We start from the raw sequence: 142,979 nt of genomic DNA on the forward strand, positions 1-142,979 counted from the left end.
TTGATCATGGTGGATAAGCTTTTTGATGTGCTGCTGGATTCGATTGGCCAATATTTTATTGAGGACTTTTGCTTTGATGTTTCTCAAGGATATTGGCCTGAAATTTTCTTTTCTTGCTGTGTCTCTTCCAGGTTTTGGTATCAGAATGATGCTGGCCTCATAAAATGAGTTAGGAAGGAGTCCCTCTTTTTCTACTGTTTGGACTAGTTTCAGAAGGAATGGTAGCAGCTCCTATTTGTACCTCTGGTAGAATTTGGCTGTGAATCTGTCTGGTCTTGGGCTTTTTTTGGTTCGTAGGCTATTAATTACTGCCTCAATTTCAGAACTTCAGTATTTGCCAAGCAAATGGAAAGCAAATTCAGTATTTGCCAAGCAAATGGAAAGCAAAAAAAAAAAAAAAAAAAAAAAAAAGCAGGAGTTACAATCCTAGTCTCTGATAAAACAGACTTTAAACCAATAAAGATAAAAAAAGACAAAGAAGGTCATCACATAATGGTAAAGGGATCAATTCAACAGGAAGAGTTAACTATCCCAAATATATATGCACCCAATACAGAAGCACCCAGATTCATAAGACAACTTAGAGACCTACAAAGAGACTTAGACTCCCACACAATAATAGTGTGAGACTTTAACACCCTACTGTCAATATTAGACAGATCAACATGACAGAAAATTAACAAGGATATTCAGGACTTGAACTCAGCTCTGGACCACGTGGACCTAACAGACATCTACAGAACTCTCCACCCCAAATCAACAGAATATGCATTCTTCTCAGTGCCACATAGAACATATTCTAAAATCGACCACATAATTGGAAGTAAAGCACTCCTTAGCAAATACAAAAGAATGGAAATCATAACTAACAGTCTCTCAGACCACAGTGCAATCAAATTAGAACTCAGGATTAAGAAACTCACTCGAAACTGCACAACTACAAGGAACTTAAACAACTTGCTCCTGAATGACTACTGGGTAGATAACAAAATTAAGGCAAAAATAAAGAAGTTATTTGAAACTAATAAGAACAAAGAGACAATGTACCAGAATATCTGGGACATGGTTAAAGGAGTTTTAAGAGGGAAATTTATAGCACTAAATGCCCACAACAGAAAGCTGGAAAGATATAAAATTGACACCCTAAAATCACAGTTAAAAGAACTAGAGAAGCAAGTGCAAACAAATTCAAAAGGTAGCAGAAGACAAGAAATAACTAAGATCAGAGCACGACTGAAGGAGATAGAGACACGAAAAATCCTTTAAAAAAAATCCAGGAGCTTGTTTTCTGAAAAGATTAAAAGAAGGACCACTAGCTAGACTAACAAAGTTCTACAGTTTTTTTTAAATTCATTTTTTTCTGAGACTTCGGGCTGAAGAGGCTTTGGAGAGAATGCAAAAATTAAAATGTAGTAGGTTATTTCCCTTTTTGATGAGTGTTCATCTGAGTCATTTGTGTATCCATACAGCATTGTAAAAAGAATCTTAGATTACAGATAAAAATATGGGGTCCCACTGCAACAGATAGTTGCCCAGTAATACAAGCACCAACTGATGCAGAGAGACCTGGATTTCTGGTGGCACCTACTAGCTGTGTGACCCTGGGCATTTTTGAGTTATACCGTGAGAAGTTCACTAGGTTTCATTGCTATTATTGAGAAAACATAATGTTACTTAGCAGAGTGCCTAGACATAAGAGATGACCAATGTTAATAAGCATTATTATAATTATTTAGCAAGATTAGTGCCTTTGAGAAGAGGGAAGATGACAGCATAAAGGGAGATATGGAGAGAAGCCAGGCCTAGAGGTAGATCATAGTTGAGGGATCTCATACAACTGCCAGAGAAGGCCCCACAAGAGGTAGGCTGGGTGCTGAGGAGGAGAAGCCCTCGCTGTCTCAGGAGTGCACTGGTCAAAGCCAATCAGGATCCAGTCCTGCAGCAACAAGGCAGGTTATCCAGTGAGACTTGAGCAGATTTCAGGATCTGCTCATTGGAGACTGTAAGACTGTTGGAATGGACTCTGTGGCAATAAGATGTCAAATTATGAACAGGACCTAAGGCCATACCATACAAGGGTTGAATACCATACCCTAAGCTATGTTCTAACTGCCACTAGGTTTTTATTTTTCTCTAGCAGCTAAACAAGCACTGACCTTGAGGTACGCAATATGAAAACAATTACAACTCATCCAGCCTGCAGGCACTGACTGACACCCCATTCTACCAGCCAGAGCTACAGCTTTGATTGGACGAGAGACTGATTTCAGTAACTTTCTCCTGATTGGAGACCACTGGCCACGGACTGGTTCTAGCCAGTTTCAGAAGCTACACACTGAATGCCTTTGTGTCTCTGCTTCACCTTTTGAAATATAGGACCTAATTGTAATACACTTAAATGTTAAGTCTCCACCTCAAGGTGAACATGAGTTGTGTGTTACATGCATGTTCAATATACATGCATCAGGATGATCTTTAACGAATATTCATAGGACCTCCTATAACCTGTTGAATATGTATGCTTTGCTAACCTGTTCAGCATAAAGCTCTTGCCCCAATGCCTCCTCCTTTGAAGTGCCTGCAAATAGTGGATCGCCAACGCTTTGATTCCCAGCCTATCAGAATGGCCACCTTGAAGGCTGTAACCCATTTGTAAGAAATAAAGTCTCTTTTCTAAATTTGTGTGACTTTTTTTCAACTTAACATAGGTGATAGTAGGGCCAGAGAACTTGCTGAATAGGGATTGGACTATTTTTCCTTAGTGATCTCATCACTAAGTCTTAGAGACTGGGACATGGCTAATAAATGATGCTCAATTGAGACCAGCCTGGCTAACATGGAGAAACCTGGTCTCTACTAAAAATACAAAAAAATTGCTGGGCGTGGTGGCACACACCTGTAATCCCAGATACTCCAGAGGCTGAGGCAGGAGAATTGCTTGAACTTGGGAAGTGGAGGTTGTGATGAGCCAAGATTGCACCATTGCACTCCAGCCTGGGCAACAAGAGCAAAACTCTATCTCAAAAAAAAAAAAAAAAAAATGATGCTCAGGTGGTCCCCACCATGGGGATGAGAGCTGGCACTGAGAGGAGCTGGCAGGGAGCAGTGGTCGGGCACCATTCTGGTCCTGAGCCTGCTCCCTCCTCACTTCTGTGCCTCAACTAGACTCTCGGCTTAAAGGGCGTGACTTTCAGTCCCAACTCCCCGCTCCTCTCTTTGACTGCTGATTCCAGACTCTAACTTCAGTTAATCTCAGCACAGAGCTCACAAGGCACAAGCCAAGTTGCTTTCCTTGACAGTTTAGTTGAGTCCAACTGTTCCCTGAGGGCTTATCACAGAGGAGCCCTGGCTGGGCATGGTGGCTTATGCCTGGAATCCCAGCACTTTGAGGGGGCCTAGGTGGGCAGATCACCTGAGGTCAGGAGTTTGAGACCACTCTGTCCACCATTAAATGACGCAACCCCGTCTCTACTAAAAATACAAAAAAATTAGCCAGGCATAGTGGCGCACACCTGTAATCCCAGCTATTCAGCTATTCGGGATGCTGAGGCAGGAGAATCACTTGAATCCAGGAGGCGGAAGTTGCAGTGAGCTGAGATAGCACCACTGCACTCATGCCTGGGCAACAAAGAAAGATTCCATCTCAAAAAAAAAAAAAAAAGCCTGGAATTTTCTAGGAATAGTTGCCTTTGTATTTCCATCAGTGTACCAGCATTCTCTCAGGAACATCCTACCCCATGGCCCCCAGATTTCATACCCAATTAGTGATGAGGCTATTTATCCTGATCTTGAATTTCCTCTACCTGCCCACCAGCTGACTTAAACCCCTATACTGTGGGCATGCACTCTTCCCGCTCTGAAATCTTAGGATTTAACTTCTCTTGCATCCTAGAAAATGAACCACTTTGTTCATTCAGTTATTTACTCACTAATAATTTATTGAGAGGCTTTGTTTTGTGGAGCATGAAGGATCTGACGTAATAACTCCTACCACTGATGCTTGTGATCACAATATGTGCAGCTGATTAAAGTTTCTCATTTATACTACCTACTTCCCTGCTAAGAATTTCATTCCTTCAACTAATACTTTTCATTTGAAAACATCTCATTACAAAAGCCTTCAATCTTTTAGGCTTCTGCATCTTGCAAAACAAAAAGGGTTCCAAAGAGCCTATCTTTTCAACAAATCCTTGGTTTGAGCCTGGATGAAACAGTTATTACAGAATCAACCGGAGAGAAAAAAGATCTTCATCTAACACTAAAGTCTTTCTATTCTGCGAGGTGAAATCCTTTGACCTAGATTCTGTCCCTTGAAAGGTGAGTGACAGTAGGCGAGCCTAAGAAAATTGGTTAAATCTTGATCTAAAAAGTTAAATTCATGAACCACCCTGATTTGATTACCATGAAAATCTACCAGACAGAAAGTTCTCCTTTTTATCCACCTTCATTGTTACCTTCAGAGCAGCTCTCTCCATAGCAACTGAAAACTTTTCTGGCCTCAAATAATCCTCTCTAGCTCCCAGCGCACAGTCAAAGAATTTTAAAAACAGGGAACTCTGTGACTGTGAAATACTCTCCAGGATTTAAAAGGTTGTGGAGCTCCAGATAAAGAATCGTTTATCTTTCTTCTGAAGGTAAGCACTGGGGTTAGAAATGGTTGCATCATCCTCTGTCACTTTTAAATTGCTAACATAACAACCTGAAAGTGTTGTTGTTTTTTTTAACTCATAAAAGTAATCCCAGTACCTTCGTTACTAGCCCACAGTCATTTACCAGCTCATCTCTGGGCCAGGATCCCACATGAGATGCTGTTAACATTTTAGATGCCTCAAGCCATCAACAGAAAGATAAATTTTTTTTTCCAGGAAGTTGATTGGCTCTAAAGTCGTCCCCCACTCCTTTAGTCACCACTGAGTGAGTGCATGTGTCATGTTCTTGAGGTCTTGAAATTCTATTTTTCTAAGATGCTTCCTACTCTAGAATCTCGACTCTTAATAAACTGAAAAAACAGACCTGCGTTTTCTGAACATTACTATTTTCTTCTAGTACTTTTCCTTGTCTAACCCCCCCCGCCCCCGCTTTTTTTTTTTTTTTTTTTTGAAATGGACTCTTGCTCTGTCGCCCAGGCTGGAGTGCAGTGGCACGATCTTGGCTCACTGCAACCCCCACCTCCCAGGTTCAAGTGATTCTTCTGCCTCAGCCTCCTGAGTAGCTGGGACTACAGGCACGCGCCACCACACCTGGCTGACTTTTGTATTTTTAGTAGAGACAGGGTGTCACCATATTGGCCAGGTTGCTCTCGAACTCCTAACCTTGTGATCCGCCCGCCTCAGCCTCCCAAAGTGCTGGGATTACAGGTGTGAGCCACTGCACCTGGCCTAAAACTTTTAAACTCAACATGATGTTGGTCATTTAGTAGAATTTATTGTCTCTTTTTATTTAGGGGCGAGGACCACGAATCACTTGGAGTTCTTTATAATGGGAAAAACATGAAGTGTTTCCCAGCCTGGGTCCTATAACTTGTACCACCTGTTGGAAAATGGAGAAACTTATTCTTCCTAATATGTGACGCTATGTGTAGTTTAGGGAGAGGCAATCTAATAAGCTTTTTGGCTGCCTGTACAGTTTGAAAGTCTACAGCCATGGGACTTTCCTGCCATTTGGGGTTAGAAATTACCTACAGACCCCCTGTTGTGTAGAAACAGCTTGTCATTGCAAATCAGCTTAGCCAATTAATGAATCCTTTCAAACATGTTGCAGGCACAATAATTGAAGGCTTTATTTTTCCCCTTTACCACAGAAATTCCTTTGGTTACAAGTTTACCCCGTAAACGGCAACACACTTATCTCCATCCAAGACAGACTCAAGGTGGAGGAAGCGTGGAAATGTGCTTCCAGACAAAGCTTTCAGTATCCTGGGTGCCATTGTTTCTTCTCCTCAGCCGTGCTTTTTCTACTGAGACAGACAAACCCTCAGCCCAGGACAGCAGAGGCCGTGGGAGTTCAGGCCAACTGGCAGACCTGCTACAGGTTCTCTCTGCTGGTGACCACCCACCCCACAACCACTCAAGAAGCCTCATCAAAACATTGTTGGAGAAAACTGGGTGCCCACGGAGGAGAAACGGAATGCAAGGAGATTGCCATCTGGTTAGTGAAATAGAATGGGGTCAGGTATCAGGGCATGTCCAAAAGAAAGCAATGGATTCTATAGGGATTGATTTCAGTAACGCGAAATCACAGGCTAATCTTCCGATATGCAATTGGGCAATGCATTCTGGCAAAATAATTTCCATATTTGGGATACAGCAAATCATTCAGCATTCTATGTATAGCACCTAGGGACATTTTTGTTGTTGAAAGGATGATGTTTATGTAAGGCTTTCTAGAATCCTTCTGCATATATAGAGGTATTTATTTGTGAGCGCGAACTTTTAGTCCTCTTTTCTTTTTTGATTGACTAATCTTTTTTTAAAGCCTTCAGTGCACTTGCACGTGACTAGTTTTAGATGCTATTTGTTTGCTGGAGCATAATGTGATCTGATATTGGTCCAAAATTGGATTTTTGAGTACTTTTTCCTGGCATGGTATTTTCTAATATTATGCATGGCGGGTAGTTAATGATTGGATAATCATCTTAACGATGAGGAATCTGAGCTGGGGAGACAGATGCTGCAGGTGGAGCTGAAGTTGTACCCATGGCTCCTGAGGCCTGAATCACAGCCTGATCTTAGCCTACAAAGTGAATCTCAACCCTGACTGGAATCAGCTGTGTAGGTTTCCCAGTATACCCATGTTTGGGCTTCAACCTCTGGAGACTGAGATTTTACTTGTCTAGGATAGAACTTTTTGAAGTCTCTCCAGGTCACTATTTTATTTTATTTTATTTATTTTATTTTATTTTATTATTTGATTTGAGACAGAGTCTCGCCCTGTTGTCTAGGTTGGAGTACAATGGCATGATCTTGGCTTACTGCAACCTCCGCCTCCCGGGTTCAAGTGATTCTCCTGCCTCAGCCTCCCAAGTAGCTAGGATTACAGGCATCCACCGCCATACCCGGCTAATTTTTTGCATCTTTTGTAGAGATGGGGTTTCACTATGTTGGCCAGGCTGGTCTCAAACTCCTGACCTCTTGATCTGCCCGCCTTCCCCTCCCAAAGTGCTGGGATTACAGGTGTGAGCCGCGGTACCCAGACTCCAGGTCACTTTAATATGACGTCAGCGGTGGCTGAGACTCTCTTCATTAGGGAGGGTTGGGTAGGATGGAAGGAGGTGAGAACTCATGTGTTTAAATGACTACAAAAGAAAAAATGAAACCTGCTCCATACCATTCCTGACCCATGAGATTTTTTAGGATGAACCCATAAATGCATAAATGAAAGCATACATAAATAAGTAAAACAAAAGCTAACTGTCTCCAAAATACATTTTGGTAGACTTTCTCAATCATGCACAGCTCTGAGGTGAGGGAGGGAGGGGAGGGGAACATTTTCTGACCAAGTGTTTTGTTTTTTTGTAACAGAAGAGGTCTTGCTCATAGAGAATTTTTCTCTGCTTTGTGTGAGCAATAAATAATTCAATAATTATTAAAATACTCAATGGTTCCCAGAGGAAATGTGTTATAATAGGCAACTCATCTGTGATGACATTAATATATATAGATAGCAACACAAGACGTCCCACTGGAAATAACCAGAAGTCATGTCTTACTCATGTCCTCTGAGGATTCGCTTCAGGGGAATGTTCTCCTTTAATGACGTGAAGTGCCTTATTAAGGCTGCTTGAATAGTAGTTTTGCTGGGAGGAAGGTAAATACGCAAAATTGTTCTCCATTTTCAGGGCTGGGGGAAGGATTGTTGACACTTACTGTTTTCTGTGACAGTATCAGGACTTTAGCTAATTTGGTCTCCATTTGAACCAGTTCCATTCCTAGGACTTGAAACACCATCTTTAATAGCTTCACCCTCCTTCTCTGTGAAAGAAACGCAGGTGAAGCAGAAGTGAGTCTCAGCTTTACCTGCTCAGAAGCCTTCAGTTCACCCCAATCACCCATCAGGAAGGAACTTAGGAAATGTCTCCCATCATTCATGAAAAGAGAGAGGAAACAGAGTCCTCTGGATTTCAAAACACCCCGGTTCAGGTGTAAACTACAGGGCTTCAGCTTGTGGCCATATCTGTTCTGTCACTTGAGGACTTAGTCTGCTGACAGGAAGGGTTCATGATACAAATTCTGTGGTAAAAGAGAGGTTAAGGGGGTTTGTTCATATCTCTAAATGTCTGAAAAAAGAGGGAAGTAGGTATCTTGGATTTGTTGGGAGGAAAAATGCTTCCAATTTTAGGTCTGTATAAGAAGTGAAATTTGAAAAAAGTCAATCTGAAGTATCTGAGAGCACTGCACATTTAAAATAAATTCAGTCAAGCTGCAGTCTTTGGAAATGAATAGTTCTGGGCTGATCTTGGCTTTTTCTTTCTTTAATGAGAATGGTTAGAATATAGTTTTAATGAACTTCATGAGGGATTAAATAACTCCAAAACAATACATTCCACTTCAATAATTATGAGAACCATAACCCTACACAGGTTTCTGAGAGGAAAAGAGCCCTTTTCTGGCACCTTCTAGTATTGAGACATGTGGAGCCTCAGCTCCCTCACCCGGAAGGCTGGGATAATGAGCCCCTCCTCACAGAGGTCTGTGAGGACCACATGGACAAACCCATGTTCCTCAGGGGTCAGATGTCTGTGAGGGTCACATGGATGTGCATATGTCCCTGAGGGAGATACCTGTGAAAATCACATGGACATATGTGTGCTCCCCAGGGAGATCTCTGCAAGGATCACATGGACACATATGTTCTCAGGGAACAAATCTCTGAGCCACGTGGACATACATGTATTACATCCCAGGAAGATCTCTGTTGGTCTCATTGACACGTGCTCCTCAGGGAGGTCTCTGTGGGGATCTCGTGGACATATGTGTTCTCCTTAGGAATCAGATTTCTGTGAGGATCTCATGGACATACTTGTTCTTCATATGAATCAGATCTCTGAGGATCTCATGGACATATATGTTCCACTTAGGAATCAGATCTCTGAGGATCTCATGGATATACATGTTCTCCTTAGGAATCAGATCTCTATGAGAATCTCATGGATACATATACAGAAAGTCAGATATAGGAGCTCAAGTTCCTTCTGTTCCCTGTATCTCATGGCAATGTCTGATTTCTCCTTTTCCAGAGACACTAGAGCAGTGCCATTCCTCAGAATCTCCCACCCGCCTGTGCCCTAGGCCTACCTCCACTGTCCTACATTCTGAGGATTTTAAACCAAGTTCTCCAGGCGATTCTTAGACACATTCAAAGCAGAGAACCACTGCTTTAAGGGTCTCCATTTAATTCACACCTGGCCCTAGCCCCTGACTCTCTTGTCATAACTGTCATGGAATAAAGTGTGGAAAACATCCAGCTTTGTCTTATTATCTAACAATTTTATCTTAACTCTTCTCAGTTAAAAACTTTTTGTTAGTCAGAAGACCCACTAAATCTAGTACAGACCCTAAAGAGCCAGTACCTGCCATCAGCAACATCCTTCTAGCTCTTTGTCAGGAAAAAAAGAAATACACTTTCTCTCTTATATTTACAGCCAATTGTTAGCCACTGCCCCACCCACCATCCCCCTGCAAAAAAAAAAAGACCTTATAGAACTAAGAACTTAAAAGAAGACAGTCTCTTTTAAGTTCTTAGATTGATTTACCCATTACTCAAAATCAAATGTTAAATACCTTTCAGTCTAAAACCCTAGAGTTTATCCTGGAGGCCTGACAGCTGTCTTATTGATGTAGAAGAAGATAGCTACCATATTGCTTTTTGTCCACTGAGTCCCTCACCTGGCGAAGATCATAAGCAAAGTTGAATTTCAAGGTTGGGGAAGGCTATGTGATGTGGCTACAGGGTGTGGTGGACCATTACTACCAAGTATCCTAGAAGCCTGTTTAGCTTGTAAGGGGAGCCTCTCCTTGCATTTTAATCAGTCTTTTCCCAAAGTTTCCTTATAAAGTCATTAAAACTAATTCCCAGAATCTCTGAGGTTTTTTTCCCCTCCTTAAACCTTATTCCCCCACCTGACAAGATTAAAAGGAAAATCAATGGATTATTCCTGAATGACTCCATTCTTCTTAAACAAAGAATTGCTTCACCAGAGAAGGCAGCCTTGGACAGATATTGATGCCTGTGGGGTGGCAGTATTTGCAACATTTTGCTAAACATCCTCTCCCAAACACAACCTAGCCAACTTCTAAAAACATTAACAATAAAACAAATCTAGTGGTGATGAACTGAAAATTCCAGCTCTGTCCTCATCCAACAGCCCCAGTAGTGTGCTTTTCATCATATCTGTGTCCAGGGGAGGAATTCTTATTTTATGTTAGCTTTTCTGAGGCTTCCACCTGTATTCTTTCCTCAAGCCACCGCCTTCTGTATTAAAATACATTCTTTAAGATTCAAATATTATAAATGGGAGAAAGGTTTCCAGCCCATGGTCATTTGATTCACAATTAAGCTTTAGTTTAGCAGGCCTCAAAAAATCAAAGCAAATGTGACACAACACCTGTTCCTTCAAGGTTACCAAAATCTCTGTTCAGACAAAAGATGCTTCTACAACTGTTTCAAGCTTCCCAAAGCTAGAAACCAATTGTGCCTTCCGTATTGTATACCTTTTATACACAGTTCTAGAATGCCTACCCACACGATTACAGTGCGGACCCTGCTCTCTGCTGTTCCGTGCCATGGATTCCAATTCCAACCCTGGAAAGGTACATGGCAAAGACATTGAGGAAGAATGATGCATGGACAGGAGTCTCCGCATCTCAGATGGGTTGAAATGTGGCCACATGTTCTGTCATGTGCTCATACACCAAGCCTTGCCACATGGTTGTGGTCTCATGGCCTCATGAGCGTCCTACTCCTTGCATCATAGACACCCTTCTTCCTACCTACCCAGCCCCATCAAACAACCTGAGCAGCACTTGAAAGTATAACATAAACTCATTCCATGCTCTGGTTGTACCATATCCTTGTTCTGATTGATGTTAGACTTGGACCAATCTCTTAGCCACCTAACTGACCTCTGCTCCCATCAAATAGGAGGGAGAGAAAATTACTGGTTGAAGGGGTTGCCCATCAAGTACGTCAATGGGTCCACAGCCTGTGTTCTCCATGGCACAAAAGGAAGGAATAAAAGAATGTGTCCTGTTCTTGGAAGAGCAGGAATTGTGACTAACAATGCTCTCCACCATTAGCTGTGTAGCTTTGGGCAAGTTTCTTACCACTTTAGTCTTGGTTTTCACATATTCTATGAGTAAACTTTTCTCATGAAGAAAGATGTAACTCATATATTCTTTTCAGTATCCTTGCATACTGTACACAAATGTATCCATTAATTCATTGTGCATTAAATAATTGAGTAATTGGTCTTCTAGTTGCTTTATATTATAAAAATCAAATATTTAGAAATATTTGGTGGCTTATTACATAGGCTGGAGACATTTTGTTTCTCACACTTGATATCATAAAATAGGTTTCTTATGACTAAAAAATTCATTACTTTGTGCATTTTTCAGAACCAATTAGATTATACAGCAAGGAATAACTGAATGCAAAAGGTACTCTGCACATTGCTGGGCACATGGTTACCAGCAAATTGTAGTTAATGGTACCAATAGTTTAGTTTCAGGAGGTTATTTGGTACAGAGAATAGCTTTATTACACTTTTATTTCAATGGATTCTCCTTTTGGGTCTTGGTGTCAGCCTTGCCATCAGCTACCAAGGTGTGGACTTTTCTTCTGGGTTACTTAGGGAACAGAAAACGGATGCCGAGGTTTTAGAAGTGGAGCCTAATATCCACATTGAGAGTTGGTCTTAGTGGAACCCCTGGGTCCCCTCTGTTTGAGTACTTGACCCCCTGCAGTTGGGTTCAGGAGGGATTAAAGTCTGTGTGGTTTTATGAAGAATGTCATTATGCTTTGATTTGGAGATGGATGACATTTGTTTCTTCCTGACTCAGATGATTACATAGCAGATGCTACACAGTGGGTTGTAGAGCAGACCTGAAATTAGAACCCCAAAACTTCCACTTCAAAGAAGACTAGATTAAAATACATTGTAGTACAGTATCCCCACCATGGCACAAATCTGTCTGGGAGTCAGGACAGGCATTTCTCAATGCTTTCACTCTGTGGCTGTGTCCTGGGGCTGCTTCTCAGATCCTGTGAGAATTCTCAGGAGTTCCCCAACTGTCTCTGAAGAAAGGCAGCTTCCCTCTTGCTGAGAAAACTTCTGGTCCATGATTCCTATGTCTTTTTCTCACTGTCCCACAACATTTATCCAAATCCCTTATGCCACATAAACTTCTCAGATTGCAGGAGCTGGGCATGTGCTTGTGGTTTGTGAAACCAATAAGGCAGCACATTGTAGGGGAGGAAAGACTTTTCCTTTAACGTCTTAAATTCTGTAGCTGGGGCTTGTGAACTAAATGGACAAAAGATGGATTAGCAGGAGAAAAAGCATACACATTTTATTTGATGTTAATATTTTTATGTGGAATAGGGGCATCATAAAGAAAGTGAAAACTCCAAAGAAGTGGTTAGACCCAGGGGTTTATAAACCATTTTAACAAAGAGTAATAAACTGTGGGGATCTGACAAGAGTAAGAAAAAAAGTGAATTTGGACTAGAGATGGTAAATTGTGGGAAAGTGACTAGGAAATATGTATGTGAAACCAAAATTTTTTTTTAAGAATTATACCAATGGAGGATTATGTTAGTAAGGTTCGTTTGTATAGGTTCATCTCAACATTAAGTCCCCATCTCCAGTGACAAGAATGTTCTCCTCTTCCTGATACAACAAGGATACCTTTCTCATGGGAAACTTATGCCCCGCTTTTAGATAGTAAGGGGCAGGGCAGAGAATTCTTCCTGTGTCTGCTGTTTCTCAGTTGCCTTCAGCTCAAAATAATCAATATGCTACGGTAGCATATTTTGGGGCAGTATGTTCTGATTCCCTTCAACAAAATCATTTTTGGCAATTTCCCTAAATAGGCTAGAAGAGGGGCAGATGGAAGTCATTTGTAAAATTTTTACACCTCGTAAGTGCCAGGTACTGTGCTATATACTGAGGATAGAACTATGCAAAAAGCAGACAAAATCTACTCTTTATGGACCACTGGTTCTCATAGAGAAGAGAGAGAATAAACAAGTAAACAAAGCAATTTTACAATACGAGTGCTATGAAGAAAAATTTTTAAATGATGTGTTCCAGAATTGTGCTGTACAGCACAGTAACCACTAGCCTCCATGTAACTGTTGGGCGCTTGATTTGTGGCTCATCCAAACTGAGATGTGCTGGTAAGCATAAAATGCACACCAGTTTTCAAAGACTTTGTTCAAGAAGAAAAATATAAAATATCTTAATTTTTAAAAATTTAGATTACACGGTGAAATAATTTAATCTTGGATACATAAGGTTAAAATATTACAAAAGTTACTTTTAGCTGTTTCTTTTTACTTTTTAAAATCTTGCTGCTAAAGAACTTCAAATGACATATGTGACTCATATTTGCAGTGTGACTTGTATTTCTATCAGATAGTTCTGTACTAGGGAACGCAGGTTGGGAATCTTTAGGAAGGTGTTCTGAGAAGGTGACATTTTAACCTGAAACCTGAAAAATGAGGGGAACAAGGAGACCTAGAAGATTGTGGGAAAGAACTTGGTGAAGCTAACATAAAATCACAGGGGTAGAAGTTGAGTGAGATGCTGGACCAAGGCTAAGAGAAGGAAGGAGGGTAGAGTAGACAGAAGCCAAACCAAAAAGAAGATTGCCAGGAGTTTGGATTTTATTCTAAATGCAAATGGGCATCACTTTAAAAGCCAAAGAATAATGTGTTTTACACAGGCAACAGATCAACAACTTGCGGCCACCCTAGTTGGAGTCAGGAATTACTCTTAGTGGAAAAAAAGGGTTCCCTGAAAGGGCATCATTGTTATATGTGAGTCCAACTCTTTGAATCTGGCTATTGGTCCTGCCTGCTTTTCCTTTCTATTTATAAAATGATAAGTAACGAAGACCCTGGTGGTCATTAGTGTTCTGGAACTATTTGCTAAGCTTTGTTTCTTTTGTTGTTGTTATTGTTTTCTTCCACAGTGCTTTGAACCAGATGCACTATTACTAATAGCTGGAGGAAATTTTGAAGATCAGCTTAGAGAAGAAGTGGTCCAGAGAGTTTCTCTTCTCCTTCTCTATTACATTATTCATCAGGAAGAGATCTGTTCTTCAAAGCTCAACATGAGTAATAAAGAGTATAAATTTTACCTACACAGCCTACTGAGCCTCAGGCAGGATGAAGACTCCTCTTTCCTTTCACAGAATGAGACAGAAGATATCTTGGCTTTCACCAGGCAGTACTTTGACACTTCTCAAAGCCAGGTAAGAAGGCAAAATGGCTAACTGGTTCTGCTACTGAGATACAGTCCTAGACCTTTATTGTTTGTTCCTTATTTATTTCTAAGACATTCAAGAACTTCTTTTTTTTTTTTTTTTTGAGACGGAGTCTTGCTCTGTTGCCCAGGCTGGAGTGCAGTGGCCGGATCTCAGCTCACTGCAAGCTCCGCCTCCCGGGTTCACGCCATTCTCCTGCCTCAGCCTCCCGAGCAGCTGGGACTACAGGCGCCCGCCACCTCGCCTGGCTAGTTTTTTGTATTTTTTAGTGGAGACGGAGTTTCACCGTGTTAGCCAGGATGGTCTCGATCTCCTGACCTCGTGATCCGCCCGTCTCGGCCTCCCAAAGTGCTGGGATTACAGGCTTGAGCCACCGCGCCCGGCCACATTCAAGAACTTCTAAGGGACATAAGTATTTGTGGGTTTTGGTTATGAGATGTTAAATGACATAATTTAAAATTCCAGGTCCAAAAAAGGAAATGTAATGACTAATTGGAAGAGGAGTTTTTGCCAGAAGTTGGGTGGGTGGACAGGCACTCCAGGTGAAAGGGCAGCTTTCTTCTCCTGGGTCCCTCTGAGTACTCAAATCAGTGTGACTCCAAGGCATTTTGACCAGTTTCCAAGGACTGAGCTGTAGTGGTGGAGAGCAATGTTTCTTTTTGCCTTGCCTTCTGGCTGGGAAAGGAGAAGGCAGAGACATTTTGAAAGAGATAAATTATCATTAGTTACTTAACTGAAGAAGCAGCTTGCAAAAAACATTACTCACGGTTGCCAGCCCTAGATGCTATCCCCTCTTTGTAGCTTTTGACTTGTACTGCCCATGTAGAGGGTCTATTCAAATACCTCTCCTCTCTCCCAGCTCCCACCTGGTCTCTGTTGCCTTCATTACTATTCTAGTAAAACCGGCCTTTCAGTTAGGTTTTTGCTTTCTGGTTTGCAGTGAGAAATCTCAGCAGATAAAGTTCTCTGAACATAAGGTTTATTTAAGCCACTTTTTTTTTTTTAAAGAATTAATTAAGAAGCCATTACTACATTTTGAAGAGTATGGGGAAATCATTTTTTTCTTGAATTATTCATAAACATGTATAGACAAATTTAGTTCTTGCTCTCAAATCTGGCATTCTGCAGCTTAACAACCAGCAAGCATATCCTCCAATTTTCTGTAAATATGTTTAATTTCTTTTATTGGCAGAGCAAATGGAGAAGCTGTTTGCTAAGGACTTTGTGAATATCAAATCCGTAGCTCTAATCCTGTTAATTTCAAAATTTGACCATATTTTTATTCCTATTTTCATTTTAGGAAAAGGGATTCCTAGGTCCAGTGCAGTGGTTCATACCTGTAATCCCAACACTTTGGGAGGCCGAGGCAAGAGGATCACTTGAGGCCAGGAGTCTGAGATCAGCCTAGGCAACATAGCAAGACCTTGTCTCTGCAAAAATAGAATTTAAAAAATTAGCTGGATGTGGTGGCATGAGCTGGTAGTCCAGCTACTCAGGAGGCTAAGGTGGGAGGATAGCTTGTGCCTAGGAGTTTAAGGTTATAATGAGCTATGACTGTGTCACTATACTCTACCCTGGGCAGCAGAATGGGACCCTATCTCTAAAAGGAAAAAAAAAAAAAAAAGGAAGGAAAAAGAAAAGAAAAGAAAAAGGGGTTCTTTTATAGAACTGTTTTCTACTTAAACCAGGAGGCATGCCTACATATAATTTCTTCAGTGCAACATCTATATAATCCAAGTTTGATTCAAATTCACTGCTAAGATTTTAATCCTACCTGTTAATGCCTTTTGATGGAGATGAAATGGAAACAGCACTTAAAAGGTGGTGTGGTGTGTATTTCCAGGTTTCTGGTTATCCTACACATACTGCAAATACCCAGGCTTCTGAGTATTTCTGAGATCAAACAGCCCCAGAACAGAATAAATCAGTCGTATATCTAGAACTCCTTTTTCCAGCTAGTTTCAGTCATTAAGGGTTGAACACCCTTTGTCATTAAGAGTTGAACACCTGCTGAGTCATAACCCTTTGCTAGGCCTCAGACCAGTGAACACCTGGATGACGTCACTGTCTCTAGTTCCTGGGAAGGGTCCGTGAGCTCATTCAACTGGGCTAGGATTCTCTAGGAAGTCAATCAGTCCAAACTTTGCAGGAGGCTTTTGGCACTTCACCACATCAGCTGTTCTTTCTGACTAGATGGCATGAGGTCAGATGAGGTTCTGGCTCACCAGGCCCATCATTACTTGAATCTCCAGGTCTTGGTCTACATGGTACCCAGTTTCCACAGATCAAGTCACTAACGGCTGCTCCAAGTGGGCCTCAGCCACATCCCCAAGAGAATCAACTTTATACGCTAATCCAGGCAAGCTCCCCAATGGCTCAGAAAGCAACATCTCTCCATTCCTTCAATCACTTTTGTCCAAACCTCTCTGTGTTTTATCTTCCTGACTCAATCTCTCAATGTTCCGACCTCTTGAATTCTCTCCACTGTTGGCTGATTCCATGGTAAATGAACAGGGATCTCTCCCTAGTGCTCCCGTAGCCCTGCCTACTGCATGGAGGCCGGGTGTTCACGCAAAGGACTTCAGGGATGGGAACAATGGTTGGAATTCTCCTTTATCTTCAATGGTGTTTTGAGACCATTATTCTTTCACAACCTGCATGAAACACTCATGCTTCTTTGAGGTTCAAACTCTGTTATTTCAACTTGTTCTTTTCACCCATGGAACTTCTGGCTACGTCTCCAAATTTATCAAAATTTTGGTAACTGACTCTTAGCCTTCCACTCTGCTCTGGACCATGGTTATAAATATGCTCCTGCCAAGCTCTTCAATTACAGACTTTAAAAAAAATAAGTTCAGTGGGCACTTTTTCTCCTTGTCCTAAGTCATTAGAATGCAACTTTGACATGACAACCTTCCCTTGATCTCCCTTTTGATGAATTTATTTTCTCTTTCACTTCGTATGAAATGGGTTTAGTACAGTGCCTGGTACATTGTAGGCACTCAAATGTCTAAATGGGAATATGAATGGGATATAAAGCAAAATTAGAGCTTCTAAGATGCTTATAATTTAATTGAGGAAAATTGATATACACATTTAAAAAGGTCCGATGTCCTCTGGGAGTTCAAAGAACATGGACAGTGTGCTAGGTCTGATATGCAATGAGCACACATTGACCTTGGGACCAGAGGCAGATGAGAAGTAGAGGGGCCCTGTGATGACACAAGGCAGCAGAGCCTGTGTGAAGTCAGGGTAGGGAATGTCAGCTGGAAAATCATTCTCCTGCAGGTTGCACTGAAAGCGGGGAGAGCAACAACCCACCAGTTTTAAGGATGTTAAACAATAAGAGCAGGAGATCCCCTTGGAGAAAACACATCTTTAAGAGGATAGTGGCCGGGCGCGGTGGCTCAAGCCTGTAATCCCAGCACTTTGGGAGGCCGAGATGGGCAGATCACGAGGTCAGGAGATCGAGACCATCCTGGCTAACACGGTGAAACCCCGTCTCTACTAAAAATACAAAAACTAGCCAGGTGAGGTGGCGGGCGCCTGTAGTCCCAGCTACTCGGGAGGCTGAGGCAGGAGAATGGCGTAAACCCAGGAGGCGGAGCTTGCAGTGAGCTGAGATCTGGCCACTGCACTCCAGTCCGGCGACAGAGCGAGACTCCGCCTCAAAAAAAAAAAAAAAAAAAAAGAGGATAGTGAGGCTGGATGTGGTGACTCAAGCACTTGACACTTTGGGAGGCCAAGGCAGGTGGATCACCTGAGGTCAGGAGTTTGAGATCAGCCTGGCCAACATGGTGAAACCGTATCTCTGCTAAAAATATAAAAACTAGCCAGACGTGGTGGCAGGCACCACCTGTAATCCCAGCTACTTGGAAGACTGAGGCAGCAGAATTGCTTGAACCTGGGAGGTGGAGGTTGCAGTGAGCCAAGATTGTGCCACCGTACTCTATCCTGGGCAACAAGAGCTAAACTCAGTCTCAAAAAAAAAAAAGAAAAGAAAAGAAAAGAAAGAAAGAAAAAGAAAAAATGAAAAAGAGGATAGTGAGAAAGGCTGCATAAATAAGGACCAGTGGGATGAGAGTTAGAAAATTCAGTGCCATAATAGATAAACACGTAATTTCCAAATAGAGTTGTATCTGAGACAGGAGAAAGATGAGAGCCATATTCCTCCAAATGATTCAATTTTCTTTTAGACAAACTATTCCTTATCTTTTTGGGGGGGAAATTTCAGAGATGTTCGAATCAAAATAACTTCAGAAGTTACAGTTTTCTCTTTATTTTGTATCTGATTTCAGTGTATGGAAACCAAAACACTGCAGAAAAAATCTGGAATAGTGAGCAGTGAAGGTGCTAATGAAAATACACTTCCTCAGTTGGCAGCCACGATCATTACTTTGTCCCTTCAGGGTGTTTGTCTGGGACAAGGAAACTTGCCTTCCCCAGACTACTTTACAGAATATATTTTCAGTTCCTTGAATCGTACGAATACCCTTCGCCTATCAGGTAAGGATATTTTCACGAATTTAACTTCCGAGTCACATCTGCTAAGTAAACTATGCCAAAAACAAAGGCCGAAGCTCTTGATGACTGAATTCGTTCAGGTATGTTTAAATACGATTTTTATTGAGTCATAAAGTCAGACAGCTTAGGCGGCCTTTCAAGGCAAGTGTGCTATGAAAGGTATGTGGTGATGAGGCAAAAGAATGGAGTTGGCCTATTTCTAAGTGATCAGAATTGTGGATGTAGAGGGAAGAGGAGATTTTATGATCTGCCATAAATACTGACTGAATAGTTTCTTATTTGGGATGTAATGCTGGGCCAGGCCTAACAAACTGTCATGTAGAATGAAAGAATAGTATCCCAAGTTGTGCAAGACATTTGGCAGCAGTTTCCTTGCAATCAGGAAAGTCATTTAATTTCAGATAGAAGTAATGTGGCCGGGCGCGGTGGCTCACGCCTGTAATCCCAGCACTTTGGGAGGCTGAGGCGGGTGGATCACAAGGTCAGGAGATCGAGATCATCCTGGCTAACACGGTGAAACCCTGACTCTACTAAAAATAGAAAAATTAGCCGGGGCGTGGTGGCGGGCGCCGTGGCGGGCGCCTGTAGTCCCAGCTACTCGGGAGGCTGAGTCAGGAGAATGGCGTCAACCCGGGAGGTGGAGCTTGCAGTGAGCCGAGATCCTGCCACTGCACTCCAGCCTGGGCCACAGAACCAGACTCTGTCTCCAAAAAAAAAAAAAAAAAAAAAAAAAGGAAGTAATGTGAAATAGCCATTCTTGCTGCATTCGTGACTACCTGGTTTTGGGGGCTCCAGGACGAAATGGGATGTCAGAACTGGAATTAGAATGTTTGTTTTGCACATTTCTTTGTACTTGACAAGGCAGTAAAAATGAAATGGCTAATTCTCAAAATATACATCAAAACGCCCTTGAGATGGATTTTTGTTGTTGTTGTTGTTTTTAGAGACAGGGTCTCATTCTGTTGCCCAGGCTCAAGTGCAATGGTGGGACCATAGTTCACTGTAACCTCCCACTCCTGAGCAAGCCTCCCACTTTAGCCTCCTGAGTAGCTGAAACTACAGGTGTGTGTCACCATGCCCAGCTAGTTTTCTTATTTTTTGTAGAGACAGGGGTCTCACTATGTTGCCCAGGCTGGTCTCTGATTCCTGGCCTCAAGTGATCTGCCTGCCTTGGCTTCCTAAAGTGCTGGGACTACAGGAGTGTGCTACTGTGACCAGTTGGATTTTTTTTTAAGCACCTCATTATCACGAGTAAAAAATTGATAACGATTCCTTAATATCATAAAAAATTCAGGCTGGGTGCAGTGGCTCACGCCTGTAATCCTAGCACTTTGGAGGCTGAGGCGGGTGGATCACTTGAGGTCAGGAGTTCGAGACCAGCCTGGCCAACATGATGAAGCCTCCATCTCTACTAAAAACACACACACACAATTAGCCAGGTGTGGTAGTACGTGCCTGTAGTTCCAGTTACTCCAGAGGCAGAGGCTGGAGAGTTGCTTGAACCCAGGAGGCAGAGGTTGCACTGAGTCGAGATTGCACCACTGCACTCCAGCCTGCAAGACAGACTGAGACTCCATCTCAAAAAAAAAAAATCAGTCAGTGTTCATGTTTTCATAATTTTTAAAAAATTATTTTTATTGAATTATGATCAAAATAAAGTCCATAAAATGCAAATTGTTGGTATGTCCCTTAATTTTCTTTTATGCATGTCACACTTCTTCCATCTTTTCTATTTTGTTGCGAGTTTTTTTGGTTGAAAAACAAAGGGGGTTGATTTCCATCTGGAGTTTGCTGATTGCAGTCCTAGTCATCTATCATGCATTTCTATTCACTGTGTTTCTTGTGTAGGGGCTGTTATATGTAGAGACTTGATAAGGTTGCTTAGCTGTTTTATGTTAGTACCTTCCATTAGAAAGCATGTAGCATCTGGTCATCTCTTTTTCAGAAGTTATAAGCTATTGATGATAGTTGCCTAGACTGATTAATTATTTAGGGCCTATAAAATGGTGATCTTCTAATTCTCATTTCTTCCTTTCTAGTGTAATAATCTTATAATAGAAAAACTTCCTCTCCTCACTGCTTCATCTTATTGAGGTTCTTAAGGGTAGTTAAAAATAAATTCTTGACACTTTAATTTGGCCATGCATTCTTCAAAAGAGAACAATTTGCTTTTAAAAATATTTATTTCCCTCACATAGATTGTGGGCATGTGTTGTTATGTTTATACCTATGCCTTTAACGTTCTTTTTTGCTCTCTTAAATGCAGTCCTCTTTCATCTATCTTCTAGTTGATCTTTGTTTGTGTGTGCGTATATATACATATATATATATGTTTCTAATTTTTATAGGTTAATTTTATAACCTGATTCATGATTATTTTTGTATTGATTTTTAGGGATTTCAGATATTTAATACTATCTCTAAATACATATAGATTTGCCTATTTTTATTTCCAATTCTCATGCTTTTATTTACTTTCTCATCTAATTGCATTGGTTAATAACCTCAATATAATGTTAAATAGTAGTGGGGATGATCTGCATCCTTATTACGTTTCTGACTTTGAAAGAGAAGCCTGTCGTATTTTCTCATTAAGTTTAGAGAACAAATGAGAAAAATATATTTATAGAGTCTTTCATATTAACCCACATTTTTACATCTCCAGTGCTGGTCATTTCTTTCAGTGGACTTAATCAAAATGGGAACTTTACCCAAGTGGTAAATTTGGGTCATTTCTTTTCAGCCTAAAGAACTTCATTTTGTATTTCTTACAAGGCAAGTCTGCTAGCAATAAATTCTCTCATTCATTGTATATCTGAGAATGGCTTTTTTTTTTTAACCTTCAATTTGAAGGATTATTTTGCTAGACATAAAATTCTTAATCTTTTTTTCTTTTTCTTTTTTCAAATTTTTGTGGGTACACAGTAGGTGTGTATCTTTATGGGGTACATGAAATGTTTTGCTACAGGCATGCAATGTGTAATAATGACATCATAGAGAATGGCATATCCATCCCTTCAAGCATTTATTGTTTGTGTTACCAACAGTCCAATTATATTCTTAGTTATTTTAATATTAATATTTACAGTCAACTTAGTATTGACTATAGTTACCATGTTGTGCTATCAAATAATAGGTCTTTTTCTTCTAATTAATTTTGTTATACCCATTAACTGGCCCTCTCCCCCCAGTACATGTCCCAACCTCTGGAAACCATCTTTCTATTCTCTATGTCCATGAGTTTAATTGTTTTGATTTTTAGATCCCACAAGTAAGTGAGAACATGCAATGTTTGTCTTTCTGTGCTTGGCTTAACATAGTGGTCTCCAGTTTCATACATGTTGTTGCAAATGACTTGATCCCATTCTTTTTTATGGTTGAATGGTATTCCATTGTGTGTATGTGTTTGTTTTGCACATTTCTTTGTACTTGACAAGGCAGTAAAAATGAAATGGCTAATTCTCAAAATAAACATCAAAATGCCCCTGAGATGAATTTTTGTTGTTGTTGTTTTTAGAGACAGGGTCTCATTCTGTTGCCCAGGCTCAAGTGCAGTGGTGGGACCATAGTTCACTGTAACCTCCCACTCCTGAGCAAGCCTCCACTTCACCCTCCTGAGTAGCTGAAACTGCAGGTGTGTGTCACCATGCCCAGCTGGTTTTCTTAATTTTTGTAGAGACAGGGGTCTCACTATGTTGCCCAGGCTGATCTTTGATTCCTGGCCTCAAGTGATCTGCCTGCCTTGGCCTCTTAAAGTGCTGGGACTACAGGAGTGTGCTACTGTGCCCAGTTGGATTTTCTTTATCCATTCATCTGTTGATGGACACTTAAGTTGCTTCCAGATCTTAGGTATCATGAATAGTGCAGCAACAAACATGGGAGTGAAGATATCTCTTCAACATACTGAATTCTTTCTTTTGGGTATATACCCAGCAGTGGGATTCTTGGTCATATGGTCATCATGGTCATTCAGTATGATACTAGCTGTGGGTCTAATGTATATAGTTTTTATTATGTTGAGATATGTTCCTTTTATACCCCATTTTTTACAGTTTTTATCATGAAAGGATGTTGAATTTCATCAAATGTTTTTTCAGTATCAATTGAAATGATCATATGATTTTTGTTCTTTATTTTGTTGATGTGATGTATTACGTTGACTGATTTGTATATGTTGAACCAACCTTGCACCCTAGCTAGGGGATAAATCCCACATAGTCATTATGAATGATCTTTTTAATGGATTGTTGAATTCAATTTGCTAGTATTTTGTTGAGGATTTTTGCATCAATATTCATCAGAGATATTGGCCTGCCCCTCCCCTCTCCTCTCCTTCCCTTCCCTTCCTGATGTGTCTTTGTCTGGTTTAGGTATTAGGGCAATATTGGCCTCATGGAATGAGTTCGGAAGTACTCCCTCTTCCTCTATTTTTTGGAATAGTTTGAATAGAATTGGTATTAGTTCTTCTTAAATGTTTGGTAGAATTCAGCAGTGAAGCTACTGTGTCCTGGGCTTTCCTTTAAAGGGAGACTTTTTATTATGGCTTTAATCTCATCACTTGTTATTGGACTGTTCAGGTTTTGGATTTCTTTCTGGTTTAATCATGGTAGGTTGTATGTGTCTAGGAATTTGTCCATTTCTTCTAGATTTTTCTAATTTATTGGCACGTGGTTACTCATAGTAGCCATTAATGGTCTTTTGAATTTCTGCAGTATCAGTTGTAATGTCTCTTTTTTCATCTCTGATTTTATTTATTTGGATCTTCTCTCTTTTTTCTTAGTCTGCCTAAAGGCTTGTCAATGTTCTTTAACTTTGCCCGAAACCAACTTTTTGCTTCATTGATCTTTTGTATTGTTTTATTCATTTCAAATTCATTTACTTCTGCTCTGATCTTTTTTATTTCTTTGCTTCTACTAATTTTAGGTTTGGCTTGCTCTTGCTGCTCTAGTTCTTCAAGATGCATTGTTAGATTGTTAATTTGAAATCTTTCCTCTTTTTCAATGTAGGCACTTATAGCTATAAACTTTCTTCTTAATAACACTTTTGTTGTATCTCATAGGTTTTGGTATGTTGTGTTTCCATTATCATTTGTTTCAAAAATTTTTCTATTTCTTTGTTAATTTATTCATTGACCCATTGGTCATTCAGGAGCATATTGCTTTATTTGCATAGTTTTCAAAAATTCCTCTTGTTTTTGATTTTTATTTTATTCCATTGTGGTCAGAGAAGATATTTGATATTATTTCAATTTTTAAAAAATACTTTGAGACTTGTTTTGTGACCTAACATATGGTCTGTCCTTGAGAATGACCCATGTGCTGAAGAGAAGAATGTGTATTCTGCAGCCGTTGGATGAAATGTTCTGTAAATATATATTAGATCCATTTGGTCGTATAGTGCAGATTAAGTTTAATGTTACTTTGTTGATTTTCTGTCTGGAAGATCTGTCTAATGCTGAGAGTGGGGTGTTGAAGTCTCCAGCTGTTATTGTACTGTGGCCTATGTCTCTCTGTAGCTCTAATAATATTTGCTTTTTATATCTGGGTGCCCCAGTGTTGGGTGCATATATATTTAAAATAATTAAGTCCTCTTGCTGGATCGATACTTTTATCATTATATAGTGACTTTTCTCCCTTCTTACAGTCTTTGTCTTGAAATCTATTTTGTCTGGTGTAAGGATAGTGACTCCTTCTTTTTTTTTTTTTTGGTTTCCATTGGCATGGAATATCTTTCTCCATCCCTTTATTTTTAGTCTATATGTGTATTTATAGGTGAAGTGTGTTTCTTATAGGCAATAGATCAATAGGTCTTATTTTTTTAATCCATTCTGCCAGTCTATGTCTTTTGATTGGAGAGTTTAGTTGATTTACATTCAGTGTTATTATTGGTAAGTGAGGACTCACTCCTGCCATTTTGTTATTTGTTTTCTGGTCATTTTCTTTCCTTTCTTTCTTCCTTTAGTGAAGGTGATTTTCCCTGGTTATATGATTTAGTTTCTTGCTTTTATGTTTTGTGTAACCATTGTATGTTTTCTGTTTGAGGTTACCATGAGATTTGCAAATACTATCTTATAATGCATTATTTTAAATTTACAGAAACTTAGCACTGTTGGTATAAACAAAAACCAAGAAAAAAGAAAATTAATAAAAACTCTACACCTTAATTTTGTCCCCCAACTTTTAAACTTTTTGTTGTTTATATCACATTGTGCTGTCTATGTCTTGAAGAGTTGTTATAGTTACTGTATTTCATTGGTTTATCATTTAGTCTTTCTACTTAGGATAGGAGTAGTTTACACAACAGTTACAGTGTTATAGTATTCTGGGTTTTTCTGTGTACTTACTAGTGAGTTTTGTACCTTCAGGTGATTATTATTATTCATTAACATCCATTTCTTTCTGATTGAAATAGTCCCTTTAGCATTTCTTATAGGACTGGTCTAGAATTAATAAAATCCCCCAGCTTTTGCTTGTCTAGGAAAATCTTTATTTCTCCTTCATGTTTAAGAATATTTTCACAGGATATACTATTCTAGGGTAACAGTTTTCTTCCTTCAGCACTTTAAATATGTTATGCCACTCTCTCCTGGCCTGTAAGACTTCCACTGAAAAGTCTGCTGTCAGATATATTGGAGTTCCGTTGTACATTTGTTCCTTTTCTCCTGCTATTTTTAGGATCCTTTCTTTATCTTTGATCTTTGGTAGTTTGCTTATTAAATGCCTTGAGGTAGTCGTCTTTGGGTCAGATCTGCTTGCTGTTCTATAACCTTCGTGTACTTGGATGTTGATGTCTTTCTTTAGGGTTGGAAAGTTCTCTGCTATTATCCCTTTGAATAAACTTTCTAACCCTATCTCTCTCCTTATCTTTGAGGTCAATAACTCAGATATTCCCCCTCTGAGGCTGTTTCCTAGATTCAGTAGTTGTGCTTTTTTTTTTTTTTATTCTTCTGTCTCTTCTGACTGTGTATTTTCAAGTAGCCTGTCTGCAAGCTTACTATTTTTTTCTTCCACTTGATCAGTTCTGCTATTAAGACTCTGATGAATTCTTCGGTATGCCAATTGCACTTTTTAGCTCCAGAATTTTTAAAATTATTTTTTAATTATTTAATATTTTAAAATATTTTATTTTAAATTATTGGATCCTTTTAAATTATTTCAATCTTTGTTAAATTTATCTGAATTCTGAGTTCCTTCTCTGTGTTACCTTAAATTTCATTGAGTTTCCTCAAAACAGCCATTTTGAATTCTCTACCTGAAAAGTCACATATCTCCATTTCTCCAGAATTGTTCCCTGGTGCCTTATTTAATTCATTTGGTGAAGTCATTTTTTCCTGGAATATCTTGATACTTGTAGATATTTGTTTGTGTCTGGCCACTGAAGAGTTAGGTGTTTATTGTAGTCATCACTGTCTGGGTTTGTTTGTATCCTCTGTTCTTGGGAAGGCTTTCCAGATAGTCCAAAGGACTTAGATGTATGATCTATGCTATATCTGCTTTAGGATACAGATGTGCTGTATCTGTACCCCAAACCCTGTAACACTGTAGTTCTTGCAGACTCATACAGGTATCACCCTGACGGTCCTGGACAAGATCCTGGAGAATTCTTTGGATTACCGGGCAGAGACTCTTGTTCTCTTCCCTTTCTCCTAAGCAAATGGAGTCTCTCACTCTCTGTTCTGAGCCAGCTGAAACTGAGAGTGGACTGACACAAGCACCACTGTGCCCACCACCACTTGACCACATTGGGTCAGCACAGCACTGAGTCTCACCCGAGGCCCACTGTAACCACTCCCTGGCTATGTTTGCTGAAGGCCTTGGGACTCTACAATCAGCAGGTGGTGAAGCCAGCCAGACTTGTGTTCTACTCTTCAGAGTGACAAGTTACCCCAGTCCCCAGGCAGGTCCAGAGGTGCCATACAGGAGCCAGGATCTAGAGTCAAAAACCTTAGAAGTCTACCTGGTATTCTACTGTATTGAGGCTGAACTGGCACTCAAATCACAAGACGTAGTCCTTCTTACTTTTCCCTCCCCTTTACAAAGGCAAAGGAGCCTTACCCTGTGGCCAACACCACCACAGGTCCATGGGGAGGGCTGCCAGACTACTGCCAATGTTCCCTTAAGGCCCAAGGGCTCTTGAATCAACTTCTGGTGAATGCTGCCTGGCCTAGGACTTATGCTTCAAGTCAGTGGGCTCCCCTAGGCCCAGGACAGGTCCAGAAATCCCATCCAAGAGCCAAGTCCTAGAATCTGGGACCACCCCCCTGGCTCTAAGAGTCTGTTTGGTGCTCTAACACACTGTGGCTCAGCTGATACCTGAAGACAGCAAATCTCAGAGCCTCACCCAAGGCCCCTGACATAGTATTTGAGTATCATTGCTGGTTGTTTAAGGTCCAAGAGCTCTTCAGTTCGCAAGTGACAAATCCTGCCAGGACTGGGTCCTTCCCTTCAAGGAAACAGGTTCCTTTGTGGCCCAGGGAATGTCTAGAAATGTTGTCTGAGAGCTAGGACCTGAAAACAGGACCTTGCAACTCTAGCAACTCTAACCACAGCCCCATCCTGCTACTGTGGCTGAGCTGGTATCCAAGATGCATTACAGAGTCCTCCCCACTCTTTCCTCTCCTTTCCTTATGTGGGAGTAAGAAGTCTCTTTTGGGATGATGAGCTGTGCAGCGTGGGGTTAGGAAAGGGATAACGCCAGCATTGTCCTGGCTGGTGTCTCTGTAGGTCATGTGCCGCGCTCCCCAAGTCCAGTATCCCTGGGTCCAGTACAGAACTAGGACTCGTGTAAAAGTTGCCGTCCTTGTGGCCTAGACTGCCTTTCAAGTTTATTAGCACCCCAGAGCACTTTAGCCTGAGGTGGCAAGGCTTGTGGAGGAAGTCAGGTTCTAACTGCTAAGATCAGGGGTTCCCCTCTGGCTACGGCTGGTTTAAATGCTTCCTCCATAGGCGGATGTCAGCTGAGTTTGGTCCTGTTTTCCTTTCTGCTATAACAGGACAGCATTGAGTTCAATGCCTCACAATTGGTGTGCCCTCCCACTGTCAGTGCTCAGAGATGCTCTCTGCACCACACTGCTGCTGCCAGAGACGCAAGACTGTTTTTTCTACCTCTTCAGTGCCTGTTTCAGTAATATGAAGTTAAACCCAGACACTATGAGGGCTCGCCTGAATTTTAGTTTTTATGAAGGTGCTTTTCTTGTGTAAATGTTTGTTAAGTTGGTGTCCTTGTGGGGAGATGATTGGTGGAGCCTTCTATTCTGCCATCTTGCTCTGTCTCCTCCAGTTTTTTTCTTCAGCTCTTTGAATATATCATTTCACTACCTTCTGGTCCCCATTATTTAGATGGGAAGTCAGCCATTAATTGTAGTGATGTTCCCATGTAGGTGATGAGTCATTTTCTTTTGCTGCTTTCAAGATTTTATCTTCTGTTGTAGCTGTTGTTTTTTGTTTTTGTTTTTGTTTTTGTTTTGAGACAGATTCTCACTCTGTTGCCCAGGTTAGAAGTACAGTGGTGCCATCTCAGCTCACTGCAACCTCCACCCACTGGGTTCAAGTGATTCTCTTGCCTCAGCTTCCTGAGTAGCTTGGATTGCAGGTACCTGCCACCAAGCTTGGCTAATTTTTTTTTTTTTTTCTGTAGAGAGGGAGTTTCACCATGTTGGCGTGGCTGGTCTTGAACTCCTAATCTCAGGTGATCCACCTGCCTCAGCCTCCCAAAGTGCTGGGATCACAGGCATGAGCCACCAAGCCAGGACTCAAGATTTTGTCTTTGACTTTCAGCAGTTTGGCTGTAATGTATCTAGGTGTGAATCTTTTTGTATTTATCTTACTTGGTGTTTGATATGCTTCTTGAGCATGTATGTTCAGGCTTTTACATCAGATTTTGAAAGTTTTGTCCATTATTTCCTCCAATATTTTTTCTAATCCTTTCTCTTTCTCCTTTCTCTGACTGCCAATATGTATACATTGGCATACTCGCTCTTGTTACAGGTCTCCGACACTTGTTCTTTTTCTTTTTTCTTTCTGTTCTTTAGAATAAATTATTTCTGTTAATCTATACTTGTATTCAGTGATTTTTTTCTTCTGCCCTCTCAAATATGCTGTTGAGTTTCTCTAGTAAACTTTTTGTTTCACTTATTGTCTCAATATTCTTCAACTCCAGAATTTTCATTTGGACATTTATATAACTTAGATTTCCTTATTAAAAATTTCTATTAATTGATTTATTATTGTCAAACTTTCCTTTAATTCTTTAAATATAATTTCCTTTAGTTCCTTAAACATAATAGCTCCTTCAAAGTCTATATTTGCTGGGTCCAACATCTGGAAATACTGAGATGTATTTATTGACTGCTTTTTATTTCTACCACTGTTGATAACATTTAGGAAAATTCCATTTTAATCAGAAGTAAGAAGATGTATAAATCCATATAAATTTACTATTATATTTATTTCTTCTTTGTACAAATTATTTTTTAAAAGCCTAGAGCTATACTGAGGGAAACTAATCTGCAATCTTTAAACTGACTGCCATACCATAGTTGCATCAGAAAACAAGATCTAGTTTGTTTCTAGAATCTTTTCTCCCTTTCACAGCTTTTCTCTCTTTTGCATATACACTTAAAAGGAAAACAATTTGATTGACTTAACTAAAGTAATAATTAATCTACGATGGATGTATAATGCCTCCAGGGAATAATTTCCTAAGGATTAGGCCAGTTCCATCTTTAATTTACATTTTTATAGAAAAAGAAAATACTTGACTCAATGGAAGGCATTTTCATTGGTGGAAATGTCCATTCCATCATCTCTAGGGCTTAAAAATGATAAGAATTCTTTGTAAGGGAATATCTATGCTGTAGCTATGTGACACTGTAACTATTCTGAACTTACCTATTCTATGTGACACCAAATTTTATATGACATTTCTAGAACTAGACCAACTCCTCAACACTCTCCGGACCAGACGTACTTGTATCAAAAAGGATAAAATCCATCAACTTCAAAGGAAACAAAACAGCATAATAACCCCTGATCAGGACTATTCTAATTTCTCTTCATCCGTGGACAAAGAGTCTGAGGATGGCCCAATTTCCTGGGATCAGGTATTGCCATTGTTTCTCTTATGCAAGTATTTGCTACTGTCAAAGGAAGCCCAGCTGTGAAAGTTTTACTAGAGTTGTAGAAAACTTAAAGAATATTGTGTATTATCGTGAAAAGTAAAAATATTCTAGTTCCACACGCAGTTACGGTTTTCTTTTTCTAAAACTGTATCTCTGTAGACATAAAAACAAAGCCAAAGTATATAGGGGAATGAAATATATTGCTTTTTCCTCCCTTGAGTTCAGATCGAATGAATTAATAATTAATTCAGAAAACATATTGAGCATTTTATGCACACCACTAATCATCCTGGGCACGAGAGATACAATGTTGAACAAAAATAGGCACATATTTTTGCTATTATGTATCTTAAAAGTTAATTTCTGTTACTTCTGCCATGTATACAAGGCATCTGTTGAAGCTGACTCTTTCAAACTCATGTTTACTGTATTCAACTGCAGGTGACAAGAGTTGATTTCCGTATTAATTCATATTTTTGAAGTTTCCTTAATTAGGGCCAACTCTCAGGAAGAGAGCAAATAGGGTCTCTTCGTGGAGACCTTATTTGAATAAAGAATAAAGGTTATTTCTTAAAATTTTGGGATTACTTAAGGTATGCATCTTCTAAGAATGCTAATAATCATTTTCTGTGCAAAACAAACACAATCTCTTCTCCAATAATTCTTCTCTATTCCAACACGTGTCTTTCTTTGTGATTCTTGATGGGATTCTAACGTGGGACACCAGATTTGAGGACTCTGCCTATATTATTAGGTCGATGGTTTTCCAAGGGTTGTGCCTAGGCCAGTAGCAGCAGCATCACCTGGGAACTTGTTGGAAATGTACATCCTCAGGCCCCAACCCAGAATCTACTGAATCATAAACTCCAAGAGTAGAGTCCAGAACTCTGTCTTTTAACAAGCCCTGCATGGAATTCTCAAAACTAAAGATTAGAAACCACTGCTTTTGAATATGTTTGTAAAGCTTCCATAGAAATCTGATAACATCAACACAAGTACAGACATATTTCAAAGTTACACAGGAAGGAATAAAGATATTTTAAAGATTATTGCCTGCATAATCTAAATATTCATTTTCTTTTTAAAAAATAGGTCATGTTCAAAATTTTATAGAATATAATGAGTCCCCAGTAAGGACATTTATATTAGTGATTTCAGAAGAAACTTACTTGATGACCTAAATGGCACAAGAGCAGCAAGCAAAGATTAAGGGCACAGAAGTTTGTGATAGAATAAACTTACTCTGTGAGAAGGTATTCTAAAACTAGAAACTATTCAATTTCTTGACAACAAACTGCAGGAAGGTGCATGGTATTCTCTTCTTGTTTCTTTCTCCATTCTTTTATTCACCAGTCAGGCATTTTCTGATAGGAATTGTATTACGAAACTATCATCAAACTTTTGTTGCCACTGTCCTTTTATTTTTGTCAATATTACTGATGATGAAATAATTAAATTCTGTCAATAACAAGTGGTGCAAAAGAGAATCTTGTCTTTGGCGTACATTATTTTGATAAAGGAAAAAAACCCACAAGTTTAGCTTTCTGTGGATGCTTTTTGTAGCAGAAACTTTCTGGAGTTCTTGCCCAATCCCTTACTGAGAAATGCCTTCCTCACCCACAGGAGTGAGGTGGGCACCCATGTTTGAACATCTTTATTCCCTCTCCTACTACTTGGGCAAAACTGATTGAACTAAATGGACTCCTGACCCGAGAGATACCATCTGTGGCTTTGCTGAATCATCAGATCTCTCTCAGGACTTAGAGATGCAGCATTCTTGGGCTCTTGGAGTAAAAAGTCACTTTAGAGTTGGGGCTTATATGGCCGTGAGTTTACGAGAGAGGGCCAAACTGTGAAAGGAAATAAATCTATGGAGAGGGAAACAGGACAAAGAAAATACTTGGCTCAGGGAGAGAGTGGAGGGCGGGGGTGGGAAGAAGGTTGTGGGCAGAGATCAAGCATCTTGGATTTCCCAGCTTCAACTTGTCATTCCTTATGAAGTGTGGGCGTTTTTTCAATCCCTGGGTTCTCTGAGACCATCTGTGGCTTTCTAATACAATCTCCTCTTGATTTTCTGATTTCAGTGGGTTCTGTTCCATGCACCCAAACATTTCCTGATCAAGATAAACTTTTTATCCATGAAATCATCTCTAAAGATTTTTATGTGGGGGAAAAAGACAAACAGCAATGGTGTCATCATTATTTACGGATTAGCAAAGTGCCTTTATTAAAACATCTCTAAATTATACGGCATGGCACACCAACCCAGCTTTGCAAACCACTGATTTTTAAAACAATACCTTACTGATCGCAACTAAAGATCACAAAGACACTGCATCAGGGTCTTATTTCAATAGAAAACATCCATTTGTGAGAGCGAAACTACATACCACTCTCATGAAAACTTTTACATTGTAATTTTTGACGTACACAATGTCAACCTTTATTCTGAGATGGACAAATGTCTTGTGGCCATTTTTAGAGACTGTGGCATTTGTTCTTTACTTATTATTCTCTCTCATAAATATGCCTATACAGTATGAAAACAAATTGTACAGATTTAGGTAAAAATTAGTAAAGTCAGTAAGAAATAATGATGTTTTCAACTGTGTGTGTGTGTGTGTGTGTGTGTGTGTGTGTGTGTGTGTGAAGAAGGGATGCCAATCGAGAGAGGTAGCTATATCATTTGGTATTTACAGAGCAACTGGTTGACATAGCTTTACTTTCAGAAATTTTACCTTTCCTTTTAGGACTTCTGAAAGTACAGGTTTCCTACACAGGCTGACTAAATCAAACAGTGTTAAAGAGAGTGACTTCATTACCATAGGACTTCTGTTTATTGTATGAAGTCTTTGTTAACACAAATCTATCCTCATTGAAAAAGAACAAAAACATCAAAGTATCCTAAGGCTGTGGGTTAGAACACTACTCAAGACATTGTAAAACACAATGTGTCTTTCTAGGAAAGAAAAAGTGTGCAAAACTCATACGAAATCATGCTCAGAATGAAAATGAGATATTGCAGACTTTGGTCAGAGATTTAAAATATCCTTAGGAATCACGTGTAGCTGAAAGTTTGCAGGGAAACACGTGTCATACTGGCTTCATGTGTATATTCTAGCCATTCCATCTAGAGTTCACTCCTCAAGAATGACAACTGGTGGAGAATCTAGTTTAAATATGCTGAGATTAGTAACAATGTTATGTTTTCCTTACACAGACTTGCTTCTCTGCTAGGCAGCTGGTGGAGATATTTCTACAGAAGAGCCTCTCACCCATTTCTAAGGAGGACTTTAAGCAAATGAGTCCAGGGATCATCCAGCAACTCCTCAGCTGCTCCTGCCACTTGCCCAAGGACCAACAAGCAAAGCTGCCACCCACCACTCTGGAGAGTAAGTTCTAGATCTTCCTTCAGAAAGTTGATGTGCACAATGTATGCAATAATAATAGTAAACGCAGGATACTTATTATATACCAGGCACAGTTCTAAACATTTCATATTTATTAACTCATTTAATCCTCCTAACAATGCTACAAGGTAGATATTATTATTCCCATTTTACAGATGAGGAAACTGAGGCACAGAGTGATTAAGTGACTTTCCCAAGGACACACAGCTGGAAGGTGATGGAGTTGCCATTCAAACCTAGGCAAGCTGGCCCTGGAATCCTTGTTTCTAACCACAATACATACTACTCTTCAATGAATATTTTATATTTGTATATGGTTTATATGAATTAATTATGTCTTCTATAGTTGACTCAATCATGGATCAACATAAAAGGCCATAGTTGAGAGGTGGCATGGTAAAAGAGAAAACAATAGCATTGGAATCTGGAACGCAGAACTGAGTCATGCCTTCTTTCCTCAGATACTTCGTGATCTTAAGCAATTTCTCCCCAAGACAGTCTCTTTTCCAGCCCAGTAGAAAGCAGTGATATCCTATAGGGCTGCCTTTCCCACATCATAGCGTGTATAAAAAATGAAAACACATTATGAGAAACCAAAGCTCACTGGGCTGCTGTGGGATGAAGGTGACCCATCCAGGGAGATACCAGCCTCCCAAACGTAGCTGTCAGTCCCAGGAAGGGAAGGGATCATTATTTGCAGTTACCTGTATCCCACTGAGTCATTGCAATAGATGAGATCTCTCTGAGGGCTTCACTGGGTACCCGTGAGGTTCAAATGGGATAACGTGGACAAAAATGTCTTCAGTAAATTTAAAGCTCTGTATATTTAAAAGACAAAAAAAAAAAAAAAAATGGTTGTCTGAGAACAATCCATGTTATCTAGTAAAAATGTGACAAGTAACTTACCATTGATTCATGGGCCTTAGATACATTATTTTCTCAGAGCTGTGTTTCTTTCTTTTTGAGATAGCCTGCAATACCAATCATAGCTGAGTTGTTCAGCTACCCACCTCTAACTCACAGTGGATTCTGTAACATCAAGGGGCTTAATTGAAAATGTTAGGTGAACAAAAAGATGCCAGGCCTAAATATCTAAGATTCCACATTCACTAAGAGAAAAAGAGCTTCATTAATAGTGAGCAGCTAAATAACTCAGCACTTGGTGGTCATTCAGTGAGACTCAGAACACGGATGAAGACAGCATGGTAGCACCTAGGAGCATCCCTGGGCATGTTGACATTCCTACCACCTGGCTTGGGGCTGGAATGTACAGGCTGCTCGGAAAAGGGTTTTGAAATTAAGACCTATGAAAAAAGTTGTATCTCCTCTCGAATGAACTTCTAGACACTTCTGGGGAATAGTCTTCCTGGGGAACATCCCAACATGTCGCACTCACTAAATAATCCAGAAAGGGGCCGGGCGCGGCGGCTCACGCCTGTAATCCCAGGACTTCGTGAGGCCGAAGCGGTCAGATCACGAGGTCGGGAGATTCAGACCATCTGGTTTATGCGATGAAACCCCATCTCTACTAAAAATGCAAAGAAAATAGCTGGGCATGCTGGTGGGCGCCTGTAATCCCAGCTACTCGGGAGGCTGAGGCAGGAGGATGGCGTGAACCCGGGAGGCGGAGCTTGCAGTGAGCCGAGATTGTGCCACTGCACTCCAGCCTGGGTGACAGAGGAAGACTCCGTCTCAAAAAAAAAAAAAATGAATCTAGAAAGGCCAGGTGCGGTGTCTCACACCTGTAATCCTAGTATTTTGGGAGGGGCAAGGCAGGAGGATTGCTTGAGCCCAGGAGTTTGAGACTAGCCTGGGCAACATAGGGAGACTCCATCTCTACAAAAAGAAAAATTAGTCAGGCATGGTGGCAGGCATGTGAGACCTGTGGTCTCAGATACTTGGGAGGCTGAGTAGAGCCCAGCAGTTTGAGGCTGTGGTGAGCTATAACAATGCCATTGCATTCCAGTTGGGTAACAGAGAGAGACCCTGTCTTAGAAACAAGAACCTAGGCCTGGCACGGCGGCTCACACCTGTAATCCCAGCACTTTGGGAGGCCGAGGTGGGCGGATCACGAGGTCGGGAGTTCGAGACCAGCCTGGCCAACATGGTGAATCCCCGCCTCTACTGAAAATACAAAAATTAGCTGGGTATGGTGGCGGACGCCTATAATCCCAGCTACTCGGGAGACTGAGGCAGGAGAATCGTTTGAACCCGGGAGGTAGAGTTTGCAGTGAGCCAAGATCACGCCATTGCACTCCAGCCTGGGCGACAGGGTGAGATTCCATCTCAAAAAAAACAACAGCAACAACAACAAAAAACAACTTAGAAAAACATCCCTGTCCTCAATCGAAAATGTTGCGTTATGTGAATAGGGAAAGGCTTTAATTTCAAAAGTTCTTTTGAAATTATAGAAATGTATGATATTCTATTGAAGGGAGGAGGACTTGGGGAGACATTATTAAGAAAATACTGTTCAGTATACTGAAACACAACCACTAAGCACCACCTTTGAGTTTCCAGGAGTTTTATGGCCATGTACAAATTAAGTTTCAGATCTATTCAAAGTAGCTGCTCAGAAGTGGCTAAGAATTTAGTGGCTAGGTCAAGCTCTATTGTAATAATGGGAAACTTTAGAACCTGTCTGCAAGTTGCCTCATGCCAATCAAGACGTCATGGCACCTATGCAGGGACCTGGGGTAAATTAGCAGAGTCCTGTGACCATAGGTCAGATACTTTATGGTTTTGAGGCTGTCCTTCCTACATGAAATCCAGTGAAATATGACTCATAGAGAATCTAAAAAGATTTGCTAACCTCTGAAGTTATGAAACTTTCATTTTCCTGCATGGGTAGGAGCCAACAGGGGTGGGGGGTAGCAAAATAACTGAAGAAGTTTCAACTTTGCCTTTTGCCTGGGAAATGTCATACCTGATTTGTCATTGTGCTTTCTTGGCATTTTGTGGTCTTTTGCAGTTACCACTTTTCAAATGGGACGGCTTTAAATTTTATTAGATGTCCAGGTGCCCATGTTAATATTGAAATACCTTTAATTTACGTAATAAAAGAAAAGAGTGGCATTTCCACATAGAGTCTATTTGGGGAAGAATGGGATATGAAACTTGGTTGAAGATTTTCAGGGAAGTTTCTATAACATGGGTATTTTTATTACATTAGAATGATGAAAGAAATGATGATGTAGGTGTCTGGTCGATACATGACATACAGTTTGCCATCTTAACCATTTGCATTTGCACAACTCAGTATATTCACATTGTTGTGCAATAGATAATAGAACTTTTTCATCTTGCAAAACTAAAATTCTATATCCATAGAAGAACAACTCTTCATTTCACCTTGCTTCTAAACCATTTCATAGGGATTCCATAGCAATGAAAATGTGGTAGTAGGGGTATGGGAATAGATGCTTAAAAGTTTTTTACCTCTTCTGAGTACACTACCAACTCTATTTTAATATTAGATCCCTGGGTAATTTAGAACTTATAGTTCAGTAAAGGTCCTCTTAATTTCACAAGACTATTTTTCTGTTACCAGTTATATTATTAAAATAATCTAGGCTGGGCCTGGTGGCTCATGCCCATAATTCCAGCTCTTTGGGAGGCCAAGGTGGTGGATCATTTGAGGTCAAGAGTTCGAGACCAGCCTGGCCAACATGATGGAACCCCGTCTCTACTAAAAATACAAAAATTAGCCAGACATGATGGTGGGCACCTGTAGTCCCAGCTACTCGGGAGGCTGAGGCAGGAGAATCGCTAGAGCCCGGGAGGTAGAGGTTGCAGCGAGCTGAGATTGTGCCACGGCACTCCAGTCTGGGTGACAGAGTGAGACTCTGTCTCAAAAATAAAATGAAAATAAAATAAAATGACCTAATTTAAAGAGTGAACCTTTTAGAAAACTGCAAGAATGATGAGAATGAAATATTTTCTACTTTAACAAACTTTAAGAGGATAGTTTTTTTTTAATTGCAATGGATTTTCAGTATTTTGACACCAGGATTGTTTGATTTAACTTATTATATATCTATAGTCACTGAAGAAAGTGATAGTTTAATTTCATAAATAGCTTCCCTCATTGTTTACTAACTAGTTTGCCATGACTTGTTAGTAATTTCTAAATAGGTAGAGAAATAAGCATTTGCTTTGAATAGCCACAAGCCGATGAAAAATCTCTATGTTATCTGTACTTGACTCTGAAAGCCATTTCCTCCTTCTCTTTTAATCTTCTCTCTTCCCTTTTCTCCTTTATTTCTTCTCCCTTCATATATATATATATGATTCCACATATGTATATACACACACACATATATATGTACATATGTGTGTGTATATATGTTTTTCTTTTGAATAACCTTACAAATTATACTTTATAAATATTTTTAAAAAGGAAGCCTAGAAACACGAAATTCTAAAGATTATAAAAATCATTGCAATCATCCAAAATGTAGATTTTTCAGATTTTTATTATCAACTGTAACACTTTCATTGGTCAGTTATCACCAATAACATCACTCATTTTAGTCACTGAAAATAATATCACTCTGGACATTACAAATAATTCAGACAGCTTTTGGAAGGAAGTTCTTCCAAAACGTGTACTCATTTTGTACACAAACATAGGTCTACAACAGGGCCAAACCTTATGCTTCCTATGTAAGAGCTACATTTTTGCCTTTGAGAAGTTTAAGATATGATTAAGTGGGAATTGCTACTAGTGACTGTCAGTGGATGTTGTAGTTTCAAGTGAGAGAAATTAATTTCTTTGAGGGTTGGAGGTGATCTCAGTCCTGGCTTGCCGCAACAATTTTTAGTAAGGGGTAGTCAGAGTAACTTCCAAACAACAGGGTTATTTGAAGAAAGTCTTGTCTTAGTCCATATTATAACAAAATACCACAAACAGATGGTTTACATAAACAACAGACATTTATTTCTCACAGTTCTGGAGGTTGGGAAGTCCAAGATCAAGGCGTCAGCAGATTCGGTGTCTGGTGAAGGTCGGCTTCCTGGTACATGGACTGGTGAAGGGAAGAACTCCAGTCCCTTCAGCTCCCTATAAAGGCTGTAATCCCATTCAACAGAGTGAAGAGTATATGACCTAATCACATCCCAAAGGCCTTACCTCCTAATACAACCTACCGCCTTGGTGCTTAGGTTTCAACATGTGAATTTTGGGGAGACACAAACATTTAGACCATAGCAAATCTGTTCATTCTTTTTGTTAAAAATTAAAAACTTTTTACTGCATATAACACTTATAAGACTGGGTGCTGTGACTCATGCCTGTAATCCCATCACTTTGGGAGGTGAAGCAGGAGGATTGCTTGAGCCCAGGAGCTTGAGACTAGCCCAGGTAACACAGTGAAACCCTATCTCTATTAAAAATAAAAGCTTAGCCGGGCGTGATGGCACCTGCCAGTAATCCCAACTGTTCAGGGAGCTGATGTGGGGAGATCACTTGAGCCTGGGAGTTCAGGGTTATAGTGAGCTATAATCACACCACTGCACTCCAGCTTGAGCCAGCAGAGTGAGAACCTGTCTCAAAAACAACAAAAACAACAAAATGCTTATTTAAAAATTCCAAATTGGGAGCAGTGGGCTCGCAAATGTAATCCCAGCAATTTGGGAAGCTGAGAGGAGTGGATCACTTGAGTCCAGGAGTTCAAGACCAGCCTGGGGAAGATGACAAAACTCCATCTCTCCAAACAAAACAAAACAAAACAAAACAAACAGAAAATGAGTCAGGCATGATGGTGTGTACTTGTAGTCCCAGGTACTTGGGAGGCTGAGGTGGGAGGATCACTTGAGCCTAGGAGGTGGAGGCTGCAGAGAGCTATGATAGCACCACTACATTCCAGGCTGGGTGATAGAGAGATCCTGTCTCAAAATAAAAACAAAACACTTATTTAAAAATTCCATATCCCTACTGGCTGTTACTGTAAGACCGATTCTTCTGGCATTTTCGCCAACTGAGGCTGGAATGGAGGGCACTGGGCACTTACTGTGTTTATGATCTCCTTTGACTTAGAATATGGCTACAGTACGGTGGCTGTCACCCTTCTCACACTGGGCTCCATGCTGGGGACAGCGCTGGTCCTTTTCCACAGCTGTGAGGAGAACTACAGACTTATCTTACAGCTGTTTGTGGGCTTGGCCGTCGGGACACTGTCTGGGGATGCTCTGCTCCACCTTATCCCTCAGGTAATCTGCTCTTTTCCATTTCAGATAAAGTTCGCTTCATTTCTCTTCACATTTAACCCCCGGAGGTATTTACACCAAATTTTACTGAGACTTCGAAGAGAGAATATGGTGGCTGGTGTTTTCCTTAGAAAGAAATATTATTTCCCCAAAGCCTCTCTGCACTTGTAGAAGAGAAGAGATACCCCAACACTAGGCTTGCCACATAGTAGTAGTGTTTTTGAAATAAAAGAAAGAAAAGGTGGCAGGGCATGGTGGCTCACGCCTGTAATCCCAGTACTATGGGAGGCTGAGGCGGGAAGATCGCTTGAGCCCAGGAGTTCAAGACCAGCCCAGGAGTTCACGTCAGTGTTGAAACCCCATCTCTACTAAAAATACAAAAATTAGCTGCACATGGTGCATGCACATGTACTCCCAGCATTTTGGGAGGCCAAGGCAGGCAGATTACTTGAGATCAGGAGTTCGAGACCAGCCTGAACAGTGTGGTGAAACCCCATCTCTACTAAAAATACAAAAATTAGCTGGGCATAGTGCCATGCGCCTGTAATTCCAGCTACTCACTCAGGAGGCTGAGACAGGAGAATCGCTTGAACTCGAGAGGCGAAGGTTGCAGTGAGCAGAGATCATGCCACAGGTTGCAGTGAGCAGAGATCATACCACTGCATTCCAGCATGGGTGACAGAGCGAGACTCTGTCTCAAAAAAAGTTGTCATTCAGGTAGTTCACCCAAGACCTGGTTGTTTAAAAGTCCAGAATCTCCCCGTCTCCCTCCCTCTTGCTTTCTCTCATTATGTGATGTGCCTGCTTCCCCTTCACTGTCTGCTGTGATTGGAAGCTTCCTGAGGCCCACACCAGAAGCAGATGCCGACACCATGCTTCCTGTACACCCTGCCGAACCAGGAGCCCATTAAACCTCTTTTCTTTGTAGGTTACCCAGCCTCAGATATTTCTTTATAGCAATGCAAAAATGGCCTAATTCACTTATCCTTCTTTCTATTCTGCCCAGAAGGCTGCATCTCCTCAGCTACCTTGCAGGTTGGATTTTTATTTGCAGTCAGCCAATGAGGGGCGCAATGGAAAACTCAGGGGAGGAGGAGAGAGAGGCAGAGATGTTTGTGCCCAGCTCCCTCCCGGCTCCGGCATCCGCTCCAGAAGTGGCTGATTTGCCGTGGGCTGCGTCTCCAGTGGACAGCTTCCCCACAGCTCCGTGGCTCATTGGCCTTCCTCCCTTTTCCCTTTCACCCCTAAGGGTGGCAATGCTTTCCTGGGATGCCTCTGGGTGCCTCATTATCCCTTGTTTATACCCTTGACCCTGCCCACCTCTATAATAGTCTTATCTTTCATGTCTCTTTATTTGAGCCACCACAGTGGAGTTCTCCTTCTTGCCTAACAGTGTCTAGATTTCTCTTATGGAGCAGGTAAGCATCAGGAGGCTGCCTCCTGTTAACATGTGCTGAGGCTCTTTTTCAGAAAAGAAAGGAGTAAAACCTGAGTTGAGGTCATCTACAGACGAGGTTTTCTCTTCCCTCTGAAATCTCTTACCGAGGACAATGATGGTGGACCAATGATCCCCACTCCAGCAAAGCCTGAGCTGGTTAAAATTTTCCACAAGCCTCCGGCAATTTCCTGCAGGGTCATTCTTGTTGCTTAGAGGCTCAATTGTTATTCAATGTTCTGAAAATCGCAAAGGGAGCATTGGAAAAATAAAACCATTATGAGTTTTAATTGCCCTCATAATCTAATATCCTGGAAATATTTCAGGGCTTATGATTGACTAGAGGCGGTGGCTGAGGCCTTTTTTCTAGGTCACAGCAGTGGCAGCAGAGTTATTTACTACCCAGGAGCCTGGGAAGCAGAAAAAGGCTCTCAGGTCAGGCTGAGTCTCCCCCAAAGAGGGAGCCCACAGCAAAGGTGGACTTGAGGATGGCCACAACATGTTACAGAGGAGAACTTAAGAGATTAGCTGGGTTTCACGAAATTTTGTAGACAGTTTTTTTTTGCTTAAGAAAAGAGACGAGGTCCAGGCGTAGTGGTTCACGCCTGTAATCCCAGCACTTTGGGAGGCCAAGGCAGGCGGATCACCTGAGGTCAGGAGTTGGAGACCAGCCTGGCCAACATGGCGAAACCCCATCTCTACTAAAAATACAAAACTTAGCCGGATGTGGTGGTGGGCACCTGTAATCCCAGCTACTCAGGAGGCTGAGGAAGGAGAATCACTTGAACCCAGGAGGTGGAGGTTGCAGTGAGCCGAGATCGTGCCACTGCCCTGGGCAACAGAGCAAGACTCTGTCTCAAGAGAAAAAAAAAAAAAAGGGAGAGAGAAAAAAAAGAAAACACAAAAGAGACAAGGAAAGATGCAGGACAAGTGTGGCAGCATGCTAGAAAAATCGGTGATCGGTGGCAAGTTTTCAAACGTCTGCACAGAAGTGAGAAAAACGCTACTCATATGATTGCCTTTTTTACTCAGCTAAATTTGTTCAACTGAAAGATCTACATTTTATTTTGAGATCTGGGGTTTTTCTTCTGTTTTGTTTTATGATATTACAAATGTTCTCTATTTTGTGCAATAACAATCATTAAAAGTATTAGATGAGTATCCTTTAATGCCCTTAGGAAGAGAAAAAGTTGACTAACATATATTGTTTTTTTAGTGATATTTACATACACAATGTATTTATGTAGATACATATGTATACTCACATATACACACGTACATATATGTATGCACACATAAATGCCTATATACATATATGCATGAATGTATATACATACAATCTATACACATATTATTTCTTGTTCCTTTTTAAAATTTAATGGTAACATTCTAAATCTGGAAACCATTTATGAGCTACTTCATAAATTGCCTTCTCTAAGAGAAGGGATATGGTATAGAATGATCTACTGGCTCACAAGAAATCATGAGGTTGACCAGTGGAATGACTCAACTAATGGGACGAGTCAATTACAGAAGAATTCCCAACACATTTCTTGTATTATTTTGTGTCCCAGAGACCTGACAAATATTGTCAGTCATACAGTATGCTCCCAATGGAACAAGTCTTCAAGGTGGATTTCTTACTTATCTGATATTTAATAAAGTTTACTTTGATTACAGTGGGGCATGAGAATAAATCCCAGATGAAATATAAAATTTATTAATATTTTATGAGGCATTGTTGTACAAACAGATGCAGATTGGACTTCTGAAAAACAATTTGGCCGAAGGACTGAGTTTGCATGACAATCTAGGGTACTTGCAGAAATAAAACTTAGGTTTCATTCTGTTCATTAGCACAGGCTATTCAAAACTCTCTTTTGTTTTCTATTGTACACATTTTATTTGACCCTGGTTAAAGCGTATAGTGGAAGTATTCACACACCCAAAAGCAAACTGGACTTTTAGTGATTGTATTAATAGTTGTCATGGCATTTCCCAGAATGAAAATTAAATATATTCAACACTGGGCCTGATATTTGATAGTTAAGTCATCGAAAGTTATGTCCTTCTTTCTTTCTGCCTTTTTTTTTTTTTTCCTGAAGGTTCTTGGTTTACATAAGCAGCAGGCCCCAGAATTTGGGCATTTCCATGAAAGCAAAGGTCATATTTGGAAACTGTTGGGATTAATTGGAGGCATCCATGGATTTTTCTTGATAGAAAAATGTTTTATTCTTCTTGTATCACCAAATGACAAGGTATATTTTTATTTGTCTTGTGCTTTAAAGTCTTACAATACGTTCATCTGTTACTTCAGAAGTACTTGTTCAAAAGTAATGAAGTTACCTGTGTAAGGGATGTCTAATGGAATGCTGATTTCAAGAATACACAGCTCCTTCTAATAGGATATTAATTTTTTAAAGCATCTATTCCTGGATAGTTAGTGTACTTGTTACGACCTTTTGTTTAACCTTCATGGTTGGTTTATGTAGTGGGCACCATTTTATGTCTGGGGACTGAAGGGGTCCAACGTTCTAGCTACTAATCACCATTTTGCATGTCTTTCTTAACCTAAACAAATAAGCAAACAAAAACTTGGAAAAGCCGCAAAATCCCATGTCATTTTCTATCTTAAAGGCATTTAAAATTACAAAAATAAGCAGGTTAGAAATTTTGAAATTTGCGGCAAATATTTTTTCAACTTTAGTAATTTCTTTTATTATGCCAGTAGCTGATAAATCTCTACAAATATGGGCCGGGCGCTGTGGTTCATGCCTGTAATTTCAGCACTTTGGGAGGCCGAGGCGGGCGGATCACCTGAGGTCAGGAGATTGAGACCAGCCTGGCCAACACAGTGAAACCCCGTCTGTACTAAAAATACAAAAATTAGCCAGGCGTGGTGCTGCGCACCTGTAATCCCAGCTACTCGGGAGGCTGAGGCAGGAGAATTGCTTGAACCCGGGAGGCGGAGGTTGCAGTGACCCGAGATCGTACTACTGTACTCCAGCCTGGGTGACAGAGCGAGACTCTATCTCAAAAAAAAAAAAAAAAAAAAAAGGAAAAAGGAAAAAATAAATAGCACGTATTGTTTATCATTCCTAAATTTGTTCAAAATTCTGTTTTATGCATCAAAAAATAAAATGAATTTATGGATGGATAGAGGGATGATAGATGGATACATGATAAAAAAGATTTAATAAAATAATCAGAGGATCCAGGAAGTGGATAGCTCTATATTTACATTACAATACAATTCTTTCAGCTTTCTATATACTTGAAAACTTTTCAGCAATAAATAGATGTCATGAATTCAAATAGACTACAAGTCACCTTTTGTAAAAGTTTTCTAATAAAGCAGGACTTTTCTTTGGCCTGGGGCTCAAACTAGGATGCTATGGTAATTTGGGAATTAGGAACGCCAACTTCCATTACAGTACTTACCCTAAATGTTTAGGAACTTACCCTTCACAAAAGAAGTTCTAATCTCAAGAAGCATTAAAAAAATAACAAATCACCACTTACACCCAATGGATTAACATTTCTGGGTTGGGAAAACTAAATTAGAAAGCCAACATATCAATAACTCAGTAGTTAGAAATCCAGTATGGTAATGAGTGAAAGAAATTCTGAGCATCTAAAAATGTAGAGTTTATTCAGATTGTTTATGGGTTTGTCAGGGAGTTTAAGAGCACATGAGTTTTAAGAGCATAATTTCAAGATTTATAATATTGCCTAAAATAAAAGGAATGCATATGTTTTAGGAACTGCAAATGCTTTCCTTGATGAATATATTTCCAGAGACGTTATTTTAGTAGTCACAGGGTACAATATACTTTTGATTATTGTCATTGTGGTATCTCTGTCAGAAAGAATTCAAAATTAAATTTTGTGTAAATATAATTTTTTTAGTAAATAAAAAGACAGTATAAAAACGACCACTATTCAAGACTCCTTCAATCATCACTAGACATTTTTGAAGTTGCATTCCATTCTTAAAGCATCCCAGTTCTCTTTTGTGGCAACTACCATTTTGGCCAATAGGCAATGGAATGGAACCATGGCATTGACAAAGACTACACCTGTGTTCTTCTGGCTTCAACACTAATTTTGAATCATCCTCATCCAGCAGGGCCTGTCACTGGTTAATGGGCACGTGGGACATTCCCACCATCTTGCACTCAACTCTGAATTAAGTGACCAGGCAGGCAGAGGCAAATCTGCTTCAACTATCCAGTTGGTAGGTTGTTGATCTGAAGCATTCTACTCATCTGATTATCTTCTCTCCTTTATTCCTCAATGAACAAATGAAAATCAGTAGGGTAGACAAACAGATTCCATACTCCTGCTTTACCTATTCTTAACTGTGATAAATACTGTTTAGAAAACTCGGCCAAGCACCTGAAAGCTGTTTTAAAGAGCAACAGGCACCCTCCACAGATTCAAATAATTGCTCTCTGCATCACTTTCAAACATGTATGGATCAGACTGACATCGTAGACACGTCCTTAATCCTTGTGTTTACAAGTTTTCATAAACCAGTTGACCTTTTGCATTCTGAGTAATCCTTAGCCATGACTAGGTGGATGCAAACCGATGCTGAGCAAGGGATTACTTAGTGTACCTAGGACTGGGGTGTTCATTCCATAACGCAGGAGAGAACTGATTCTGCCTAATGAGATGTTTCATAGTTAAGTGCCTTCATTCTACTAACTTTTCCACAATAAAATCTTCTATATTAATTCTCAAAGCACAATGTTCAATCATGTTCAAAACAATATTCCCATTCAAATTCTTAAGTAAGTATAGGAATGGGAAAAATATGAAAGTAATTTTAATTGTTAAAATCCCTGTCTCCTGGAACCATGGCCTTGGGGTAAAGGGTTTACAGTGTAAGGACAGATTCCTCAGTAGAAATGAGGAGGCTATTCCTGAGACATTGACATAGCAAAATAGAAGTCAGAGAGTAGATTTCAGATCTTGTGCTAACTCAGAGATAGGAGCCAGAAATTTCCTTTAAAATACAATTTTAAGAGCCTTAATTGTATTTATTGCTTAGATATTCTAAATGTGGTTTGAAAGAAGATAACTTCAGGTGGGGTTAGTTTCAAAAATTACTATTGACCTTATTCCTTCTCTTTGAAGTGTCCAGAGCCCCAAAATGCAAATTATGCCAAATCTCTGAAGGTACCTTAGTGAGTCTTGAGCTATTTGAACACTCCAACTCACTAATATACGTATAATTCCTCTTGTTATTTAAGCTGCAAGTTTGACCTAAAGCATAATAGAAATTGTACAGACTTTTAGGAGTGTTTGATGAGTTTAATTTCTTGTTTTTTCAAGAAACTCAAGGATAAAGAAGAACATACATTTTTTTCCCAATCAATAAGAAGTCCTGAATGTTTGGCTCTAAATTACTTTACATAATGTGACAATAAATAGCTTTCGTTGAAAAACAAGACAAAACATTCTAGAATAAATATCTGAATTCTGGTATTTTAACAGAACTATAAAGCATTGTGATTATAATTAGGTTTTTGGTATAACATAAAGGGATCACATTGATTTTTGTTTCTGTATACACCCAACTTCAAGTAAGAGACCTACTTCCTGCTCTCTGTATCCTACAGGGTCTACTTTACTTCTTAGCCATCCTTCTCCAAAAACAGCCTATTATTATCTTTTGAATAGCTGCTATTATTCTAATATGTGAATGTTACTAATATGTAAAATTTACTTTCTCTTTTACACACGCACAAAATGCATTTATCTCATTACATTTGTGTCAAAATTTGTGCAATTTTGGGTGATAGAATTCTATGAATATGCTTTCAAGAGGACATATTTAATATGCAGATAAAAAGTTTTTTATAGAATTGAAATCAGAGGCGCAAAGAGGGAAAGTATCTTTTCAGAAATTGGACTATGAGTCAGTCTCTGAAATAAAATGTAATCTTTATACTCATAAAGTCAATTTCAAAATCTCACTTCTCTGTCATATAAAAGGATTTTAAAAATCTTTGAATCTATTATTGTTGTCTTTTATAAATCAGTGGATCTACTTTCTTAATGGGCAAGATTCTTTTACTGACTGGCAGAGCAGTTAACACAGAATATTATGCTGCAGTGAATGAAATGAGGTGTTGAGTTGGCATGGGTTTCTTTTCCATCCAGTGGATTCCATACATCCACTGCTCACAGATTAGAGGATGAATCCTAAATCCTCAATCCACCTTACAGGAGAAGTGCCGAGTTAGGCCAAGAATCATTTTTTTAATAGCTTTTGAATTTCATAAAGGTTTATATAATTTATGAGTCTGAATTACAGACTGCCTCAGTAGCCTTCAGCTCTCTATGGAAGATTCCGATCTCCCTGCGAGTGCTATTTTCATCTAAATATGAAGAGTGCAAAAGACTTGCTTTGCCCACAGACTTTCGGTTCTACATCGTGTGTGTCTATGAAACCTAGCGGTTCTAATATACATCTAGAGTGTTAAAATGTCTTTTAAAAACCAACATAACTCTCCAGATGTTTCATTTTCCAACAAAATCATGGCCATTACTTATCTTTCATCAGTTATTTTTTAATTTAAAATAGAAAAGCCCAGAAGATTCACAGGCAGCTGAAATGCCTATAGGCAGTATGACGGCTTCCAACCGAAAATGTGAGTACCAAGCTAAACTTTACATGTAGAAAGTGCCATAGAAAACAGTTATGTCTGTTTGAAAATAAAATGTCAAAACCATATAGATGTCATATTGGGTATGTAGTTTATTATGAAAAACTTTGCAATAGGATTTGTAATAAAAACTAATTCCTATCCAGCTCTCAAATTTACTACATATTCATATCAATTTTACTCTTTCCTTTAAAAATGAAGTTTTTCTTAGTTGATTTAAACTAATTCCCTTCAGGGGAAATTTCAATTAATGTAAACATTTGTGTGTTTATCATAGCTCATTTCTAAATATACTTGTGTGAAGACTGAGGCTTTTATTTCACTGTGAAGTGTGGTTATATCATTGTTTTCTCATCTTCTATCACAGTCTGCTGAAAATTCATCACAAATATGTCTTATTTATCACACTGTCATTGAGATGGTAGAGTTCAGATCAGTGATAGAATAGATAGAATAGATAGATAGAATAAATTCACATCTTATTCTATAACTCATTTGTTCATTTAATTTTTAATTAACAAAGGTTGATGTTTGTTTCTATGATTTTTTCTTCTGCATTTAATTTATCAATTTTGGATAGGACTTTATTAACCTGTGCTTATGTTTCTGAGTAATTCTTGCAAATTTTTTGTTTGTTTGTTTTTTCTTTTTTGTCTGTTTTGGTTTTCATCTGTTACTCTTGAAGTTTTGTCCTATTTTTTCTCATTTATTTTACCCTTTTGTGACACAAACTTCTTAAGGTTTTAGTGTTATGCATCATGATTAGTTATTCCCATTTTACCATAGTAACTTAGCAAATAATAAAAATAGCTAACATGTATTGAACACTTCTTGTATGCTAGGCAATAGGCACAGGGCTGCACAGTTGATGTGATCTCATTCAATTCTCCTACAACTTAAGTAAGAATAAATATTATCTGAACTATACAGATGAAGAAACTAGTTGTCAGGTTAAATCACTGCTCAAGATTGTATAGCTAGTCAACCCTAGCACTGAGGAACTAAAGAAATGCTAATGCACCAACAATTGTTTTGTGCTCATTCATTCATGCATGCATCAATGCATCCTTTCACATTGTTTTATTCATTGAAGAAATGTTTGAAGATATGCCCTGTTTCAGGCGTGTTTTATGCAATGCAGAATAAAATAAGCATGGTCTTGATCAGTGCAGAATAAAATAAGCATGGTCTTTATCCTTAGCTTGGGATGTAGTCAGGGATAGAAATACTACTAAGAACAAACACCATTATAACAACTACCGTTCTAAATGTTTTAGATACATTAACTCATGTAATTTATTTATTTGATTCAAAATTTGTCCATTTCTGCTTTTAGAACATTGCTAGTAATATTTTTTCTTCTAAACCTTTAGTTCCAAGAGTAATTTTAGAATGCTGGGCACATAGTAGATCTGCAATAGACTTTTTTTTCTCTTTGGTTGTGGTCTTGAAAGAAGGATATGCCCAGTCAAACCAGGAGCCAAAAGAGGATGCTAGATTAGGGAGTAACGATGGTCTTCTTCAAACATTTTGTAGGCCTCCTACTTACCTGCTTACTTTCTGTCCAGCTTGGCATACAGAATGAATAGTAAACACATCCATATTACATTACTCAACTGCCCCTTTGCCAGGACATATTGAATTAAGCTTCAAATATTTGATGACTTGTTTTGTATTACCTCATCCGTGGAACTCAACTTGTGTTTCAAAAGATAAGATGCAAACATTCAATCCACAGTCTGATTTAAATTTTAAAAAAGCACAATGATACCACTTCCAGGCCCCATGTTTTACCATGGAAAACCTCTGATAGTTCAGAAACATGGAACTCAATATGACTGCCAACTATGTGAATAAAGGTAAAATATTATAGGTAATTCTGTAATGAGTACATTAAATTACCAGTGAATACTTGTCTTCCACTAAATTTTTTTGTTTTTTTTCAGACAAAAAATCTCTCTGTCACCCAGGCTGGAGTGCAGTGGCATGATCTTGGTTCACTGCAACCTCTGCCTCTTGGGTTCAAGCGATTCTCCTGCCTCAGCCTCCCGCTACCTTATGTTTAAATTATTTTAAGAAATAGACACAGTGTGTTCTTTATGGCTTACATGCAAATGTTTATATTTGCCTGTGGCTTGTTACCTATCCATGATCTGACATTTAGAAACCCATGATCAGAGATAATAAAACAACAGCAAAAATAGACCACACTGGTTTCTAGCAGGGTATAATATTGGCTAAAAATCCTCATTTGGAATATATGCTATTAATACCAAGACTACATGTAGGCATGTGGAAATTACAAGTTTATTTGCATGTTGCAGTGTTGTCAAAAGTATCACTTCAAGTTTTTTTTAAATTTCCTTTCACAAAGAAGAGCTTTATCTCTGAAAATTGGTCGGAGCAGTTAAATGATCTGGTGGCATTATTGGACTCTGAGCGTTTCTAGGCAATGTCAGTAAGAACGCCCTGAATTCAATAATTCAGTATTTATTCTTTGTTCTTATGGCTGTTGCCTGAAATCTTTCCCTTTTTAGCAAAGATTAAAATAAGTTAGTGAACCACAAGAAGGATGTAAGTTAGTCTTACAGTGATATTTCTAAATATCCATGATTTTCAGAAGTAAAATGCACAGGCCATCTTTGTTTTATTTTATTTTATTATTATATTTTAAGTTCTAGGGTACATGTGCATAACGTGCAGGTTTGTTACATATGTATACTTGTGCCATGTTGGTGTGCTGCACCCATCAACTCGTCAGCACCCATCAATTCGTCATTTGTATCAGGTATAACTCCAAATGCAATCCCTCCCCCCTCCCCCATCCCCATGATAGGCCCCAGTGTGTGATGTTCCCCTTCCCGAGTCCAAGTGATCTCATTGTTCAGTTCCCACCTATGAGTGAGAACATGCGGTGTTTGGTTTTCTGTTCTTGTGATAGTTTGCTAAGAATGATGGTTTCCAGCTGGATCCATGTCCCTACAAAGGATGCAAACTCATCCTTTTTTATGGCTGCATAGTATTCCATGGTGTATATGTGCCACATTTTCTTAATCCAGTCTGTCACAGATGGACATTTGGGTTGATTCCAAGTCTTTGCTATTGTGAATAGTGCCGCAATAAACGTATGTGTGCATGTGTCTTTATAGCAGCATGATTTATAATCCTTTGGGTATATACCCAGTAGTGGGATGGCTGGGTCATATGGTACATCTAGTTCTAGATCCTTGAGGAATTGCCATACAGTTTTCCATAATGGTTGAACTAGTTTACAATCTCACCAACAGTGTAAAAGTGTTCTTATTTCTCCACATCCTCTCCAGCACCTGTTGTTTCCTGACTTTTTAATGATTGCCATTCTAACTGGTGTGAGATGGTATCTCATTGTGGTTTTGATTTGCATTTCTCTGATGGCAAGTGATGATGAGCATTTTTTCATGTGTCTGTTGGCTGTATGAATGTCTTCTTTTGAGAAATGTCTGTTCATATCCTTTGCCTGCTTTTTGATGGGGTTGTTTGTTTTTTTCTTGTAAATTTGTTTGAGTTCTTTGTAGATTCTGGATATTAGCCCTTTGTCTGATGAGTAGGTTGCAAAAATTTTCTCCCATTCTGTAGGTTGCCTGTTCACTCTGATGGTAGTTTCTTTTGCTGTGCAGAAGCTCTTTAGTTTAATTAGATCCCATTTGTCAATTTTGGCTTTTGCTGCCGTTGCTTTTGGTGTTTTAGACATGAATTCCTTGCCCATGCCTATGTCCTGAATGGTACTACCTAGGTTTTCTTCTAGGGTTTTGATGGTATTAGGTCTAACATTTAAGTCTCTAATCCATCTTGAATTAATTTTCATATAAGGAGTAAAGAAAGGATCCAGTTTCAGCTTTCTACTTATGGCTAGCCAATTTTCCCAGCACCATTTATTAAATAGGGAATCCTTTCCCCATTTCTTGTTTCTCTCAGGTTTGTCAAAGATCAGATGGCTGTAGATGTGTGGTATTATTTCTGAGGACTCTGTTCTGTTCCATTGGTCTATATCTCTGTTTTGGTACCAGTACCATGCTGTTTTGGTTACTGTAGCCTTGTAGTATAGTTTGAAGTCAGGTAGCGTGATGCCTCCAGCTTTGTTCTTTTGACTTAGGATTGTCTTCGCAATGAGGGCTCTTTTTTGGTTCCATATGAACTTCAAAGCCAGTTTTTTCCAATTCTGTGAAGAAAGTCATTGGTAGCTTGATGGGGATGGCATTGAATCTATAAATAACCTTGGGCAGTATGGCCATTTTCACAATATTGATTCTTCCTATCCATGAGCATGGTATATTCTTCCATTTGTTTGTGTCCTCTTTTATTTCACTGAGCAGTGGTTTGTAGTTCTCCTTGAAGAGGTCCTTTACATCCCTTGTAAGTTGGATTCCTGGGTATTTTATTCTCTTTGAAGCAATTGTGAATGGAAGTTCATTCCTGATTTGGCTCTCTGTTTGTCTGTTACTGGTGTATAAGAATGCTTGTGATTTATGCACATTAATTTTGTATCCTGAGACTTTGCTGAAGTTGCTTATCAGCTTAAGGAGATTTTGGGCTGAGACAATGGGGTTTTCTAAATACACAATCATGTCATCTGCAAAAAGGGACAATTTGACTTCTTCTTTTCCTAACTGAATACCCTTGATTTCTTTCTCTTGCCTGATTGCCCTAGCCAGAACTTCCAACACTATGTTGAATAGGGGTGGTGAGAGAGGGCATCCCTGTCTTGTGCCAGTTTTCAAAGGGAATTTTTCAAGTTTTTGCCCATTCAGTATGATATTGGCTGTGGGTCTGTCATAAATAGCTCTTATTATTTTGAGGTACGTTCCATCAATACCGAATTTATTGAGCGTTTTTAGCATGAAGGGCTGTTGAATTTTGTCAAAAGCCTTTTCTGCACCTATTGAGATAATCATGTGGTTCTTGTCTTTGGTTTTGTTTATATGCTGGATTACGTTTATTGATTTGCGAATGTTGAACCAGCCTTACATCCCAGGGATGAAGCCCACTTGATCATGGTGGATAAGCTTTTTGATGGGCTGCTGGATCCGGTTTGCCAGTATTTTATTGAGGATTTTTGCATCGATGTTCAACAGGGATATTGGTCTAAAATTCTCTTTTTTTGTTGTGTCTCTGCCAGGCTTTGGTATCAGGAAGATGTTGGCCTCATAAAATGAGTTAGGGAGGATTCCCTCTTTTTCTATTGATTGGAATAGTTTCAGAAGGAATGGTACCAGCTCCTCCTTGTACCTCTGGTAGAATTCAGCTGTGAATCCATCTGGTCCTGGACTTTTTTTGGTGGGTAGGCTATTAATTATTGCCTCAATTTCAGAGCCTGCTGTTGGTCTATTCAGGGATTCAACTTCTTCCTGGTTTAGTCTTGGAAGAGTGTAAGTGTCCAGGAAATTATCCATTTCTTCTAGATTTTCTAGTTGATTTGCGTAGAGGTGTTTATAGTATTCTCTGATGGTAGTTTGTATTTCTGTGGGGTCCGTGGTGATATCCCCTTTATAATTTTTTATTGCGTCTATTTGATTCTTCTCTCTTTTCTTCTTTATTAGTCTTTTTAGCGGTCTGTCAATTTTGTTGATCTTTTCAAAAAACCAACTCCTAGATTCATTGATTTTTTGGAGGGTTTTTTGTGTCTCTATCTCCTTCACTTCTGCTCTGATCTTAGTTATTTCTTGCCTTCTGCTAGCTTTTGAATGTGTTTGCTCTTGCCTCTCTAGTTCTTTTAATTGTGATGTTAGAGTGTCAATTTTAGATCTTTCCAGCTTTCTCTTGTGGACATTTAGTGCTATAAATTTCCCTCTACACACTGCTTTAAATGTGTCCCAGAGATTCTGGTATGTTGTATCTTTGTTCTCATTGGTTTCAAAGAACATCTTTATTTCCGCTTTCATTTCGTTATGTACCCAGTAGTCATTCAGGAGCAGGTTGTTCAGTTTCCATGTAGTTGAGCGGTTTTGATTGAGTTTCTTAGTCCTGAGTTCTAGTTTGATTGCACTGTGGTCTGAGAGACAGTTTGTTATAATTTCTGTTCTTTTACATTTGCTAAGGAGTGCTTTACTTCCAATTATGTGGTCAATTTTGGAATAAGTGCAATGTGGCGCTGAGAAGAATGTATATTCTGTTGATTTGGGGTGGAGAGTTCTATAGATGTCTATTAGGTCTGCTTGGTGCAGAGATGAGTTCAATTCCTGGATATCCTTGTTAACTTTCTGTCTCGTTGATCTGTCTAATGTTGACAGTGGAGTGTTGAAGTCTCCCATTATTATTGTATGGGAGTCTAAGTCTCTTTGTAAGTCTCTAAGGACTTGCTTTATGAATCTGGGTGCTCCTGTATTGGGTGCATATATATTTAGGATAGTTAGCTCTTCCTGTTGAATTGATCCCTTTACCATTATGTAATGGCCCTCTTTGTCTCTTTTGATCTTTGATGGTTTAAAGTCTGTTTTATCAGAGACTAGCATTGCAACCCCTGCTTTTTTTTGTTCTCCATTTGCTTGGTAGATCTTCCTCCATCCCTTTATTTTGAGCCTATGTATGTCTCTGCATGTGAGATGGGTCTCCTGAATACAGCAGACTGATGGGTCTTGACTCTTTATCCAGTTTGCCAGTCTGTGTCTTTTAATTGGAGCATTTGGTCCATTTACATTTAAGGTTAATATTGTTATGTGTGAACTTGATCCTGCCATTATGATATTAACTGGTTATTTTGCTCATTAGTTGATGCAGTTTCTTCCTAGCCTCGATGGTCTTTACATTTTGGCATGTTTTTGTAATGGCTGGTACTGGTTGTTTCTTTCCATGTTTAGGGCTTCCTTCAGGGTCTCTTGTAAGGCAGGCCTGATGGTGACAAAATCTCTAAGCATTTGCTTATCTGTAAAGGATTTTATTTCTCCTTCACTGATGAAACTTAGTTTGGCTGGATATGAAATTCTGGGTTTAAAATTCTTTTCTTTAAGAATGTTGAATATTGGCCCCCACTCTCTTCTGGCTTGTAGAGTTTCTGCCGAGAGATCTACTGTTAGTCTGATGGGCTTCCCTTTGTGGGTAACCCAACCTTTCTCTCTGGCTGCCCTTAAGATTTTTTCCTTCTTTTCAACTTTGGTGAATCTGGCAATTATGTGTCTTGGAGTTGCTCTTCTCGAGGAGTATCTTTGTGGCGTTCTCTGTATTTCCTGAATTTGAATGTTGGCCTGCCCTACTAGGTTGGGGAAGTTCTCCTGGATGATATCCTGAAGAGTGTTTTCCAGCTTGGTTCCATTTTCCCCCTCACTTTCAGGCACCCCAATCAGACGTAGATTTGGTCTTTTTACATAATCCCATACTTCTTGCAGGCTTTGTTCATTTCTTTTTCTTCTTTTTTCTTTTGGTTTCTCTTCTCGCTTCATTTCATTCATTTGATCCTCAATCGCTGATACTCTTTCTTCCAGTTGATCGAGTCGGTTACTGAAACTTGTGCATTTGTCACATATTTCTCGTGTCATGGTTTTCATCTCTGTCATTTCATTTATGACCTTCTCTGCATTAATTATTCTAGCTATCAATTCTTCCACTCTTTTTTCAAGATTTTTAGTTTCTTTGCGCTGGGTACGTAATTCCTCCTTTAGCTCTGAGAAGTTTGATGGACTGAAACCTTCTTCTCTCATCTCGTCAAAGTCATTCTCTGACCAGCTTTGATCCATTGCTGGCGATGAGCTGTGCTCCTTTACAGGGGGAGATGCGCTCTTATTTTTTGAATTTCCAGCTTTTCTGCCCTGCTTCTTCCCCATCTTTGTGGTTTTATCTGCCTCTGGTCTTTGATGATGGTGACGTACTGATGGGGTTTTGGTATAGGTGTTCTTCCTGTTTGATAGTTTTCCTTCTCACAGTCAGGACCCTCAGCTGTAGGTCTGTTGGAGATTGCTTGAGGTCCACTCCAGACCCTGTTTGCCTGGGTATCAGCAGCAGAGGTTGCAGAAGATAGAATATTGCTGAACAGTGAGTGTACCTGTCTGATTCTTACTTTGGAAGCTTCCTCTCAGGGGTGTACTCCACCCTGTGAGGTGTGGGGTGTCAGACTGCCCCTAGTGGGGGATGTCTCCCAGTGAGGCTACTCAGGGGTCAGGGACCCACTTGATCAGGCAGTCTGTCCGTTCTCAGATCTCAACCTCCGTGTTGGGAGATCCACTGCTCTCCTCAAAGCTGTCAGACAGAGTCGTTTGCGTCTGCAGAGGTTTCTGCTGCTTTTTTTGTTGTTGTTGTTTAGCTGTGCCCTGTCCCCAGAGGTGGAGTCTACAGAGACAGGCAGGTTTCCTTAAGCTGCTGTGAGCTCCACCCAGTTCAAGCTTCCCAGTGGCTTTGTTTACCTACTTAAGCCTCAGCAATGGCGGGCGCCCCTCCCCCAGCCTCGCTGCTCCCTTGAGGTTAGATCGCAGACTGCTGTGCTAGCAATGAGGGAGGCTCCGTGGCCGTGGGACCCTCCCGGCCAGGTTTGGGTATAATCTTCTGGTGTGCCTGCTTGCTTAAAGTGCAGTATTGGGGTGGGAGTTACCCGATTTTCCAGGTGTTGTGTGTCTCAGTTCCCCTGGCTAGGAAAAGGGATTCCCTTCCCCCTTGCGCTTCCCAGGTGAGGCGATGCGTCGCCCTGCTTCAGCTCTCGCTGGTCAGGCTGCAGCAGCAGACCAGCACCAATTATCCGGCACTCCCTAGTGAGATGACCCCGGTACCTCAGTTGACGATGCAGAAATCACTGGTCTTCTGTGTCGCTCACGCTGGGAGTTGGAGACTGGAGCTGTTCCTATTTGGCCATCTTGCTCCGCCCCCCTCCAGGCCATCTTTGAAACACAGTAAATGGAGCTATCTTCTAGATGTTAATTTGGGCTCTATCTGCTATTTACTGAAGTTATTTATATCACAGTGTGGGATATGATATGAATCAATTCGTACTCCCCAAATAAGATGGCAAACCACATTATAATGCAATCTCCCTTGTAGTCTTAGGCCGTGTAACAGTTAGAAACCAGGAAGTATCCTCTTTCTATTTTTATTGAACACAATTATTAGAATTATGCATTCAGGCCAGGTGCAGTGGCTCACGCCTATAATCCCAGTACTTTGGGAGGCTGAGGCGTGTGGATTACCATAGGTCAGGAGTTCAAGACTAGCCTGACCAACATGGTGAAACCCCATCTCTACTAAAAATACAGCAAAATGAGGCAGGCATGGTGGCATGTGCCTCAGGAGGCTGAGACAGGAGAATGGTGTGAACCTGGGAGGCGGAGCTTGCAGTGAGATTGTGCCACTACACTCCAGCCTGGGTGAGAGAGCAGGACTCTGCCAAAAAAAAAAAAAAAAAAAAAAAAAATTATGCATTTAGTTCTAACAGTAACAGTAACTACTACTTACACCTGTCACACAATATATATGCAACCGAATAATTAATGGAAGTTTAGACTATGACAATTGATTAATGACTATTCTTATCAAATGGTCTACCTAGGCAGATTACTACCAAAATAAGTACTATGCTCGAAATACTTTTTCTGCTTGTGAGTCATTCAACTCTACAATTGAGTTATACTAACATGCAATTTAGATTTTTCAGAACAGAAATTCTGTCCATTAAAAAGCTGAAACCAATTATGATCAAAATTATTTCATTGGCTCTCTCCTGACCAGTTAATACATATTATACAATAGAATTCCATGAAGACGGAAGCTTCTCTTTATCTTGTTCAACATCTAACTGGCCTAGTGCTGAAAGTTATCTTGCAGGAAGATGAAAACATTGAGTACTTATTGCAAAGCTAACTTTGGGGCCAGAAATGTTGGTCGTGGTTCTATTGAAGTCACAGTGGGGAGTGAATGGGGTGCTTCAGGGAAGTCATTAGCACCCACCAGAAAGGGAAACAAAACAATCACACAATGACAGAAAGCACACTGCCCTAGACTGACACAGAAAGTCTAACTCACATAAACAGCTTTGCGAAATAGACTCCATTTTAATGACTTTCCCCTGGGAAGTTTGTCTTGGCCCACTTGGTCTGCTACAACAAACTACCATAAACTGGATGGCTTCTAAACAACAAAAGTTTCTTTCTTGTGGTCCTGGAGCCTAGAAGTCCAAGATCAAGGTGCAAGACAAGAGCCAACTTTCTGGTTGTAGATGGCGCCTTCCTACAGCGGGAAGTGGCAGAAGGGGCAAGGGAACTCCTTGGCATCTCTTTTATAAGGGTATTAATTCCATTCCAAAGGCCCTACCTCCTAATACCACACACTAGGGGAATAAGTTTAAACGTATGAATTTTGGGGAGACACAAACATTTAGTCTATAGCAAGGTTCTTAAATTATTTTGAAATGCGTTACAAAAGACAGACGGGAAGGTCATCAGTGGTATCTGGGGAGGTTACAACATGGTTTTTACTTTCTTCTTTAGGCATAACTGCATAAGATGTTAAAATAAGGAATGCCAGCATGTAATTTATCTCATTAGACCAGTTAGCAAAACAGTGACCATACGTTCAAGTGTGTTGGTTATCACACTTAAATCTCTAGTCCTGACTTTTGCTGAAACAAAGTGATGGTATTTCATTAGATGGAATATAAGAATGTCAAGGGTAGGTGGGAAAGCTGGTTGGTTTTGAAGGATTTGGTGAAATATGTAACACTCTGTTAATGCTTCTTCTGTGTTTATCTGGTTCTTTAGGTAAAGTCATTAGTTTGTTAGCAATCATGATTCTGGTTGGGGACAGCCTGCATAATTTTGCAGATGGCCTAGCCATAGGAGCAGCCTTCTCCTCATCATCCGAGTCAGGAGTGACCACCACGATTGCTATCTTGTGTCATGAAATCCCACACGAAATGGGTAAGTTCAGCAATGGAATTACTGTTTCTGGCTTGTTGAGAAAGAAATAACATCTTTCCAGCTATGGTTTACTAGGATTCTTTTTCTCACCTAGGATTGAAAGATGAATTCTTTCCTTTTATAATTTATTTAAACCATAAGAAGAGGAGGAGTAGAAAAATAACTCCTGTACCTTGGAATAAAATCCAGTTAAACTCCTTTCTGATGTTTCCCAGGGCCAGAAATGACTCTATTTGGATTCCAGAGAATTCCATATGGGAGAGAGTCATTCAGAGAAATACTTTAAAGAATTTTGACAAGGACTTTAAAATCTACATATTAAATGTGAGAAAAATATTAGGAGGGAAACTTTATCCATCACATCAGCAAACGGGCCAGTAAGATAAAATCACATTTAAATTAAAACCGGCCAGGCATGGTGGCTCACAGCTGTAATCCCAGCACTTTGGGACGCCAAGGCAAGTGCATCACCTGAGGACAGGAGTTCGAGACCAGCCTGACCAACAGGGTAAAAGGCATCTTCCGTTAAATGATAATTATATTTTCCTTTCCTATTAAACTTCGGGAGACTTTGCTGTGCTCTTAAGCTCTGGACTTTCTATGAAGACTGCCATCCTGATGAATTTTATAAGTTCCCTAACTGCCTTCATAGGATTATACATTATACTAAAAACAAAAAGTTAGCCAGGTGTGGTGGCCCAGGCCTGTAACCCCAGCTATTTGGGAGGCTGAAGTGAGAGAATTGCTTGAACTCAGGAGGTGGAGTTTTCAGTGAGCTGAGATTGTGCCATTGCACTCCAGTCCAGGTAACAGCGTGAGACTCCATCTCAAAAACAAAAACAAAAAACCAAACCATGGTTTCATCAACCTGACTTATACAAAATGTTTAAAGCCAAGCCTAGCATTGAAATGACAGGTGTGTGGTGCAAATGCTCATAAATCTCTTTTTCTGGATAATCTTAGTTGCCCTGTAACTTTTTTTTTCTTTTAATTTTTGTGGGTCCATGGTGGTTGCATGTATTAATAGAGTACGTGAGATGTTTTGATCCAGGTATGTAATGCATAAGAATCATACCATGCAAAATTGGGTATCCATTCCCTCAAGCATTTATCGTTTGTGTTACAAGCTATCCAATTTTACTCTTTCAGTTATTTTTAAATGTACAAATTAAATGATTATTGACCATAGTCACCCTGTTGTGCTGTCAAATACTAGGTCTTATTCATTCTTTCTAATTTTTTTTTTTGTAGTGATTAACCATCTTTACCTCACCTCGACCTTCCCCTATCACCCCACTACCCTTCCCAGCCTCTGGTAACCTTCTTCTATTCTCTAACTCCATGAATTCAATTGTTTTGACTTTTAGGTCCCACAAATAAGTGAGAACAATATAGCCCTGTTCTTTGCCTCCCAGGACACAAGATGGGTTAGAACAGACATTTCTGAAACAGACCCAGAAATAGTAGAGGCTGGTCTGGCATAGGCTCCCAAGGGAGAGGGCTCTTCACAGTCTCTCTGCTTCCACTTTCGCACCTACGTTACCCCTAGGAAACTCTTGCCCTATTGTGCTTGGAGTCCGTTGCTCAGAGTCCTGACACTGACTCATTATTGACCTATCCTTCTTGGAGCAGTTTATCCAAGGTCCTTCCTGGGCACATTAAAATGCACCTGGTCTGGAAGCCATCCCCTATCTATGGTCCTGAGTTTTGCTACTACAACAGTAATGTAGCCCCCAATCCTCAACCCAAAACCACAGGGCAGTGTGACAGTCTACAGCAGGCCAACAGAGATGTTTCAAGCCCAGTTCATGGGAACAGTTATGCAATGGAATTAGAAAGCTGGGTCCCCAAGCTGTCTCTTTATTGAATTTTAGTCTCAATCCCCCAAACTAAGAAGTAGATGCTCTCACATTTACTAATAGATCAATCTTCTCTTGGAGGGAAGGCATGGAGACAATGAGATGATTTTCCTATAATCATTTTCTAAAGGGAAAAATTTGTCTCCTAACCAACTTCTGCAGTGCTTTAAAAATCTCATATTAAGTAGTTTTCTCTCCCCACAGCAGTTTCTGCATAAGTAAATAATGAAAGCCCATATAGTGTCATGATTTCACCTGGCAAATTTCCAGGCCCAAAGATTTAGAAACCCTGGGACAGCGAGTGGCTACTTTGCATTTATCTAAGTTGGAAATGTCATAGGATATCAAGAACTCAAGAATATGTCACAGACCTCTTGTATATACAATCTTTAGGAGCAGCCAAAGGAATAGAACTCTTGAAATGCAACTTCCTGACAGTACGATGAATGGGCTACAAATTCTAGAGAAATATAGAAAAGCATTTTATTTACTGATCACTCAACTCTACCTATAAAATTGGTTCCGGTGCTGACATTTGAAATAGCTAATAGTGCGTTACTTTAGCAAAGGCATCTTCCGTTAAATGATAATTATATTTTCCTTTCCTCTTAAACTTCAGGAGACTTTGCTGTGCTCTTAAGCTCTGGACTTTCTATGAAGACCGCCATCCTGATGAATTTTGTAAGTTCCCTAACTGCCTTCATAGGATTATACATTGGCCTTTCTGTGTCAGCTGATCCATGCGTTCAAGACTGGATCTTCACAGTCACTGCTGGGATGTTCTTATATTTATCCTTGGTTGAAATGGTAAGCTTGGTGGCTTTTCTATTTGGGTTTTCTAAACACTGAAAATGTAAAACAGAGAAAAAAAACCCAGTAAAAATGGAAGGATAAATGAGTAGAAGAGAAGACTTTATAAAACAGTATAAACTATTAAGGAAATATTCTTTGTACTCCCAGAAAGTGCATTCTAGGCAGAAAGAATGTAATTTGAGGTACAGAAAATATTGACATTTTCTGTAGCGTTAAAGTGACAGGTGTGTGATAGCAGTTGCATGTAAAACTTTTTTCTTTTAGTGAATTTAAGTGGAAAGAATGAAATGTTCGTAATCTTCAAAAAGTAATCATCAGCTCATTTGATTCCAGCTTTGTATCTATATATGATGCCTATATTTCCAGTTGAAAAATGAAAAGTTCTGTCAATCAGCCAGTTACTTTATTTTTACAATGTGAAAGTTCTGTTAAATAGCCAGCTATTTTATTTATACAATGGAAAATAATTCAACTGAATTTGTCATTGAATTAAATCACTGACTTAATTAACCAAATGTATTTTTAAAAATAATGATTACATCTTTTAAGTTTTAATTGCCAAGGGGCCATTGCACTGATGAAATGGGAAAGAAAGTTTTTTATAGTATTTGGTCTCTAAAATTGCAACGTATGTTTCCTATAGAGCTCCTTGTTGACCCTAATGATAACTCAGTCATTGGTTTTCTTTCTGTATCACATGGTGAGGGAATTGAACCTGGGAAATTTCACATTGTCTTGCTTCTTAAATTCTGGTCTCCATAAGATAAAAGTCTTTTTGAAAGTCACTCTCTATTGGGCTTGTTTACAACTTAAAAAATATCTAAAGGTAAAATCGTATCGATTATCCCTTATCATGGGTTGGAATATGGCAAATAAAAATGAAATAAAATAACCAAAGAAGGATTTAAGGCTGAAATCAAGCTGAATAAAAGTCAGATGTGTTATTACCTGTGTCCCGGAGAAGAAAAAGTAAACTAATGTTGAAGGCAATATGTGGAACCGATTCATTGAGATGGACTACTAATGATGCAGAATCCAACCACTGTCCTGGAAGTAAAAGATACGTTTCATAAGGAAAAAAATATAGGAGGCAGAAACCTGTGCTGCTACAACCAAAATAGCAGTGCGTTGTTGAAGTAAGTCTTAATAAGGGGATTCTCAAAGTAAACCTTGCCATTTTTAAACCCCACTCTAAGGCTCCTGAGTTTCCAGGGGTTTTTCTTAACTCGTATGAGATGCATGCAGATGAGGTAAACACCAAATGTCCTTCCATATTTAGAAATGTTCTTATATATTATTTGTGATGCTCTGAGCACATTCTAATTTTGATAATAAGGTGAAAAGTGGAGCAAATTTTGACCCAGCAATCCCATTACTGGATATATATCCAAAGGAATATAAATCATTCTATTATAAAGATATATGCAGCACTATACATAATAGCAAAGACATGGAATCAACCCAAATGCCCAGCAGTGATGGACTAGATAAAGCAAATGTGATACATATGCACCATGGAATAATATGCAGTCATAAGAAGGAATGGGATCATGTCCTTTGCAGGGACATGGATGAAGCTAGCAGCCATTATCCCCAGCAAACTAATGCAGGAAGAGAAAACCAAACACTGCATGTTCTTACTTATAAGTGGGAGCTGAACAATGAGAACCTGTGGACACAGGGACAGGAACAACACACACTGGGGCCTGTCGGGGGAGGGTAGGGGTGGGGAGAGCATTAGGGTAAAGAGCTAATGCATGCCGGGCTTCATACCTAGGTGATGGGTTGATAGGTGCAGCAAACCACTATGGCACACATTTACCTATGTAACAAATCTACATATGTACCCAGGAACCTAAAAAAAATAAAATAAAGCGGAGCAAATTTTACCCCTTTTTCTGAACCTATCCCCCAACCTGAGGTCAATGTTATGGAATCCTGCGATTCTTTCAACTTGAGAAATCTGTATTTACAGTTTTTTTGTGACTTTGAAACCACAGTCACTCACCATTTAATGATGTGAGCTATCCTTTGTTTAAACTATACGCTCTTGAAGGTAATGTGTGGAACACATCAGTCCTCAGATTCGCTCTTGAGCTTCCTAATTTTCAACTTTCGATTTCTAATTTCTCTTTATGGCTCAGTTCAGGGCAATTGCTGGATTCTTTTGAAGTTTACTCTGTTTTTCACACAGACTGGTTCTCTCTTTGAGTAGATGAATGTCGATGTCTGTAGTCGATTTGTTTTCTTTGCTTTTGTCTACTCTCCCAGAATTGACCTGGGAAGGTTATCAAGAGTCATTTGTCATGCAGAACCCTAAGCTAAATATGTCATTTTCCTTTCAATGTTCCTGCTCCTTTTCTTGTAAGGGTAAGCAATTGCTTATAAGAAAGCAATGTGACTGATATCCTGTGAGATTCCAACTGGCATAAATCTTGACCCTATTGCAAATAACTATTAGCCGAGGAAAAACCAGCATCCTGGCAGAAAGACAGGAAAAAAAATACTTGTGAGTTTCCCGGGGCTACTTCCTATCATCCAGGTCGCTTGCTCTCACGGCCTTCAGAGCAACTTCTAAACAAACGCAGCGCTTTCACATAGCAATAACTTTAACTGTTACTGTTCTCTGGGGCCATGCCAAAGAAAATACTCGGTCATTTAAAGGGAAGAAAACAAGGTTGCAAAGACTCTGTGAACAGCAAATAAAATAAATGCAGCAACTAAAGGGTAAAGCGGAATACTAGATAGAATATACTAGTTAATTGCTAAATCCTGGATATTAACCAGGCACCTTCTGAACAAGGTTAATGTCAAAAGACTAGCTAGATCTTTGTTTGTTTGTTTGAAAGAAATTGGGTGTGTTATTTCAAAGCCCCCAGAGAACAAGAACTAGAGACATAAATGAGGCCATTAGCAATGAGGTCAGTAAAGAAGAAAGTCCTCTCCAGGGAAAAGTGCCAGCCTTAATTCTCCAAAGTAGAATTGGTTTATTCAAGCACACTAACTCCAAATTGCATTGAAGCATGTCTAAAGGAAGTTAAGAATGAATGCCGCTCTGGGTGGCCAGAGGAAATTAATGCTCTGTTATGAAGATCAGTGTCCTAGACTGGGTTTCCTTCAAAGCAGGTGGGAAGACAAAGGACAGGGTGAAAGCAATTCATCTGGGAGGTGATCCCAGGGAGCAGAAGTGAAGGGCCAGCGAACTGAAACAGAGAAGGAAGAAAAGTCAATACCATCTGTGTTTTTATTAAGTTGACCAGGACTATGGGAACACGATCACACAGGACCTTCTCATGAGGCTCAAGAAATATATCTCAGAATAGTTTACCTAGGAAAGGAAGAGGCTTTATGTACAGGCTCTTGTCCCTGTGTTCAACACTGGCCCTGCCAGCATTACCTCCCCATCTCCACTTCCAGGATATACACACTTGAGTACTAAGAGCATTCCCGTAAAGGGGCTCAAGCCATCACATCAAAGAAGCCCAGGGCAGGAGAAAGAGGAATGCAGTGTGGACCAGAAGCAAGACTCTGCAAAACCAATCAACACCTCCTTGGAATGGGTCTCTGCAGCAGTGATTGGGGTCAGAGATGGGAATGAGTGCATCTGAAATAGCACACGTGTGATGTCTATCAACGGTTGACTCCCTCCACTCCTCAAATGCCCTCCTTTCCTCTTAACACCCATCTCTCCCCAAGTCCCTTCGTGGTGATAGCCAGCCAAAATACCACAAAGACTTAATACAAAATAATAAGTAGGAGAAGCGCCAAACCCTGCTGGCCCTGAGGCCATAGTTGATATTCATCATCTCTGCTCTCCAGCATCCAATCCTGATCCTCCAGAGCTCCAAGCAGCACTTGCTTGGGTTGATCTACATTGTTCTCCTGGGAGGGTCAACTTAGGTCTTCACTGAAGGGTCTGAATGTTCACTGCTTTGTCCTTGTTAGGCTGTGTATCCTCTAGTTGCCTGGTGACCATTGTTACCAGGCATCAAGAAACACCAAGAGATGCTCCAAGAAATCTGAATTTCTAGCTGTGTTCCTTCTCTTCTCACCATGCAGCAGCACCCCTAACTCCTCAAGGTAATTGTTACAGGAAAGGGGTCCTAATCCAGACCCCAAGAGAGGGTTCTTGGATCTTGTGCAAGAAAGAATTGAGGGAGAGTCCACAGTGCAAAGAAAAAGCATGTTTATGAAGAAAGTAAAGGGATAAAAGAATGGCTACTCCATAGAGTAGCCCCAAGGGCTGCTGGTTGCCCATTTTCATGGTTATTTCTTGATGATATGCCAAACTAGGGGTGGATTATTCATGCCTCCCCTTTTTCGACCATCTGGGGCAACGTCCTGACATTGACATAGCATTTGTAAGCTGTTAAGGCACTGACGGGAGGATAGAAGTGAGGACGACCAGAAGTTACTCTCATCGCCATCTCGGTTTTGGTGGGATTTTGCTGGCTTCCTTACTGCTACTTGTTTTGTCAGCAAGGTCTTTATGACCTGTATCCTGTGCTGACCTCCTATCTCATCCTGTAATGTAGAATGGCTTAACTGTCTGGGAATGCAGCCCAGCAGGTCTCAGCCTCATTTTACCCAGCTCCTATTCAAGATGGGTTGCTCTTGTTCACATGCATCTGACATAATTACTAACAATTGCTCTTACCATTAGAGTAACTTTCTTCACTGTTCGTTGATCCATTAATATAGGGAGCCCCAAATGAGCACATGGTAGTGATAGTTTCAAGTTCACTGGAAACTTTATTGCCGGAGTTCTCAACCCCTGGTCCTGTTAGGAACCAGGCCGCACAGTAGGAGGTGAGCAGCAGGTGAGCAAACAAACCTTCATCCGTACTTACAGCCACTCTGCATTGCTCACCTGAGCTCTGCCTCCTGTCAGATCAGCGGGGGCATTAGGTTCTCACAGGAGCATGAACCTTGTAAACTGCACATGTGACGGATCTAGGTTGCACACTACTTATGAGAATCTAATGCCTGATGATTGGTCACTGTCTCCCATCAACCCCAGATAGGGCCGACTAGTTGCAGGAAAACAAGCTCAGGGCCCCCATTGATTCTATATTATGGTGAATTGCATAATTATTTCGCTATATATTACCATGTAATAATAATATAAATAAAGTACACAACCAATATAATGTGCTTGAATCATCCTGAAACCATCCCCCTCACCTCCGACCCTCAGTCTACGGAAAAACTGTCTTCCATGAAACCAGTCCCTGGGACCAAAAAGGTTGTGGACCACCACTTTCTTGTATTCCCTGGTGCATTCTCCCCAGGAACAGGGATCTGTGGTCTGACAGTACCTAAGTTTACAGGAACAGGGAGCATAAATACCCCAAGAGAAAAAACTAGCAATACCTATCTATCAATTGCTTCATAATTTTGTACTGTTTCTGCCCTAATCTCCATTATTTCCTTCCTTCTTACTTTGCATTTAATTTTCTCTTTACTTTCTTGCAGCTATGTAAGAGCATCTCATTTTGTCTGAGAGCTGAACATTCTTTCTAAGAAAATTCTCAGAATTGGAAATCTACAGGATTTCTTAAATCCAGCTTCTCTAAAGTTTATAAAAATGGCGCAACTAGAAAAAAAAGCCCTCAAAGTATTGTTTTTTTCCAGCACTTTGGATAAGAGAGACTATATTTTTAGCTAATATAATTTGTTATTTAAAGTATAAATTAGTTAATTAAAAAAACAAATGGGTTATGTCAAGGGAAGTTGGATCTGAAGCAAAGTTTCAAACCTTTAGGCATTTTTCTTAAGGTTTTTAGATCCTGCCAAAATGGTGTTTCCATAGCAACAGGACTATAGAAACCTCAAGGGACTGTCACTGTAGATGTAACCAGAGATGTCCCTGCAATGGGGGGAGCTGGACAACTGCCCAGGAATTTAGTACACTGATAGAACCCAGGCTGGTGGAGGAGCTGTAACTTAGGGAGGGAGCTAATGGGGAAGGAAGTACCTGTCCAGTTCATGCCAAAACAAAATAAAACAAAACCCAGGTACCCCCTCCAGGTGTATCCAAGGCAAATGAGTTGGAATAGGGGAAATACCCAATTTCAAACCCACTTCCCCCATCAACCTCCCTCACCATATAGGGTTCTAGATCTCTTCCCCCAACCCTCAAGTTTTTTGGATACTCTTTTAAAACTTCATTTCCTCTCCAAGACTATCCCTTATGTTTCTTCAACCTTATTTTACTTATCTAATAACTGTGCGGGTGGAGGGTTGGGGAGCCAGGAACCTCAAGAATACAAAGCAGTCACTTAGAGCGACTTACTTATCTTCCCTCTTGTGAGAAGTGCCTCCCAGAAGTAATACCACATCCAGACTTTTGCCTGGAGCACTTACAATTTCCAGATAATTTTCCTTATGTGAAAGGCAGGACAGAAAGTATTTTGAATATGAATTTAAGATCCTCTACCTTTAAAACATATCCAAAAATGCAAAAACCAAACCTGAGTATTAAATCCGGTCAATAAATAGGATTATCAGTATAGTTAATCCTCTCTACACTTATTGTAGGTTAGTAAATGTAGCAGCTTCAAGAACATGAATTGGGTAAAAACAAAAAAACATTAACTGAGTGACAAACATCCACCTTTCTAGCCAGGCTTCTCCTCTCTTCTTCATCATATGAGTATAAAATTAAACTAAACTAGAATCCTAGACTTTTAGAATATTGATCCCATTCCCTCCTCCCAATTTTTCTTTCTTTTTCTTGTAATTTATTGAGTTTGAATGAGTCTTTATCAAGGAAATCTAGACTCCAAGGCAATTCAGTCAAAGATCTACAATCACCAAGGTGGGTCTGGTAAATGAATCCTTTCTCCATCCAAAGGATGAGTAAGTCTTCCTTTCTTTGAAGTTTGGCAATACCTAACTGTAATTCTGTTAAACATCCACCCACAGGAAGAGAGTTTGTTTGAAAAAGACATATGAAGTAACCTTGATATACGTATTTGTTTTCAACAAATATTGTAGTTGAACTCAGTGAGTTCCATTGGCATCATTTTAAATATCCTCTGACTGAGAAAGAAATAGCAAGTATTCAAAACTCATTTCAGGCAGCAAAATTAATGTAATTTAACATTCACAATTATTTCTTAACAAAAGCAAGAAGGGTGAATCATTCTTACCAACAATTTTGAAAGACTTCTATTCTCTTTCTGTAAAAATCAGTCAAACCCCACACTTAGAAATTTTCTACTGAGAAAATGAGTAATTAAGCCAACTTTGGTGAAGGCTGAATTCTCCCTGTAATTAAAAGAAATTGACCATCAGAAATGTTGGTATTTTTCTACTCCTCATTCCTCTTTTCTTCTAACTAATTTCTCAGATCATGCACACACATACACACAGATCTTCCGAAGCAGTTATTTTAAAAATGCAGTTGGCCCTAGAACGACATAGGTTTGAACTGCATGGGTTCACTTACACTCAGATTTTCTTCCGCCTCTACCACCCCTGAGACAGCAAGACCAACCCTTCCTCTTTCTCCTCCTCCTCCTCCTCAGTCCCCTCAATGTGAAGATGAGGATGAAGACCTATATAATTATCCACTTCTGCTTAATGAATAGTAAATGTATTTTCTCTTCTTTATGATTTTCTTTCCTTTTCATTTCATTTTGCTTCTCTTTTCTTTCTTCTTTTCTTTCCCAAAACAAAATAATACAAAGCCCAAGTGCCCCCTCCAGGTATTTCCTTCCTTCCTTCCTTCCTTCCTTCCTTCCTTCCTTCCTTCCTTCCTTCCTTCCTTCCTTCCTTCCTCCCTCCCTCCCTCCCTCCCTCCCTCCCTCCTCCTTCCTTCCTTCCTTCCTTCCTTCCTTCCTTCCTTCCTTCCTTCCTTCCTTCCTTCCTTCCTTCCTTTGTTTTTTTGAGACAGTCTCACTTTGTCACTCAGGCTGGAGTGCAATGGTGTGATCTTGGCTTACTGCAGCCTCTGTCTCCCAGGTTCAAACAATTATCCTGCCTCAGCCTCTGGAATAGCTGGGATTGCAAGCGTGTGCCCCCATGCCCACTGATTTTTATGTTTTTAGTAGAGACGGGGTTTTGCCATGTTGGCCAGGCTGGTCTGGAACTCCTGGCCTCAAGTGATCCACCTGCCTCAGCCTCCCAAAATGCTGGGATTACAGGCGTGAGCCCCTGCACTCATCCCCCTTATGATTTTCTTAATAACATTTTATTTTCCTTAGCTTACTTTATTGTAAGAATGCTGTATATAATACACAGAGCATATAAAATACGTGTTAATTGTGCTATTGGTTAGGCTTCTGGTCAACAGGAAGCTATCAGTTGTTAAGTTTTGGGAGAGTCAAAAGTTATACATGAATTTTCAGCTGTGCGGGGATCAGCATCCTAACCCCCACATTGTTCAACTGAACTAAAGGTGGCTGACGTCTGTCTTTGCTGAGCTTTACCACTAAGAATTTGTCTAACTGAATCACTTCCCCTAAGGAAAAAAAGGAGAAGAGAATTGTTAAATACAAGTTTAAAGCAGGTAACATCTTTGTCTCTCCTAATTGTGCGTGACAGTGATGTGCTCTTTATCTTATAACTCACAGTTTTCAAAAAAAAAATTAATTTATCTTCTGCTGCAAACTGCTTCATGAATTGCCTTGGGAAGATCCCATTGAGAAGTGATAGACATATAAGATTCTGCATTTGAATTATTCAGCAAATAAAAGTTTTAAAGCTGAAGATTTTAAAATAACCTTGAGAAAAGCCTCCAGGTTGGCTGTCCCACATAAGCTGAGAGCTGTGGTCTTTGTTTTCTTGCATAATAAGGAAGGTTAAAACAGCTTTGTTAAGTTGTTTATTGAACATAAATACTAGTTGAAAAAGACCTAAACTCAAAACAGTGGGAACGAACCTCCCAATTTCAGGAGATTCTTGAGTCAACAGAGTGTTGAGGATTCTACTATTACTAATCAAATATGATTCTAAAATAGAACATATTCTAACATCCCTCTTTTGATTGATGTCAAAAGGGACAACCAAAAAAATGAATACCATGAAAAAAAGGAAAAGCACAAGATAGCCGTAACCAAACTTTTATTTGGATTCAACTCTCAGAAGATTGTTAAAAGCAAGAATTGATATAGTATTTGTAAGCAAACATTCCAGAGAAGATGTTTATTCTCCAGAATGTTGTAGAAAGAAAAATCCTGGAGGGCCTTTTTAAGACTCTGTGGCTGATAAAAGCTCATCTCTGTGCATATGTAACCGTCTCCACCAAGGTCCAATTAGAGGGTCAGCCAGATTCATTAAAAGAAAGACACTCCAGACTTCCCTCTGTCTTGTTTACAGCAAACCATCACAAATAAATTAGAAGTAGAAAACCCTGCAGTCTATTGAAAGGGCGGCTGGGCGCGGTAGCTCACACCTGTAATCCCAGCACTTTGAGAGGCGGAGACAGGTGGATCACGAGGTGAAGAGATCGAGACCATCCTGGCCAACATAATGAAACTGCTTCTCTACTAAAAACACAAAATAGCTGGGTGTGGTGGCGCACGCCTGTAGTCCAGCTTCTCAGGAGGCCAAGGCAGGAGAATCGCTTGAACCCGGGAGGCGGAGGTTGCAGTGAGCCAAGATCACACCACTGCACTCCAGTCTCCTAAGTAGCTTCAATCAAAAAAAAGGGCTTCAATCCTGCAAAAATTGATTAGTTTGTAGTTCTTACTGAAGCGTGAGGACATGAGAACTGAGTTTATGCTCAGGGACTTTGAGATCTAAACAAAACTCAGAATTTCATGTTTTATAGTGGAAAGTAATGACAATGAATATTTACCAGGTAGCAAGTGACATCTCTTATTGTCACATAGGTTCTTAGATCTACCCTAAATGGTGCTTTATTAAAAATATTGTAATACTATAATCTTTATATTATAATAAGCTAAAAAGCTAAACAATGATATTACAATAAGTTAAAAAGATAAGTAGTTAATCAGCATATTACAATAAGCAAAATATATCACAATAAGCTAAAAAGCTAAACAGTTAAAGCAAACTAAGAATTTTAGCGTTTTAGCTATCATGTTTGGGTCTGATCCAATTTAAGTTAATTTTTGTATATGGTGTTAGGTAAACATCCAACTTTATTATTGTTATTATTATTATTATTATTATTATTATTATTATTAGAGACAGAGTCTTGCTCTGTTGCCCAGGCTGCAGAGCAGTGGCATGATCATAGCTCACTGTAGCCTTGATCTCCTAGGATCAAGTGATTCTCCTACCTCAACCTCCCAAGTAACTGGAACTATATGCACATGCCACCATGCCCAGCTAATTAAAAACAAAATTTTTTTTTGTAGATTTGGAGTGTCACTATGTTGCCCAGGCTTGTCTTGAACTCTTGGCTTCAAGTGATCCTCTTGACTTGGCCTCCCAAAGTGTTGAGATTATAGTATGAGCCACCATGTTCAGCCTGTTCTTTTGAATGTATATATCCAGTTTCCCTAGCACCATCTGTTGAAAGGACTGTCCTTTGTCCATTGGATGGTTTTGGCACCCTTGTTGAAAATCAATTGATCATGTGTGCAAGACTTTGTTTCTGGGCTCTCTATTCTATTCTCTTGGTCTATATGCCTGTCTGTAGCCAGTACCACACTCATTTGATTATTCTAGTTTTGTACTAAGTTTTGAAATCAGGAAATGTAAGATCTCCAAATTTACTAGTTTTCAAGATTGTTTTGGCTATTTGAGGATCCTTTGAGATTTCATATGAATTTTAGGGTTAATTTTTCTATTTTTTAAAAAAAAGTGATTGGGATTTTGCTAGAGATTACCTTTAGTCTATAGTTTAAGTAATAGTGATATCTTAATAATACTACATTTTCCAATCCATGAACATGAGATGTCTTTCCATTTATGTGTTTTTAATTTCTTTCAGCAATGTTTTATAGTTTTCAGTGTACAAGTCTTTCACTTTCTTGGTTAATTTTATTTCTAGGTATTTTTTTCTTTTTGATGATATTGTAAGTAAATTTGTTTTCATTTCTTTTTGGATTGTTCATTGTTTGTGTTTATAAATGCAACTAATTTTGTGTGTTTATTTTGTCTTTCAACTTTGCTAAATGTATATATTTGGATTTTGTTTTAACATCTTGGGAGTGAAAAAATATATACCTACTGCTTAACAAATTATTATTTAACAGAAAGATGTGTTCTACAAGCAGTATTTTAAAAAGTATAATGCATAAAAATGTGTACATTAAAGACACATTTATAAGTCAGAAGGATTCCCCAACAATCACATAAGCCCTTTTCTCTTGTTTTGTTTTTGAAACCCACTGGAAACAGAAATCAAAATTTATCTCATTCAGGGTCTATTTTTCCTTCTTCAATTTTAAGTTGTATGAATAGAGAAATATGCATTTATGACAATAAATAAAGGAAATCTCTATTGTCTTTCAATGTTAGAAGTGATCATGTCTTTTTAAGTCCTTGTGCTATGTGACAAAATCAATCCTTACTTGAAATTTTTTCTTGTTCACTAGAGCAACTTTTCTGGTATTTCCTTAAAGTTTGTGATAGTGAATGCCAGGTAAAAACTGGCTTGCTTGTTAGGACTAATATAGGTTTACAAATCTAATGCATCTATAGTTTGAGCGTCATGATGATCACAGCTGCGAAGAGACAACCTGTGTGTGGTTTCATGTTTCTAACTATCTGAAAGAAAAGTAAAATGTAGTGTGATTGACTTCATGGTGAAGCACTACAACTAGCAAGATGGCTAGAGGATGTATGGGAGAAGAAAGACGAACTCAGCCAGTTCACGTACTTTTTGGATTTATAAAGGCCAGTCTTCCTAGTTTACCAATTTTTCAGCAAGCTGTGATCTCATAGATGAATTTTTCAGTAAATTTTGTTGGAGACACTGCATGGATAAAGGATTATACAGATTATTAGGTTGGGCAAAAACTGTACAAATTTTTGGGTGCCACTAAGAACCGTATTAAATCTATCTACCTATATATCTGTTTAATGGAAAGACTATTAATATCTCTTTGTAATCATTTTTAGTTGACATGTTATCAATAATCATCAAAAGACTAAAAATTGAGATAAAAATTAGCTGAACGCCTTATTAACGTTGTTCTCAATATGTGAATAAGTGAATGCTCAAAATATTTTTTTCATTTTTTTCTCTGTGTTTGATATTAGGGAGATGTTCCAGCGACTCTTCATAATAGTGATCACATTTGGGAAAAAAATCTCAATGTATTGGTGGTATAATATTGTGGAAAGTGCTTGGACTAAATCTTGTCCTGAGTATCAACAAAAGACTGTGAAAAAGCACAGTCTAGTTGGGCCCTAGACACCAAACACTCCAGTAACTCGAAATATGCTTTAGTTTTTCCTTATTTTTTATTTTTAACAAATTTTTAGAGTAACAGAACTATATGGGTGGGACATAAAAAGTACACAATGAACCATAATCATGATGATTCTTCTCAAAGTGGATGTGTAACTCTTGTTAAGAGTGCTTCTAAAGATAAATAATCAACTTTTTTTTTCACCTGCACTATCCAAATGGTGCCCAGTAGTTACATGTGGGTATTGTCCCTTGAATGAGGCTAGTGTGACTGAAAAATTGATTTTTTTTAAACTTTATTTTTAAGTCCCTTGTCCCTACACATGCATAACCACGCCACAACAGACATCCTGTAACACAGTGATACATCTGTTACAATTCATGAACATACCTTAACACATTATCACTCAAAGTCCATAGTTAATGTTAGATTTCACTCTTGGTTTTATACATTCTATGGGTTTTGACAAATGGACGATGACACATACCCACCATTGTATCATACGGAATAGTTGCACTGCCTAAATGTCCCCTGTGTTCTGCATATTTATTCCTCCTTCCCCCAAATCCCTGTCAACCACTGCTATTTTTACTGTCTTCATGGTTTTGCCTTTTTCAGAATGTCATATAGCTGTAATGATACAGTATGCTGCCTTTCCAAATTAGCTTCTTTCATTTCATAATACAAATCTGAGTTTCTTCTGTCTTTTTACAGTTTGATAGTTCATTTCTTTTTAGTGCAGAATAACATTTCACTGTCTGGATGCATCACCATTTATCCATTTACCTACTGCAGGACATCCAAATTTGGTTCCTTCCAAATTTTGGTAATTATGGATTAAGCTGCTATAAATACACTTGAGCAGGTTTTCATATGAACAAACGTTTTCAAATCTGTTGAGGAAATGCTAAGAAACATGATTGCTGGATCATATGATAAGGGTATGTTTAGTTAAGTAAGAAGCTGACAAACTGTCTTCCAAAGTAGGTGTACGGTTCGGCATTTCCATCAGCAATGAGTGAGAGTTCCAGTTGCTCTACATCCTTAGCAGCACTTGTTGCTGTCAGTGTTGTGGGTTTTGGCCATTCGAATAGGTGTATAGAGGTATTTCATTGTTGTTGTAATTTGCAACTCCCTAATAATATAAAATGCTAAGCATCTTTTTATATGACTACTTGCCATCATACATCTTTGGCGAGTCTCTACTCAGGTCTTCCCATTTTTAATTGGAAATTGTCTGTTTTCCTATTATCTTTTAAAAGTTCCTTATGTATTTTGGATACAATTCCTTTATCAGATAATGTTTTGCAAATGTTTTCCCCCAGTCTGTGGCTTATCTTCTCATTCTCTTGACATTGTCTTTCACCGAACTGAGGTTTTAATTTTGGGAGTATATATTTAGGGCAGCTTGAATCTATGCTCCTGGATTGCAATCCTGAATCTTGGCCCAAATAAATTATCTACTTATGTATTTTAAAAAATACGTTTTAATTTTAATGAAGCCCAGATTATGAATTCTTTCTTTCATAGATCATGTCTTTAGCATCTTGTCTGAAAAGTCATTGCTATACCTAAGGTCACCTAGATTTCTTTTATCATAATCTTCTAGGATTTTTATGGTTTTGCATTTTTAATTCAGGTCTATGCTTTATTGTGAATTAATTTTTTTCTTTTTGAGACGGAGTCTCGCTCTGTCACCCAGGCTGGGGTGCAGTGGCATGATCTCGGCTCACTGCAACCTCTGCCTCCTGGGTTCAAGCAATTCTGCTGCCTCAGCCTCCTGAGTAGCTGGGATTACAGGTGCATGCCTCCACGCCTGGCTAATTTTTGTATTTTTAATAGAGACGGGCTTTTACCATGTTAGCTAGGCTGGTCTCGAACTCCTTACCTCATGATCCATCCACCTTTTTGTGAAGAATGTTACGACTGTGTCTAGATTCACTTTTTTTGTAAGTGGATTTCAGGTTGTTCCAGCACTATTTTTTGAAAAGAGGCCATTGCTCCATTTTATTGTGTTTACTCCCTTATCAAAGATCAGCTCACTGTATTTATCTAGGTCTATTTCTGGACTCTCTGTTATATGCCATTGATCTATTTGTCTATTCTTTTAGCAACACAGCAGTGTCTTGATTCCTGTAACATTATAGTAAGTCTTGAAGTCAGGTGGTGTCAGGTCTCCAATATTTTCCAGTGTCGGTCTTTAATATTGAGTTGACTACTATGGATTTCTTCCACTCCATGTAAACTTTAAAATCTGTTTGTTGTTAAATAACTTGCTGGGACTTTGATTTGGATTGAATTGAATCAAATTGGAAATAACTGACATCTTGAGGATATACAGTCTTCCTATCCTTGAACATGGAATACCTCTCCATTTGTTTAGTTTTTTGATATCCTTTGTCAGAGTTTTGTAGTTTTCCTCATATATGTCTTGTGCATTTTGTTAGATTGATAACTGGATGTTTCATTTTTGGAACTGCAAATGTAAATGGTAATGGGTTTTTAACTTTAAATTTCACCTGTTCACGGACGATATAGAGAAAGGCAGTTGACTTTTGAATATTAACCGTGTATTCCACAACCTTGCTATACTTGACTATCAGTTCTAGGAGCTTTTTTGTTGAATCTTTTAGATTTTCTTTATAGTTATCATGTCATCTGTGAACAAAGGCAGTCTTATTTCTTTGTTTTTAATCTGCATGTCTTTTATTTCCATTTCTAATCTTATTGCATTAGCCAGAACTTCCAGTATGATATTGAGAAGCAGCAGTGAGAGGGCTCATCCTTGCCTTTCTTCTGATTTTACTGGGAAAGCTTCTGGTTTCTCACCATGAGGTATATGTTAGCTATAGGTTTTTGTAAATGTTCTTTATCAAGTTGAGGAAATTACCTTCATTCCTAGTTTACTGAGAGTTTTTATCATGACTGAATGTTGGATTTTGTCAAATTATTTTCCTACACCTATTGATATGATCATGTAATTTTTTTTCTTTAGTTTTTGATGTGATAGACTATGTTAACTGATTTCCAAATGTTGAATCAGCCTTGCATACCTGGAATAAATCCCCCTTGATTGAGGTTATAATTCCTTTTGTACATTGTTGGTTTTGATTTGCTGATACTTTGTTTGGCATCTTTGCATCTATATTTTTGAGAAGCATTGCTCTGTGGTTGATCTGTTGGTGTTCTTTGTTTGTAATGTCTTTGCCTGGTTTTGTTCTTAGGATAATGCTAGTCTCACAAAATGAGTTGGAAATATTCCTTCTACTTCTGCTTTCTGAAAAAGATTTTAGAGAATTGGTAAAATTTTTTCCTAAGGTGTTTCGTTCATTGGTGAGCCCATCTGGGCCTGGTGATTTCTGTTTGGGGAGGTTATTGATTATTAATTCAAATTCTTTAATAGATAAAGGCCTATTCAAATTGTCTATTCCTTCTTGTGTGGGTTTTAGCTGACTGTGTTTTTCAGGGAATTGGTCCATTTCATCTATGTTATCAAATTTGGGGGCATAGAATTGCTCCTGATATTTCTTTATTATCCTTGAATGTTCACAGAATCTGTAGTGACATCCTCTCTTTGATTTCCAGCATCAATACTTTGTATCTTCTCTCCTTTTTTTTTTTTTTTGTTAGCCTAACTAGAGGCTTATCTATTTTATTAATCTTTTTAATGAACCAGATTTGGCTTTGTTGAATTTCTATATTGATTACCTGATTTTAATGTCATTGATTTCTGCTCTTTCATTATTTTCTTCTGCTTACTTTTGGATTTAGTTTGCTCTTCCTTTTCTAGTTTCCTAAGAAGGAAGCTTTGAGTATTGAGTTTAGATCTTTATTGCTTTCTGATATATATAATTTCTGATTCTTTTCTGAAATCCAATGCTCTGAATTTCCCTTTGAGCACCACTCTCACTCTTGTCTCACAAATTTTGATAAATTTTGTTTTTATTTTCATTCATTCAAAACTTTTTTAGTTTCTCTTGAGATTTCTTTCTTAACTCATGTGTTATTTAGAGGTATGTTATTTAATCTCCAGTTCTTTTGGTATTTTCCGGCTATCTTTCTGTTATTGATTTCTAGTTTAATCCATATGACCTAAGAATAGAAATTGTATGACTTCCATTATTTTAAATTTATTAAGGTCAGTCTTATAGACCAGAATGTGGTCTATCTTGGTGAATGTTCCACATGAGCTGGGGAAGAATTTGCAATCTGCTCTTGTTGGATAAAGTAGTCTATAGATGTCAATTATGTCCAATTGATTGATGCCCTGCTGAATTCAACTATGTCTACAGATTTTCTGCCTGCTAGATCTGTTCATTTAGTTATCTTCCAATTTTTTTTAGGTTCAAGGGATACATGTGCAAGTATGTTACATAGATAAGGTGCATATTGTGGGGATTTGGTATACAGATAATGTCACCTTGGCAATCAATGTAACACCCAATAGGTAGTTTTACAATCCTCACCCTCCACCTTAAGTAAGCCCTAATGTCTGTTATACCCTTCTTTGTGTCAGTATTTATTTCCCACTTATGAGTGAGAACATGTGGTATTGGTTTTCTGTTCCTGTTGTAATTCACTTAGGATAATGGCCACCAGCTTCATCCATGTTGCCACAAAAGATGCAGTCTTTCTTTTTTATGGCTGTATAGCATTCCATGGTGTATTTGTACCGTATTTTCTTTATCCACTCCACCATTGTCAGGCATTTAGGTTGATTCTATGTCTTTGATACTGTGTATAGTGCTGTGATGAATATATGGGTGCGTGTGTCTTTATGGTAGAATGATTTATATTCTATTGGATATATAGCCAATAATGGGATTGCTGAGTTGAATGGTAGTTGTATTTGAACTTCTTTAAGAAATCTCCAGACTGCTTTCCACAGTGGCTGAACTAATTTACATTTTCACCAGCAGTATATTAGCATTCCCTTTCTCTGCAACCTCACCAGTATCTGCTGTTTTTTAACTTTTTAATAATTGCCATTCTAATGGGTATGAGGTGGTGCATCATTGTGGTTTTGATTTGCATTTCCCTAATGATTAGTGATATAGAGCATTTTTTCATATGCTTGTTGGCCATGTGTATGTCATCTTTTGAGATATGTCTGTTCCTGTCCTTTGCTCATTTTTTAATGGGGCTATTTGTTTCTTGCTTGTTAATTTATTTAAGTTTCTTATAGATTTTGGATATTAGACCTTTCTTAGATTGATAGTTTGCAAATATTTTTCCCATCCTATAGGCTGTTTAGTCAGTCAAGAGTTTATTTTGCTGTGCAGAAGATCTTTAGTTTAATGAGGTCCCACTTGTCAACGTTTGATTTTTTTTTGCAATTGCTTTTAGAGTCTCTGTCATGAAATCTTTGCCAAGACTGATATGCAGGATGGTATTTGCTAGGTTTTCTTCTAGAATTTTTGTAGTGTTAGGTTTTACATTTAAGTCTTTAATCTATCTCAAGTTGATTTTTGTATATGGTGAAAGAAAGGGGTCCAGTTTCAATCTTCTGCACATGGTTAGCCAGTCATCCCAGCACCATTTATTGAATTGAGAGTCCTTTCCTGCTTGTTATTGTCTGCTTTGTCAAAGATCAGATCATTGTAAGTGTACAGCTTTATTTCTGTGTTTTCTAACCTGTTCCATTGGTTGGATAATTACATCTTGTTGAGTCAAACCTTCTATCATTATGTAATGCCCTTTTTTTGGTCATTTTTGATCATTGTTGGCTTAAAGTCTGTTTTGTCTAAGGTAAGAATAGCAGCCCCTGCTCTTTTCTGATTTCTGTTTCTTAATAGATATTTCTTCATCCCTTTACTTTGAGTCTATAGGTGTTCTTGCATGTGAGATGGGTCTCTTCGAAGAAAGCATACATTTAGGTCTTGCTGCTTTATCCAACTTACCACTCAGTGCCTTTTAAGTGGGACATTCAGCCTGTTTATGTTCAAGGTTAATATTGATATGTATGGATTTGATCCTGTCATTGTGTTGTTAGCTGGTTGTTATGTAGACATGATTGTGTATTTGATTTATAGAGTCAGTAGTCTATGTACTTCAGTGTGTTTGTGTGGTGTCTGGTAATGGTCTTTCATTTCTGCTTAGCCCTTCCTTAAGGACCTCTTGTACGTCAGGTCTGGTGGTTGCAAATTCCATTAGCATTTGCTTGTCTGTAAAGGATTTTATTTCTCCTTTACTTACGAAGCTTAGTTTTGCTGGATATGAAATTCTTGGTTGAAATTTCTTTTCTTTAAGGATTCTTAATTAGGCCCCCAACATCTTCTGGCTTGTAGTGTTTCTGCTGAAAAATCTACTGTTAGTCTGATGAGTTTCCCTTTGTAGGTGACCTGCCCCTTCTCTCTAGCTGCCTTTAATATATTTTCTTTTGCATTGACCTTGAAGAATCTGATGACTATGTGTCTTGGGGATTTTCTTATATAGAATCTTGCAAGGGTTTTCTTCTCTGAATTTTCTGAATTTGAATGTCAACCCCTGTAGTAAGGTTGAAGAAATTTTCATGCACAGTATCCTCAAATATGCTTTCCAATTTGCTTGCTTCTTCTCCCTGTCTTTCAGGAATGTCAATGAGTCATAGATTTTATCTCTTTACATAATCCCATCTTTCTCAGAGATTTTATTTTTTTTAGTTCTTTTTTCTTTATTTTTGTCTGACTGAGTTAATTCGAAGAACCACTCTTCAAGCTCTGATATTCTTTCCTCATCTTGGTCTATTCTGTTGTTAATACTTCCAATTGTGTTACGAAATTTATACAGTGAGTTTTTCAATTCTGTCAGCTCACTTTGATACTTTCTTAAAATGGGTATTTTATCTTTCATTCTCTTGAATCATTTTACTGGATTCTTTAGATTTCTTGGAATGGGTTTCAACTTTCTCTTGAATCTCGATGATCTTTGTTGCTATCCAGATTCTCAATTCTAGGTCTCTCATTTCAGCCATTCCATTCTGGTTAACAGCCATTACCGGGGAGCTAGTGTGGCAGTTTGGACGTAAGGAGACACTCCTGATTTTAGAGTTGCCAGGGTTCTTGTTCTGGTTTGTTTGCATCCATGTGGGCTGATGTTCCTTTAGCTGTGGTATAATTTGAGCCTGGTCAGTTAGCTTCATTTCTGGATGTTTCCAGAGGGCCAAGGCTTTGGGCAGGGTCTTTTTTTGTGGCTGAATTCTAGTCCCTGGTTTCACAGAGGTCTATATTAGCATAGTATTTTTAGTGTTGAAATTTGGGCTCTAATCCAGTATATGGTGCTTAAGAGTAATGACCAGTAGACAGGCTCTTAGCCACTTGGTTCCTCTGTATTTCCTTGTGTTTGCATCCACTTTCCCTTATTCATTCTCAAGTGCTATTCTTTTTTATGTAGATCTAAGTTTTTGACCAGTATCATTTCCCTTCTCTCTGAAGAATTTTTAACATTTCTCACAAGGCATGGCTACTGGTAACAAACAAATTCCCTCTATTTTTGTTTTCTGAGAGAGTCTTTATTTCTCCTGCACTTTTGAAATATAATTTAGTAGGGTGCAGGATTTTAGGTGAGTGGTTTTTTCTCTGAACACTTTAAATATTTAGTTTAGTTTAAATATTTTAGTTCACTTAAATATTTAGTTAAATATTTAAGTTCTTGCTTGCACAGTTTCCGAGAAGTCAGATGCTTCTCATCTTTGCTTCTTTAAAGGTGAGAAGTATTTTTCATCTGGTTTCTTTCAAGGTTTTCTGAAGTTTAAAGATGATATGCATAGATATAGGGTTTTTTTTTTAAGCATATCTCCTGCTTGATGTTCTTTGAGCTTCCTATATTTATAATTTGGTGTTTGACATTAATTTGGAGAAATTCTCAGTATTGTTTCAAATATTCCTTCTGGTGTTTTTGCCTCCTTCTCCTCTTTCTAATATGTTATGCCTTTTGTAGTTGTCCCAAAGTTCTTGGATATTCTGTTCAGAGTTTTCTTTTTTCAGTCCTTTTTTCTCTTTGGCTTTCTGTTTTTCAAGTTTGTTTTGTAAAATCCTCAAGATCAAAGATTCTCTCTTTAGCCATGTCTAATCTACTAATTAGCTTGTCAAAGACATTCTTCATTCTTGTTACAGTGTTTTTAATCCCTAGCATTTATTGTTTATTTTTCTAATAATTTCCATTTTTCTGCTTACATTTTCCTTCTGTTTTGAATATTGTCTCCTTTTTTATTAAGTTCCTTAGCATATTAATCATAGTATTTTAAAACTCCTGGTCCAATCATTTCAACATTTCTATTACGTCTGATTTTGATCCTGATGGTTGTTCAGTTTCTTTGAAGTTTTTTGCCTTTTGACATGTCCTATAATTTGAAAGGTAGACATGTTGTACTGAGTGAACAGAATTGTGCTAAATAGGCCATTAGTAATGTGGTACTAAGGAATACATATGGGAAGGGGAAGGCTCTATAGTCCTTTGGTAGATCTCAGTCTTTTAGTAAGCCTGTGCCTTGGACTATGAACTTCATCAGTGTTTCTCATTATCCCTTCCCCCAAGGAAGACAGGATGGCTAGAAATGACTGAAATTTGGTATTTTCCTTCCACAGGTAGATTAGGCTTTGATAAAACCACAACAAGTTAGGCTCTGGTTAACCAATTTCCCCTGAGGGAAGATCTTGTTAAGAGCAGAATGCTCTGGTATATTTCAAAATGATTATTTTCCCTCTCCCACTACCAGAAGTATAAGAAGATTTTTCTCCAGTTTTCACTGTGAGAACCTGTGGAGCTCCTGGAGGTAAAACTCACAAAATCTGGGGGCCTTCTATGATTGAGTCTTCTGGAATTTTAAACTCAAGAGTTGTCCAGGCTGAGCTTTCAGCAATTCATTCTTTACAGTCAGATTTTCTTAACCTTCCACTGACTGGTTCTAGCAGAGGTTTCTGCTACTGGGCTTTTGCTCTGGTAAGTTGTGACTGTCTAAGTCTACCTGCTGTCTCTCCAATGTCTGAGACAGTGTGTACCTTTCTCTGATGCATCTAAAAAGAGTTGTTGATTTTTCAGTTGATCAGCTTTACTTGTTAGGACAGAATGGCAATTGCTCATTTGTAAGCCAAATGGTGACTTGCACCATCAGTTCCATTTTGTTCTTAGATGCTTGCCTTCTGCAAGGACAAACTAAGCCATTTACAAATGGGCTGGAGTTAGAGACTCCCACAGAATGTGTGTTCCTCCAGAAATTAAGCATATTTAGAATGCCCCCAAGAGAAGTTTCTGAGTTTTCTTCTTTATCACATTCCGTAGAAACAAATATGGTTCTGCTTATCAAATGCAAATATATACCTGCCTCCGTGTGCACAATGACTTTTAGGACCCCTCTTGGAAAAAGATGTCATACGTCAGTTAAGTGAACTTTATGAATGGAGAAGCAAATCACTTATAAACGTTCATAATGCCAAAAGCTATGCATTCCTGAGAGAGAAAAATACTTAAAGTACAACTTTACCTTCATGGGAGACGTCTCTAAATGTCATCAGTAAATGAATATTGTTTCTATATTTGAATTGCAAATTTTATCAATGAAAGCTCTTTGACGTCTTTATCTTGGAAGCATTGGAGGCTGATCTTTCTTCTTCAGTGTGTATATTTATGAATCATGAATAAAGGTAAATGTTGAAATATTTGATAATGGGTCTTTAGTGATGCCAACAGGAAACCAGTTTCAGATTACGATGGAAATGGACAGCAAAGCCTCTGCTTGTCATGAGAGTCTGAAACTCAGATGTACAAGAAAGAGGGACAAAATACAAGTTCCAGAGGATGTATTATAGATCATCCTTCTTTGTGACACGTTCTCCCAAGTTTACGGTTATCACATAGGACCAGATACTGGTATTTGTCTACCTTCTTTCCTGATGGTTCTCCTAATTTTCTTCATGAGTATTTATTTTAAAGCTTCAACTTGACTAGGAATGCAGTTTTAGGGATTGACTCAAGTTTAAAACATTTTCTTTTCTTTTTTTTTTTTTTTTTTTTTTTGAGATGGAGTCTTGCTCTGTCACCTAGGCTGGAGTGCAGTGGTGTGATCTGGGCTCACTGCAACCTCCACCTCCTGGGTTCAAGCAATCCTCCAGCCTCAGCCTCCCAAATAGCTGGGATTATAGGCATCTGCCACCACGCCTTGCTAATTTTTGTGTTTTTAATAGAGATGGGGTTTCACCATACTGGTCAGGCTGGTCTCGAACTACTGACCTCAGGTGATCCACCTGCCTCGGCCTCTCAAAGTGCTGGGATTACAGGTGTGAGCCACTGCGCCCCACCAAAACATTTTCTTAATGTCACTTTCTAAAATGTTCAGAAATGCGACTTAGCAGTTAGCCATCACAAGTAGTTTTCAGTTAGGTGACAGAACTTGTGGGGACCATTCTCTGTGGATAAGTCATAGTTTGTGGACTCTGCTGCATTTTAAGGCATTTCTTACCTGTGCCTTGATTCACAATTGAAAAAAGAACTCAACAATGGCAGACCAAAGGGATGCACTTTAGCTAAAGATTCTTTATTTCCAGAAAATTACAACTACTTGACTAACAACTCTTTGTATCTACTGATTTGGGTTGGACAACTTGTGAAACATAGTGGTAAGAAAGGAAGTTACTTCTCTACTTCAAGGTTTCCAAGTTTCTGGCAGAAATCTAAAGAAAATTTATCTTAGCACTACCTCTGGGCAAGACACTTTGCTAAAATGTCCTCCTTTTTCTCTGTACCTTTACGTCATTGTTAATATGCTCTATTCATCATTTTCCCTCCTCTACTCTTAGAGTATAAATCAAGATCAGTAAAATTGCTCAATAACAGGAATTAACTGCCCTGGAGGAAGAAGGGATGTTTCTTTTGTTTTCGAAATTCAGGAGGGAAATGGTGGCATTTAAACTCTTGCCAGAAATTTTAAATTTCTAACAAAGAAATAAAATCCTCTTGAAAATTGATTCATATGAACCTTTATTTTCCTTCAAAATTTACTGGCTAAAATGATGGAAAAATATATACATGTATGGAGATTAAGAGAAGGTGGAAAGCTATAATTAGATAGGGTTTGAGTTTTGGCATTTCATATTTGTAGCTCTTGGAAAGACTTTCTGTAGGACTCTCTGGTATTTGGTATCTAGGAGACATTATGGTTCATATGTTCATCCATAATCATACTAAAAAGAGCTAAGTATTGTCACAAAAGCAGGTTTAGCTGGGTTTCTCACCAAATTGATTTATGTGTGAACACAGGAAGTTCACATAGGCCACCAAAATTGAAATTGAAACTTTTATTTCAGGATGAGAATCTCATTAAACTTTTTTTGAAACGTTGATTCGCACTGTTTGTCTATTATCTATGAGCTTTTAGTCTTTTCTTTTCTTTCTTTCCTTTTTTTTTTCTTTTGAGACGGAGTCTCACTCTGTCACCCAGGCTGGAGTGCAGCGGCGCCTCCCAGGTTCACACCATTCTCTTGCCTCAGCTTCCTGAGTAGCTGGGACCACAGGTGTCCACCACCACACCCGGCCAATTTTTTGTATTTTTTAGTAGAGACGGGGTTTCACTGTCTTAGTCAGGATAGTCTCGATCTCCTGATCTCGTGATCCACCCGCCTCGGCCTCCCAAAGTGCTGGAATTACAGGCATGAGCCACCGCGCCCAGCCAAGTCTTTTCAAACACATATTGTCTGCCTTGAAAACATAGAACCAGTACTGTGATATCTTTTATAACAAAGGCAGCATAATAGCATAATAGAAAATATATATATATATATATATATTTTTTTTGAAATGGAGTCTCACTCTTGTTGCCTAGCCTGGAGTGCAGTGGCACAGTCTTGGCTCACTGCAACCTCTGCGCCCCAGGTTTAAACGATTCTCCTGCCTCAGCATTTCAAGTAGCTGGGATGACTGGCACCTGCCACCATGCCTGGCTAATTTTTATGTTTATTATTTAATAGAGTATAAGTTTTACCATGTTGACCAGGCTGGTCTCAAACTCTTGACTTCAAATGATCTGCCAGCCTAGGCCACCCAAAATGCTGGGATTACAGGTATGAGCCACCGTGCCCAGCCTAAAAATTATTATAGATTGTACCTTTTCCCAAAATTTTTTGGACCATTTAATTTTCCTCCTCTTGAATTACCTGTTTGGTATCTTTTGCCTAATTTTCTGTTGGTGTGTTTGCTGTTATTGTTTATTGATTTATTAAGTGTTGATTATTGATTATTGATAACTAATTCATTATTGATTGCATCATGTATTTTATCAAATTTTCATTAAGTGCAGTGACACTTTTATGCCTAATAGGACGTTTCTGCCATTGACATTTTCCATTTTTTTCTAATTAGACCAATTTGCCCTTTGTCATAATAGACAAGGATGAATTTCAGATAGAAAGGGTGAATTTCAGATAGAGTTGTTCTTTGCAGTTATTTGTATGTTCACTACAGTTAAGGGGAGACCTGGTTTCTTGTCCTTCTTCTGACATCACAACAATGTGACTGTGGGTGAGCTGTTATCCTCTCTGAGCTAACGTTTCTTCAAAACTGAAAGGAGTGAATAGTTTTATCACTTGCAGGATTATGAGAAATGAAAGAGGGAAAAATATATAAGAAAGGACGTGATAAATAGATGTAAATGAAAGGCAAATAAGTATCACATAAAACTTTGTAGCCAGAACAACCTGAAAGACCTGGCAGGAAAGAAGTGCTGCTAGAAGGCACAGCTAGGCCAGGTGCGGTGGCTCACACCTGTAATCCCAGCACTTTGGGAGGCTAAGGTGGGTGGATTGCGAGGTCAGGATATGGACACCATCCTGGCCAACACGATGAAACCCCATCTCTACTAAAATACAAAAAATTAGCCAGGCATCGTGGTGCGTGCCTGTAGTCCCAGCTACTTGGGAGGCTGAGGCAGGGGAATTGCTTGAACCCGGCAGTTGGAGATTGCAGTGAGCCAAGATCACACCACTGCACAGGAGCCTGTTGCAACTCCTGAAGACATTGGATTCCATGTAAATGTTGCCTCTGGAGTTGTGAAAATATTCATGATGTTTTCTGGTGGATAATGCTGTCACCTATATAAAAGAATAAAGAATTCTTGATTTTCTCACTGGGAGTAGGGTCACTGACTCTCATAAAAGATACATTCAATTTGATAGGTATTAAATCTTCCAAGCAAGCAGCAGGTTTATAAGCTTAGGCTAGTGAGAAAAATAATAGATTGAACAATTGTTTTAAAATTTTGGGACAATGTTGTAATCCCAGCACTTTGGGAGGCCAAAGTGGGCAGATCACCTGAGGTCAGGAGTCAAGACCAGCTTGGCCAACATTGTGAAACCCAGTCTCCACTAAAAACACAGAAATTAGCCAGGTGTGGTGGCATGGGCCTGCCAGCTACTTGGGAGGCTGAGGCAGGAGAATTGCTTGAACCCAGGAGGCAGGGAGGTTGCAGTGAGCTGATGCCACTGCACTCCAGCCTGGGCGACAAGAGTGAAACTCTGTCTCAAAAATAAATAAATAAATAAATAAATAAATAAAAATAATTGGGACTTTTTTGGATTTAGTCAAAACAGAAACAGCTTGAAATTCTGCTATAATTTCCAAGATATTAATTCTAGCTCTGTGTTTTTGTACCTAAAATATTTTGGTAATTAAATCGACCCTAATCTAGGGTCTACTTCTCCCCAGCCAAAGACCCTTCCTGGAAGTGTGAGGCAAAGATGGAAATTCAAAAATGAGCTTTTCTAAAATGTAGGTTCATGAAGATACTGATGATTTGAAAATTCATCTCAAATTGTATCTCTTGAACCAGAACCATTTTTACTACCATGCTTCTATCTTGCCTGAAATATTTTTCTCTGTAATAATCCACTCGAAATAAGCATGATGGCTCAATAGATGACCTATACTTTATAAGTCATTGCCAACAAAACCTTTCCAGAAACCACTTCTACTGTGTACTTTATCAAAGACTCACAACAGCCAGGTGGCAGTGGGGACAGAGATGGGATATGCTGTTAATTCAGCCATGTTTTATCAAAGATAATGAATAATCCTGTTTGAAAAATGAGGAGAAGGAGGAGGAGAGGGAACTACCCAAGGTCTTATTCCATATTTGGAAATCAGATTAATCAAAGTTTAAGCCTGTAAATGACTACAGAGGGTATAACTGCATCTCCTCACAGATGCAGTTTGAGATGCAGCTTACTGGGATAAAGGAAGGTGGTAGCCTATGTTGTCTGGCTTTGGAGAAAACTATTAAAAAATACTTAAAACTGTTGAGAAGCAAAGGTATTGGGGCTGAGTGCGGTGGTTTGTGCCTGTAATTCCAACACTGTGGAAGACTGAGGCGGGAAGATCAGTTGAGCCCCAGTGTTTGAGATCAGCCTGGGCAACATAGCAAGAGATCATCTCTACTAAAAACCTTAAAATTAGCTGGGTAGGGTAGTGTGCACCTGCAGTTTTAGCTACTCAGGAGGCTAAAGTGGGAGGATTGCTTAAGCCCAAGAGTTCAAGGCCACAGTGAGCTATGATCACATCACTGCACTCTAGCCTGGGCAACAGTGAGACCCTGAATCAAAAAAAAAAAAAAAAAAAAAGAAAGAAAGAAAGAAAAAAAAAGTATTGGAAAATTCCGATGCATGTACCTTGTACCAGTGGTTCATGCCTATAATCCCCAGCACTTTGAGAGGCCGCAACAGGCAGGCTGCTTGAGCCCAGGAGCTCAAGACCAGTCTGGGCAACATAGGGAAACCCCATCTCTACAAAAAATGCAAAAATTAGCTGGTCGCAGTGGCTCGCACCTGGAAGGCTGAGGTGAGAGGATCACTTGAGCCCAGGAGGTAGCAGTGAAATGTGATCACAGGCATTGCACTCCAGCCTGGGTGACAGAGCAAAGACCCTGCCTCAAAAGAAAAGGATAAAAAAAAAAATAAAAACACTGCCAATTCTGGGATCCTCATAAGCACAATCAAATGGCTTAATTTTAGCCTACATTTCAAAGTCATGGTAGAGTAGGTATTCAGCATTTTGTAACTGTTTTGGGAATTTTAAAGGTTATTAAGCTCTGAATAACAGTCGCTCATGTTTTCCCACCAAGCTTTTCCCAGCAGTTGAATATATCTGGATCTTATTCTGGTTTTTTATTCTTTTTTTAGCTTCCTGAAATGACTCATGTTCAAACACAACGACCCTGGATGATGTTTCTTCTGCAAAACTTTGGATTGATCCTAGGTTGGCTTTCTCTCCTACTCTTGGCTATATATGAGCAAAACATTAAAATATAAGTTAGGATTGTCAACATCTTTCAAAAATGCATTTATATAGTCTTACTTTGTTTCTTTCATTGCACTCTATAGTGATTTTTAAATTAAGAATTTTTTATCTTAGGCAAAGTGTGTATCTTTCAATTCATTAACTTATTAATTTTATAATGCAGTTTTATTTTTGGAAACATATAAATATCAGACTGTCCTTAATTGAAATTTTGTCTTTGGTTTCCAACACCATGATAAAACTCTTGCTTTTTAAAAAGTAGTTGGTAAATTCTGCATAAATTCTAGTAGATTTTAAACAAATAGACTGTTTTCCTAAGACAGAATGTTTGTTTGTAGCATTTAAAGTGGACAGATGCCTGTTGGGATGAAATCAACTGCTACTTCTTTGATGTTAATTTTTTTCCCTGTGCAATTATAAATTGTAAGCAAGTTAAGTGACAAGCAAATGTAATAAAGACTAGTTTTAATATGGTGGTTTTTATTACCTTCTGTTACTGGATGTCAGATTCTGAGTCATCTCTTAAAAACCCAATATATAGTTCACCCACTGACTCTAGAGCGCTCATTAACAAGCCATCTTGGGAGGCCTAAAGGATAACATGTCAGCATTCTTATATGTAAGTCGTCAAATGAAATCTGTTCCAGGCAAGGGGAGGTGGAAACATAAGATGAAGTTCAAAATTTTTAAAATAACAAAACTGGAGTCAGGCAGTAGATGAATGCCTAAACTCTCACAGATTTAACAGCGGATATTTATGGGAATAATCTCACTAACAAGTGAGATATATTTTGTCTTCTTTCTGAGGAAACAGAATCCTGAACAGGATTTCAGTAGGTAAGTTCATGAAATGTACATGAAATGTACATGCAATTTACTGATAACCTAACGAAAGTATTAAAACAGAAAATAACCCTGGCTTTAGTCATTTTTCTTAGAAAATGGATGCCTTATATTTTTCTTATTTTTTAAATGATATGTCTTGACAAGGGAAAAAAGTCCATTTTACTGCCGAAATGACTCATGGTGCTCAGTCAAAAACATCTCTCCTATCTCTTACTCGCCAGTAGGTTTTTTGGTTTGTTTTTGTTTTTGCTTTTTGGTTGTTGTTGTTGTTGTTGTTGTTGTTTTGCTTTGCCCTACTCAAACACAGTATTTTTTTTTTCAACTACCTTTCTTTGATTTCAAAATGAGGTGGATTTCTTCTCCAGTTGTCTTTAGAGCTTAATTTAAGCAAGGGCCATGCATCATCATTGGATAGTGCAATAGTTCTAAAACTTGGGCACAAACAAGAATTAACCAGAATGCTTATCTATGGAAAACACAAATTGGCCGAGCATGGCAGTTCATGCCTGTAATCCCAATGCTTTTGGAGGCCGAGGCAGGAGGATCATTTGAGACCACCAGGAGTTTGAAACCAGCCCGGACAACATAGCAACATCTCATCTCTACCAAAAACAAAAACAAAAACAAAAAACACTAGCCAAGTGTGGTGGTGCATGCCTGTAGTCCTAGCTGCTAGGGAGGCTGAGGTGGGAGGATGGTTTGAGCCCAAGAGTTCAAGGCTGCAGTGAGCTCTGATGGTACCTTTGTACTCTAGCCTCAGCAACCGAGCAAGACCCTATCTCAAGAATTAAACAAAAACACAGATTTGTTGGGCTCCATCCATCAATTCTGATTCTGTAGGTCTGGAGTGAGGCCTGTGACCTTGATTTTGAACCACTTCCACGTGATGCTGCTTCTGCTGGATGGGGTACCACTGGTGTGACAGACGTTGGGTGGACTTGGCTTCAAGAAAGTTTAGGCACACACCTCTGTTGCCCAAGAGTCAAGTCATGTGCTTTGGAGTAAGTAGGCTAACACGTCTACAAACCACATGCTAGATGCGAGTTCCTGAGCTAAAACTCCCTTTTCTTTGTCTGCTTGCCATGGGACATCAGATCAATCCCAGGAATTACTGGATTAGGACTCCATGCAGCAATTTCTTTCATATTCATATTTTCCCTAAAAGGTAAGCAGATTTGACACACAGAGCTTTGCCCTTTTTTTTAGAGGATAAACTGCAACTGAACAAAAATCTCTTTGTACAGGTCAGCACGGTGTGGAGGTCAAAATACTTGGCACTCTCTGTGTTTGGGTTTCTATGACTGGGTTCTGATTTTGACATTAAGCTTTAATTTATGCCATTTTAATTAGAAAAGTTTTGATGGATGATTTTGTTCCAAGTTCAAGTTTGGAGTCATTTAGAGCTGGCTAAATTAAAATTTTTGGTATGAGCTGCTCACCTTCAAGGTAGAGTAAGTTAAATTTAACCCTCTGCTGAGGTTGGAAATAGGACGCAGAGAAGCTTAAAGGAAGTGAGCTGTCAGAAGGATTCAGAAGGACATCCTCAGTGGGTGTTTGCAGGCCTATCACCAGAGTGCCTTTATTGTAAGCAGAAACCTGTGGTCATCTGCAGAAGTCATTTGAAGAACAGTGTGCTGCCTTGGACGCTGAGGACACCTTTCTAGATCACCATCTCTCCCCTCCTCTGCCTTATCACTGGTTTTGTGTTCTTCCAAGGAGTTCAGGTTCCAGATAACAAACCCTAGCCTGAGATGGACCTCCAGCCACAAGCAGTCTTAGAATTGCTAGAAAATCACTATTCCTCAAAACTGAGTGGCAAGAATAAAAGGATGATGGGAACTATTTGCTTTCTAAATGTGCGCAGAGTCTAAATTTGACTCTGCAGAGCGTCACTGCTTTAAGCTATCTAAGTTATGTGTTACTCACTGATCTGTGGGGTGAATGGTGTTTTCCTTGAAACCAGATTTCCCAATAGCATTCGGGTATTTATGTTTCCCAGGCTTAAACTTAGCATTCCATTGTATTTCGACTTGGTGATTGACTTGCCGTTGTTGTTTTCTTCACTGAACTAGAAATGCTTCTGGAGAAAAATCAAAGTGCATATCACACAGAAATCTTATGTGAACATCTATCGTCCATAGACAAGGTCATCTTTAGGGATGGGGAACCGGCCCATGTTTCTGTAGTGCTGAGAGCAGAGCCTGGGAAGCTGGTTCCACTGCTTCATGCTGGACAGGACAGAAGTCTTAGATAAATGTGTCCATCAATTGTAGTTACTACAAATCCCTCCCCTGCTTCCCAGAACCAGATTTGGAGGTGAGACTGTGCCTCTTCTTATGAGACACACCTCTCTGGGTTCTGCACTTTTACAATTTCCTTTCCCCACCTAAACTGGAAAGGAAGGGCTGGGTCATGAGGCTACTAACCACTTGGGTAGATGGCACTAATCAGTTGGGTTCTAGGCAGTCATTAAGAATTCAGGCTCTAAACTACAATTTTGGCTCAAATCCCAGCCATACTGCCTAATAGGCTTGTAACTTCTTAGAACAACAATTTCTTCTTATGTAAAATACAGCTAAAAAGAGATGCTCCCTCACAGAATTGTGGTAAGATCAATATGGGATACTGCTCATGAAGCACTTAGCACTGTGCCTGGAAAATACTAGTGGCTCAATAAATGTTAATTTGTTATCACTAACATCATCATCATCACCACTATCCATCTTCCCTTCTGTCATCACAGTTTCACAGTTTACCTCTCACTGCAGTACCTTTGGTCAATGAGACTTTTTTTTTCTTGGTGGAAAATGGAGATCAAGCCTTTTTATATAATTGCAATCTTCAATAAGTTCTCCAAACCAGCTCCCACCAGCCCTTCGAAGTTGTCCTGAATGTGTTTTCATATTGACTCACTTCCAGAGCTGGAGACATGGGGGCCCCTTCTGGTGTGCCCCGTTCTGCCCATCCTTCCAGGCTTACAGGCAGCGTGAGCCCCTCTCTCTCTCTTCTTCTTTATCTCTCATAACAAGTGAAAATTCATTATGTTCCACCCCAGTTACACTTCTCAGGTTGAATAACGGAGACTCACAGAGAAGAAACTGTCTGAAGTCATTGTTATTGTCACAGTTTGATTTCAACTCAGGGAAGACAAAAAGCAGTTCAACTAATTTCTCCTATTACCGATGCACCTGCTGAGGAAATCAAACCACCTCTGAAAAGAGTCCAACACCATCAAGGTAAACAGGGCGTCTGCTCACTGGAGGCCTGGTCTTGTTTAAACAGCACTCCAGTGGGAGAGCAGACATTTTGGAGACTATCCAGGATTTCTTCTTTACTGACTAGATGGGTCTCACGGTCTCAGCATTTCCGTTAAATTTTAGGGTATGCAGAGTGATCATAGACAGCCCACAGTATCACATAGTGCTAGCCCTGAAACCAGCTTCAGAGATTTAATCCAACTCTTTGATTTATAATGGTGATGTAATAGCAAGTATTTTTACAGCACTTATTATATACCAGATACTGCTAATAGTGCTTTAGGAGAGTCATTTAATTCTAAGAACCCTGTGATTATAGGTGTAATACGGTTTTCAATTCCATTTTACAGATGAAGAAATTGAGGCCCAGAGAGGTTAATTAACTTGCTCAAGTTTACAGAGCTGAAGTAAGCTCCAGAGTCTGTGACACTAATCTCTACCTCCCACTCCCTCTGCAGAGAGAAACTGAGGTTCAACACATCTGAATTATTACCCAAGCTCTTATCTCTGGAAAGGAGTTTACCTAAGACCAAATTCTAGATCTCTGAATCTTAACAATCTTTACAGTCTTCCCTGGTCCTGCTCAATCAAGCTTTCTCACCTATAAGGTCTCAGTCATCTGAGGTTACTTTTACGATTTCAGTTCATGTTAATATCCCCCTATCGGGACCTGCAACCTATGCGTTGCCTTCTGGGTTTTCTAATTGTTGATTTTCGGGATGGTAAAGAAAGTGATCAGAGGAGCTAGCTCCGGATCTAGCAGCAACTGTCTGAGTTTTCAGGCTTCCACTTCCTCCTCTGAAAACTGGGAGATTGGACTAGATGATCCTTTAAGATCTCAATGAATACAGGCCATTCAATCTTGTGCTAAGGACTCTCTCCCCAGTGGAAGGCGTGGTTTGTATCTTCCACTGCACATCAAACAGCACACAGCTTGTGGCAGGTTCTATTGTTCTTGGAGAAGCCATTAGTACAGTAGGTTGAAATAGTATTTCCCCAAAATTCATGTCCGGCTGGAACCTCAGAATGTAGCCTTATTTGGAAATAATGCCTCTGCAGATATAATTAGTTAAGGTAGGATGAGATTGTATTGGTTTTAGGTGGACCCTAAATCCAATATGAGTGGTGTCCTTGTAAGAAGAGGAGAGGACACGCACACAGGGAAGATGGCCAAGGGAGGACAGAGGCAGAGGATTGGATGATGCAGCTATAAGCCAAGGAATGCCAGAGGTTGCCAGTAACCACCAGAAGCAAGGAAGAGGCAAGGAAGGATCCTTCCCTAGCACCTGCAGAGGAAGCCTGGCCCTGGTGACACGTGGATTTTGGATGTTAAGCCTCAAGAATTGTGAGAATACATTTCTGCTGTTTGAAGCTACCAGTTTGTGGTTACTGGTTGTACAGCAGCTGTAGGAAACTAATGAACTTTCTTTTTTCTTTTCTTTTTTTTTTTTTTTTTTTTTGAGACAGAGTCTTGCTCTGTCTCCCAGGCTGGCATGGAGTAACATGATCTCCGCTCACTTCAACCTCCACCTCCCGGGTTCAAACAATTCTCCTGCCTCAGCCTCCTCAGTAGCTGGGACTACAGGTGTCCACCACCACACCTGGCTAATTTTTGTATTTTTAGTAGAGACAGGGTTTCACCATGTTGGCCAGGCTGGTCTTGAACTCATGACCGCAGGTAATACACTAGCCTTGGCTTCCTGAAGTGCTGGGATTACAGAAATGAGCCCCCATCCCAGGCTGGGAAACTAATGAACTTTCTAAAGGAGGAATATTCCCAAACATTAAAGCCCTTGGGATTCCCCTCGGCATAAATATTTGAAGAATTATATTTTTAAAACCTAGGTTAAGGACTGCAAACTAGAAAGTGTTTCTAAGGGTCACTCTCTCTTTAGGTTCATTTTCTTCAACAAACTCAAGAGAGTGGACCCAATATAGAGAACATGGCTATCACATCACCTTTGTAGATGACACAAACCAAGAAGACACATAACTATGTCTACAACAGAATGACACTTCTAAAAAAGTGACAAGCTGAAAGCAACTTAAATGATGGATGACAGGGTTACGTAAACCTTAAAAGTAAACCTCACACAGAATGCCCTTTAGCCTATGAGAATGACGCTACAGATCAGGAATCTACATACAGAGCAGCAGCTTTCAATATATAGGTTTATATTTTAAGCAATAAGACCTTTTTATTAAATAAAAATTTGTGTGGAATCTGCACAGATGCTCTTAAAACTGCCTTGGTGAAAGCCAAGGATTGGAAACCAGGACCCTAATTTATTGGTCTCTCCCTTCCCTTCCTGTAGAAGTCTCCAAGGGATCCCTACTAATATTCTTGGAAGAATAAAATGCTGCATCATAAGTAAATGTTTCAAATATTTATAGTTATAAAAAGTCTTCACGACCCGTTAAGTAAAAAAGCAATTTACCAACTGAGCATATAATTCCAGCGTTGTGAATATACAGTATTATATATTACATATATATCCAGATTGAAAATTTTCTGGAAGACTATACACTAAAATGTTCATAATATTTCCTAAGGGGTGGTATTTAAATGATACGTTTTTTGTTTTTTTAAAAAACAACCTATATTTCATTATTTTTGGCACTGCTATGTTATATTTAGCTTTGAAAATAAGAAACGAGTAAGATAAAATAAAAAAAAATACGTAAGAATTCTGGAAGATTGGGCCATTATTGAACAACCTAAAATTTCAAAAAGATAATGAATGAAGTCGCCTATGTATTCAAAAATTTGCCATATGTGACTTCTGGATTCCACTCTGACATGTAAGGAGCTTAGAAATCATTACAAGAAAAAAGTCAAACACACGGGAAAGCAACAATGCTTCTAAGGTCCTTCAGAGAGCAAGGTCTCAGAGCAAATTTTTGGCCTCGAAATTTAAGAGACAGATACAGAGAACTGCAACTTACCAAAGCAGAAGCCCAGGAGCAGAAAACACTACAGGACCCAGTACCAGTATCCAATAACAAGATAGAAAAAACTTAGATTGGCATTGATTGGTTGCTCGAATTGATTGTAGAGAAGTTTGAGAGCTAAAACCTCTAGGATGACCCAGTTTTGTGTGGGGGGTCCTCACTTGCATGATTTTTACCTCCAGGAGCCCTAACAGGTTCTCACAGTGAAGACTGGAGAAAAATCACCCTGTGCTTCTGATGGGGACGGGGGAAGTAGCCATTTGGAAATACACCAGAGCATTCTGTTCTTAACAAGATCTGCCCTCAGAAGAAGCCATTTTATCACAGCCTAATTGATAAAAATACCGGAGACTACCAGCCCGGAAAAAGAGAAGTGCCCAACTCCAGCTCCCTCTAACCTTTCTGTCTACCTAAGAGAGAGAAAACAAAAACTGAGGTCACAGCCCAGGGACACGGGCTCATGAAAAGGATGAGCCCTAATCATAGGATTTGAGAACACTTCCCCTCCCCTACACCTTATCAACACATCAATAGGGCTCTTGTATAATAACAAGGGCATGCAACTGTAAGCACTGTGCATCTCACATGTGATTTCAGAAGAGGCATCTGGAGAAATATAAAGACAACATGGGAGACAAAAGCAAGGATGCCAGAGGAAATTTTAGCCTCTGACAACTACAGCTCCAGCAAACAGTAATTATAGCCTAAACCCTGGACAGATAAAGGACTAGTACCTCAGTTCCTTTCATTTTGTGTATCCTGTTGGCTTTCGATGTAAAATTACAAGGCATACTAAATGACAAAAAACATAGTTTGAAGATACAGACCAAACATCAGAACCAGATTAAGATATGGCAAAGATGTTAGAATTATTAGGCCAGTAATTTAAAACAGCTATGACTATGATTGAAAGACAAAAGCCTCTAATGGAAAAAGTGGACACCATGCAAGAATGAATGGAAAATGTAAGCAGAGAGGTAGAAACTTTAAGAGAGGACAAAAGGGCTGGGTGTGGTGGCTCATGCCTATAATCCTAGCACTTTGGGAGGCTGAGGTGAGAGGACTACTTGAGTCCAAAAATTCGAGGCTCTCCTGGGCAATGTAGTGAGACCCCATCTCTACAAATAATAATTTAAAAATTAGCTGAACATGGTGGCATGTGCCAGTGGTCACAGCTACTCTGGAGGCTGAGGTGGGAGGACTGCTTAAGCCTGGGAGGTTGAGGCTGCAGTAAGCTATGATCATGTCTCTGTACTCTGGTGTGAGAGAGAGAGAGAGAGAAAGAAAGAGAGGGAAAGAGAAAAAGAAACAAAGAAAAGAAAAGAAAGTAAAAAAGGAAGGAGGAAGGAAAGAAGGAAGGAAGAAAGGAAAAAAGAGAAAGGAAGAGAGAAAGAAAGAGAAAGGAAAGGAAAGAGGGTGGGAGGGAGGAAGGAAGGGAAGGAAGGGAGGGAGGGAGGGAAGGAAGGGAAGGAAGGGAGGGAGGGAGGGAAGGAAGGAAGGAAGGAAGGCAGGAAGGAAGGAAGGGAAAGGAGGAAGGAAGGGAAGGGAGGGAAGGAAGGAAGGGGAAGGGGAAGGAAGGAAGGGGGAGGGGAGGGAAGGGAGGAGGAAGGAAGGAGAAGGAGAAGGGGAGGGAAGGAGAAGGGGAAGGAAGGAAGGAAGGAGGGAGGGAAGGGAAGGGAGGAAAGAAGAAAGGAAAGGAAGGGAAGGAAGGAAGGGGAGGGAAGGGAGGAAGGAAGGAAGGGGAGGGAAGGGAGGAAGGAAGGAAGGAAAGGAAGGGAAGGAAGGAAGGGGAGGGAAGGGAGGAAGGAAGGAAGGGAGGAAAGGAAGGAAGGGAAAGAAGGAAGGAAGGAAAGGAATGGAAAGAAAGAAGGAAGGGGAGGGAAGGGAGGAAGGAAGGAAGGAAGGAAGGAGGGAAGGGAATGGAAGGAAGGAAAGAAAGGAAGGGGAAGGGGAAGGAAGGAAGGGGGAGGGGAGGGAAGGGAGGAGGGAGGAAGGAAGGAAGGAAGGAGAAGGGGAGGCAAGGAAGGAAGGAAGGAGAAGGGGAGGCAAGGAAGGAAGGAGAAGGGGAGGCAAGGAAGGAAGGAAGGAAGGGGAGGGAGGAAGAAAGGAAGGAAGGAAGGGGAGGGAGGGAAGGGAGGAAGGAAGGAAGGAAGGGAATGGAAAGAAAGAAGGAAGGGGAGGGAAGGGAGGCAGGAAGGAAGGAAGAAAGGGAATGGAAGGAAGGAAAGAAAGGAAGGGGAAGGAAGGAAGTGGGAGGGGAGGGAAGGGAGGAGGGAGGAAGGAAGGAAGGAGAAGGGGAGGGAAGGAAGGAAGGAAGGAGAAGGGGAGGGAAGGAAAGAAGGGGAGGGAGGAAGAAAGGAAGGGGGGAGGGAAGGGAGGAAGGAAGGAAGGAAGGAAAGGAAGAGAAGGAAGGGAGGGAAGGATGGCCGGGCGCGGTGGCTCAAGCCTGTAATCCCAGCACTTTGGGAGGCCGAGACGGGCGGATCACAAGGTCAGGAGATCGAGACCATCCTGGCTAACACGGTGAAACCCCGTCTCTACTAAAAATACAAAAAAAAAAAAAACTAGCTGGGCGAGGTGGCGGCGCCTGTAGTCCCAGCTACTCGGGAGGCTGAGGCAGGAGAATGGCGTGAACCCGGGAGGCGGAGCTTGCAGTGAGCTGAGATCTGGCCACTGCACTCCAGCCTGGGTGACAGAGCGAGACTCCATCTCAAAAAAAAAAAAAAAAAAAAAAAAACAAAAAAAAAAAAAAGAAGGGAAGGAAGGAAAAGGGAAATGCCAGAAATCCCAAACACTGGAACAGAAATGAAGAATGCCTTTGAAAGTCTCCTCGGTAGACTAGACATGGCCAGTGAAAGAATCACTGAACTTGAAAAACTGTCAACAGAAACATCCAAAACTGAAATACAAGGAGAAAAGAGAATAAAATAGACAAAATAGAATATTGAAGAACTGTAGAACAATTAGAAAAGGTGTAATACACACATAATGGGAATGTGAAGGAGAAAAAAGAAAAAAGAACAATAACTATTTGAAGTGATAACAACTTAAAATTTTCCAAAATTAATAATAGACATGAAACCCCCTATCTAGAAAGCTCAGAGAACACCAAACAGGATAAATACCAAAAAATAAATACCTAAGCATGCCATTTTCAAGCTGCAGAAAAAGGCAAAGAAAATATATTGAAAGAAGCCAACAGAAAACTATTTTTACCTTTTCAGGAGCAAGGAGAAAAATAAGAATTATATTGGCCTTCTCTTCAGACACCATGACATCAAAAAGAGTGGCATGAAATATTTAATGTTTCATGTGGAGTAAGCCACCAACCTATAATTCTACATCTAAAGAAATTATTTTTCAAAAGTAAAGGGGACATAAAGACTCTCAGACAAACAAAAATTAAGGGAATTCATTGCCAGTAGACTGGCCTTGCAAGAAGTGTTAAATATAAATTCTTCAGAAAGAAAATGAAGTAGAAAGTTGCATCTGCATAAGGAAAAGAAGAGCACTAAAGAAGGAATAAATAAAGGCACAATAAAATTTTTCATTTTTCTTATTCTTAATTAGTCTAATAGATAACCATTTATTTAAAATAATATCAAAAATGTATTTGGTAATTACTGCTTACAGGTAGTTGAAATGAATGGCAGCAGTGTTATAAGGAATGGGAAGAGTACAGAAAAGAGTACTCTGTTAAAGTACTTGCCCTACATGGGAAGGGATGCAGTGTTATTTGAAAGAGGACTTGGATTAGTTGTAAACATATATTGCAAAGTCAAGAGCAACTGCTAAGAAAAAGTTAAATGAAGTTTGATATGCTAACAGTAGAAAAAATAGAAGCATACAAAATGGTCAATTTAAACCAGAGAATGCAGAAAAAAGTGGAAGACCAAAACAAAACAAGTAAATAAAAGATCATGAATAGAAAACAGTAACAAATGTGATAGATATTAAATCAACTGTATGAATCACTTTAAACACCAATGGTCTAAGTACATCAATTAAAAGACAGGATATTGTCAAAGTGGATACAAAAACTAAGACCCAACTATATAAAGAAAGCCAGTTTAAATATAAAGACACAGATTTAACATTAAAATTAAAAGCAGCTGGATGTGGTAGCTCGCATTTATAATCCTAGTCCTTTGGGAAGCCAGGGCATGAGGATCTCTTGAGGCCAGGGGTTTAAGAACAGCCTGGGCAATATAGCAAAACACCATTTCTACATAAAAAATTTAATGCATTAATTAAATTTAAAATTAAAGGGATGATATTCCATTCCTGGGTATGTACCCCAAAATTTGGAAATCAGGGACTCAAACAGATATTTGTATACCAATGTTCATATCCACATATTTGCAATGGCAAAAAGGTAAAAAATTTTCACTGAATCAATGAGTGGAATAACAAAATATGGTGTACACATATGAAAGAATATTATCCAATCTTAAAAAGGAATAAAATTCTGACAAATGCTGTAACATGGGTGAACTGTGAAGATATGCTCAGTGAAATAAACTAGACACAAAAGGACAAATATTGCATGACTCAATATATGTGAGGTATCTAGAGGTATCACAGAGATAGAAAATAGAATGCTAGTTGTCAGGGATTGCAGAAGAGGAAAATGGGTACGAAGTTTCAGTTTCAGATAACGAAACATTCTAGAGATGGATGGTGGTGATGGCTACACAATGACGTGAATGTACTTAAGACCACTGAACTGTACACTTCCAAATGGTTAAAATGATAAACTCTATGTTATGTATATTTTACTTTAATAGAAATAAAAACAAAAGAGACAGTCTATGCTAGTATTAATGACAAGAAAGCTGGAGTAGCTATATTAATTTCAGACAAAGAAAACTTCAGAGAAAGGAAAATTGTCAAGGATGAGGAGGAGTATTACACAATAATAAGAGTCAGTTCTCCAAGAAGACATAATAATTCTCAATGTGTATGTGCCTAACAACAGAGTGCCAAAATATGTGAGCCAAAAACTAATGAAACTGCAAAGAGAAATAGATTAACTCACTATTGTAGTTGAATACTTCAATTGGCCTCTATCAGTAGATAGAAGAGAGAAATAGTAATTTATAGAGCTAGCAGTCAGAACATTAGTAAAGATGTAGTTGAACTGAACAACACCATCAATCAATTGGATCTAATGACGTCTGTAGACTACTTCATCTAACAACAGCAGAATACACATTCTTCTCAAGCACACACAGAGCGTTTACCAAAACAGACTACATTATGGGCCATAAAACACACCTTAAATTTAAAACAATAGAAGTTATATAATGTCTGTTCTCAGATCACAGTGGAATCAAACTAGAAATCAGTAATAGAAAGAGAGCTGAAAAACCCCAAATAGTTGGAGATTAAACAACACATTTCTAAGTAACACATGAATGAAGGAGGTAATCTCAAGAGAAACTAATGTATTTTGATTTAATAAAAATGAAAATACAACTTATTAAAATTTGTGAGGTGCTGTAAAAGTAGTACTTAGAAATTATCATCTTAATATATTAGAAAAAAAAGAAAGGTCAAAAATCAATCTATGATGCTACTTTAGGAAACTAGTAAAAGAAAAAATATACACAAAGTTAAGCAGAAGAAAATAATAAAAGAAAAGAAGTAACTGAAATTTAAAACAGGAAATTAATGGAGAAAATCAAAGAAACCAAAAATTGGTTCTTGAGTAATAACACTGATAAATCTCTAATGAGGTTAAGAAAAAGAAAAGAAAAATGACACAAGTTAGTAACATCAGAAATGAAGTGACATCCCTACAGATCCCACAGTTATTAAAAGGGTAATACAGAAATACTATGAACAGCTCTATGCTCACAATAGATAAAATGCACCAATTCCTTGAAAGACACAATCTGCCAAAACTCACAAAGAGACCGAGATAATCTGAATAGGCCTATAATTGAAGCAAACATTAATAACCTTCCAAAACAGAAAGTACCAGGCCCGGATGACTTTACTGGTAAATTCTATCAAACATTTACGAAAGGAATTATACCAATTCTCTGTAATCTCTTCCAGAAGATAAAAGCTGAGAGACTACTCCCTAACTCACTCAATGAAGCCAGCATTACCCTAATAACAAACCAATATCTCTCATAAATATAGATATAAAAATCTTTAACAAAATATTAGCAAACAATTCAAAAATGTATAAAAATAACTGTATATTATGACCAAGTGGGATTTATCACAGGTACGCAAGTATGATTCAACATTTGAAAACTGATTATTCCATCATATCAGCTAAAGAGGAAAAATTACATGATTACATCAATAGATCCAGAAGAAGCATTTGACAAAATCCTACACCCATTCCTGATTAAAAAAGGGAAAAAAGCTCTCAGTAAACTAGGAATAGAGAGGAATCTCCTCAATTTGATAAAGAACATCTGCAAAACCCTCCTGCATCTAGCATCACACTTAAATGGCGAGAAACTTGAAGTTTTCCTGCTAAAATCAAGAATAGGACAAGGATGTCTCCTCTCACCACTCTTTTACATGATGATCCTGGAAGTCCTAGCCAATGCAATGTGACAAGAAAAGGAAATAAAAGATACACAGATTGAGAAGGAAGATGTAAAATCACCTTTGCTTATAGATTCCATGATTATCTATGTAGAGAATCTGAAAAAATGGACAAAAACGCTCCTGGAACTAATATGTTATGATAGTGAGTCAGTAACAAATTCTTTAGGCTACGGCTAGTTCCAGAACTCAACTGTTGATGTGCTGCTGCTCAGACACTTCCTTTATGGTTAACATTAAAAATTAGGTAAAAAATATGACACATTAGCTAGGTGTGGTGGTGGTGCACACCTGTGGTCCTGGCTACTGAGGAGGCTGAGTGGGGAGGATCACTTGGGCCAGAAGATTGGGGCTGCAGTGAGCCATCATTGTGCCACTGCACTCCAACCTGGGTGTCTCAGTCTCAAAAAAATAAATAGATAAAAATTTAAAAATAAAAAATAAATATGACAGGATCTATGTTTAGTTAGTTTAGAAAAAGTGAGCTTTGATGATAATTTTCACAACTACGTCATACGAAGTAATGAAAATAACTCCCCCCAACCATACCACTGCCACTACTAGAGTCATCTTTATATGTTAAGCACTGATTCTGTATCCAGCACTGTGCAAGGCACTGTATCATCTCCTTTCCTCTTTAGTGCAACTTTGAGGTAGTTAATCTTACATGAGTCCACTGATGTTTATAAGATATTGGCAAGGGGTTAATAGCATCTACAGGTTCAGTGTAAGGAACACAAGAGAAAATGCATTCGAGAGTACGTGCAAACCATAATTCTCCATACAAAACAGAAGATGACTTTATTGCTGACAATTTATTTAAAGAAAAGACACAATCAAATTTGAGGTCAGGTATTAATATTTGTCTGACTGTCCAATTATGTCCTGCATCAAGACAATTGTTAATCTGGTCACTTAGAGCCTAAACAGTTAAACAGATTTTTTCTCTGAAATACATGTGTGATGTGAGTGGATAGAGTTTCTTACACAGAATCACGGGCTGCTATCAAAGGAAGCTTTGATAACCTACAGCTCAATGTGGTGAGATCAGAAGTATGTTGTTGGGGGTTTCTGGATGACAAGGGGCTAGTAGCAAAGGAAAGAAAGCAACAGAAAGGGGTGTGCAGAGGCTGGCTTAGCTGAGGTGAAAGGAGGAAGTTGGGAGAGGGAATACATGCTGTTCAAACATGATATTAGAGAGGAGCCACAGCCTCAATTCTGATTCCAGAAGTCCTCCTTCCACATGACCTCAAAGGCTCCAGATCTCAGGGTCTGGCAGGCTGTGGTCCAAGGCTCCCACCAGGATCATGGTTGGGTCCCTGCACCTCAGCCCTAGAGGAGTGTGTCTGAATTCCAACACCAGCCCCAAGGTTAGCTCTGCTAGACCGCTTGCTCCTGCTCCTGCTCCTGCCATGGGCTCATCAGAGGATTTGGGAATCCGGGGCATGGGAACCAAGGGAGCAGGATGGCCCTGACCACAGCACTGCAGCTGGTGAGGGGCAGAGCTGTACCCTAAACCCAGCCCTCCTGACCACCTTTTTGAATCTGTTTTCTGTCTTTTACTCTGATCTTCTTCTTAGACTTCAACTGTCTTCCTCTTAAGCAAGAACTTCCCTTGCAAAAAGATTAGCAATATTATTTATGCAGCTCTAGAATGAATATGTCCACATCACATAATGGGAGTAGCTACTCCCTCCATATCAAACAGAGACTGCCAGCACTACAAGCAACACCTCCATTTGTCAAGCACCAACTGTGTACCTGGCATTGTGCCAGGCAACATGCAGCTATTCCACTATTTGAGGTAGCTATTCTTACATGAACACATTGGTGTTCAGAGAGCAGACACAGCCATATATAGGGATCATTTAACAATTCTCATAAACTTACATTTTGTAGTCTGTTTACTGATGGTGAAATCTGTTTATTAGTTCTACCCTCTGCAGCATGAAGTATGGGAAGAACATAGGTTTTGGAGCCTGCCAAAACCTTGCTGTGTTAATTTGGGCAAATTCCTCAACCTCTCTGAGCCTCAGTTTCCATCACGGATCTAACACTTTCTGCTTTGCAAGATCTGTGTAAGGAACCTGACACAGCTCCTTCCATGTAATCAGTACTCAATAAATCATAGCTACCATTATATTGTCACTTCTGTTAATATTATTTATCTGCCTGGTTTCTAGAAAATAAGTAAAGCTTAAATTGAGTTCATTCAAAAGCAATCGTCATAATAATATTAGCAACATTTATTGAACATTTTCTATATTTGGAGCATTATTTATAAATGATTATATTATCTCATCTAATCCTCACAACAACCTTTACTACCTACTTCATGGTATCATTATGAGAACTGATGAGTAAACACAGTCATGAACCTCACAGCACTGCTTCATTCAACATCATGTCATATCTATGATGGTGGCCCCAGAAGATTATAATGGAGTTGAAAAATTTCTGTTGCCTAATGATGTCATAGCCATCATAACATCATAGCAAAATTACTTAAAAAAATAAATTTAGTGTAGCCGAAGTATAGAGCATTTCTAAAGTCTACAATAGTGTACAGTGTGAACCCCGAATATCTGGGACAGGTCTCAGTTGATTTAGAAAGTTTATTTTGGGCCGGGCGCGGTGGCTCACGCCTGTAATCCCAGCACTTTGGGAGGCGGAGGCGGGCGAATCACAAGGTCAGGAGATCGAGACCACGGTGAAACCCCGTCTCTATTAAAAATACAAAAAATTAGCCGGCTGCGGTGGTGGGCGCCTGTAGTCCCTGCTACTCAGGAGGCTGAGGCAGGAGAATGGCGTGAACCCGGGAGGCGGAGCTTGCAGTGAGCTGAGATTGCATCACTGCACTCCAGCCTGGGCGACAGAGCGAGACTCCGCCTCAAAAAAAAAAAAAAAAAAAAAAAGTTTCTTTTGCCAAGTAAGATGAACATTGGTTGTGTCTGGAAAGGTGGGACAACTGGAAGCAAAGGCGGGACAACTTGAAGATGGGAGGGAGCTTCCAGGTCACAGGTAGGTAAGAGACAAATGATTGCATTCTTTTGAGTTTCTGATTAGCCTCTCCAAAGGAGGCAATCAGATGTGCATTTATCCCAGGGAGCAGAGGGATGACTTTGAATAGAATGGGAGGCAGGTTTGCCCTAAGCAGTTCCCAGCTTGACATTTCCCTTTAGTTTAGTGATATGGGGGCTCCAAGATTTATTTTCCTTTCACAACAGTAATGTCTTAGGGCTTTACAGTCACTCACCATCTGGTCACTGGCTGACCCAGAGCAAAGTCCAGTCCTGCAAGCTCCATTTATGGTACGTGCCCCAGAGAGGTGGACTTTTAAAAATCTTCTAAGTCCGGGCGCGGTGGCTCACACCTGTAATCCCAACACTTTGGGAGGCCGAGGCAGGCAGATCATGAGGTCAGGAGTTCGAGACCAGCCTGACCAACACGGTGAAATCCCGTCTCTACTAAAAATACAAAAATTAGCCAGGCGTGGTGGCGGGCGCCTGTGGTCCCAGCTACTCAGGAGGCTGAAGCAGGAGAATTGCTTGAACCTGGGAGGCAGAGGTTGCAGTGTGCTGAGATCGCGCCACTGCACTCCGGCGTGGGTGACAGAGCAAAACTTCGTCTCAGAAAAAAAAAAAAAAAATCTTCTATGGCATATTGTTGCCATACTTTTTCTATGTTGAGGTAAGTTTAGATACACAAGTACTTACCGTTGTGTTACAGTTGCTACAGAACAGAGTATAGTTACATGCTGTGCAGGTTGTAGCCTTGCAGCAATAGGCTATGCTATCTAGCCCAGGTGTGTCGTAGGTCGTACCATCTAGGTTTGTGTAAGCACAGGCTGTGATGTTCACACAACCACGAAATTGCCTACTGATGGATTTCTCAGAACATGTCCCCCTAGCTAAATGACATACCTTTGAGTACTTAGAATCATTTCTGGCATATAATAAGTGCTAGATGTGTTTCTTAAAGTGAAAAAAGGTCAATACTAGTATTTCCTCAATTTACTTAATCACAGAGATTACGTTTACTTAATCACAGACATTAGGGAACTCAGCCAAGTCACACAGCTAGAAAGTAGAGGGCTGGGATCCAACCCCAGCAGGCTGACTCCTGCAGCCCCTACACTTAAGTGTCACAGTGAACTGTACTGGTATTTTCCATGGATGCACCCCATGACGGAAATGAGGGGTGTGACTCACCGTTGCGTTGTTCTGCATGTTACCTCTTTCCCTCCTTTCCTCCGATAATAATTTCTTTCAATCCCCCAACATCCAATTCTCTCTCCCTCTTCATCTGCTTGGGCGGTCCTTTGTTTCTCCAGAGAGCAACCCAATGACACAGGTCCCTTTCCTCCTTCTGGTCACAGAGGGGCCTCGAAAAATCCCCATTCTCTCTCGAGAGACTTGCCGTTCCAAACCACCTCATTTCCCTTCACACCGTATGGTGTAGGTCAACCCTTTTATTACAAATGTTCCTGCCTTTTTCCTTCCCTCTGTGAGATCCCCAGATTGCTCCTCATTCCCCCTTTGCCCAAATCTGGATATCATTCCCCCAGAGTCTCAGGAAACACATTCCAGAAAATGTGTATTTGCATTTCATGATTATGCAGGAAAGTGTGGGGACATATGTTACCTTTTAGCAGCTTGCATCCAAAAAGCCAGGCCTCACAGCAGAATGTAGGCTCAAAATTAGCGCAATCGTTTACCTTGTCTTCTGAGTGATCTATGTTCGGTGTGTTTGCACAGAAAGCTTTGTTCGTGTTCTGAGTCTGTTATTGTGATCTATATGATAAGAAAATCACTATCATTTGAATCCACAGCTTGAGAGGGCTGCTTTGCTTTTCATGTACGATAAGTTCTCAAACACAAGTGAGATGGAAAACATATTGTGCAACCCTCGGGGACTATTTAAAATGTAAAATATAAATATTTCTCCTTTGAATGTACTTAACTTAGCGAGTCCGTATCTGGTTTCTGTCCTTTCAGTCATCACACTGACATCGTGTTTGCTATTCCTTCATTTAGCTGAGTCAAAATGAGCTGGAGAAGTGAAAATCAGCACTTCAGCCTGCTCTGCGGAGCAGAGCGCAGGAAGGTTGCCAAGCCTCCCTTGATCACATAATGCCTCTCAGATAAGGTTAACACTGCAGTAGGCCCTGCCTCGTGTGAGTATTTTATGGTGACAGATAAGCTGGCTAGAGTATCCCATTGCAATGAATCTATTGTGAGGAAAAGCAAACAGAAAAGTCAACCCGCTGAGGGTAGCGGCGCCCGCACTTGGCATTTCTCAGGCTAAACCTGGGCCAGTGGCTGCCACTGTCTGGTCAAGGCTGACTCAGAACTACCCACTTCTTTTCCACCCCTGACTGGAGGGATTTAAGAATTTCTGGACCAGGCGCGGTGGCTCACGCCTGTAATCCCAGCACTTTGGGAGGCCGAGGCAGGCAGATCACGAGATCAGCAGTTCAAGACAGCTTGGCCAACATGGTGAAACCCCGTCTCTACTAAAAATACAAAACTTTGCCAGGCATGGTGGTGCATGCCTGTAGTCCCAGCTACTCAGGAGGCCGAGGCAGAAGAATTGCTTGAACCAGGGAAGGCGGAGGTTGCAGTGAGCTGAGATCATGCCACTGCACTCCAGCTGGGAGACAGAGCAAGACTCGTCTCAAAAAAAAAAAAAAAAAAAAAAAAAGCAAAAAGAATTTCTGAATGTAAGAGTACTGGGGAGGAGGGATAAAGAGGGGTTGGATAATGGGTACATAAATATAGTTAGATAGAATAAAATACAGCGTTCAAAAGAGCAGTACAGCTCAATAAAAATTTTGGTTTATTTCAAAATAACTAGTACATTTTCAATATTCCTAACACAAAGTAAAGATAAATGCTTGAGCTGATGGATAACCCAATGACTTAAAATTGATTTTTTTTTTTTTTTTTTTTTTTTTTTTGAGAGGGAGTCTTGCTCTGTCGCCCAGGCTGGAGTGCAGTGGTGCGATCTCGGCTTACTGCAAGCTCTGCCTCCCGGGTTCACGCCATTCTCCTGCCTCAGCCTCCCGAGTAGCTGGGACCACAGGCGCCCGTCACCACGCCTGGCTAATTTTTTGTATTTTTAGTAGACACGGGGTTTCACCGTGTTAGCCAGGATGGTCTCCATCTCCTGACCTCGTGATCTGCCCACCTCGGCCTCCCAAAGTGCTGGGATTACAGGTGTGAGCCATTGCATCCAGCCAAAATTGATTATTACACATTGTATGCTTGTATCAATATGTCACAAGCATCCCATATATATGTATATGCACCCATAAACATTAAAAACCGAAATTTTAAAAATTTAAAAACTAAGACTCTGAATATAGAAAAACAAAGAAAGAGGTAGCGTCTTCCCTCTGGCATCCTCCCACTCCGCCAGGTTGAACTGCCGCTGTTTAAATACGACTGAAATCTCATTCTTCTCTCACATCTCTTCATTTGCAGACATCTAGTGTGGGCCCCTTCCTTCTGCCCTATAATTTAGGACTGAGGACACGTAAAATTAAAGGAACATGGGGAGTGGGGCTCTCTGATTACATTCTGTGGATGTAGCATTAGATAGCGATGCTTGTGGCTGGGCACGGTGGCTCACACCTGTAATCCCAGCACTTCGGGTAACTGAGGCGGGTGGATCCCCTGAGGTCAGGAATGTGAGACCAGCTTGACTAACATGGTGAAATCTCGCCTCTACAAAAAATACAAAAATTAGCCTGGCGTGGAGGCTGGCGCCTATAATCCCAAGTACTCAGAAGGCTGAGGCAGGAGAATCGCCTGAACCCAGGAGGTGGAGGTTGCAGTGAGCCGAGATAGTGCCACAGCACTCCAGCCTGGGAGATTAAGCTAGACTCTATCTCAAAAAAACAAAACAAAACAAAACAAAACACCGAGAGAGAGTGCTGTTTGCGGGATCGCTATCTCATGCTGCATTAGAGTGGATGTGGTTTTCTATATGTCCTTTTTTCAAGTCTTCTTTTGTTATGAGAAAAAAAACAACAACAAAAGAAACCCTGCTGGGTAAAGGTAAAAAGTATCTTTGCTAAGACGGGATAGTTAATACTCAGTGGACAGCTCTAGTGGGAAGGTGGCTTCCAAGTTTCCCAGCCATGGAACCCTTTGCTCAAGCAAAATCACAAAGTCAGACCATCACTGAGGTTTTTCTGGCTATAGGTGTGTGGTGTGAATCCTGGAACTTCTCTGATAGGCGCCTCTATTTTCTGTCTCATGAATTGTCTATTCTAGATAGTTCATATAAATGGACTTAATGAAAAATGTGTCCTTTTGTGTCTTGCATATTACGCTTAGCATAAATGTTTTCAGGATTTATCCATGTAATGGGCTATTTGAGAACTTCATTCCCCTTTATTTCTGCATAACATTCCATTGTGTTGGTGCCACTTTTTGTGTATCCATTTATGTGTTGGAAGACACTTGGGTCTTTCCACCATTTGGCTATGTGACTAGGCTACGATGAGTATCTGTTTGAGTTCCCGCTTGCCATTCTTTTGGACATATACCATACTTAGAATTGGAATTGCTACATCACATAGAAACATCATGTTTAGATTTTTGAGGCACCATGGAACTGTTTCCCACAGTAGTTGCACTGTTTTAAATTTCCATCAACAATGTAAGAAGACTCCAATTTCTTGATGTTCTTGACGACAGTTGTTATTTTCCATTTTCTGTTTGTTTCTTCCTATACTCATTCTAGTAGGTGTGACATTATCTCATTGTTTGATTTGCATTTCCCTAATGACTAAGGATACTAAGGATCTTGTCATGTGCTTACTGTCCATTTGTATGTCTTCTTTGTAGAAGTATCTATTCAAATCCTTTACCTATTTTTGAAATGATCGGCTTGATTTTCAGAACAATTTTACATTCACAGCAAAATTTAGTGAAGAGTACAGAGATTTCCCATGTATTACCTGCCTCCATTCATAAATAGCCTCTCCTACTGTGTCCCGAATTGGTGGGTTCTTGGTCTCTCTGACTTCAAGAATGAAGCCGCAGACCCTCGTGGTGAGTGTTACAGTTCTAAAGATGGTGTGTCCCGAGTTTGTTCCTTCTGTTGTTTGTACATGTCCGCAGTTTCTTACTTCTGGTGGGTTCGTGGTCTCCCTGACTTCAGCAGCGAAGCTGCAGACCTCCACAGTCAGCATTATAAAGCTCATAAAGGCAGCCCAGACCCAAAGAGTGAGCAGCAACAAGAGTTATTGCAAAGAGCAAAAGAACAAGGGCCCCACCGGGTGGAAGGGGACCAGAGCAGGTTGCCACTGCTTGCGTGGGTGGCCTGCTTTTATTCCCTTACCTGGCCCCACCCACATCCTGCTGATTGGTCTATTTTACAGAGAACTGATTGGCCCGTTTTGACAGAGTGCTGATTGGTGTGTTTACAAACCTTTAGCTAGACACAGAGTGCTGATTGGTGAATTTATAATCCTTTAGCTAGACGGGAAAAGTTTTCCAAGTCCCCACCGGATTAGCTAGACACAAAGCGCTGATTGGTGCATTTATAAACGTTTAGCTACACACAGAGTGCTGACTGGTGCATTTACAATCCTTTAGACAGAAAAGTTCTCCAAGTCCCCACCTGTCCCAGAAGCCCTGCCGGCTTCACCTCTCACTGGCACTGGCCGCGGGACTTTGCGGCACCCAGCCTGGGCACTCCAGCAGCCCAGAGGGAGCTCGTCCCCCCATCAAGCCCAGCAGGCGCCAGCTAGCGGCGCAGAGTGCGGGCCCCGCCCAGCCGGCGCCCAGCCGGAACCCACGCCTACCCGGAACCCGCACCGGCCCGCGCCGCGGCAGCCCCGGCGGCAGCCCCGGCTCCCGCCCTCGCCTCTCCCTCCACATCTCCCTGCGAGCAGAGGGAGCCGGCTCTGGCCTCGGCCAGCCCCAGACAGGGGCCTCCGCAGCGCAGCGGCAGGCTGAAGGGCTCCTCGAGCGAGGACAGGGCGGAGGAAGAGGAGGCGCCGAGACGAGCGACGGCTGCTGGCACGTTGTCACCGCTCACTACTATTCCCTACCCGAGTGGTATATTTATCACGACTGATGAACCTGCATTGACACTTCATTATCACCCAGCATCCACACTTTACATTAGGATTCTACATAGAATAACATTAGTATTGCATTATGACTCTCCTAGTGTTATAGAATGTGTGGATTTGGACAAATGTCTAATGACATGTATCCACCATTGCAGTATTCTGCAAAGTAGTTTCACTGCCCTAAAAATCCTCTGGGTTTCACCTGTTCATCCTTTCCTCCCCCTAACCTGTGGCGACCACTGAGTTTTTTTCTCGTATCCATGGTTTTCCCTTTTTCAGAATTTCCTACAGTTGAAGAAATACCGTATTTAGCCATTTAAGGTTGACTTCTTTCACTTAGTAATATGCATTTTTCTCTATGTCTTTTCATGGCTTGATAGCTCATTTCTTTTTAACACCGAATAATATTGTATTGTTTGAGTGTACCACAGTTTATCCATTCACTCAATGAAGGACAGACACTTTGATTGCTTCCAAGTTTTGGTAATGGTTAGTAAGAAGGCTATAAACGTGCAGATTTTGGTGTGTGCATGAGTTTTCAGCTCCTTTGGTAGCATGATTGCTGGATTGTATAGTAATGTTATGTTTAATTTTGTAAGAAATCACCGAACTATCTTTCAATGTGGCTGTACCATTTTGCATTTCCACTAGCAATTAGTGGGAGTTCCTGTTGCCCCACATCCTCATCAGCATTTGGTGTTGTCAGTGTTGAGGATTTTGGCTATTTTAATAGGTATACTGTGATATCTCATTGTTGTAATTTACATTTCCCTGATGATATATGATGTGGGGCATCTTTTCGTATGCTTATTTGCCATGTGTGCACAGGTCGAATGTTCCTTGTCTGAAATGTTCGGTAGCTGAAGTGTTTCAGAGTTAGGACTTTTTTTTACAGATTTTGGAATATTTGCAGTATACTTACTGGTTTAGCATTTTTCATCTGAAAATTTGAAATCTGAAATGCTTCAATGAGCAATTCCTCTGAGCATCATATCAACACTGAAAAAGTTTTAGATTTTGGAGCATTTCAGATTTTCAGATTAGGGATATTCAATCTATATCCTCCTTCGTGTGGTATTTGTTCAGATCTTTTGCTCCACTTTTTAATCAGGTTGTCCATTTTGTTATTGTTGAGCTTCAAGAATTCTTTGTATATTTTAGGTAACAGTCTTTTATCAAGTAAGTTTTTTGCAAACATATTCTCCCAGTCTGCAGCTTGTCTTTTCATTCTCTTGTCAGTGTCTTTCAGAAAGCAGAAGTCTTTAATACCGTCTGTCTTACCAATTTTTTCTTTCATGGACCCCTTAATATTGCACTTAAAAGTCATCACCGAACCCAAGATCATCTAGATTTTCTCCTATGTGATTTTCTAGGAGTGTGTTATAGTTTTACTTTTTATAATTAGGTCTACAATCCATTTGAAGTTAATTTTTGTGAAAGGTGTAAATTCTGTGTCTATATTCTTGTTTTGTGATGTTTCATTTTGTTGCCCGTGGATGCCAAGTTGTTCCAGCACCACTTGTTGGAAAGACTGTCTTTGCCCCACGTAATGGTCTTTTCTCCTGTGTCAAAATCAGTTGACTGTATTTATGTGGGTCTATTCCTGGGCCCTCTTTTATGTTCCTTTGATCTATCTGTAAGTTTATACCGGTTGCTTATCCCTAATCCAAAATTCTCTAAAATCTAAAACTTTTTGAGTGCCAACATGATGCTCCAAGGAAATGCTCATTGGAGTATTTCAGATTTCAGAATTTTGGATTAGGGATACTGAACTGGTAAGTAGACTGCAAATATTCCAATATCAAAAAAATGTTTTTATATTAACCTTATACCCTGCAAAATTACTGTAAGTGCTTATTAATTCCAGGAGGTTTTTTTTTCTTTTTTTTTTTTTTCTTTTTTTTTGCTGATATTTTACTTTTGGATTTCCTGCAAAGACATTTATGTCATCTGCAAGCAAAGACAGTTTTAAGTTTTTCTTCCTAATCGATAAAACTTTTCTCTTTTTTTTTTCTTGTTTTATTGCATTAGCTAGGACTTCCAGTATGATATTGAAAAGGAGTGGTGAGAGAGGACATCCTTGCCTTGTTCCTGATCTTAGCATGAAAGCTTTGAGTTTCTTACCATTAAATATGATGTGAGCAATAGATTTTTTGTGGATATTCTTTATCAAACTGAGAAAATCCTCCTCTATTCCTCATTTACTGAGTTTTTATTTTTTTAATGATGAATGGGTGTTGGATTCTTTCAGATGTCTTTTCTCCACCTATTCATATGCTCATGTTTTTTTTTTCTTTATCCAATGGATGTGATGGATTACATTCATTGGTTTTCAAATTTTGAACCTGCCTTGCATACCTGGGATAAATTATACTTGGTTGTGGCGTATGATTTCCTTCATATGTTGTTGGATTTGATTTGCTAGTATTTTGTTGAGAATTTTTACATCTATATTTTTACATTTACATCTATAAGAGATATTGGTCTGTGGTTTCCTTTTCTTATAATGTCTTTGTCTGGTTTTGTTCTTAAGGTAATGCTAGTCTCATTGAATGGCATAGGAAGTATTTCCTCTGCTTCTTGCTTCTGAAAGATATTGTAGAGAATTGGTATAATGTTTTCATTAAAAGTGTGGTAGAATTCACTGGTGAACTCATCTGGGCCTGGTGCTTTTGTGTTTGGTAGATTATTAATTATTGATTCAATTTCTTTAACATACCTAGAACTCTTTAAACTATTTGTGTGTGCAAGTTTTGGCAGATTGTGTCTTTCAGGGAAATGATCTGTTCCATCTAGATTATAAAATTTGTGGACATAAAATTGTTTATAATATTTCTGTATTATACTTTTAATGTTCGTGGGATTTATAGTAATGTCTTCTCTTTTATTTCTGATGTTAGTAATTTGGATCTTCTTTTTTTCTTCGCTAGCCTAAGAAAAAAGCCTAGAATCTTATTGATTTTATCAAAGCATTAGTTTTTGGTTTCATTGATTTTTCTATTAATTTCCTGTTTTCAATGTCACTGATTTCTGCTCTAATTATTATTTCTTTTTTTCAAATTATTTTGGGTTTAATTTGCTCTTCTTTTTCTAGTTTTCTAAAATCAAAGCTTAGATTATTGATTTTAGATTGTTCTTCTCTTCTATCATATGCATTCAATGCTATAAATTTTCCTCTAAGCACATTTCTTCTTGATAGGTTGGGTTTTGACTTACATTTAGTTCAAAACATTTTAAAATTTCTTTTGCAATTTCTTCTGTGACTCGTGTTATTTAGAAGTGTGTTGTTTAATCTCTATTTTGAGGATTTTGAGACTTTCCAGTTATCTTCCTGTTCTGAAGTTCTAGTATAATTCTATTATGGGCTGAAAGCAGATGTTTTATGATTTATTTTAAATTTGTTAATATATATTTTTATGGCCTAAAATATGGTCAAATCCAGTAAATATTTCATGTGAGCTTGAGGAGAATGTGTATTTGGCTGTAGTACAACCTGGTCAAACTCCTGGAGGTAAAACTCACAAAGGGATGGAGACCTCTTTGAGTGGGTCCCCTGAAGTTTTTAATATTCAGGCTTGTTCATACCTAGTCTCCAGGAATTTGTCAATTATAGTCACTTGATTGATAGTGTATTCAGTTCAACTGCGTCCTTACTGATTGCCTGCCTGCTGGGTCTGTTTCTGATAGAGAGGTGGTGAAATCTCCAACATTAATAGCTGATGCATCTATTTTTCCTTGCAGTTTACTTGACTAGAAGTCTATCAGTTTTATTGTAACAGGAACTGCTGTACATAGGCCGTTAGTAAGGTGGTGGTAAGATGAAGGGGAAAGAGAATGATTTTATAGTTCTTTGATTAGGACTTTTAGTGAGCTGATGCCTCTGATTGTGAACTTCACAAGTGTTTCTCAGTGTTTTTCTTCCTCCTTAGGTGAGGCTGGATGGCCTACATGGGCTGGATTTTGGTATTTTTGCTCTCCCAGGTGGAAGGCCTGAGCGGTTGATGGCTGGCGTTTGGTATTTCCCTTCCCCGAGGGCAGTTAGGCTCTGATAAAGCCCCAGCAGCCTGGGCTCTGATTAACTAACTGGATTTTTCTGAGGGCAGACCTTGTTAAGAAGAACACAGTGTTCTGGTGTATTTCAAAATGGTTCCTTTTCTCTCCCACTCCCAGAAGCGGGAAGAGATTCTTTTCCATTTACTATAAGAACCTAGTCAAACTTCTGGAGGTAAAGCTCACAAAGGGATGGAGACCCCTATGACTGGGTCCCCTGGAGTTTTGAATGTTCAGGCTTATTCATACCTAGTCTCCAGGAGTTTGTCGATTACAGTCAGGCGGAACACTCACTGGTTTCTGCTCTGGTAAGTTGCAATTCTCTGCATTGACCTCTCTGTCTCTCCCGTTTCTGGGGCAGTACTGTGCCTGTGAAGCCTCACTTCTTTTATGGATCTAGGAAGAGTTGTTGATGTTTCAGTTTTTCAGCCTTTTTACTTGTTGTTGGGACACAGTGCCAACTTCAAGCAGAACAGGAAACTGGAAATCCCTCTGCCTATTTTTTGATTGCGTTGTTTGTGTTTTTGTGGTTGGGAGTCAGGAGTTCTTCATAGATTCTGGTTTGATGATCAGATACATCCCTTATAATTTGCAAATATTGTCTCCCATTCTACAGGTTATTTCACCTTCTTGATAATCTCTGATGCATACAATTTTTAACTTTGGTGAAATTCAGTGTATCTATTTTATCTTTAGTTGGTTATGTTTTTGGTGTGTAAGAATCTGTTTACCAAATCTAAGGTCATGAAAATGTACTCTTATACTTTTGCGAACTGTTTTTTCTTTTTTTGAACTTATCTCTCAGGCACTTCCCGTATATAATCTTACTTAATCCTTCCAACAAACCCAAATGATATTATTGTCCCTTTTTGGTTGATAAGGATATCTAACCTTATAATAATTTGCTCAAGACTCTACTACTAGTAAAATGGTAGGGCAGAGATTTGAACTGGTGTTTCCAAATTCCTAACAGGTACTAATTTGGAGGGTTCAGGAATGAGATATCATAATTTACAACATTTCTCAGGAATTCTGCAATCCTAAGTTATTTTAAAAATGATTTCAGCATTTTCATACACTTCACTCATGATTATCTATCTTTGGAAGGTGCGTTTGACAAATGAGAAGTATTTAGTAGCGTTTATGAATTGTAGTGAATGTTCAAATACTAGAAAATGCTAGGAAATGGTATCGAGTGGTATTCAAATAATGTAACATTTGGATTTTCTAGCAAGCTTAACAGAACTACAAAGAATCCCGTGTAGAAATGTGCCAACGTAAGGATTTATGTGCTTCTAAAACTTGGTATTTCTTAGAACAGCATTCATAGAATTTAAATGGAGCATGAGATGGGTATAAACTTATTAACATTTATTTCCTGTGCCAATGTGACTCATTGTCAGCATCACACAAGACCAGAAACATACACTCACAACACGGCAACAGCCGCAAGCCAAACTGATTCAGTTGTGAACGTGCCTCTCCTATATTGATTGATAAGCTTCACTTCATGCAAGAGAATTATAATACTTTCCCCAAGTTTTCAACTAATTTTCAGGATTTGGAAAAATCTAAATTTTCTGAGAAATGCCAATAAATAATTCTTGCATAGTAATTAGAACCAGGTGTGGGTTCCCCCCCCCAAAACTCATGTTCTTTCCACGACTATGTCTGGCAGCCTCTCAAGAGCTGCTAAGAAAGAGGAAAGGAAAAGACCATTGGGTTTTATAGCTAGGAGGTCTTTGGTGTAACATCTTGAGAGTGATTATTGGCTATATTAGTTTCTTATTGCTGCTGTAATAAATTACTATAAATCTATTGGCTTAAATCCATGCAAGTTTATTCACTCACAGTTCTGGAGGTCGGAATTCCAAAGCAAGTTTCACTGGCTAAAGCCAAGGTGTTGGCAGGGCTGGTTCCTTCTCGAGGCTCTGCTGGAGAGTATGTGGGATTTTTTGCCTTTCCCAACTTAAAGAGGCTATCTTTATTTATTGGCTTGTGGCTCAGTCTTAGCCTATTTGTAGTCTGTTTGTGGTGCCATAACAAAATACCACAGGTTGGGTAATTTATAAAGAAGAGAAACTTAGTTCTTGCAGTTCTGGAGGCTGGAAGTTCAAGATCGAGGCACCAAGCAGGTTCAGTGTCTGATGAAGGCTCAGTCTTGGCTTCCACTGTGGTGCCTTATTGCTGCGTCCTCTGGAGGAAAGGAACACTGTGTCTTTCTGTGCAGAAGAAATAGGAGTGAAAAGGGACAAACTCCCTCTAACAAACCTTTTCATAAGGGTACCTGATCCCATTCATGGAATTGAATCCCTCATGACTCAATTACCTCCTAAAGACCACACCTCTTAATAATCTTGCACTGGGGATTAAGTTTCAACATGACTTTTGGAGAGGACACCATCTTTAAAACCATAGTGATATGGACAGGAGGCAGGGGAATACTGAGTAGAAGAGTGGTTCCCTGGCAAGGGCCCCACCCTCAAGTCTGGAGACCCACAGCACTAAATGAGAACAGGCATTCTGTTTTTATGCCCAAAAAGTTGCCTTTTGGCCCCCCATTCCCCCAATCCTTCCTCCATATCAGCCCCAAATCCCAAGCACCAGGAGAGACCAGCAGACCAGTGATGGTGGAACGATGCAGCAGAGAGAGAAGAGAAGGGATGCCTGGACCCTGAGGGGAGTCTGGCCAGGGGCGGTTGGAGAAGAGTCTGGCACCTGGGTGGCCTGACTCCAGGGAAGGACCACCTTCCCACTCCATTCCCCTTCCAGCTCCCCATCCATCTCACTGACAGTCACCTCCTCCTCATAATAAAACCTTGCACTCAGCCTTTGAGCCCTGTGTGATCCAGTTCTCTGGGAATACTGGGCAAGAGCTTGGGATACAAAAGTCTGTCACTCTGGTCCTCTGCCCTTGAGATAAGGCAGAGGGTCCATTGAGCTTATTAACACACAAGCCATCTGTAGATGGCAAAGCTGAAAGAGCATGGGAACACTGGAGTTACAGGCACGCACCCCTTAAACACTACCGCAGGGCTGATAGCCCAAAGCACTCATCCCAGCCTCTCTGCCTCCCTGTCTGCATGTACCCCTAGGGGTTTGAGCTGCAGGGCAACCAAACAGGCAAGCCATACCCTGTTGCACATCCTGTGAGGGGAATCAGGGGACTCTCCTGTTTCACTAGCAGGCCCCTTCTTCCACCTTCAAAGCATATCAGTCCAATCACTGCTTCTGTCGCCACACTGCCATCTCCTCTCACTTGGTGACTCCTTCATTTCCCTTGAAGGACAATTGTGATTACATGAGGTCCATCAGATAATCTGGGAGAATCTCCTCCTCTAAGGATCTTTAAATTAATCACATCTTCTCAGTCTCTTCTGCCATACAAGGAAACATTCACAGGTTCCCAGGATTAGGACAAGGTTATATCTGAGGCCATTGTTCAGCCAACCATGACTCTGGGGAATGTGCTATTTATTCTTTAGGCATAAAAGACATATGGGATGGGCAGAACCTGGCAATCAGTGAGTCAGCTATAGCAGGGTCCTGAAAAATGTGCCCCACTACCACTAAGACCACGTCCCACTACACAAAATCCAGGGTTCAGCAGAACTCAGCAGGCTCCTATCCTGATCAAAACCAAAGGCTGGTGATGGCTCTAAACTGAAATTACAAGTGGTTCAAAGTGGAAGGAAAGGAGAGAAGGATCCAGGTAGCCAGTGCTCTGAAACTCCAGTGAGCAGCCGCCGTGGGAGTCTGTAGATAGGGCCTGAGCTCCTGCTTTAGCTGTCATTTCAAAGCAGTTCCAGGATCTCTGAAGGAGGACAGAGAAGAGCTACATGTGGCTTCAAGGCTCTCAGGATACCTAGAGGAACCAGCTTGCTCCTGCACCAGAAATTCAGATTGTGGGAAAAAAAAATGCAAAGGCATAGCTCTTATGACCTGAGGATCTTGGGAGAAAGCTGGCTTTAGAAATCATGCTATCCAGCTGGGCACGATGGCTCATGCCTGTAATCCCAGCACTTTGGGAGGCCGAGGCGGGTGGATCACAAGGTCAGGAGATCGAGACCATCCTGGCTAACATGGTGAAACACTGTCTACAAAAAAAAAAAAAAAAAAAAAAAAAAAATTAGCCAGGTATAGTGGCATATGCCTGTAATCCCAGCTACTCAGGAGGCTGAGGCAGGAGAATTGCTTGAACCCAGGAGGCAGAGTTTGCAGTGAGCCGAGATCATGCCATTGCACTCCAGCTTGGGCAACAAGAGCAGAACTTTGTCTCAAAAACAAAAAAAACCGTGCTATCCAAACCCAGCATAGTAAGTTATGGGTGCAGTGGTTAAGCTACGACTCAAGAACAATATGAGATTTCCCATTGATTGGAATTAGGAATAGGTTCAGCAAATCAAAAGAAGGAAAGATTTTGTTTTTCTTTTTTTTTTTTTTTTTTTTTTTGAGACGGAGTCTTGCTCTGCCACCCAGGCTGGAGTGCAGTGGCCGGATCTCAGCTCACTGCAAGCTCCGCCTCCCGGGTTTACGCCATTCTCCTGCCTCAGCCTCCCGAGTAGCTGGGACTACAGGCGCCCGCCTCTTCGCCCGGCTAGTTTTTTGTATTTTTAAGTAGAGACAGGGTTTCACCGTATTAGCCAGGATGGTCTCGATCTCCTGACCTCGTGATCCGCCCGTCTCGGCCTCCCAAAGTGCTGGGATTGAGCCTGTAATCCCAGCACTTTGGGAGGCTGAGACGGGCGGATCACGAGGTCAGGAGTTCGAGATTTTGTTTTTCTTAAGGTTATTGAGTTTTATAACTGAGTTTCGTAACTGTCTGTACGTGCATATGTGGGCATGTGTGAATTATAAAAAGAGTACATTTGACTTATCTGTTGTCAGAATAATGCACCAGTATTGCCTATGGCTTCCTGCTGCCAGGTACAATGTTGCAATAATTAAAGTAAAATTCTTCTCCATATAAACCCATGTAAGGAGTTCCTTGAATATATTCCTGGAATGGAATTCCTGGGTCATAAAGTATGCTCAAGTACCTGATCATCTCCAGACTGATGACCTAGCACTGCATTGATTTCCTAGCAGTGCATAAGGATTCAAGTATTCTCACATCCCTGTAAACATTTGTCATTTTACAGCTTACTAGGTTTTGCCAGTCATTTTATCAAGTGATAGCTCTTTGTCACTTTAATTTGTATTTTTCTGATTACTAATGAGTTTCACCATCATTTCATGTGCCTTATTGCCACGTGGCTTTCCTATGCTGTAAATCTCATTTTATAAACTCTTGCTCACGTTTCTGCTGGACTGATTTTGTTCTTGGTTGATATCAAATGCCTCTTGTATTTTCTACATATTAATCCTTTGTCACTTCCGGGTACTGCAAATCACTTTCTCCATTCCTTCAATCTCTTTTTTCCATGATGTCTTTGACTAAACAGAAATTCTTAATTTTAATATAATCAAACTCATCAAGTTTTAGCCTTGTTGTTTGTGCTTTTGAGATTTTGTTAAAAAAATTCCCCTATCACAAGTCACAGAAATATTTCTTTATATTTTCTAATAGCTTTAGACTTTTAACCTATTTTGGGTTCACTCATCTGGTGCCAGACAGTAATTTAGCATTATTTTTCTTCTGGTAGTGGTCTAGTTTTCCTAATACTAGCTATTAAATAATTTATTCTTTCCCTAATGATTTGTGGTGACATTTTATGATATGTTAAGTTCCCCTAGATATGTGGGTCTGCCTGTGATCTCTTTTCTGTTTTATTGGTCTACTTTGCTGCCAGAATCATACTTTAAAAAATTACTGTGACTCTTTGGTAAACCTTAATGATTGATACAATGTGTTCCCTTTATAGATTTTTTTCCATTTATTTATATATTTCTTTACTTTTTAGAGACAGAGTCTCGCTATTTTGCCCACCTGATCCCAAACTACTGAGCTCAAGCAATCCTCCCATCTCAGCCTCCTGAGCAGCTGGGATTACAAGTGTACACCACCATGCCCAGCCTTTGATTTTCTTTTAAGAATGACTTAGCTTTTGAGGACCTGCCCTCTTTTTTCTCTTTTTAAAGTTAAAATATATCATAGTTTTTAAAAGTTGTATTAGTATAGCACACATACAGAAAAGCACACAAATCATGACCGTAGGCCGGGCACAATGGCTCATGCCTGTAATCCTAGCACTTTGGGAAGCTGAGGCGGGTGGATCACGAGGTCAGGAGTTTGAGACCAGCCTGGCCAATATGGTAAAACCCCATCTCTACTAAAAAAAATACGAAAATTAGCCGGACATGGTGGTGTCTGTAATCCCAACTATTCGGAAGGCTGAGGCAGAGGTTACAGTGAGCTGAGATTGCGCCACTGCACTCTAGCCTAGACAACAGAGCGAGACTCCATCTCAAAAAAAAAAAAAGACTGTACAGCTCAATGACTTTGCACAAGGTGAACACACCTGGATAACCAGCAGTCATATAAAGAAACGAACCATAACCCAGAAGGCAAAGGAGCAGGCAGAGGAGGCCAACGCAAAATAAATGGGCCATAGAATAATGCCTGTTTTAGCTAAAACAAGACTGTCTTTCAAAAGATGAGCTCTCACTGAAATATGTGCCTGATACTCCTGAATTGCCATAATGAGCACATCTAATCATTTGTTGTGCACATACTTGGAATGCAACTTATACTCGCATTGTAGCTTTTCTCTCTTTTTAAAAAATAAACTTAGTTTGTTAAGTCAGAGCTAATTTTAAATACATGTGGCCATTCTGCCTTTTGATATTATAAGTGGAGGGCTGCTGGGACAAGAAGGACAGCAAGGCACTATGTGACCTTACTCTGAGATAACACCCTCAAAATCTTGTCACCTCTGATTCTCAAAAGCCTTGGCCTGGGGTCCAGGCACTCCCTATAATAAGCAAAGCAGATAAACAACTATGCCCCAGAAGTGCTGAGAAACTCTTCAGCTCAAAATGTCCCTCCTGAATTTGTCAGATTTTCCTTCAGTTTCTTTAGCTCGAGTGTTATCTACCTTGACTCGTTTTTTTGTTTGTTTTTTTTGTTGTTGTTGTTTGTTTGTTTTTCTGAGACAGGGTCTCACTCTATTGCACAGGCTGGAGTGCAATGGTTCTATCACAGCTGACTGCAGCCTCCACCTTCTGGGCTCAAGTGATCCTCACACCTCAGCCTCCTAAATAGCTGGAACCATATGCATGCACTACCATGCCTGGCTAATTTTTAAACATTTTGTAGCGACAGGGCCTCACTATGCTGCACAGGCTGGTCTTAAACTCCTGGGCTTAAGCAACCCCCGGGCTCAAGCAACACCCCCTGCCTCAAGCAACACCCCCTGCCTCGGCCTCCCAAAGTGCTGGGATTATAGGCATGAGCCACCTTGCCCAGCAACTTTAACACCTCTTACCCTTTACAAAGGTGAGTGCCCCTGGGTACCACTGAATGCACCATTTAAACCACTGTATTTAAAAAATTCAAGTTTTACATCTTTGCTTGCTGTACTGTTTTGAGGGGGTATCACAGAAAGATGAATACTCTCAGGGAGAAAAGGAGGAGGCCGGGAAAAAGTGACATCTGTGAGAATTAGTACAGTTGAGTGGTTAAAAGATCCATCACAGGAGACATAGATTCAGCTCCTAGCCTGGCTACTATAACATCTGTGTGTTGTAGGGGTCATTGCATCTAACTCCATTCAGTGTTAGGTTCACTATTTATAGCATAGAAGAATGATAGTCCTAGGGTTGTGAGGCTCTGGAAAATGGAAATAATAATAGTAATAGTATGATGAGGATTAAGTGAAATATTTGGGGTAGTCAGAAGAATGTCCCTCAAAGATGCCCATGTCCTAAACCCAAGCATCTATAAATATGTTGGTGTTGCCTTATATGTCAAAAGGGACTTTGCAGCTTTGATTACTATTAAGGACCTTGAGGAGATGGCAAAGGGGAACTAAGTTTGCAGATGGAATTAAGGTTGCTAATCGGCTGATTTTAAACAAGATTATACTGGAGTATCTGTGTGGGCCGAGCGTAATCAGAAGGGTCCTTCTAAGTGGAATAGGGATGCAGAAGAGAGGCCAGTGTGATGTGGAGAACTGGACCTGGCATTGCTATCTTTGAAGAAGAAAGAAGGGGCCGTGAACCAAGGAATGCGGGTGGCCTCTAGAAGCTGGAAAAGGAAAGAAAATGTTCCCCTTAGAGATTCCAGAAACAAACACAGCCCTGCCAACACCTTGATTTTAGCCCCATGGTAACTGTATCAAACTTCTAATCTACAGAACTATCAAATAAAATTGTGTTATTTTAAGCCACTAACTTGATAGTAAATGATTACAGCAGCCATAGAAAACTAATGCAGTATTAAAAATCATAATGACATGTTGGGTACATAATAAATCATCAGTAATCACATGTTAATTATGCAGGATAAATAAGAAAAATCCTGAATGCTGCTAAAGAAAACTTAATCTTTCACAATTTTGCCCAGAGCTGACCCTGTGGAGGTCTTCAAAGGCCTGCTCTTAAAACCACATAGAAACTCACAGAGCTGGGTTTGGAAACTAAAATACTTCTTAGTATTTATCATTAAGGATTGTCATGTCCAGGTTTACTCCTATCGCTGTTCTGCCTGAAAAGCACTTGAAAAATGTGTTAAAAAATGTATGTATGTATGTGTGTATGTATCCACTCTAATTCATAGAAAATTAAGTCTATTCCTGGGCTGTAGTAATCCCAAATGGATGTAATGCTATCTTATTGGTTGTCCTCATTCTAGTGCAGGCTCCCATTACCTCTCACAAGGATGATTTGAAAAGACTTCCAACCAGTATCATGAACCTCGGTGGCTACTGCCTTCCAATCTATCTTCCACACTGTGTCCATGGTGACTTTTGGAAAGAAAAATCTGGTTATGTCACCCCCAACATAAAGCCTTCAGTGTTTCCCCATCACTTATAGGAGAAGGTCCCAACTTCCTAAGCGATTTTCAAAGGACTTTTCTGTTTGTTTCAAGCCCGTTTCTTTTCTAGCTGGAGATTTTACAGCCTGCCTACTTAAATTGGATGCTCTGAGCCACCAGGGCAACCCTGTCATTCAAAAACATAAGTTGCACCCACCCGCCTCCTTACTTTTGCTCTGCAGTTTCCTCCTCCAGAATGTCTTTCTCTGACATCTTAGCGAGTCTGAGTCTTACCCAACATTGTCAAAAGCCTTTACAGATCACCCCAGCTAGAAGCCGTCTCCCCTCTGAGTTCACAGAGCATGCCATACTGTTCATCTGCTACCTTCTAGAATGGTGATTTCCATACAAACCTTACCTTCTCTATAAGCATGTAAGCCTTGGAGGGGAAAAAAGAGTGGGAGGTGGGAGGAAACAACAGCTTACATTTTGATGAATCCCACACAGTAGCTAGAATAGTGCCCTTCCTTACAGTAGCCACCACCACATGTGACTGTGTACATTTAAGTCAGTTGAAATTTATCAAATTAAAAATTCCTGAGTCACACCAGCCACATTTCCAATGCTCAGAAGCCACGTGTGGTTAATAGATGCATAGACACAGAACATTTCTATCATCACAGAAAGTTCTACTGGTCAGTGCTGATCTAGAATGCAGAAAATGATCAATAATATCTGAGGAGTGAAAAAACAAAGGGAGAGAGGAAGATTAGGAGGGATGGAAGATCACTCTAATTTTCAAAGGGTATCAGGAAAAATTGTCCTAGACTTGGAAATGAGCAAAAGAGATTATTGAGTGTCCTTCCAGCAAAGGGTTGGCAAAATCCTCTAGGGATTCTCTGGTTCTATAGGACTATGCACCTTTGACTGACTTTTTTTTTTTTTTTTTTTTTTTTTTTTAGTGTTGCCAGGCTGAAGTGCAGTGGCACCATCTCAGTTCATTGCAACATCTGCCTCCCGGGTTCAAGTGATTCTCCTACCTCAGCCTCCTGAGTAGCTGGGACTACAGGCGCGCACCATGACGGGCAGCTAATTTTTGTATTTGTAGTAGAGATGGGATTTCACCATGTTGGCCAGGATGGTCTCGATTTTGTGATCCACCAGCCTCAGCCTCCCGAAGTGCTGGGATTATAGGTGTGAGCCACCGTGCCCAGCTTGACTGACTTTTTATTATCTAGGCAATTTTCCAGCTCTGTAAAGGAGGAAGTTAACATGGAGAAAGCTGATAGAAATGCAAATAATTCTTGCCTGCAGTGATGCAAATAAACTTGGTTCTACTAGAGAAACCATTCATTTCAGCTTGTTACAAAAGATCTCAAATATTACATTTCATTGCCCCATAAGATATTAACACATTTTGTGTCTATTAGTAAATTTATTTCAGTATTCTTAACTGACTAGATCTCTGTTCTTCAAAGTCTCTTTGAATATGTCTTAGAATCTTACTAATTCTTTCATTGATTGAGTTGGATAAAATCTCAAACATTAATTTTTATGTATGCATGAGATATATGTTTTTAACATTTAAAAAATTATACCTTAGGTATTTTGGAGGCTGCAGTAAGATACCCAAGTGGGCCGGGTGCGGTGGCTCACACCTGTAATTCCAGCACTTTGGGAGGCCAAGGTGGGTGGATCATGAGGTCAGGAGTTGAAGACCAGCCTGGCCAAGGTGGTGAAACCCCGACTCTACTAAAAATATAAAAATTAGCCGGGTGTGGTGGCACGTGCCTGTAATCCCAGCTACTCGGGAGGCTGAGGCAGAGACTTGCTTGAACCCAGGAGCTGGAGGTTGCAGCAGTGAGCCGAGATCATGTTACTGCACTCTAGCCTGAGTGGCAGAGCAAGACTCTGTCTAAAAAAAAAAAAAAAAAAAAAGATACTCAAGTGGACTCACCTAGAAGCCTGATTAAAATGCGTTGCCTAAGCAGGATGCTTCATGGACTGTGCAAGCCCAGTTCTGCCTTTTCTTGGCTCCCATACTGAATATTAAAAATTAGTAGAATTTTAACTTTGCTGACTCTCTGTTTCTTTAGGTTCTTTTATCCTCTCTATTTTTGGGGTTTTGTGCATGTATTTGTTTTTGATTCTTGTTCATACAAAGCCATGAAGCCATTCAACATTATTTGCAAAAATGGGATTTCGTTTTATGGTCTGTTGTGGTGATCCTTGCCAGATGATTGATGGAGAGGAATGAGAATCATGTTATTAACTTTTTAAAAATTATACTTTAGGCCAGGTGCAGTGGCTCATGCCTGTAATCCCAGCACTTTGGGAGGCTGAGGCAGGAGGATTGCTTGAGGCCAGGCATTTGGGACCAGCCTGGGCAACAAAGCAGGGACCCAATCTTTACAAAACAAACAAACAAAGAAACAAAACATAAAAATTAGCCAGGTATGGTGGCATGTGCCTGTAGTACTAGCTATTCAGGAGGGTGAGATGGGAGAAACACTTGAGCCCAGGAGGTCAAAGCTGGAGTGAGCTGAGATCACACCACTGTACACCAGCCTGAGTGACAGAGCAGGATCCTGTGTCTACCAAAAAAAAAAAAAAAAAAAAAAAAAAAAAAATTACACTTCAGCAGGGCAAAGTGAGTGACAAATGAGAAGCTCCTTTGCCTAAAGTCCCTTTTAAGATACTGGTCCCCACACACCTAAGCAAAGAGAATTTAGAGGAGGCTTTGGAAAGAAGAAAATTGCCAAATCTATAATCAAAAGTTCTCCAAGACAGTGAAAATTGACAGGATAACAGACAAAAGTAATAAAAGGTGAAAATGTGCTTTGCAGTCTTCCAATATGAAACAGTAAAGGATATAATAAAGGTGGGGTAAGAAGCAGAGACTTTTCGAGTTTGTTTTCTGGGTTGAGATATTAACAAGAAGAAAAAGTCTTTAAATAGCATCCCATGTGGCAAGGTAGAAGTTTGTTACTTTTACATTATACTTTGAAATGTTAAAAGAGGAAATAAAGAATGAGAAATAAAGTCAGTACAGCCAGGACAAAGATTTTGTTGATGAATATAAAAAGAAATAAGAATAAAAATAATAATATCAAATAAAAAATACCCTCTTGGGTTCAGTACCTAGTGGCCTGCAAATTATAGTAACAAAAGGTTGATTAATAGGAGAAAAACCCAATTTGTATTGATATCTATATGTATTGGTGTTCGCAGAAAAGAAGTAAAATTCAAAGAAGCTGACTCAGGCTTTTATGCCCTTTTAGCAAAGGAAATGTTGTTAGGGCTTCGAGGAACAACAAATTGTAGGGAATTGATTTACTAGGAAATGTATTGGGAAGAGATGTGCAATCTTTTGGCTTCCCTGGGCCATACTGGAAGAAAAAGAATTTGTCTTGGGCCACATATAAAATACACTAATGCTAACCAATGGGCTAAAAAAAAAAAAAATTGCCAAAACATCTCATTTTAAGAAAGTTTACAAATTTGTGTTGGAGCACATTCAAGGCCATCCTGGGCCACATGCGGCCCATGGGCAGTGGGTTGAGCAAGCTTGATATAGTGGAACTGATGGAAAATAATAGTTATTTTAGTAAGATCAGTTTACAGACTTGTCTCAGTGTCAATGCCCAGTCAATGATAAGAATTTTTCCTCTTTCTGGCAAGGGCAGAGGGAACACCCTCACAAAGGGAAATTTGTGCCCTACTTTTAGGTAGGTAGATAACGCTTCCTGCATCTGTTGATTCTCAGTTGCCTTCAGCTCTAAATAATCTTTATGCCAAAATGGCGTATGTTAGGGTGACAAATTCTCATCCCCTGCAATGGACTTTTTACAACTGTATTAGGTTTTGATGTGTGAAGATCAGCAAAAATTGAAGAAAGCACTTACTCACTCATTTATTAATTCCTTCAATGCACATTTATTGAGTACTAACAGTATGCCAGGCACCTGGCCAGGAGCTCAAAATGGAGACATTCTTTGCTCTCAAAGGTATTCAAGCTGGTAGGGGTCAATATGGAAGTTAATTAAGTAAAATACAATGCCAAGTGGCTGTGATATAGGTATGTGCATGATATAAAAGGAACACAATAGCATAAATTGTCTATTTCATCTGAGGAAAAAAATACTGAAAACATGAATGTTGCAGTTATTTTCCAGGGCTTCTGACCAACTCTGAGTGCAATCAGAAATCAGAGTCACTCTGTGACTCAGCAGCGATTACTGTCAAACAGCAGACTTAGCTAGCAAATTTATGTTTACTGGAAGCTATGTTCAATAAACAATTCATCTGGAGGTATTACTTTAGTTGAAAACCTATGTCTTTAAAAGTTTTACCCATTGCTTATTTTCTTCAAAAGAAAAACCAGTGAAACAATAGTAATTATAGCTATATCCAGTAATATATCACTGTAAATATTTATATTTTAATTGTATATCATACAATTCCATAAATACATATTTTCATTTATATATATATATAGTTTGGGGTCTTGGGCAGATTTAATGGAATCTCCAATCTCCTTCAGACTGTCTGTTGCACTAACATACACCAAATACCTGTGTCTGACTTACTTTTAACCTAGTCTGGGAGCCTTTTGATGAAATGCTTTGGATGGAATTTTATGTAGTGACATCTGTTCACTCTGAGAAAATGCATTAGCTGGATTTGTTTAGTTATTTCTATGCCTCCAGTCAATCTTTTTCTTAGAAGTTATCCAATAGCTCACATGCAACTTCTCACCAGAGCTCAAACTTACGCAATAGGCTTTTCTCAACTAGCTAAACAGATCTAATATCCGTGGCTGCTGTCCTAACTGCTTGATGTCTTTCTATATACCTATTATAATCCAATGTAAAGTCTATTACAAATAAACTTTCCCCTTTCTTAAGCTATCAATCATAGGCAGGAACTCTGTGAATTAGTTGCCCTGAGCAACACTGGAGTGTTGCATATTTCGAGGAAATCAGCGTGACTCTTTGAAGTAAACAGAGGTGGCTTTCCATTCTTTTTTAGAAGACTTTGTGCCAGTAGAAAAATCAAACCTCAGTATGACAGTAATAGAAATGTGCTGATCTCCAACCACTATCTAATTCAACTGCTGCTAGTGCCAGAAGAAAGGTTCTTTTGTGTGGAAATTGTTTCTGTGATTTAGGGCAGTCTGCAGTGTATGGGGACAACAGAAAAACACACAATCGAAGTGGTTGTGCAGGTGGCCCTGTTAGGACATGACAGCTGTAAGTGGCCATTTATTCTGAAAGTCAAGCTGCTCACTTCAGTTTGCAGAGAACGTAGCAATTATTTTAAATTACCTTTCAAAAATCTTATCTCTGACTTCATCTTTCTCTGTTTTAAAAGCTAAGTTCATGTTAGTTGGTACATTTTGTGAAAAGGATTTCCAGAATGTGTTTGTGTCTGGGGCCATTTTGGTTTCCCCTAGATCTTTCTGTCAGTTTGCTGTGTGATTGTGAGCATCTAATTCACCCTCCCACCCCACTGGCCATTTTACAGAGGAGGAAACAGAGGGCCCTGGAATAGTGGCCTCAAGGCCCTCCAGCTGCTCAGACAGGATCCAAGGCTTCTAATTACAAATCCCACTTGAAGTGGGGCTAAGTATTCCTTCTAGAGATTTTTGTTCAATCAGTTGTACACAGAAACGTCTTGCTACGTTACAATAGTTCTAATTAGGTTCATTGGAACCTAACTGTATATGTATTATGTGGCTTATACTTGGAACCACTATTTCTTTCTTTTCTCTCAGTTCTCCACCCCTTATGAGCCATGAGGATCTGTGAATCCCGCCTGCTTTCCACCCTTCTTTCAAAAGTCCTCCCATTCCTTCCATTCCCAGATTTTTAGCCTATTCATCTTCTGCCTCAACTATTGCCATGGCTACTGAATTACAGCTGCCTCTAGCTTCTCCCTCACCCAACCAGTTCCTCCCACACAGTATCAGCAAAAAGTAGTTTGACCATGTTCCAAATTGAGAAATGGCTCCCTGAACCGAAAACTGGGGCTCACAGACCTTGAGGCATTTGAGAATGTCTTCTCAGGGCTCTGTGAATTTCTAGAAATGTTGAACAATGTTTGTGTCATCATTTTGATGAGAACATGTAAAAATATAAATATGGAATCATTCATGTGGATAGACGATTTCAGCATTCACATTTGTTTTTTGTGTTGTCCCTCATAGAGCAAATTTTTAAAAAGCGAATTCAGTTTTACTTAAATTTGTATTTAGAGCTATAAGGACCTTGAGATAGAGTGAACCCATGGAGCAAGTTTTGGAGGGGCGGTTTGGACAGGACATGGGTATGTTCAAAATTGAGCCACATTTTACGGATTTCTGTGAAGACTGAACATAATCATGCCCAGTGGTAGGTGATTTTCAAAAATAGTTTCCAACGCCAAAAATCTCAAATCAGTTGGATGTTAGTTCTATGTGCACTGCAAAATACAACATGGGTCTATTTATCCTGTGAGTTGGTTCTTTGGTTTTCTGATGGTTCCGTAAGGCTGGGAGTTTGTCAAGAGCATTGCGACTGAGGCTGTAGCACTCCAGAGCGTTATTAAATATTTCCCCATGCTGTTCCCCAATCCTTCCTCCCACTCTTGTTATCTGTTCTCAGAGTCTGGTGACTAAGGTTTCTGAATTATAAGGTACACTTTTCAGCTCAAGAGTCATCCTCCCCCATTTTTCTGGCTCCTTGTGGCTGTGTTTCAGCTCCGGATCACCAAGTCTCTTCTCTTGTATCCTTCTGGTTTTAAGATAGCTGACATTGGCATCTTGTCTTCTCCGAAGCCCCTTATATCTCAGCTGAAAGTAGAGGGTGGAAATAGGAGGATGGGAAGCATGTTCTGGATCTTTGAGGGGTTGTGTAGATTTGTTTATCTTTTCAGCTTGGGTACCCTTCTCATTTGTTACTTCTTGCCTTCTTGCCCCTCTACTTTGTTTGTGTTCCTATTCTTTCTCCTCCCTCCGTCCCTCTCTCTGTCTGTCACTCTGTCTCTCTCCATCTCTTTCTGTCTCTGTCTCTCTGTCCTTCTGTGCCTCTGTCTCTCTTTGTCTCTCTCTCTCTGTATCTGTCTTTGTTTCTCTCTGTCTCTCTCTATCTGTCTCTCTGTCTCTGTCTTGTCTCTGTCTCTGCCTCTGCCTCTGTCTCTCTCACTCCCGGGTCATGTCTGACAAATCACATAGATTACTTTTGACTCCCAATTTCTATCCTACATAACAACACTTTTAAAAAGTAACAGCAATTATGAAACTCATGAAATATGTCAGGTGTTCTGCTGCTAACTTTTGCACTCTGTATTTCATGATACTTTTAAGAAAACCAGCCCTGTCATTCAGGCAAAAGAGGGAATTTCCTGCCTCCTGTCAGTAGATGAACTCCACTTCTCTCAGAAAGCTAATACTGTTTGTATTTCACACCCCAGGATTTCAGCCAGGAGAGAAAGATGAACTGTATTCATTCTACTTCATGTGCAAAATACTACCTGCCTTTGTCTCATGAAGTTTGTTGGCCTCACCTGGGCCAAGTGCCCACACTGGGACTAGTCAACTGGGACCAGAGACAGCAACATGTTTTATTAATGTGGTAACTCCTGTTTGGATCCAGGGATGGACAGGGATAAGGAGGCAGAAAGGAATGGGTACCCACCCGGAAGGTCATCTTAGGTATCCATTTCATATATATGACAGCATTTCATACTCTCAGCAACAGTTGAGGTCAACATTACTATTTCCACTTTACAAATAAGGAGAGACTCTTGGAGAGGTTAAACCACACAGATGATAAATGGTCAGATTAATTTCCAAATCAAAATGTATCACACTTCCCACAATGACACGACACAATGTTTGGATGAAGGTAAACACTGGGTTGCTTTAGTAAAATGAAGGAATTCTTGAGCAATTGTTACCTAATATTACACACTGGATGTCACTAAAAAGTCATCACTTAATTGTTGGTTACTTCCATAAATCCACATAATGTGATGTTAGAGCTACAAGGGACCTTGAGACATGATCTTCTCTATCCCCAAACCCAATCAGAATCTCAACTGCCTTCACTGTCTACATAAGCACCTTTACATCCTATACTGTAGCTCTCAGTTCTTGGACCACCTGAATTCTGATCCTTCCTCGTTCTCTCACTTCTTACTCTCATATGCATACCCCAGATATCATATCACTCAAACTGGACATCCACTTTGAAAGACTGTTGTCAACACAGCAGCAAGAACCTTTTAAAACTGATGACAGATTATGACACTCCCATGCTCAAAACCCTTCAATGCTGCCCATTTCATGCAAAATAAAAATGCAAGCCCTGACAGTCACATCCAGGAATCTCTAAGATCTGACCTTCCTTCTAAGCCCAATCTTTGCATTTCTTATGTACTCCCTAATTCACCAAGCTTACTTCCCGCAGGGTGTCTACTTGTGTCGTCTTTTCCTGGAAAGCTCATCCCCAGAGAACCACACCACTCACTCCCTTTCTCTCCTTTGCTCAGACACCTCCTTCTCAGTCAGCTTTAGGAAGCTCCATGTCAGTCACTGAAACTTAAAGAATAATTTCTCTGCTTATAGAAAATAATCACTGTGCACGCTTTCCTGTGGTGTTGGAGCAGGAATGGCAGCCACCAAGGTCCTAGGAAAATGTCAAGGCAGAAACTTTGGCTTAGAATGGCTCCACCTCCCCCATCTACTTCCTCGTGCCCCCTTTCCTGATCTCAGAAGCTGCCTGTGAGGAAGCTGGTGTGTGGATGCTTCCCTGGGTCAGGGTGAAGCCTCACGGGTCTGCCACATCTGAAAGTGCCTGTCCAGTCTGTTCTCCTCATCCCCACCCTCCGTCATAACCTCCTTTGTCTCAGAGCAATTAAGTTCTTGAGTTGATAAATCTGACACTCCAGCCTGGGCAACATAGCAAGATCCCATCTCTACAAGAAAAAAATTTTTTTAATTAGCCAGACATGGTAGCATATACCTGTAGTCCCAGCTACTCAGGAGGCTGAGGCAGGAGGCTGGCTTGAGCCCAGGAGTTAGACGTTACAGTGAGCTATGATGATTCTACTGCACTCCAGCTTGAGTGACAGAGTGAGAACTCATCTCTAAAAAATAAAGTAAAATATAAATAATATATAAATAAATGTATCCATACATCTAACACTATAAGTAAAAAGTCTGCTGCGTTTCTTCCTCTCACAGGCTGTTTGCATCTTAAAAGATGATGTTTTTATTAATTCAAGCAGATGTGGAATTGGGAGATCGTATAGGGAAGCCAGTTTTGACTAGGGAGAATCTTGCAGGACCCAGGACTTCTTTGGAACACAATCCAATTCTGTGACAGAATGACATGGATGCCTTACTTTGAGAGTTTGTTAAACCCTGAGAAGTAAGGAATTGCTTCTTAAAAGATCCATAAAAAGCAACTTGTTGCTATGTTGATATTTTAATAGCAATAGGTCCCCCCAAATAATGTTATTCAATTTTACATTCCATATATGTGCATATGCTTTTCCAAGTATCGTTTTTTTGGGGAAAGTCATTCCTGTAGCATTTGAGCAGGGCCATATTATGCAGTTGTTTTTGGCTAAAATTCCTCATTAGTTTCAAAGTGTAGAGTTTGATGATCATGGCCTTCAGGTTGTGCTCTGTTTTTAAAGGAAATATTTAACCACAGAGCAGGACACCCTATCACAGGCACTTAGTTTAATGTGGAAACCCAGCTGTTACTTTCTCTGGAACTTTTAGTAACGATTAAGGAAGGCGAAGTGGCAGAATTGGAACCCGAACTATGGTTCATAACTCTGGGCTGAAACTGTTTTTGGAAGAAAGCTCTTGAGTTGGCTGAAAAGATAACTCACAAAATGGTGGACAACCCCAAAACCTAGAGCCAGAAAACATGGAACGCTTCAAACAAACAAAGCCCAGCCTCATCTTCAAGCTGTTGTTTGTTGGTGCTTGGCCAGAGGAAGAAATGTGGGACTCCTGGGAATCGTGCCCAGCGCAAGAGTTCAAAGCTCCCTTTTGGAACAGATTCTGAGAACCAGCAGATAAAAGGCCATCCTCATTTTAGAAAAGACTTGGGCCGCTTTACTCAGTGGCCTGATCTCGAAATATTCCAGAATGTGCTAGTCTCCCTGTACCTACTGTCCATGTCTGTTTCCTTTAATCATCAGCTTTCCTCAGGCTGTATTTTGGGTGGGCTTAAAAAATATGTAATAACTTTAGAAATTACATAGTAGTTAGAATGAAGATTTTATGTAGAAAGAGCAGTTTATATAAACTCCCAGCATGAAAGTTACCCCAAATGATAGGATTCTGACTTGGTGTATTTGCAGAAGTTCAGACTGGATTACTGGTTTTGAAATGAATCAAGTTGCGTGAGGGCAAAGTAAAATTTCTTCATCCAAATTGAACCTGGTATCTCCAGAGATTCCCCTGACTTTGCCTCCTTTCTTTAAATATAGACAAAATACAATAATAATCTACCACTCAGCATTTGGTTGTTAAAGTTTATGAGCAACATTAGAGTAATATGGGAGGGAATTTGAGTGATTCTTTGTGTATTAATGAGGATGAACGAATATAATAAGACAACTGGAAGCTTTGTCCTTTAATTGGTATTGTGTAAGCTCCTGGGGGAATTACTGTGTTCCCCCAGGAAAATAGTAATTGTGTTCATTTTTGAACACATGGATCATTTTCTCAGTGGATCATTTTCCCAGAGCCTAGCACAGTGCCAGGCAAGTTGTAAGTGCTAAGTGTCTATCGAAAGAATGAATACATGAAAGAATACTTTTTAGTATAATCTTTTAAGGACTATAAGAGAAAAAAATCCTTATGGTATTTTAAAACAGTATTGGGAGGGCTATATGTTTGGAAAGTTCAGATAGATCACTAATGGAGAAACTGTCTAGTAACCCAGTGAGCAGTTGGGTTGGGAGAACTGGTTGTGAGTTGGGAAGAGACAGAGAATGAGGTACACAATATAAGTTGAGTCACAGTTCATTGAGGTCAAGTAAGAAATGGGAACTGGAATAGATTGAGTGTGGTCACATGATGTCTACTGACTGCTGGGAAAATACTGAAAGCTCCTAAATAGAGCCAACTCAGCAAAGGTGAGTCTCATTTCTTGGACTTTCTTGGGCAAATATGCATGGGAGTGCATGTTTGGGGTTAGTTCAACATATTTTTTGGTTTTAAGACCTTAGCTAAGGATTCCCCCAGAACTCCTGAAAAATAAGCTTGCACTGACGAGTATTCTGAGCCTGCACAGGTTTGAGCCTTGTATTCTTATTTGCTTTTTTTTTCTCCCATGCTTGTTAGAACTGGCAACATCAACTACTTGGGCTGTTATAGCAGACCTTAGCCCAGGCAGCCTGGCATGGGCTGCCACCCAGCAAGTGCCCACAACCTGCCTAGATGTCCCATCTGCTAATAGATGGACCTGACAAGCAAGTTCGGGCCTGTGTATCTCAGGTATCATTCTTTGTTTACCATATTGTGACTGACTTGGGTCCATAGTCATCCACGTTTAGTGAACTGGTCGTTTCTGGGGTTCTGTATGTTTAAGATCTGAGGTCTACACTTGCATGAAGGATGTGGACCTTAAAATTAACCAAAACACAGGTTCAGTTGCTCGCTGCTTACAAACTCCAGTTAGCAAGAGCAAGGTCTGGTATAAAGAAAGCGACTTTTTATTCCGTAGTTAGCTTAGGGGAAGAAGCACTGGCTTCCTGCCTGAAAGGTCCTGCTTCACTTTTGGAGCAGAAAGTGGGTACCTTTAAAGTGGAAGCCTGGCATGAATGGCATACAGAGGGAGAATCAAGCAGGTGTGGAAAGTCCACATATCAGCGTCAGGCCCTATCTACCCGGTGGTCAAGCTGGTGACTTTTGGTGCCTTCCTGGGCAGGACTAGGTTATAAACGTGGCTGAAAACTCTGGGTATACTTTGGGTTGTAGATGGGCTGGGTGTTTGTTTGTTTGTGACAATCTTGCTCTGTCACCCAGGCTGAAGTGCGGTGGTATGATCTTGGCCCACTGCCACCTCCATCTCCCGGGTTCAAGCAATTCTCCTGCCTCAGCCTCCGGAGTAGCTGGGATTACAGGCATGCACCACCATGCCTAGCTAATTTTTGTCTTTTCAGTACAGATGGGCTTTTACCATGTTGGCCAATTTGGTCTCGAACTCTGCCTCAGGTGATCCACCCACCTCGGCCTCCCTAAGTGCTGGGATTACAGGCGTGAGCCACCGCGCCCGGCTAGGACTGTTGTTTCTTGAGGCAACCTCCTGGTGGGTGAGAGTTCCACTTTGGGACTTCGAAGCACATGGTTAGATAAACTCACCCTGAAGGGAGTATCTGGTGAAGGGGAGGTAAAAGGCTATAATTGCATTTCTGAAGAGCTAAGTAGAAACTGGGATGAAGGAAGAAAAAGAAAGGAAGAGAGAGATAGAAAAATAAACTATCTCTTAGAAAAATTGGATTATTCGGTTACAAAAAGTCATACTTTGCCAGGGTCTACTTATGTCTTGTTGTAAGAAATTATGAGGGGGACAGTAAGGTTGGGAGGGTCCACAGTAACCCTGAGGAGTCATTGAAAAGGGCAATTTTCTAAAATATTTTCTATTGGCATCCTTGAGATTTGGGTCACTAGTTCCAAAGTCATTTTCACTTATTTTTGCATTTAACCAATATTAAAATTTCTATTTTCCTCTGTATATCATACTCTCCTTTATACAAAGGCATTTTATCCACTTTCAAAATCTTTTTGTCCTCTGTGAACATTCTCACTCTAATCAGAGTCCCTTGGGATGCACTGACTGCCTGCTCTGAGCTCAGGGCTGTGCTGGATACTGGAGAGACCATTCTGCCTATCAAGTCTTGACACTGCATCCCTTCAAAGAGAGTTATCATCTAACTAAGGAAACAGAACGAATACAGGAGAGCCCTAAGTCCTGCAGGAATGCAGAGAGGTATTCATGAAAGATGGGGTAGTCCAAGCTAGAGCACAGGCATGGTAGGATGAGAAGGTGTCAGAATGTATATGGTGCTGGGGGAGGATGGTCTAGGCAGTGTGTGTGTTGAGGGAGACATCAAGGGTTGACCTGTACTGGGTCACAGAGCCCAGGGAGTTGCTATAGCAATTCAGGCATACAGTGGTTAGGGCTTGGACGAGGATGCTGAAAAGGGGAATGGAGAATAAGCTGAGGTCACTGAAATATCTGAAAGGAAAATAAATAGAAAAGTCTGCATGATAAATAGAAGAGCTGTTCGTTATTACTTCTTGTTTGTCTTCTTCCTAGAGTATGCTCTAACAATCCTGTAACGTAATGTTTTCTGAATTTGAGTATTTTTAAGATAACATGCTTTTTGACTAATGATATAGTTATAGCATGATACAGTAGAAGACAATGAGTACAGGATAACTTAGAGCCATAGAAACCTACATTCCAACCTGGGCTCTTAGTGATATGACCTTGGGCAAGCTAGTTCACTTTTTTTTTTTTTTTTTTTGAGACGGAGTCTCGCTCTGTCACCCGGGCTGGAGTGCAGTGGCCAGATCTCAGCTCACTGCAAGCTCCGCCTCCCAGGTTTATGCCATTCTCCTGCCTCAGCCTCCCGAGTAGCTGGGACTACAGGCGCCCGCCACTTCGCCCGACTAGTTTTTTTGTATTTTTTTAGTAGAGACGGGGTTTCACCGTGTTAGCCAGGATGGTCTCGATCTCCTGACCTCGTGATCCACCCGTCTTGGCCTCCCAAAGTGCTGGGATTACAGGCTTGAGCCACCGCGCCCGGCCACTAGTTCACTTTTTTGAGTAAATTTTTAACCATCTGAAAATTGAAGATAAGAATTCTCCCTAAGATAGTTATGAGCAATGTGTGACAGGGAGCTCCTTCTCTTGTCTATCTTCAGAGAATTTATGAAAACCTAAAGAACTTCTGGGATGTGTAGCCCCAAGTTATAGGCCATAGGTCACCAAATACCAGCCACAGACCTTATAAGAGGCCTTTGCCTCTCAAGGTGCAAAACCAACATCCCACCGTTTATACAATCTATATGAACACATGTCCCAAGCCCCACTTTATACATTTAATTTTTAACATTTGCAACTTAAAAAAAGTAAAAACACAAATCTAGGAACAAAAATAATTCCTGGTTTCCAGTTCCCAGTGGCTCTTCTTTTTATTAGGTATCGATTTGAGCTTCCTATCAACAATGTCTCTGTATTTGCTGCAATTATCTTATAAATGAATTCATCTTTTCATAAGCGAGTTTTGTTTTTTCTTACAAAAATAGAATACTTCTGCAATAACAAGGTTGAGCATGTAGCTTTTCACATTCAGGAAATACATCAAATAACAATAAAGTACAAGAAACATTGCATTTGAATTATTTTTAGCTTTCTAATTGTCATTATTTTAATTATCAGCCAGGTTTTCTGTCTAACTCTTACTCAGCCACAGCCTGGGTAGGGAATGCACACTGTTGAAAGTGTACTTGGGATGGGAGAAGAGGTCTTTTTCTGTATTAATCAAGAGTGAATTCTCTTTGGTAAGAAAAATGCAAACTCCACAAGGTTTAGAGAGACATGAGCCAGGCCAGATCTTGATGTGGAAAGCTGAGGGTCTAGAGTAGAAGGAAGGAAGACTTCCAAGTTTCATGTGAAATCTAATGGTTTTGTTTATCTAAGTTGTACAATAACAGGATTTTGTCATTGTTGTTTTTGAAATGGAGTCTTGCTCTGTAACCCAGGCTGGAGTGCAGTGGCGCGATCTCAGCTCACTGCTACCCCTGCCTCCTGGGTTCAAGCAATTCTCCTGCGTTAGCCTCCCGAGTAGCTGGGACTACAGGCACATGCCACCACACCCAGCTAAAGTTTGTATTTTTAGTAGAGATGGATTTCACCATGTTGGCCAGGATGGTCTCAATCTCTTGACCTCGTGATCTGCCCACCTCAACCTCCCAAAGTGCTGGGATTACAGGTGTGAGCCACCGTGCCCGGCCAATAACAGGATTTTGTTGAAGACTCAATGGGTGCTAGGGCTGAAAATTCAAAGGCTGTTCTCAAAGAACGTGAATGCTTGTGGAAATAGAAAAAAGTCCTCTTATTTTCAAAGCTGAGAGTTTTGTGCGGACTGTCTTGGGCTTGCAGGGTGGTGCGCACAGAATACTGCTTAATGTAGAAAAACAGCCTTTTTGTGGGAAGATACCTAATAGGTCTTTAGATTCAATGAATACATTTTAGTGCCAGTCTGAATGAGAAAGAGAGAGAGAGGTTGACCTCCCAGTGGATAAGAGAAGGAAAATGTCCAGATATGGAGAAGAGTGGAGGTGGGTGAAGAAGACCCTTCTCTGAGGAGAAAGATGACCAATGAGAATTTCTTTGCTATAGATGATGGGAATTCAAAGTAAAGTGGTGCTCAATATTCTAAGTTATCTTTAGCTTTTCTATGTTTTGCGATTATCCATTATGGTCCCGCATTTTTAAAGTCCTAAGACTTCAATGAAATACCTTAAAAAAACAACTTTCTTTGGAGAATAAAGGAGAAAATACAAGATAAATAATGAAAAACATTTTATTGGGCAAAAATGATGACTGAGTGTCCAACAGTCTAACATGTTCTTTTTCATTACTTTCACCTTTCATTTTCTGTGGGCCATTTTTCAACTCTGTAAGGTAGAAAACAGTAGCAATGCAAATGCTTCTTGTTTAAAAAAGTGCAAATTGTATGGAGATGTAGTTGATTACTGCCATGTAGATATTGACTACTTTTGCTTTGGCTGTAAATTTTTTTTAGCATATATGTGTGAATTTCTAAAAATTCTCATTTGTAGCAGTGGTAACATCTTACTAGTTCCCTCATTAATAAGTTAAAAAAATCCTTGGCATTGTTCATTTCTAAAAATTCTCATTTGTAGCAGTGGTAACATCTTACTAGTTTCCTCATTAATAGGTTAAAGAAAATCTTTGGTGTTGTTCATCTTGTGTTTGTTCTAGGCATCATGATTTAACCTTTTTTTTAAAAAAAAAATCTCTTAACAAAGGAGAAGAAGGCAGAGGAGAAGGCACATAAGAGGGCAGATAGTGATACAGGAGATAGAGAGAAGTTATTTAGGCAGATAGTTAGGGCGAAAGAGTCCTTGGCAGAATTTCGCTTCTAACAAAAAGCAGCCCAAGAAATCTTTTTTTTTTTTTCGAATAAAGATCAGCCTGAAAGATCGAGCTGCAAACATAGATAAGGAAACCAGAAGCTTGCATGGAGGAAAATGCTGGCAGCTACACTGATAGAAAAGGGCTACCTGGGGATCAGGCCTGTCCACCATGGGGCTCCACCTTCCCTTTTTTGTTAGTATATGCGCACTAAGAAAGAGCTAGGCAACATGGAGAAGCTCAGGCAGAGAACCCACCTACATAATAAAAGATTGGGGTGGGGGCTGCCAGGGATTTGTGCCCTATGCAGATGGCACACCTGGTCCTAACCAATTTCTCAAGGCCTATGTAGGTCAGATACCACCTCCTTACCAGCTCATCTATGAAACCTCCTGCATTTCACTGCAGATTGGCAACCCATTTTTCTAGGACCCCCCTCTGTAAGAGAGAGCTATTTTTTCTTTCTTTCTTTCTTTCTTTCTTTCTTTCTTTCTTTCTTTCTTTCTTTCTTTCTTTCTTTCTTGCTTTCTTGCTTTCTTGCTTTCTTGCTTTCTTGCTTTCTTGCTTTCTTGCTTTCTTGCTTTCTTGCTTTCTTTCTTGCTTTCTTTCTTGCTTTCTTTCTTTCTTTCTCTTTCTCTCTTTCTTTCTTTCTTTCTTTCTTTATTTTTTTCTTTCTTTCTTTCTGTCTCTCTCTCTCTCTCTCTCTCTTTCTTTCTTTCTTTCTTTCCTTTCTTTTTAAATTTTTTGAGACAGAGTTATGCTCTTGTCACCCAGGCTGGAATGCAGTGGCGTGATCTTGGCTCACTGCAACCTCCGCCTCCTGGGTTCAAGCAATTCTCCTGCCTCAGCTTCCTGAGTAGCTGGGATTATAGGCATGAGCCACCATGCCTGGCTAATTTTGTATTTTTAGCAGAGACAGTGTTTCACCATGTTGGCCAGGCTGGTCTTGATCTCCTGACCTCAAGTGAACCACAAGCCTCAGCCTCCCAAAGCGCTGGGATTACAGGCATTAGCCACCATGCCCAGCCCTATTCTCTTTCTTTTGCCTATAAAATTTCTGCTCTTAACTTCACTCTTTGTGTGTCCACATCCTTGATCTTCGTGTCCATGAGACAACAAACCTTGGGTGTCATCCCAGACAATGAGGCTGCTTCAGTAGGGGCCAGATTCTGAGAAAATCTGTGCAAACTGTGAACATCAGAGAATAGTAAATAAGCAGCAATTGAGAATGCATCAGGTATTAGAGCCCATTGGAAAAAATTGGTTCTAATGCCTGATACATTCTCAGTATATCTCAATATATTCACAAAACAACTGCCCTTCATGGAGATTCTATAGAATCCTTAGGACTGTGTGCTAGAGTTTTCACAAAGGAAGGGCATTTTAAGACATTCTCTTTCAATATTAAAGAGTAATTTCAGTAAAGTGAGAGATCTCGATTCTAACAAATACACTGATAAACACATAATTACAACAGTGTGATAATTGTCAGATTGGAGACGTTTGCAGGTTTCATGAAATCATAACAAGGACCCCTAAATCTTTTGACTATATCAGCCACATTTTTTAAAATTTCCATTCATATTCAAAAGTTAAATCAAGTTTTCAGAACTAAAATAAGAAATATCTATATTTCGCTACATCTAATCTATCTTATCTGTCTCATCCATTTTTCTTTTCTTCCCTTCCTGTCTAAGTACTTAAAGTAGTAATATTATTAGACAGCAATAAATAGGAAGAAAGGAAAAGAAAGAATAGTAAAAATAAACTATTACTTTCAGTCATAGTTCAACATTGTCAGAGTAACTGAGAATCCCTTACCTAATATTAACAGATTTTTTTTTTCAAATTTACAAAGTTGTTTATTTTTCTTGGCAATTTAAAAATACAGAACAATTTAAAATGAATACACATTAAGTTAGTGTTTTATCCCTACTATACAATTGTTATTATATAAGGAACTGCTCCATTCAGTTAAAACCTAATGAATACCATCAACTTTTCCTGGCTTACTTTCCTGATTAGATTTAGTACATAAACATAATTTTGTTACCCTTTTGAATATGCTTAGAAAAATTACAATATCATAGTTCACATAAAGCCCTTAAAAAATCTCATGTCACA

General features: G+C 39.8%; 1 protein-coding gene and 1 long non-coding RNA gene across 6 annotated transcripts; one reads left to right on the forward strand and one right to left on the reverse strand.

Moving 5' to 3' along the window:
- Nucleotides 1-4,323: 4,323 nt before the first annotated feature.
- Nucleotides 4,324-89,465, forward strand: SLC39A12 (solute carrier family 39 member 12). 5 transcript variants are annotated; one of them, XM_030940818.1, is made up of 13 exons: nt 4,324-4,634; nt 5,801-6,147; nt 14,196-14,477; nt 18,788-18,995; nt 29,942-30,114; nt 33,353-33,524; nt 39,580-39,752; nt 43,290-43,442; nt 45,311-45,421; nt 47,780-47,846; nt 58,571-58,729; nt 61,208-61,395; nt 88,877-89,465. In XM_030940818.1, exons 2-13 carry the CDS (start codon nt 5,887-5,889, stop codon nt 89,003-89,005), a joined length of 2,076 nt encoding a protein of 691 aa, XP_030796678.1. In that variant the 5' UTR covers nt 4,324-4,634; nt 5,801-5,886; the 3' UTR covers nt 89,006-89,465. The 5 variants fall into 5 exon arrangements, with proteins under 5 accessions (XP_030796678.1, XP_030796680.1, XP_030796681.1 ...); XM_030940820.1 differs by having other exon boundaries at nt 45,314-45,421; XM_030940821.1 differs by lacking the exon at nt 45,311-45,421 and having other exon boundaries at nt 88,877-89,463.
- LOC115900384 lies at nt 59,820-68,589 on the reverse strand. The gene is made up of 5 exons (XR_004060048.1): nt 68,556-68,589; nt 67,697-67,785; nt 66,586-66,719; nt 62,350-62,448; nt 59,820-61,433 (listed from the first exon to the last, which is right to left on the reverse strand). It is a non-coding gene; the product is annotated as an uncharacterized LOC115900384 (long non-coding RNA).
- Nucleotides 89,466-142,979: the final 53,514 nt, after the last annotated feature.

The sequence above is a fragment of the Rhinopithecus roxellana genome, chromosome 11 (genome assembly GCF_007565055.1).
Source record: "Rhinopithecus roxellana isolate Shanxi Qingling chromosome 11, ASM756505v1, whole genome shotgun sequence".
Classification (NCBI taxonomy): Eukaryota; Metazoa; Chordata; class Mammalia; order Primates; family Cercopithecidae; genus Rhinopithecus; species Rhinopithecus roxellana.

What these genes read in the sequence shown, in the direction of transcription:
- SLC39A12 (XM_030940818.1), top strand. Translation starts at nt 5,887, where the DNA reads ATGTGCTTCCAGACAAAGCTTTCAGTATCCTGGGTGCCATTGTTTCTT. An exon ending in GCCACCCACCACTCTGGAGA is followed by an intron (nt 33,525 to 39,579) that starts GTAAGTTCTAGA and finishes CCTTTGACTTAG; the next exon opens with AATATGGCTACAGTACGGTG. An exon ending in ATTTATCCTTGGTTGAAATG is followed by an intron (nt 61,396 to 88,876) that starts GTAAGCTTGGTG and finishes TTCTTTTTTTAG; the next exon opens with CTTCCTGAAATGACTCATGT.